This window comes from Numenius arquata, chromosome W (genome assembly GCF_964106895.1).
Source record: "Numenius arquata chromosome W, bNumArq3.hap1.1, whole genome shotgun sequence".
In the NCBI taxonomy this organism is placed as follows: Eukaryota; Metazoa; Chordata; class Aves; order Charadriiformes; family Scolopacidae; genus Numenius; species Numenius arquata.
The window spans coordinates 19,223,564-19,367,742 of record NC_133615.1 but is presented as its reverse complement, the minus strand read 5'-3'; the positions used below and the strand labels follow the sequence as shown (position 1 = coordinate 19,367,742).

The 144,179-nt window shown below is 44.2% G+C and overlaps 1 protein-coding gene across 3 annotated transcripts; it reads right to left on the bottom strand.

Annotated features, from left to right (window-relative positions):
• Window positions 1-76,724: 76,724 nt before the first annotated feature.
• LOC141476555 (sorting nexin-2-like) lies at window positions 76,725-140,295 on the bottom strand. 3 transcript variants are annotated; one of them, XM_074165244.1, is made up of 15 exons: window positions 140,145-140,295; window positions 137,395-137,618; window positions 126,144-126,307; window positions 124,865-124,931; window positions 124,611-124,654; window positions 124,369-124,510; window positions 118,075-118,153; window positions 111,031-111,106; window positions 109,621-109,734; window positions 109,291-109,384; window positions 88,395-88,600; window positions 85,208-85,351; window positions 78,209-78,289; window positions 78,026-78,097; window positions 76,725-77,206 (listed from the first exon to the last, which is right to left on the bottom strand). In XM_074165244.1, exons 3-15 carry the CDS (start codon window positions 126,195-126,197, stop codon window positions 77,156-77,158), a joined length of 1,224 nt encoding a protein of 407 aa, XP_074021345.1. In that variant the 5' UTR covers window positions 126,198-126,307; window positions 137,395-137,618; window positions 140,145-140,295; the 3' UTR covers window positions 76,725-77,155. The 3 variants fall into 3 exon arrangements, with proteins under 3 accessions (XP_074021345.1, XP_074021343.1, XP_074021344.1); XM_074165242.1 differs by having other exon boundaries at window positions 137,501-137,618; XM_074165243.1 differs by having other exon boundaries at window positions 137,501-137,599; window positions 140,145-140,282.
• Between the last annotated feature and the right edge of the window lie 3,884 nt (window positions 140,296-144,179).

Sequence of the window (144,179 nt, the reverse complement as noted above, 5' to 3'; positions counted from 1 at the left end):
TGTATGGGAGCACCCAGCCAAACCGGTTTCAGAGCACAATAGGTGAGATGCAGGGGGTTGTCATCCGACTCAGCTTCATCTCCGCCTTGCCTTGTCTATGCAGAGATAACTTGGGGGGAGCTGCAAAAACGGCTCAGCCCGGGGTTGTCTCAAGATTGCATCACAATAAGAACCGAAACCGAATGGAGCCTTAACTCCCTTAACAAATAAAATGCCCTGAGTCCCATCCCACCACTAGTCCCATGACTTTGAGTGCTAGACATCACAAAATTGGCAACAGAGACTCGGCCATCGCACCACCAGAGGTAAACATCCCAGATAGTGTAATCCACTCAGGCATAATCCTGCACCCCCACAGAATTAGGAAATATAAACCGCAAGGTTTGAGGAGGAAAATGGGGGGTAATCTTCCAACGATACAGCTGGCCTGTAGGAGATTCGTCCCCCCCTTGTCCAGGACGCTGTACAGGGTAACTTCCCAGGGATTGAGCAACCTTACCTGAGAGAAGGGGTAAGTGATAAAGAAACATACGTATGGTATATGCCATGCTATTAAGATCGTGATTTGTGCACTCTTTTAAGGTATTAATATCTAGCGCGCTTGTGGTTTGTGTTGTTACTTTTCGGGATCACTCGTAGGTTGCAATAGTGTATTCCGTGAATTGATTTTAAATTGCAATAGTGTAATCGCCATTGTACACATAGAACTCGCAATAGTGACGTATTGGACCTGTGAGTGAAGTCCAAATAAATTGTTAATTTGAACCTCTCAGTGAAGTCCTTTTTCCCGTTTCGTCACAAAAATGGCGCAGCGAGCAGGGTGTATAATTGACGAGCTATTGCAGAAACATGGTTGTAAACCCTCTCCCGCGGATAGGGAGAAGGCTAAGAGGTTGTGGAAAAGTGAGGGGAAAGTGGTGGAATGGGTAGAGCAGTGTCAGAAGGAACAAAAGAAAAAAGACGGAAAAGGTAAAGGTGCTCTGTTTTTGGAGCATGTTTAGTCTGTGCACAGGAGGAGGCACGGAAATCTGAGGCTGTTCAGAAAATGGGTGTAGCTAACTCGGAAGCAGACGCGCTGACTAATTGTAGTAAAAAGGTGTGTGAATTGCAAGCTGAAGTTGAGGCTACCAAAGCTGCTTTAGAGGAAGAACGAAAGACAAAAGAGGCCTTAAGGGCCCATGAAGGACAATTGGAAGTTGAAAACATGTTTTTGAAAGACGAATTAGCTGCTGAAAGGGAGAGGAATCGGAGGTTACAGGAAAAATTAGATCTTTTGTTGTCAAGTGCTCCGACCCCCTCTCCCACCCAAGTCAGGAACTTAATTATGTGTGCCGACCCTGATACTTGGGACGGGGACATCTGGGGTGACCCAGATGTGGAGCCCGAGGGGACAAGTAATATTGAAATTCGACCCCTCATTAAAACGGAGGTGCAGTCAAATGATAGAAATGCTCGGAGATGTACTACAACACGTATCACCCCATGGTCCGGACCCGAGCTTGCCCGAATGCAAGAACAATTTTCACGCAAGCCAGGGGAAAGTGCAACTGAATATTTATGGAATGTTTCGCTAAAAGGAGGCGATCGTATCTTGCTGAGTGAGGAGGAAGCAAGAGGTTACTGGGGTCCTGGCGTATTTCTGGATAGGGGTCCGGTAGGGGATCAACCCTTAACACTTAGAGTCGCCCACTGGGCAGGGGGGATAGATTCTAGAGAACGGGGCGAGCCACTGGCTATTAAAACTGCTGGGCTGTCTGGGCTAGCTGAGTCTGTACAAAAGGCTGCCTGTATACAAGCCATGTATGAGCGTGGTGAGCAGGGCATTCTCCTTGCCGCTCCGGTAAATCCGGTCCACCTTAAACCATTGATTAGAGGTCTCCCTGATTCTGTGAAAATGTATGTGCAAAACCTAAAGGAAAAGATTGCACAGGCAATTAACCATAATACTGGCAACCCGCACCAACGGCAGCAGCCTGTTTTGACTTGGGGGGAACTATTACAAGAAATAGTGATTTTTGGTAGAGACATGGGTTGGTTAGAGGAAGGCTCACATTTACAGCGCCGGGTCCGGCAGGCACAGTTTGTTGGGCATAATAATCCTCGTCCTCCCCGACAAACTAATTCTCGCTTTGACCCCCAGCGTAATGAATTGTGGAGAAAGGCTTTAGCATTAGGAATACCCCGATCAATGTTACATGGGCAGTCCACAGAGAATATTCGTATTATGGTAAACCTGGTGGAGCAGCCTATTAGCAAGACTACAGAACATACTGATACTGCTAAAACACAGAGAGATAAACCCTCTGCTCCTGCGAATCCTTTCTCAGATTTAAGGAAGGATTTAATAGATCTAAAAAACTAGAAAGCGTGGGGGGTATTTTAGGCCGACCCACCCGCGTAATATCTAACTTAGAATGGCCTAACCATTTAAGTGACCCACATATTACTTTAGCTACGGGCCCCAGACGAATACCTGTAAATTTTCTAATTGATACTGGAGCTCAAATAAGTGTCATCACTGAAAAAACAGCAAAAAAGTTAGGTTTAGTCCCCACACGGAAGAAAATAAATGTAATAGGAGTAACTGGAGTCCCTGAAATCAGACCAATTGGTACGGTGTGTGTCTGGCTTCCAGGAGAAAACCGAATGACTAAGATAAAAGTAGTCATCGGTCCTTATCGTAATAACATTTTGGGATTTGATGTATTAGCAAACAAAGTCTGGAGGTTGCCAGACGGGACAGTGTGGAGCTTTGGAGCCCCACCATGTGAAGTTCGGTTACTGGAGACAGCCATTAGACTGCCTCCTTCCCAGGTAACGAATGTTAATCAATATCCACTACCAGCCACAGCCAAAATGGGGATCAGGGAAGTTATTAATGACCTGGAAGCCCGTGGCATTATAATCAGGACACACTCACCCTATAACTCCCCTGTACGGCCGGTACGTAAAGCGGACGGTAGATGGCGACTCACAGTTGACTACAGGAGGCTTAATAGCAATGCAATGCCCCTTACGGCCGCTGTTCCTAGCATTGCTGACTTGGTTACCCAGATTCAAGCTAACCACCACACATGGATGTGCACATTAGATGTTAAGGACATGTTTTTTATGATTCCTCTTCAGGAGGAAGATAAACCTCAATTTGCATTCACGTGGGAGGGAGTGCAATATACCTTTAATCGGCTCCCACAGGGATACAAACACTCTCCCACTATTGCCCATAATGCATTAGCAAAAATATTGAAGGAGATAAAAGTACCAGATAGGGTAAGCATGTACCAATACATTGATGACATCTTAATAGGTGGGGACAATGAAGAGGCAGTCAGAGAAGTGTCCAGTAAGGTCTGGGACACACTGACTTCATTGGGATTAGAAATCCCTCCATCCTGGTCAACCAGTAATGGTCAAAATACCTCAAACTGGAGTTATGCCCCTGACATTGACCAATCCAAGGGGATCACATGCTTGGGAAGCAAAAGATAACTCTGACCGCATACGTCGAATAAGTAGTAGGTGGATCATACCAGATTTTTAACTGACTCATTGTCGATCATATATACGGTCGAGCAGCACTTTTCCATTTGCTTGCAGGTGCGCCTCAACAAAAGGAGGGACGAGGAGTACGACGGGGTGGAGACCTAAGATGCGTCGACCCGAAGTATGAACTGTGCTTGCATGGAATGGACAAACTGTGCAGAACTTGAAAGTGGACCAGAAGTTCTTGGTTGTTTTCTGAGTTGTTGGGTTTTTTTTTTTCTGATCTTTGTATATTTGTTTTGATAAGAATAATTTTGGTTGTTTGTTAACCTAAGTTTTAATATTAGATGCTGTATCATGGCAGTGATTGTAAGGCCTTTTGTGATAATAGTCATTAGCTCCATAATAATCATAGGTATAAATAGGCAATCTAGAATATGGAATAGACAGCCTCGGGCTTTTGAACAACATGTTGATGGATCTCCAATTATAAATCATGCTGAACCAGACAATGTGATCTATAAGATGATACAAGGCTTTGCCCGCATGCTTAATTTTTCTCATGTAACTACCTGTCTGCCTCTACCACATACCCCCACTCAGGGGCTCCCCATAACAGCTCTCCCCGTGGATATGGGTAAAAATTTAGACTGGCTCTGGAATCAAAATAAGTCTATTATTTGGGGTGAATTTGAATGGAGGTGGCCGTTTAACAATACACTAAATCGAACTTCTGTTTGGAGTTTAAACTGTTCCTATGCCCTGCTTTGTCTGGACAATAAGACTGTGGGATGTAGAGGTAAACAACCACAATTCTTCCAACAGCCGTGCTCCAAACACCCTTGGGCAGATACGCGTTATGGGGAGAAACCGTACTGGGGGAAACGTTTAGTCCTGAGGTATGTGGAACCAGTCAACACCCAGTAATTCATGTACATGGTTCAATGTAATGCAGGGGCCACCTGCTGATTGTTTATGGTCTCACGTCCATGAGGAGAAAAGAGATGACAGGAAGGATTGCTATCCATGGAGGTCTCAACAAAAGACCTCAACACAACCCAGTGTAAAAAGCCCACTGTGGAATTGCACAAATATTATCAATTGTACCACTGGTGGGAATCTACAAAACAGTTGGGTGTGGTTAATCCCTTCATTACGGCATTTAATTAGTGTTGCCTGCTTGTGTCAAAATTACACGAAGCCATATCCTCCAGCAATGGGGTGTAACACCAGCATAAGCTATAAGGACTTAAAATATTCAGAAAAATCCTCCTGTCGGATCCCTCGAACCATGGGCAATTGCGATGACTCCAGTTAACTTGGATATGCTCAGATGGGACTATTACAGATATGTTAAACCCTATTCATCCTGGTCTGCAATGTACTTTGGGAGTACCATCATTATGTCCTTCTTACTACTCTGAAAAATTTATTTCTCAAGGACTGTGGCATCCCCGTACCAAATGAAGTACAGATGGTACTGGTTGGACTGTATCCCAGAAATTAGCAGTATGGGCGGAAGGATTCTTCGGATTAGGAATAGGTCACCTTAGAACTAGAATTATGTTGTCCAATTTAACTGCATAAGTAGAAACTTTAGCAAACCTTACTAATGACAACTTTGAATTGCTCAATGCCCAAGTGCAAGCCGTTTCGAAAGTTGCACTTCAAAACCGACTCGTGCTAGACATGATACTACTCAAAGAACAAGGAGTGTGTGGATACCTAAAGGCAAACCACGAACAAGAAGAATGCTGTGTCACAATTCCTAATGTGTCACTACCTCTCCGGGAAAACCTCCAGAAGATGAAGAAGATAGCTGAAGTGACACATGAGCTGCAGGACCAAATGAAGGACACTTGGTTGGGAAATATTTTCGCTAAAATAGGATGGGTATTTACTGGATGGATTACTAACTTGTTGCAAACATTGTTTGTTATCATAATTTTCATTATTATAGTATGCATTGCCGTTAGTTGTGTCAAAAGAATTATTGTAAAATCTATCTCTCAGGTAAGGGTCCACCCGGAAACTGGGGAATACCTGGATCTACTTAAACACTCAGATGAAAATTATACAGACACATTGGGTGATGATGACATATCAGTGGTGGATCTGTGACTCAGGTCACCGGGTGGAATGTATGGGAGCACCCAGCCAAACCGGTTTCAGAGCACAATAGGTGAGATGCAGGGGGTTGTCATCCGACTCAGCTTCATCTCCGCCTTGCCTTGTCTATGCAGAGATAACTTGGGGGGAGCTGCAAAAACGGCTCAGCCCGGGGTTGTCTCAAGATTGCATCACAATAAGAACCGAAACCGAATGGAGCCTTAACTCCCTTAACAAATAAAATGCCCTGAGTCCCATCCCACCACTAGTCCCATGACTTTGAGTGCTAGACATCACAAAATTGGCAACAGAGACTCGGCCATCGCACCACCAGAGGTAAACATCCCAGATAGTGTAATCCACTCAGGCATAATCCTGCACCCCCACAGAATTAGGAAATATAAACCGCAAGGTTTGAGGAGGAAAATGGGGGTGTGAGAAACACCGGCTCACACTTAAAATTTTAAAGAGGACGAAGTCACTGGAGCAAAGGTTTATTGTACGAAGCAGCGCTGAATCGGGTGCATCTCAAAGTAGAGGCACACCCATCTTTAGTTTTTTAGATATTTTATACCTTTCTTTCCCGGCCGCCTGAATACCTGTCTCTCTTCTCATTGGCTGAGAAGTTGGAGCTCACATTCTTCCCGACCGTCTAAAGACACAAACCTTTAATTAACAATACATTGTTTCACAGTCTCTGCTAATATCTACTGTCTAATGTTAGTAGTTACAAACATCCTGGTGGTCATCTTCTTGATCTAGTGTCCATATCCTTCTTTTCTTCAGTCACCCCCCAGGTGGCCTTTATCCACTTATCACCTTCCACCGTCCTTTGTTCGCTTATCAGTCTACCATCAATTCGGTTCTCCTTACCTAAATGGCTTCTTGTAAACCAGAGTCTCTGGGCCATTCCAGGGTACTTGTAAGGATCAGTTAGATGCTATAACTGAGCACACAAATAGAAATATACCAAGTAGCTGAAGCAAAATTCAGCTCATTTCTCACAATCCACCCCCTTTTTATTTATTACATTTTTGCTGAAGCTTATTATCTTCTTCCCATTTATTCAACAATAACTGTAATCTTTCATTTTGTTCTTCTTTTCGGTGATCTCTTTTTCTTAAGACCATTATCCTCTGCGATGTAGCACCTTGATTCACAGCATCCACATTCGATAGACTGGTCACTTGCATTCCTTCTACCACTCTAGAAATTAATCCCACTGCACAAGGAATAAAACAAGGTATGAACAGCAGTCCAGCAAGAGCACATAATAGAATGAAGCCTACCTTCTTCCACCAAGATATTCCAAAAAAATCATTCCACCAGTTGACATCCATCATAGATTTCCACCTTTGCACTGGGACGTGTGCTAGTTTTCTGATGTTTGCTGCTATATCTCTTACAGCTTGTCCGTTGTCATCAATATGAAGACAACACTCTGATGTGTTAAATTTGCCACATACCCCCCCCTCTTCTGCTAATAGGTAGTCTAGTGCCAGTCTATTTTGGTATATGGCAGTTCGCATCTGTGTTTGTTGGACTGCTATTAAGTCTAAGGCTGAGGCTGTCTCATTGGTAATTATTTCAAGCACTGCTTACAACCTAATTATTCTATTGAGCATATAAACAGGTGTTCGATATCCCCAGCTACCATCTTGTGCCCATGTTGCTGGTCCATATGTTTCTATTATGCGTTGTGGGGGCCATTCATCCTGCCCCCAATTCTGAGTTCCTCCCATTTCGATCGTTGTTCGTTTCTTTCTCCTCAATTCATCATATAGCCGGACCCCCAGCCCAGCTGCCTGTGTATTAGACAGCAAGAAAAAGAAAGGCATTACATATCCAACATAACAGACTCCTGACCAGTTTGGAGGTAATCTTCGGTAAGCATGTTTCCCACAAATCCAATAATGGCCCTCTAAGGCCCAAGCCCCGTTGGCAAAGGGACCGTCCCATGTTTCATCATCTTGTGGTGTTTCATAGTATAGCGGATCTTCTGTGCCCCATGGTCCTCCTGAGGCGTTTAAATCCCCATTGGAGTCACAATAGTCACATTCAAAGGCCTCTGCATCCGGATGCCATTTACAGTTACATCCTCCCTCTCTTATCGTTCGGTTTGTAGCTGACCAGAACTTTGTGAAATATGTTCTGGTCCCATTTGAATTTTGCCAAGCCCATTGATAGACTCTTATTACATGGTTTTTGCTGGTAGTATTGTCCCGCTGACAAGCCAGGAACAGAGAATCTTTAAAACCCCCCTTTTTGCCAATCTCTCTTGCCGCTGCCCTGCAACCAGCATGCCAAGGTTCATGGAAGGAACATCTTACCCAGGTGCCATCTCTAAGCTTAATGTGTGTTTGGTTCCATCTTCCTTGGTACCTCCGGCAATTATAAGGAGTACGCAGTGAGTCATAACAATCCATTCCTGGTGATAATGTCCACTCACATTCACTTTTCCCTAAATATTTCCCTCCCAATCTGGTTCTGTTCAGGCAATAATTCCCTTTTCCTGGGTACAATATTTTCCATGCAGCTCCCTCTTCTGCCCAGACCTTTGTTCCATGGCGTACTGTACTTAAGCTACTCACCAGCCACTTAGGCTGCACAGGCCGGGCTACCCATGGCCATTCTTCAGATCCCCTCGGGCTTCCACATACCCAACAATTACTCAAATTAAAGCTTTTTGCTATTTCATTCCTTAATGTTACAAATTGGTTATCTTCCATTTGACTGTAACACAGAGGGATGGTCACAAGGTTCATTAGTATGGTAGCATAAAACCTGCCAAGGTCTGGCACAGCCTTCCCTCCCATCTCTCAACGCCTACTGGATTGCAGCCAGCAGCGGAGACCGCTCACAGAAGAGGAGTGAAGAGACTGACCCAGTCTTGCCCTTGGCTTTAGTTTTTAGAACCTTTGCTGGTAACCTCCCCAGGTATTACACTTTTATTTCATTACTCTCGATTTTACCAATTCTGTCTTTTAAGAGTCAATTTCAGTGGATCACTTCCCTGGGTTACTGTCCACTCTCCAGGAGGTGGGGCTATTGGTCCTTTTACCCATGTAGCATGTGTTCACCCCTTCTCCTTAGTTCGCACAGCTGCTTCTGTTGTCTACTAGGAATACATATTCCTCCTTCTGGGGTCCTAATTTTACATTTATCAAGGGCTCAATGTGATGGTTCGACCCCAGAAGGTAGAGCCCCTGACACCCCTATTCTAAAGAATAATCATCCCGCTCCATTACTCGAAACACTCCGTTTTCCTTCTGCCTCATCGGACAATCCCTCTTAAAGTGCCCCTCTCTCCCACAATGAAAACACCTTCTAGGACCTACTTGCCACCCATGAGGGTTCCCCCTCCCAGCCGGTTGAACCTTATATTCTCTGCGCTCACGCTGTGGCCCGCGGCTGGGACCTCTGCCACGTTCACACCACCTCTCTCTCTCTCTCTCTCCCTCTCTCAGGCTGCCGCCCCGTTACTTGTTCCACTGCTGCCACCATCAACTTAGCTTTAGCTTTCTGCTTCTCATCATCTCTCCTGACATACACTTTCTGAGCCTCTCGCAACAATTCATTCAAGCTCCGATCATGCCAGTCTTCCAGTTTCTCTAACTTCTTCTTTATATCAGGCCACGCCTTAGTGACAAAATTAACCTTCAACAACTCTTGCCCCACATCATTCTCGGGATCTATTCCTGAGTATTGTTGTATATTTCTCCTTAACCTTTCCAGCCAATCTGTAGGAGATTCATCTTTTTGTTGCGTGCTTTCAAAGGCTTTGTCAAAATTCTGTCCTTTTGGGACTGCCTCTTTTATTCCCCTGATTACTAATCTTCTGTAATCAGACATATTATTCCTCCCCTCCGCATTATTCTGATCCCAGGCAGGCCTGGTCACAGGGAATTTCTGTTCCCCTAGGACTCCCCCAGGGATATCGGGAGGATTTTCTCGCTCCCAAATTCTAATACCCGCAGCCCGGATCGTTTGTCTTTCTTCCGGTGTGAACAGGGCTCCTAAAATGAACTGCATTTCATCCCAAGTGTAAAGATTAGGGCCCAGAAACTGGTCGAGCTGCTCTGACAACCCTAAAGGGTCCTCTAATAACTTTTTCATCTCTTTCTTAAATTCCCGCACCTCGGTGCTAGTCAGAGGTACATTCACAAAGCCTACCCCCCCCCGGGGCTCCCGGCATGGGTACCTCTCTCAAAGGGAACATACCCTCCTTATGTTCCCCTTTACAAGACGGCAAAGGAAAATTCCGAACATCCCTTACTATCTGATCTAATTCAGTGACCCGGGTTCTCCGAGTCTCCCCGAGCAGAGGGGCACCCGGTCTCACAGAGTCCCCCCCTTCCCGTTCATTATCCTCCTCCTCCCCCCCCCAATCTTCTTCTGTTTCGTCGAATTCAGGGTTGTATGGGGGTGGCAAATGATCCAGAGGTTCCCAACTTTCTTCTCTCTTCTTAATCTTCTTTCCCCCGAGGTCTTTTGTCATGAATAAGGAGTGAGACCTCCTCCAACATGAAGCATATTCAATTTCTTCTTGGTTTACTGGAGTCTTACTACATACGTAGAGATTCAAAGCCTGGCACAACCAATTCTCCATTGACCCGAACTGCGGCCAGTACAGTGGGTCAGATCTAATAGGTTCTTTCACCCACTCAAACATACAGTACTGTATCATTGGTTTTTTATCTTTTCCCCGGGTGCAACCCTGCCCCCACTTCCCGAGCATCACCCCTAAAGGACTGTCGGGTGGAATGCTCGCACCAGGACTTTCAAGTCCTTGATTCTTTATAGCCTTCTCTCTGCTAGGCCTATTTCCCATTTTACTTTCCCGTGGGACTTTTTCACCTGGAACCGTTTCGCTTCGCCCCTTCACTGGCCGGTCTCCTCGCGGAGAAACGGAACCGCAGTTAGAAGGGCTCCACACTCACTCCGCAGACAATTCTGCGTCTCACACACACAGTCCCAATCCCGCTATCCCAGCCGCCCGAGTAGTACTTAACAGTCAATTTTCTTACCCGGGTCCCGTGCACAGAAATTATCGGCTGCCGCGCGTAACTCAATCCCGTTAACTCAATTCTTCCCTTCCCCTCCTTTGCTCCGGGAGTCCTCTGTCCAGATAGGACCCGCTGCCCCTCACGGGATGAGACAGTGGGTTGGAGACCACTGAAATCAGCGGGGCGTGCCGTCCCCTCTTCGCTGTCTCGCCTCGCAGGAACAAGAGTGCTGGATCCCGGACGAGCCCCCAAATTGTGAGAAACACCGGCTCACACTTAAAATTTTAAAGAGGACGAAGTCACTGGAGCAAAGGTTTATTGTACGAAGCAGCGCTGAATCGGGTGCATCTCAAAGTAGAGGCACACACATCTTTAGTTTTTTAGATATTTTATACCTTTCTTTCCCGGCTGCCTGAATACCTGTCTCTCTTCTCATTGGCTGAGAAGTTGGAGCTCACATTCTTCCCGACCGCCTAAAGACACAAACCTTTAATTAACAATACATTGTTTCACAGTCTCTGCTAATATCTACTGTCTAATGTTAGTAGTTACAAACATCCTGGTGGTCATCTTCTTGATCTAGTGTCCATATCCTTCTTTTCTTCAGTCACCCCCCCAGGTGGCCTTTATCCACTTATCACCTTCCACCGTCCTTTGTTCGCTTATCAGTCTACCATCAATTCGGTTCTCTTTACCTAAATGGCTTCTTGTAAACCAGAGTCTCTGGGCCATTCCAGGGTACTTGTAAGGATCAGTTAGATGCTATAACTGAGCCCACAAATAGAAATATACCAAGTAGCTGAAGCAAAATTCAGCTCATTTCTCACAGGGGTAATCTTCCAACGATACAGCTGGCCTGTAGGAGATTCGTCCCCCCCCTTGTCCAGGACGCTGTACAGGGTAACTTCCCAGGGATTGAGCGACCTTACCTGAGAGAAGGGGTAAGTGATAAAGAAACATACGTATGGTATATGGCATGCTATTAAGATCGTGATTTGTGCACTCTTTTAAGGTATTAATATCTAGCGCGCTTGTGGTTTGTGTTGTTACTTTTCGGGATCACTCGTAGGTTGCAATAGTGTATTCCGTGAATTGATTTTAAATTGCAATAGTGTAATCGCCATTGTACACATAGAACTCGCAATAGTGACGTATTGGACCTGTGAGTGAAGTCCAAATAAATTGTTAATTTGAACCTCTCAGTGAAGTCCTTTTTCCCGTTTCGTCACATACCCCCTCTTCATCTCTCTGCCTGTCCTTCCTAAAGAGCCTGTATCCTTCCATTCCAACATTCCAGTCATAGGAGCCATCCCACCATGTCTCCATGATGCCAATAAGATCATAGCTCTGCAGGTGTGCACACATCTCTATCTCCTCCTGTTTATTCCCCATGCTATGTACATTTGCATAGAGAGGCATTTAAGTTGGGCCCCCGATGAATTTGACTTACTGGCTGGAGTGGCTAGTTTTCCTTTATGCTGCACTCCAGGTGCTCTCCTGCTGACCTGCAACCCTACTGCAGGCTCTGGGCATTTATTACTGGTATTGACATCATATTGATAGGAGTGGGATGAATTGAGGTTCCCCTGCCCCGGCAACTCTAGTTTAAAGCCCTCTTCACCAGCCTGGAAAGTCTCTGACCAAAGATGCTCTTCCCCTTCTCTGACAGGTGGACCCTATCAGGAACCACTAGACCTTGTTTCTCAAAGCAATTCCCATGGTCTAAGTAGCTGAACCCCTGGCTGTGGCACCAGTCCTGTAATCATTTGTTGACTCAACAGATTCGACTGGCCCTTTCAAACCGCTTCCCTTTGACCAGGAGGACTGATAAAAAAACTACCTGCACTCCAGAGTCCTTTACCACCACTCCCAGGTCTCTGTAGTCCTTGATACTCTTCAGACTGCTCTTGGCAGTATCACTGGTGCTCCACCTGGAGTACTGTGTCCAGCTTCGGAGTCCTCAGCACATGAAGGACATGGACCTGTTGGAGAGGGTTCAGAGGAGGGCTACGAAGATGATCAGAGGGCTAGAGCACCTCTCCTATGAAGACAGGCTGAGAGAGTTGGGGTTGTTCATCCTGGAGAAGAGAAGGCTCCAGGGAGACCTTATAGCAGCCCTCCGGTACTTAAAGGGGGCCTACAGGAGAGGGAGGGACTCTTTATGAGGGAATGTAGCGATAGGACGAGGGGTACTGGCTATAAACAGAAAGAGGGGAGATTTAAATTAGATATAAGGAAGAAATTTTTCACTATGAGGGTGGTGAGGCACTGGAACAGGTTGCCCAGGGAAGTTGTAGATGCCTCATCCCTGGAGGTGTTCAAGACCAGGCTTGGATGGGGCTTTGAGCAACCTGGTCTAGTGGGAGGTGTCCCTGCCCATGGAAGGGGAAGTTGGAACTAGATGATCTTTAAGGTCCCTTCCAACCTAAACCATTCTATGATTCTATGGTTCTATGAAACAACAGCAACGGATAATAGTCAGTGTACTCTACAAGGCTTGGTAGTCTCTTGGTGACGTCCCTGATATGAGCCCCTGGTAAGCAGCACACCTCTCCAGAGAGCAGATCAGGTTGGCAAATGGGTGCCTCCGTACCTTTCAGAAGAGAATCGCCTACTACTATCACCCATCGCTTTTTCTTATTTGGACTGGTTGCTATACAGGGAGCAGATTGAGCTCCCTTACTCATCTCCAGCGTCTCTCCTGATTTGACTCGTCTTTCCTTTTCAGTCTGCAGAGCAGCGAAGCAGTTCAGCAATGGCACCTCAGGCTTCTGGGGAAGTCTCTTCCTCCTGCTGGTCCTTGTCATTTCAAGCTTCCATTCTTCTGCACTACTCGCCCCCCTCCCTTCTGTGTGTGCAGGTAGGTGAGTTTTTGTTTGTGGGCTGTGGGCTGTGTGTCCACTGCAGACTGCGCTTGGAACCAGCTAACTCCTCAGCCTCCCTGGTGCTATGCAGCCTCCTCACTGCCTCCTGCAGCTCAGCCACCTGCTGCAGGAGGTCCTCCACCTGGGCATACCTTTTGCAGGCAAGTCTGCCACCTATCCCTGCCCCAGGAGAAAGGTCTAGGCACTTCCTGCAGTCCGAGGTCTGCACTGCAGCCTCTTCCTTTAGCAGCTCCATTTGGGTGGAGGCATCGGCCACCGATGGGGTAGATGGTGCAGACCCCCCCCAGCCGGAGCTGCAGCCTTTGCTCTCCGACGAGTGCCCACCATTCTGCCTTTGAGGGCCAGGTATGATGAATACCCTTGACCTGTACAGATGGTCACAGAACGGTGCCCGGTTGCTGGGTTCTGTCCTTCAAGTCTCCCACTCGGCCAGTGGAATGCCCCTCCTTCGAAGAGGCGCCCTCCCTGCGCGCCGTTCCGCGCGAACTGAACTGAACTGAACTGCACTGCACTGCAGTGTTCGCAACGCCCCTGGTCGTTCACGCTTCCCAAGGCTGCTTTTTATAGGCGAGGAGGGGGGTCGCGGTTGCTCTGGCAACGCCTGGAAACGTCCTGGCGACTGACAGCTAGTTGCCTCCCGCCGTTGCTCTGGCAACGTCCACGCCTCGTCAGCGTCTCCAGAGAGCTGCCGGCTCCTGTCGGGTCTCTCCGCTATCCTGGCGTTTCCCTACCTCAGGAAAAAACTATGTGCGCCGAGTTCTGCCGCTCCGCTGCGGGTCGGGCCGGATCCGGAGCAGCTCTCCTCGGCGATTGACTTAGAAATATCACTTTCAAAATCTGCATCCCTAAAATTTATTTAGTATTTTCTGCTGGGTAAAAAGTCTGGAACAGATTAAAAGATCTTTGAAAGCCCTAATTTCTTTTAATTGAAGATTCCCCTAATGTCACTTTGAGACCAACAGCAGAAATAATGCCCTTGGGGGACCTTTACACTCCAGGAGGGCAAGACTGAGATTAGCCTAACACTAATTTCTAGCTAACCTTAACATTTATTTCTAGCTTTAAAAGTACATGGGGCACTAGAAAAAAAATATTTGAGTTCTATATATTATTTGGGGTAATTCTGAAGGCTTTCTGTACAATTACAGCTCTCAGGGTAACTTATGGAAACTCTAAAATCTTTCCTAGAAGTCTGTTAGGATGACCTGTGTTTCAGTCATCTAGCTTTGCCATTTTGAGCAAGGAATGCTCTATAAACTCCCCTTCAGTAACATCTTCAATCCATAAAAGTTATTGAATATTTTATATTTCTCACATAACTACACATGACAAGAACATGAAGATTATCCTGAGGAGAAAAAGAAATATTTTCAATAGGCCAAGTTCTGCAGTTGATCAAATCAAGGTAGTGAAATCTCACATGAAGCCCAATCATGTTTTCAGGCTTGCACCTGCACCTCTTACCACAACAATCAGAAAGCAGGAAAGAACAAAAAGCCTGTAGTAAAGACTACCTGCTCTGAAAACGCTCCTCTAGTGAGCCAATGCAACCACTCATCCGACACAGCAGTGACCTGGGTTGAGCGACTAATTTCTCTTCTAGTGCTGGGGAGAACTCCACTTTTGGAAGACTCTAGTGTCTGAATTCATGAAAATATTTACTTTATAGCCAGCTACGGTATGTGGGATTCAAGGTCTCAGTGTTTTCAAGCCTTACCAGGTGCAGGGATGAGGAGAAGCGAGGCCTGGGCATTTGACCCAGGCTGGCCAACAGGACTAGTTCATAACATGACCGTCACATTCAATATAAATTAGAAAAATTTGCTGCGTAGTTCTCTCTCCCTTGATGGCGGTGGTCTAGAGAACTCCTTGCCCTGGTGCCGGACCCCTGAGGCCTTCTCTTCCTCCTGAAGCTGTAGTGCTCGCAGTGTCCGACATTTGCTGTCCACTGTTGGGAGTACACAGCTTCCTACTGATATAATTGGCTGAGTATAATCCTTGTATATTTTATATTAGTATTTGGATTAATACTGGTTCTTTATTATTATTGTTAACTATTTAGTCTTATCCTATTAAATCTATTTATATTTCAACCCTCGTGTTTCCTTGTTTTCCCCGATTCCCCTTTCTGGGTGGAGAGGGGTCTTCGGGTGATAGAATAATTGTCTAAACAGCAATAAATTTTTATGGGTTTTCTCAAACCATAACAAATTTGGTGCCCAACGTCATATTTTAACAAAGTTGGCACCCAGTGTGGTATTTTAATGAACTTGGCACGCAACGTGATAGTTTGCACTTAATTCAAATAGTGCTGGGAGAACCATAGGCCTTAATTTGAGAGTTCTGAAGGGTTGGAGTTTTAAACAGATTTGATCAGATTTGTAGAACAGTCATTATGGATCTGTTGGAGTGGTTTCAAAGGACTGTAGACGGAGTTCTCTGGTATCTCTGTGTAGGCTTATATGGGCAGCTATGGGAGTGATGCAAGAGTTCATTGCCATTTCCCATTGATTTAGGGCAGCTTATCATTTTAAAATGTGGAGTTAAAAACATTGCTTTGCTATCTTGCGTGGTGATATTTTGCTATGTTATCGGATCTTTTGTAATTGTTCCATTTTTTGTCACTTAGGTAATTGCATCTCGTGGATCGCTGCGGTTGGACTCACCTCAGGATGGCAGGAGCCCTTGTTACCGTAAGTTGGCAAAATAGGAACTCTCTAAGACTCAATTTGGAGTTTTAGAAAGGAGGCATTCTTTATTGCAGTGCCACACGCACAGAGGATAGCTCCTCCTAGTGTGCATGCTGAACTTACTTATCCACAGAGGTTATAAGCAATCAAAGTATACATATTCATTAAATTTCTGAGAAATAATTAACATATTCATACTATTTCCTGGAACTCATTAATATATGTAAATGTCCTTAACACATGCACATCTAAGTCCACTGGTGGTCTTCCAGGGTCCCCTGGTTGGTTGTCAGGAGTCTTCCTCACTGTGTCCTCTATTTGAACCCAGTTCATATGCATGCTCAGTTCATCTTCCACCTTATTTATGTAACCCACACCACCACAGAACAAGTTAATACCAACACCACTCCTTATCTACTCTATTCAAGGATACAATATGTCTCAACAATTAAAACATTAATGAAAGAATTAAAAGATCATGGTATAGTGAGCATAGTTTCTGCAGAAGTAGCAATAAAATAACAACTTAAAAGCAATTATATTTCTAAAAGCATTGGAGTGACTGATTCACGCTGCTGTGGACCCAGTACTGACCCCTGGGGAACACCACTAGTTACAGGCCTCCAACTAGACTCTGTGCCACTGATCACGACCCTCTGAGCTCTGCCATTCAGTCAGTTCTCAATCCACCTCACCGTCCTCTCATCTAACCCACACTTCCTAAGCTTACCTATGAGGATGCTGTGGGAGACTGTGTCAAAAGCCTTGCTGAAATCAAGGTAGACAACGTCCACTGCTCTCCCCTCATCCACCCAGCCAGTCATGCCATCATAGAAGGCTATCAGATTGGTCAAGCATGATTTCCCCTTGGTGAATCCATGCTGACCACTCCTGATAACCTTTTTTTCTTCTACATGCTTTGAGATAACATCCAGGATGAGCTGTTCCATCATCTTTCCAGGGATGGAGGTGAGGCTGACTGGCCTGTATTTTCCCGGGTCCTCCTTCTTGCCATTTTTGAAGACTGGAGTGACATTAGCTTTCCTCCAGTCCTCAGGCACCTATCCTGTTCTCCATGACCTTTCAGAGATGATGGAGAGTGGCTTCACAATAACATCTGCCAGCTCCCTCAGCACTTGCGGGTGCATCCCATCAGGGCCCATAGATTTGTGGGTGTCGAGTTTGCCTAAATGGTCTCTAACCCAATTCTTCTCGATCGAGGGAGAGTCTTCCTTACTCCAGACTCTCTCTCCTACCTCCAGGGTCTGGGGTTCCTGAGGGCCGGCCTTAGCAGTAAAGACTGAAGCAAAGAAGGCATTCAGTAACTCTGCCTTCTCTGCATCCTCCGTCACCAGGGCATCTACCTCATTTAGCAGTGGGCCCACATTTTCCCTAGTCTTCCTTTTACTACTGATGTACTTGAAGAAGCCCTTCTTATTGTCCTTGCCAGGCTGAATTCTGAGTGGGCCTTAGCCTTCCTCGTTGCATCCCTGCATATTCTGACAATGTTCCAATACTTCTCCCAAGCGGTCAGTCCCTTCTTTTAGTCAGTGTAAACTTCCTTCTTCCATCTGAGTTTTTCCAGAAGCTCCTTGCTCATCCATGCAGCTCTCCTGCCTCCTTTGCCTGATTTCTTGCTCCTAGGGATGCACTGATCTTGAGCTTGGTGGAAGTGGTGCTTAAATATTAGCCATCTCTCTTGCACCCCCCCTTCCTTCTAGAGCCTTAGCCCATGGGATTCCTCCAAATAGGTCTTTGAAGAGGCCAAAGTCAGCTCTCCTGAAGTCCAGGGTTGTAATTCTACCTTTTGCCCTGCTTCTTCCATGCAGTATCCTGAACTCCACCATCTCATAGTCAGTGCAGCCAAGGCTACCCCTGACCTTCACATCCCCGAGCATTTCTTTTTTGTTTGCCAGCACAAGGTCCAGCAGTGCACCTCTCTTCGTTGGTTCCTCCACCACCTGCATCAAGAAGTTATCATCAATGCTCTGCAGAAATCTCTGAGACTGTGCATGCCTGGCTGTGTTGTCTTTACAGCAAGTATCAGGGTGGCTGAAGTCCCCCATGAGAACCAGGGCCTGTGACTGTGAGGCTATTTCCAGCTGTCTGTAGAAGGCCTCATCGACTTCCTCTTCCTGATCCCATGGCCTGTAGTAAACAGCCACAACAGTCTCCCATATTAGCCTGCCCCTTAATTCTTACCCAGAAGAAGTTTTTGAGAAAAGTAAGAAAATAATAAAAAATCTTTTGAAAGCTGGTTACATCCATTGGAATCTGGTGATGCCCATCTTGCCAATTAATTCCCAAGGTCTTGTGCAGGTCCCTTGACCTTGCCTCTTTTTACAGCAAAATCTGCTTTCACAAGAATCTTGATTATTTTCTTGCCTTTCTTGAAAACTTCTTCTGCTCTATTACACCACACAATGATGTCATCAAGGTATTGCAGGTGTTCTGAAGCTTCAGCCTTCTCCAGTGCAGTCTGGATCAGTCCATGGCAAATAGTAGGGCTGTGTTTCCATCACTGGGGTAGTCGATTCCAGGTGTACTAGGCACCTCTCCTGGTGAAAGCAAACTGTGGCCTGCATTCTGCTGCCAAAGGAATAGAGAAAAAGGCATTAGAAATGTCAGTTGTAGCATACCACTTGGCTGCTTTTGACTCCAGTTCATGTTGCAGTTCTAGCATGTCTGGCACAGCAGCACTCAGTGGTGGTGTGACTTCATTCAGGCCACAGTAGTCTACTGTTAGACGCCAGTCTCCATCAGAGATTCGCGTATGGAACTATTAAAGGGTGAGCAAGTCTTGATGATCACTCCTTGGGTCTCCAGCCGACGAATCAAGTTCTGGATGGGAATCAGAGAGTCTCGGTTAGTGCGATATTGTCATCGATGCACCATGATAGTAGCAATTGGCACCTGCTGTTCTTTAACCCTCAGCAGTCCCGCCACAGAAGGGTCATCTGAAAGGCCAGGTAAGGTAGACAGCACTGTGATGTCCTCAGTCTCTACAGCTGCTATACCAAAAGCCCACCGATACCCTTTCAGGTCTTTGAAATACCCTTTCTTGAGGTAGTCTATGCCAAGGATGCACGGAGCATCTGGGCCAGTCACAGTGGGGTGCTTCTCCCATTTATTCCCATTCAGGCTCACTTTGGCCTCCAGTAAAGTCAGTTCTGGAGACCCACCTGTCACACCAGAAATAGTGTCAGATTCTGCCCCTTTATGATTCAATGTCAATAGGGTACACTCTGCACCAGTGTCCACCAGGGCTTTATACTTCTGTGGCTCTAATGTGCCAGGCCATTGACTCCACACAGTCCAATAAACTCTGTTGTCCCTTTCCTCCTCCTGGCTGGAGGCAGGGCACCTCTAATGTTAAGGACAGCATCTACAATTACCAGATGAATTCTACCTGGACCAGAGAACCGCTTACTGTGGACTGGAGTGACCACCCTCCTGCAAAAATTCTTCTTTACCTTGCAACTCAAGCACTCCTGCCTGTAGGGCTGGAGTAGGTTTTTTATCCCACTTCCTCATGTCCTCTACATAGTTGCACAGGGAAAGCCAAAGGAAATCTTGGAGTGGGTCCTGTTTCTCTTTAGTTGATCTCGTAGGAGGGTGTGTTTTCTTAATGACTGTGACGTGGGTCCATTCAGGGGAAGAGTGGGATTCTTTCCCCATCTTGGACAGTTTTTCAAGGAAAAAAATGTATCATTTTTCTTAGCCATTTCCTCATTTTGCTCGGCTATTTTCTTGGTCATTTTCTCCATTGTCTCAGCCATTTTCTTGGTTTTCTCAGCCATTTTTTCCACGGCTGCCACAGTGAGGGGATGAGAGAGACTGTCTTCATATTGCCGTGCCTTGTTAGCCACTTCATTTATAGTTGATGCATCAGCATCAGCATCAGATCCTCCCCAGACAATTGTTGACAAAGTGTGGGAATACTTTGATGGTGTACTCTGCGCAAACTTCCTCAACAAAGATCGTTTGCATGGCATTTCATGAGGGTCTACATTCACTCACCAGTCACCATAAATCACCTCTCACACAGCCAGTTCCCTCAGGTACTTAATACCTTTTTCCATGTTGGTCCATTTGCTTAGACAGCATTCAGTATCATCCTTAAAGGTATACCTGACCTTTAGAGCTGATAGCAGTGCCTCCAGAGACTGAGAGTGTTTATACTTCTCCCAATTGCTTTATCAGTACATCCATTTGGCCTCTCTACCTTCTAAATCCATGGTATCAGCCCCATTGTCCCAGCATCTAAGCAACCAGGAGATAAGTATCTCACCTTCATGAAGACTAAAGCTCATAGAGATGGATTTAACTATTATCTCTGCATCTGAGTCCTCCTCCTGCATTAACGCTGCCCAAGAAGGACCCTCTCCTGGGTCTATATTAGAAGGGCCCTTTCCTTTATCTACTTTAGAAGGACCCTCTCCTGGATTTGCTTTAGAAGAACCCTTTCTTTTATCTTCATCAGAAGAACTCTCTCCCATGCTATCTGGCTTGAGCTGGTCTTTGTTGTAAGAAGAAGGGGAACAAACTGATCTCCCTTTCTGCTTCTTAGTCACCAGGGCAACTTGTGCTGGTTCTGTTGGAGTTTGAGTAGCAGTATTGTCGGAGCAGCCGGAGTAGTGGCAGTGCTCATTGTCGAGGCTGGAGCAGCTGGTGGCGATATGGGTGGGGGAGAGGCTTGTGATATAGGTGTGGGGGGTACAGGCGGCAGAACGACTTTTACCGCATGTTGCTGAGTGACTGGTGCCATGATGGGCCAGAGTGTGGCTTCCGCTGATGCCAGTGCCGTTTCTTGTGCCGGTACAGGCAGGGGTGTGGTCCTGGCCTGTGCCGGTGCCTGTGCCCTGGCTTCCGCTGGTACAGGAGGAGGTTTGTGCCTACCCAGTGCCAGTGGGGGGGCAGCCGATGCTGCTGGGGCGGGTGTGGCTTGGGCAGTGGTTTGTGTCTGTGCTGTCTTTGATTTGGCCTGTGGGGTTTAAGTAGCAGCATCACGTGTCACATGGTGGCCAGTGACAAGTGGTGTTCCACAGAGGTCGGTACTGGAACCAGTGCTGTTCACCATCTTTGTCAGAGACATGAACAGTGGGATAGAGTGCACCCTCAGCAAGTTTGCCGATGACACCAAGCTGTGTGACGCTGTCGACACACTGGAGGGAAGGGATGCCATTCAGAGGGACCTGGACAGGCTTGAGAGGTGGGCCTGTGCAAACCTCATGAAGTTCAACCAGGCCAAGTGCAAGGTCCTGCACCTGGGACATGGCAATCCCAAGCACAAATACGGGTTGGGCGGAAAATGGCTGGAGAGCAGCCCTGAGGAGAAGGACTTGGGAGTGCTTGTGGATGAGAAGTTCAACATGAGCCGGCAGTGTGCATTGGCAGCCCAGAAAGCCAACCGCATCCTGGGTTGCATCAAAAGAAGCGTGGCCAGCAGGTCAAGAGAGGTGATTCTCCTCCTCTGTTCCACTCTCATGAGACCCCACCTGGAGTACTGTGTCCAGCTCTGAAGACCTCAGCACAGGAAGGACATGGACCTGTTGGAACAGGTCCAGAGGAGGGCCACGAAGATGATCAGAGGGCTGGAGCACCTCTCCTATGAGGACAGGCTGAGAGAGCTGGGGTTGTTCAGCCTGGAGAAGAAAAGGCTCCGGGGAGACTTCATAGCAGCCTTCCAGTATCTGAAGGGAGCCTACAGCAGAGCCGGAGAGGGACTCTTTGTCAGGAAGTGTAGCGATAGGACGAGGGGTAATGGTTTTAAATTGAAAGAAGGGAGATTTAGATTAGATACCAGAAAGAAATTCTTTACTGTGAGGGTGGTGAGACACTGGAACAGGTTGCCCAGGGAAGTTGTGGATGCCCCATCCCTGGAAGTGTTTAAGGCCAGGCTGGATGGGGCTTTGAGCAACCTGGTGTAATGGGAGGTGTCCCTGCCCATGGCAGGGGGGTTGGAACTAGATGATCTTTAAGGTCCCTTCCAACTCTAACCATTCTATGATTCTACGATAATACTAACTCCTGCACTGATATTTAACAAAAAAACGCTCCTGCAACACATTCAGAAACCAACAACAAAATCATTATTTTATGAAAGTAACATTCATTTTCTAAACTGCCCAAAGGTTTTCCATCTCCTAGCCCCAATGGTGTCACTTTGGCATAATCATTAAAGGGCAAAGTAAACTTTCCCCAGGTAAAACCTAAAGTAAAATTAGTAAAGGAATCCATCACGTGATGCCCGAGATATGCAGGTAGGATTGTTATCCAAGTAATCATTTTATACATCTGAAGGCCAATCCACACCAAAATAGCACACTTAGACCACTGCATCCAAAAACAAAGAACAAGTAAACCATGCAGTATATGCAGCAAGTTAAGCAGCACTGCATCAACTAACTTCAAACAAAACTCTCTAAAGGCATGACATAACATTTCACATAAGAACAACATGATGTGAGCTATCTGTTCTCCCTGAGCAAGCTGGAATTCAAGCTAATCAGGCAATCTATCAGAGCTCTGGTCGAGCTCCATTCGTGCCCCACGTTGGGCGCCAATAAATCTGTCGTGGTTTTAGGCCGAACTGGCCAATGAATGAGACGACAGATGCTCTCCCCCACCTCCCGTTCCAAGAAGACTAAACTCCTTTAATGAAATATTAATAATAATATAAAAAGGAAATAATGAAGTAGATACAATATACAAAACCGTTTCAAGCTCCCAGGATGATGTCGCTGGCAGGCACTGGGGAAGTCCCAGACTGGACTCAGCGATGGATGGGAACTGGATTCCAGCTCTGGAGTCAGGAACGCACGGATTGGGATCAAAGGCAGAGGAATAGACAGGGTCCTCCTCAGGCACTGGCCATTGAAGAAAGAGAGTTGACCGTTTGATCCCTCAGCTTTTATACTGAGCATGATGCAGATGGGATGGAATACCCCTGTTGGTCAGTTTTGGGTCACCTGTCCTGTCCGCTCCTCCCTGCAGGTGGGACCCCTCTGCAGCGATGTTTGTTCAGGATGCAATTGTATGCAATAAGCAGAAGCAGCAGCAAAAGCAGAAGCACCACTTTATTCACATACACAAAGCTATATATATAGAGAGAGCTAGTTTCTGAGCTGTTTTGCCAAAGAGGGTGACGACGCAGAGAGCGACAGCAGTGAGTGCTGCGGCTTTAAATTTGATTTAGATCGAGACGGAGAGGGGGCTTCCCGGAGACGGAGAAGCCGAAGGAGAGCGGAGAGACCCGAAACGAGTCGGGAATCTCGAGAGGGAGCCGAGAGGCTGACGTGGCAGGGGGCGGGCCGGGCGAGCCGCGGCAAATTTAAAAGCGGCTAGCCGCAGCAGGTTCAGAGCGCGTGCCGGGCGCACGTGAGCGCAAGGGCGGGTACATTAGCGCGCAGGCGCACGTGCGCAGAGCGTGTGGGGCTTGTGCACAGGACAAAGAGGGAGAGTCTGAGGGCGAATGGTCCGTTCAGGCTCAGGAGAGGAAATGGCAATGAAACGCCCTAAAGCCCCTGTGAAGAAGAATGTGGGAACTCAGACTGAACTCCCACGCCAAGATGCGGCCGTACAGGGCCCTGGCTGCACCGAATGCCTGAGCCTGGCTGTGGCACCACAGGGACCCAGAGACACCCATTGTGTGCGATGTGAGCAGATAAACGACCTGCTCAGGCAGGTGGTGGAACTGAGAGAAGAGGTGGAAAGGTTAAGAAGCATTAGAGAATGCGAAAGTGAAATAGACTGGTGGAGCCGTACCCTGAGGCAAAGGCAGCAAGAAGAGGCTCTAATAAAAGTAGATGATCCCCTCCCGCCCTGTCACCAGGCAGAGAGAGGGGACTTAATAGAAAGGGGGGAATGGAGGCTGGTCCTTCCTCGGAGAGGCAAGCGGAACCCCCAACAGCCTCCCTCACCTTCCCAGTTACATCTGCATAATAGGTTTGGAGTTCTGGATTTTGGGGATGAGGTAAATGAGAACGAAGAGGACGATCTACCCAGTGAGTCACCCAGGACTAGTCACCCACCCCCATGCCTCAGGACCTCATCAACTAAGAAAAAAAGAAAGGTGATTGTAATAGGTGACTCCCTTCTGAGTGGAACAGAGGGCCCAATCTGTAGACCAGACCCATCCCACAGGGAAGTCACCTGCCTCCCTGGGGCCAGGATTAAGGATATACAGAGGGAAATTCACTCCCTGGTTCAGCCCTCAGATTATTACCCACTACTGATATTTCAAGTGGGCAATGATGAGGTAGCCACCAGAAGCCTAAAGGCAATGAAAAGGGACTTCAGAGTGCTGGGACGACTGGTCAAGGGATCAGGAGCACAAGTGGTGTTCTCTTCTATCCCACCAGTCACAGGGATGGATGGGGGGATAAATAGGAAGAATCAAAAGATCAACTCATGGCTGAAAGACTGGTGTAAATGGCAGGACGTTGGATTCTTTGATCATGGGCAGATCTACAGGTCACCAGGCATGCTGGCAGCAGGTGGGGGAAGCCTAACCCAAAGGGAAAAAAGGATATTGGGACAAGAATTAGCAGGGCTCATTGAGAGAGCTTTAAACTAGATTTGAAGGGGGACGGGGTTGGAACCAGGGTTACTGAAGTGGTGCCCGGGAGTAGCGTGCCAGTGCTAGTAGGTAAAGGTGCCAGCAAGGCCTTGCAGCCTGTTGCAGCAGTTGATGTGGGAGAGAAGGACACATGTGGCAGTGAAGACATGAGTAGTGATAAGATGGTAACTGCAGAAATGTCTGCACATGAACAGGTGGGAGTTAGTGCTTGCCCTCCCAGCAAAATAGTGGGACGATTAGCCCAGCTGAAGTGCATCTACATGAATGCATGCAGCATGGGCAACAAACAGGAGGAGCTGGAGGCCATTGTACAGCAAGAAAACTATGATCTGGTTGCCATCACAGAAACGTGGTGGGAGGACTTGCATAACTGGAGTGCTGTGATTGATGGTTACCAACTTTTCAGAAGGGACAGGCAAGGAAAGAGAGGTGGTGGGGTGGCCCTTTACGTTAAGAGCAGTATTGTATGCCTAGAACTTAGCAATACGCACAATGACAGTGTTGAGTGTCTATGGATAAGAATCAAGGGGAAGACCAATAAGGCAGACATCGTGGTGGGAGTTTGTTATAGACCCCCAAACCAGGATATAAAGGCAGATGAAATATTCTATAAGCAGCTGGCAGAGGCCTCACGATCACTCCCCCTTGTACTCATGGGGGACTTCAACTTCCCAGATATCTGCTGGAAATATAACACAGCAGAGAGGCAACAGTCCTGGAGATTCTTAGAGTGCATGGAAGACAACTTCCTAACGCAGCTGGTGAGAGAACCGACTAGGGAAAGTGCCCTACTGGACCTGCTGATAGTTAACTCAGAAGGTCTTGTGGGGGATGTAAACGTTGGAGGTTGTCTTGGACAGAGTGATCACGAAATGATACAATTTTCAATTCTTGCTGAAGCAAGGCGGGGGGCCAGCAAAACTGCCACCTTGGACTTCCGAAGGGCAGACTTTGGCCTCTTCAGGAGCATGGTTGAAAGTGTCCCTTGGGAGACAGTCCTGAAGGGCAAAGGTGCCCAGGAAGGCTGGTCGTACTTCAAGGAGGCACTCTTAAAAGCGCAGGAAAGAGCCATACCCAAATCCCAAAAAACAAGCAGGAAGGGAAGAAGACCAGCCTGGCTAAATAGAGAGCTTTGGCTGGAGCTCAGGAACAAAAAGAAGGTTTATGATCTTCGGAAAAGGGGCCTGGCAGGCAAGGAGAAATACCAGGAAGCGGTGAAGATATGCAGGGGGAAAATTAGAAGGGCCAAGGCTCAAGCCGAGCTCATCTTGGCCACTGCAGTTAAGAATAACAAAAAGGGTTTTTTCCAGTATGTAAACAGAAAAAGGAAGATTAGGGATAATGTGGGCCCGCTGATGAATGAGATGGGCACCCTAGTGGTGGAAGACACGGAGAAAGCAGAGTTGCTGAATGCCTTCTTTTCTTCAGTCTTCACTGCTAAGGCTGTCCCTCATGAATCTCTGGCCTTGGAGGCAAGGGGGAGGGTATGGAGAGAGGAAGTTTTTCCTCCAGTAGAGGAGGACCAGGTTTGGGACCACTTGGCCAAACTGGACATTCATAAGTCCATGGGCCCTGATGGGATGCACCCACGAGTGCTGAGAGAGCTGGCAGATGTTATCGCTGGGCCACTCTATCATCTTTGAAAGGTCATGGAGAACAGGAGAGGTGCCTGAAGACTGGAGGAAGGCCAACATCACTCCAGTCTTCAAAAAGGGCAAGAAGGAGGACCCTGGGAACTACAGACCAGTTAATCTCACCTCCATCCCTGGGAAGGTAATGGAGAGACTCATTCTAGATGTCATCTCCAAACATGTTGAAGAACAGGAAGTTAGTGGAAGTGGGCAACATGGGTTTACCAAGGGTAAATCATGTTTGACCAATCTGATAGCTTTCTACGATGCTATAACTGGTTGGTTGGATGAGGGGAGGGCAGCAGATGTCATCTACCTTGACTTCAGCAAGGCTTTTGACACTGTCTCCCATAACATCCTCGTTGGGAAACTAAGGAAGTGTGGGCTGGATGAGGGGACAGTGAGGTGGATTGAGAACTGGCTGTGTGACAGGACCCAAAGGGTAATGGTTAATGGAGCAGGTTCAAGCTGGAGGCCTGTAACCAGTGGTGTCCCCCAGGGGTCAATACTTGGTCCTGTCCTGTTCAACATATTCATCAGCGACTTGGACGAGGGGACCAAGTGTATCCTCAGCAAGTTTGCTGATGATACCAAACTGGGAGGGGTGGCTGACACCCCGGAGGGCCATGCTGCCATCCAGTGAGACCTGGACAGGCTGGAGAGCTGGGCAAGGAAGAACCTCATGAGGTTCAACAGGGAAAAGTGTAGGGTCCTGCACCTGGGGAAGAAGAATGTCAGGCACCAATACAGGTTAGGTGTGGACCTGCTGGAGTCAAGTTCTGAAGAGAAAGATCTGGGGGTCCTGGTAGACAGCAAAATGACAATGAGCAAGCAGTGTGCTCTTGTGGCCAGGAAGGCCAATGGAATCCTGGGCTGCATAGGGAAGAGTGTGGCTAGTAGGTCGAGGGAAGTCATTCTCCCCCTCTCCTCTGCACTGGTGAGGCCACAACTGGAATACTGCATCCAGTTCTGGGCTCCCCAATTCAAGAGGGACAGGGAACTACTGGAGAGAGTCCAGCGAAGGGCAACGAGGATGATTCAAGGATTGGAGCATCTCCCTTATGAGGAAAGGCTGAGAGAGCTGTGACTCTTTAGCCTGGAGAAGAGAAGGCTGAGGGGAGACCTTATCAATGCTTATAAGTATCTAAAGGGTGGGTTGAAGGAGGAGGGAGCCAGACTCTTTTCAGTGGTTGCCAGTGAGAGGACGAGGGGCAACGGGGACAAGCTGGAACATAGGAGGTTCCACTCAAATATGAGAAGAAACTTCTTTATGGTGAGGGTGACAGAGCACTGGAACAGGCTGCCCAGGGAGGTTGTGGAGTCCCCTTCTTTGGAGATTTTCAAGACCCGCCTGGATGCAGTCCTGAGTAACATGCTCTGACATGCTCTGGGCAATCCTGCTTCGGCAGGGGAGTTGGACTAGATGATCTTTATGGTCCCTTCCAACTCTAAAAATTCAGTGAAATTCAGTGAAATTTGGTGAGACTTTATCAGAGAGCTTGAAAGTAACTATTTTGGTCCAGTGTACACAGAGAAATTATCTTTAATTTTGTCAGGTTGGCAGTTTAGAACTATATCCTGAAATAACTGCTCCTACTGCTGTGCCAGTGAATTTATAAAGGCCTTATTTTTTACCTAATACGTTAAAAGTGGTGTTAGATACTTTATTTTAAACAAGTTACGTTAAGCAGAAAATTACCATTATGAAAATTACCATTATTACCCCACCTAAAGGGTGGGTTGAAGGAGGATGGAGCTGGACTCTTTTCAGTGGTTTCCAGTGAGAGGACGAGCGGCAACGGGCACAAGCTGGAACATAGGAAGTTCCATTTAAATATGAGGAGAAGCTTCTTTATGGTTAGGGTGCCAGAGCACTAGAACAGGCTGCCCAGGGAGGTTGTGGAGTCCCTTACTCTGGAGATTTTCAAGACCCGCCTTGATGCAGTCCTGAGTAATGTGCTCTAGGCAATCCTGCTTTAGCAGGGGAGTTGGACTAGATGATCTCTAGAGGTTCCTTCGAACTCTGAGAAATCCGTGATTCTCACAGAATGCGACTGTTTTCAGCCACATCTCTCTACACACATTCCTCCAGGCGGTTTTCCAGCCTGACCTTCACGGACACACACAATGTTTTTCTCTCCTGTCTGGCCAGCTTGAAACAATCTTATTCTTAAAGCGATAGAGTCTTATTTCTGATCAAGTTTTGCTTGATCTGCCACATGCTCAGAAGGGCTCCAAAATCAGTCCCAATCGATATTCCAGATGTTCTGCACGGCCCAAACATTTCCCCCTTTTTTGTTTATGAAGATAGGGTTCACAGCGAGGGCGGCGAGTACTTTGACTTCGGTTCTTTGGAGGCCGTGCACCGTTCCCCAAATGACTCTGATAACTGCAAGAATAAAAACCAGCACAAGTGCAACACAACCCCACAAAAATCCATATTCTCAGATTAAGGCCTGTAAACCAATTTTTTGGATTTTTTTACACTGTCCGATAATTCATCTAAAACATTTTTCTGTGCCAATTTTTGTAATTTCATCAATTGTCCTTGTAAGGCTATGTTTAGATCTTGAACCATCCCATTAATATTAGTCAAGAAGGCTCCTAGTATATGTTGCTTAATTTGATGATGCCACTCATAAATACTTTGATTCCACTGCAGGGGAGTAACACATAAATTCTTCTCTGTATATTCCCAATCACAATGCAATCGTGTGCATGTGGTTAGAGCACTCTGCCTATCCCCTAATTAAATTACCGCTGCTTCTAGAGCAATCTAAACAGGCCAAAATTTGCTGATCAATACTTGTCTGCATAGCAAGATCTTGTGTTACATTGCTTAATGCAGAGGCTACTTCATGAGCAGTCTGTACAGATTTAGTCAATGCTGTGGTTGCTACGGCTGCAGTGGCTAAAATAATGACTGCATATACAATAAAAGCTATAAGCCAAGCTATAAATCTCTTGCTTGTAGTCTACTGTTGCTTTAAGACGCATGCTAATTGGCCCAATTTTGATTCTCCTTCCCAGTCCCATGTTAAATTTACTGGTAGCCATACTTCAGCTCAGTGTCTCATTGGGAATATCACAGATAGGTTATGTACAGAAATATTCTCATGAGAAAGACAACTAAAACAGTAAGGCTTAGTCAAGTTTACCTGAAAAGTGTGATTGATTTGTGAAATAGTAACATGTGCTGATGCTACAAATACATAAGGGTGAGAGGTACAAATCATAACAGAGTTATTGTGAATATGAGTTAAATCTACACTATTAAGAGAACCTTTTTTACGATATACACCATGAGCCACATGCCTTGTGAAAAAAGGTGCAGCCATACGCTAGATTTTGGTAAAGAAAGGACTGACAGTGTTATTAAATTCGACCTGTAAAACAGGTCCTGACAACCCTCCTTCGGACCATATCAGGGTTTCATTGGTTTTTTTTGCAAAAAATCTACTGTATGAGAGGACTTGGTTATTAGATTGCCACGAGGTCCCCAATCTCAGAATTTGATAGCTTCCACTTGTTGTGTCGCCGGTTCAGGCAGGCTACAAGGCATCCAACTAAGGTTCACCACATCCCATGTCATTTCCCCTGGTATTTTACATGTCTGTCATTATTAGATATCGGAACTTCAGGATCCCACCACTTTATGGGTTTAAACAAAGGGAGATCTACAACGTGCCCAATAAAGATGTTGAGCATTCGCAATGCAGCTTATCAAGTGTAACAACAAAACAAGTCTTACTGTACTGTTGCTGCTAATGATTGTGGGTTCAGTTAAAGTTCACTCACACAGCTAAGATTTACGTGCATCTGGAGCAACAGTGTGTGCCAGTAGCGACCTTGAGAGCAGGGGAGGATGAGCAACATAAGTTACACATCCTGAAGCTCATCGTGACAAAAACAGAACACAGTCTGGGAACCGAAACTTGTCCTGGTAGCAGAGTACCTGTTATTGTGATAAACTCAGTAGAAGGTAGAAAATATTTTTTAAGTCCATGATTGGGCATTACGAGGAGAGTGGGTTTGTGTCTTAGTGTATATAAGTTTCTCTGTGTAGCAATAAAGGTGGGATTTGGATTCGCTTCCTGCATGACCTATGAGTCCGTGATTTCTTCATACGCCACAAATGATAGCTAGGTAGGCCAAAAAGGTGTTAACTGGGGTTGGGGGTGCACCCACAGTTGCCATCATGGTACTTGCATGTTGTTGTAGTTGTTTTAATTTTCCCCATGTGATTGGGCCATCTCTACACGGTCTCTTCCTTTTCCGAGTTCTCTTGTCCTTGTTCAGATCCATCGTCTCCATCTGTGGTATAGGGTTCTCTGTGACGGTTGTCCAGCTCATGATAGGGCTTGACATGCCAAGCAGGAAGCCAACGTGGCCCTGTTGGAAGAAGAACACATGCATATCCTCTCCCCCATGTTATCAATTCCACTAGCCCATTCGAGGAGATAGCAGACAAAGGGTCTCTATATAGAACTTTTGGGTGTTTTATGAAACCTTCTGGTATTGCAAAACGCCTTTCCATGGCACTTGTCAGTCGCCCCAGAGATGACAAAATGTTCAGGAAATTAAGTGTGAAAACAGCATTATCCAGTTGTTCCTGGGGTGACATATTCCCCCTTTTTTGTTTTTGAAGCATGCATTTTAACAGAGCATGACTACGTTCAACAATGGCCTGTCCTGTGGGATTATGTGGAATGCCAAAATTGTGATCTATACCCCATTGTTGTAAAAAGGAACAGGTAGTTTAAGAAGTGTACCTGGGGCTGTTATCAGTCTTAATGACCTTGGGCAGTCCCAAAGTAGCGAAACAACGAGTCCAATGTCTGTGAATACCACGCCCTTTCTCCCCAGTATGCGCGGAGGCGCATAGTGCACCTGAGAAGGTATCAACAGAAACATGAACATACTGCAAGCGCCCAGAACGGAGAATAATGAGTTACATCCCACTGCCATATATCATTAGATCGCAAGCCACGAGGATTAACCCTTGTTTGAGCAGGCAAGGGTGTGAGGCGCCGGCACTCGGGACAGGCATGGATTATGTCTTTTGCCTGTGTTAAAGGAATTTGAAATTGTTTACTCAGGCCTTGTGCATTCTGATGAAAAAAGGAATGGGATGCACGGGCAAAGTCCAATTTAAGTACTGCAGCAGTGAGAGAATCGGCAACTGCGTTACCCTCTGTTAGAGGACCCGGCAGGGTGGTATGCGAACGAATATGTGTAATAAACAAAGGATCTTGTCTACCTTCCAATACTTGCTTTAGTGCCAAAAACATCTGAAAAATAACTTTATTATCCACTTCCTTAATAAAGGAAAAAGGAATTCTCATCACTAAGTTTACCACATATTCAGAATCACAAACAATGTTCAGAGGTTCCTTCGGAAAAATCTGTAAAGCGTGCAGTATCGCCCCAAGCTCCACTAGCTGTGTTGAGCCAGAGAAAGTCATTACAGAATGTTCCCACTGCATGTCTGTCTTCCAGGCAATGGCAGCTTTTCCAGCTTTCCCTGACCCGTCCACAAATATAGTGCGGGCCCCAGAAATAGGCATAGGAGATATCATTTCCTTGGAACAAAGGGGCAATGTCTGCAGTTGCTGTAGTAACTTACAAGAAGGTAGAGAAAAATGAATATTGCCCACAAAATCAGCCAATGCTATTTGAAATGGCAGAGAATTATGAGATAGGAAGGTATATTCTTGTGCTGTAACAGGTAGGTAAAGATCAACAGGATCATATCCTGTTAGTTCCTGGGTATGAGTTCTACCCTTCATTATCAGCCAGATAAGGAGATCCAAAAAGGTAGAAACAGTCTTTCTCAAGGGATTAGGTAAGAAAAGCCATTCAAGATAAAAAACCTTAGCATTATCGCCAATCTGTCCAATTAATCCAACTGGTTGATGAAGTGTATTAAGTATTAGAAGAGACACTGGTAATTCTGTATGTTCCAATCCCATGGTAACATAAGCGTTTCCTACTACTTCTAAAATGCCTACTGTAAATGTACTCTGCAGCCCATTTTCATGTATAGATATTTTAAGTTCCTTTAAAACTTGATAAGGTAATCCTTCATGAGCGGGAGGGCGATTAGCTTTATATATCACTGGAAATGCAAAACAAAAATCCCCATTTTTTAAAGCTTCTTCCTTGCACTTTTGCATTGCTGGAAGCTTTTCAGGTTCTGTTTCCAAAAAGGGGTTTGTAGGTGCTGTGGGGGTGATTGGCAAAGGCCGCTTTTCTGACAACGGTATATTCAATTGTTGGGTAATGGTGGATATAAGTTAGGTTCGGTTTCTGGGTCAACTGGACCAGAGTCGAAGGGATTATTGGGAATTTGATCATTTGAGGAAGTCTCAATGTCCTTATAAACATTGTTGCCTTCAGTATCTTTAGTTGCAACAGCCTCACTAGGTTTTAACTGAGCTAGTGCCGAATATAAAAAACGCCAGGTTACTAGTGCTGATTCCGGGATATCAAAACCCAGTTCTTTCCTATTTTGTAAATGCTTTCCTACTTTTTCCCATTGTGAGCTATCAAAGGTACCCTCAGATGGGAACCAATTGCAATGTTCCTTTACTAGTAATAACAATTGAGATAATTGCTTCTCACTAGTATTATAGCCGGCAGTGCGCAAAATTTGTTGCAAAACCTTTAAGTATAATTTATGTTCATGCGATGCAGTCTGTCCCATTTCTAGCACAACCCCATAACTTTCCTGTTCAATGGGCGTTACTGTTCTTTTTTACAAGGAATTGTGGCCACGAAATAAATAAACTCTGTACTCACCCGTCGGGTTGTGTGTCACCGAAGAAGATGAGCCTCACACGGGGCACCAATTTGCAGCAATGATTGATCAGGATGCAATTGTATGCAATAAGCAGAAGCAGCAGCAAAAGCAGAAGCACAAGCACCAGACTATTCACATACACAAAGCTATATATATTGAGCTGGTTTTGTGAAACCATATTGTGAAATATCAAGGTCTTGCACCCTCCTTGCATAAAGTGTATGCTCCTCAATTCTACCTCCTACCGGTGTGCCCTACTCTGTTCTCAATAGCACTCTCATGACAATCCTTATTTTGCAAGTCTGTAAACAATTCTATGTAACCTCAAGTCATTCTGTTCTCTCACCACTGGGAGTTGAATCATTCTGTATGCTAATATGCTTAACTATACTGTGAAGATAATTGAAGATGAGAGTCAGGCCTCACTACGCTGCCAAACATTAACCATTCCGTTTTTAGTCATGACACTGTTTGAAAGATACTCGAAGCTATGGCTATTATAAATAACCGCAAAGGCTTTCATGTGTTCCGTGTTTTCCTTTCGGTTCTCTAATTTCCTATGAAATAGGTAAGACTCTAGACTGAATAAGTCCCCAAAACTGAATTCTTCACAAAGTTCTTGTACTGAAAAACAGAAAGGGAAATCACAGGAAAATGAGAGCAAGCTTTCAAACTTGACTAATCAGCTTTCCTATCTTTTGTGCTGATTTGCCTATTGTTAAAAAATTGAAAGTTAACCAAAGAGATAACACAAAGGATTAAGATTAAATAAAATGTTGCATATTCACTAGACACCAAAAGATGCATACAGTGTGCAAATAATGTATCTTCAGCAATTAAAAATTTGCTTTATGAATATTGCAATAACTTAAACTTTAAAATTATTTATCTAGAAGTGGCAGAAAATATCACTATTTAAAAATAACTTGCAACATGCAAGTCATGAAAAATTGATGTGCAACAGCCAGTCTTTAAGATTTGAACTCACTTTATGCAAATCTATTAATGCTAAAAAAATCCATCCAAAATTCCAGTACTTGGAAAAGAAATCTGATGCCCTGTTCCATCAATTCCTAATCCTCAGTTTTATTCCCTCTGAACTATACTTGCAATCTGTATAAACTCAAAAGGATATGTTGTTGGTTAAATCAAATCACACAAGAGAAAATTAAATTCTCTCTGAAATGATTAACTTTTTCTTTCCACTTGCCCCTCTAGTCTCTCATCCCCTGCCACACTCCCCCTCTCAAATTCTCCAATGAAAATAAATGCTGGGTAGCTTTATGTTGTCAGGAAAATCATCACTAGAATTGCATTTTACTGTATTTGCTGTTTAACATATACCAACAGTGAATCTAACATTTAGAATCTGTCATAATCCAGGCTGCAAATAATAGAAAGTGTCAGTCTCAATTTTGTTTTCTCACACTTCACTTAATCTGATTTTAATAATCCCTTTCAGATCACAAACAGTCCAAATTACCTTCTTGACACAGAAACTTTCAAGGAACAGACATAATCTCAAATTTCATTTAGCAACTACAAAAGCAAGCTGTCCAGCTGGACAAATATTATTTCCACTCTTGACAATCATAGAATCATAGAATTGTCTAGGTTGGAAGGGACATTTAAGATCATCTAGTCCAACCATCAACCTAACTGATAAAAAAAACATCACTAAACCATGTCACTAAGACTATGTCAACCCATCTTTTAAGTACCTCCAGGGATGGTGCCTCAATCACTTCCCTGGGCAGCCCATTCCAATGCTTAATAACCCTTTCAGTGTAAAAATTTTTCCTAATCTGAACCTCTCCTGGTGCAACTTGAGGCCGTTTCCTCTTGTCCTATTGCCTGTGACTTGGGAGAAGAGACCAACCCCCGCCTCTCTACAACCTCCTTTCAGGGAGTTGTAGAGAGCGAGAAGGTCTCCCCTCAGCCTCCTTTTCTCCAGGCTGAATAACCCCAGCTCCCTCAGCCTTTCCTCATAAGACTTATTCTCCAGACCCCTCACCAGCTTTGTTGCCCATCTCTGGACCTGCTCCAGCACCTCAATGTCTTTTTTGTGGTAAGGGGACCAAAACTGGACACAGTACTCGAGGTGAGGCCTCACCAGTGCCGAGTACAGGGGGACGATCACCTCCCGAGTCCTACTCACCACGCTGTTCCTGATACAGGCCAGGATACTATTGGGCACACTGCTAGCTCATGTTCAGCCAACAGTCGACCAACACCCCCAGGTCCTTTTCTGCCAGGCAGCTCTCCAGCCATTCTTCCCCAAGCTTGTAGCGCTGCATGGGGTTGTTGTGACCCAATCTCTACAGGAAAATATGTCTTTTAATTATAAATGAAGCTACCAAGGGTTTGATATAAATTTCTTGTTTAGTGCAGATTGACTTTGTTAGGGAATTTTTATCATACCCCTTGAGGTGAATTAAACACGTGCTTAAGTATAAACAGATTTAATGAGCAATGCACTGGACAGAGTCCTACCGCCATAGGTGGTTCTGTTTACCAGAACTGGTCCCTGATCACTCATATTCCATGTCTGTTACAAGACAATAATACAGAATTTATCTCATCAGCAAACTTCACTCCCTTAAGAGAATTGTTCTTCTTCTAGTCAGTTTGACCCCTTCTGCAGTTGGGCCTTCTTGCCCTCCAGGCCAGCTCTTTTCTTGGTCACAAATTGCCATTACTGAGCGGTCACAATTTGAATTTCCCCTTCAATTTACAGGATTAACAGACTAAAAACTGTAAAGGTGTTTAAAGAACCCAGCACTTTCAACTAAAAGAAAAAAAAGCTGCATGCAAAAGATGAGAAGTGCATGTTATAAGCTAACAATAAGTTAAATTCAGAAAAAGATTACACAAATACTTTAAATTAAGTACATCTCATAAAATTCATTTCAAGATCATTTTACATTCCTGAGACTGACCAAATTGTTGCTGATAAAATGTAGTATAAATCAAACTTTTAAGGAACACAATCTGATTTACAACTCTATTGGAAACAGTCTAAGAAAGGTTACCATTTGACAATAGGAAATATGTTCAAGGCAAATAAACTTCTGCAAAAGTATGTGATCTATAATAATTTTTCTCTCTGTTGGCTTGTCTTCAAAATAAGCTTGATAACATAACTCACTGCTTCATATTGAAAAAATAATTGATTTCATTGATGAAGCACAGTATTTTATAATTATCATTCTATTTGAAATTTATGTGGATTAATAAAAGCATAATATATTTTTATATAAAATATTTTCTTCACATAAACACACCAGTCTCTTTAATAATCTGGAAGTCTATTGCTTCTTCCTATTTTGATTTGCTTAAAGTTGCAATCAGGTTTTGGAGTGTTACTACCTATAAAAAAGGAAAACAGAATAACCAAGATGATTCCCATCAGAAGCCTCGCATTGTAAAATATTTGTTTAAATACCTCAAATTACCTGTCCCATATGTAGGCCAAATCTAAGACTAATCAAAGCTATTTTAAAAAGATTCTATTGTAACTAGTCAGAATACACCAAAACAATAAAAGGCATAAAATTACTTTAAGAAATAGTTGTATATGCCTAGATGGTGTTTGGAGATCCACAGCAAGAGAATTATGCTTTCTACTAATACAGGACTAAGTTTTAGTGTTCTTTTAACAGTTTGGGTTGACAACTGGATATCCGTGATCACTCCCCTTAATGGTAAGGCATCTTCCTCCTTCCCGCTTTATTTTGTTTTCCTTCCTAGTGAAGAGTAGCAGTCTTATCAGCTGATTGTATTTTTCTTCTTGAGCACTGCCCAGACAAAGCACAATTGCGATATTTGGCAGTACATTGATTCTACCATATTAAGTCTGCATCTGATTTGACCTATGTTATCTTTTATCCCAAATGCACTACACTTCCCCTGAAGAGAGAAAAGGGACTACGAACTGACACGCTGCCTCCTAACCGAGATCATCACTGTGGACAGACTGCTGGGGATGTGGGAGGTGGAAGGCTGAGTGGAGTGGCTCAAGAGGCTCTGGCGCACTGAGGCATCTCTAATTTACCTCAGTTAGAGGGACTGTGGGTGCGGGACACTGGAGCTCTGCACGCCCTGGCTGCAGAGGTGGGTGCTGTGGCAATAGCTTCTGTGCCCAGCGGTCAGATGTGAAGGAATTCTTCCCCGGGCAAAGGAGGCCGTCAGATGTGAAGGAATTCTTCCCCGGGCAAAGGACGAGGCACCTCTGCCGGCGAAACAGAGAAGGGCCGCCTCTGGCGGCTCCTGCTGGAAAGGGGGTTTACTCCCCACAACAAACTGATACATTGCCGAACCACGTTTTGTTACTGCTTTTGAGTGACCATCGGTATTAACCCCTTCAGTCCCTTCTTTCCTCTCTCTCTAAGGCACTGCCAGAGAACTGGTGGGTGTGTATCTATCTGCCGCCAGATGGAGATCTGCCTCCTAGCTCTGTTTTCTGTCATACCCTTTTTCTTACCCCATGTCCTAGACCCGATTGGAAGTTGTCGTGAATGACCAGCACCCAGTCACCTTTGTTGTGGACACCAGGGCCCAAATTTCAATCTTGGATCCACGGACTGCCCCTTCAGGTGATCCTAGAAGCGATTTTGTATTTCAGTAAGTGATAATGTCCACGACGAGCCCAGAGCCACTGACTCGGCTCAATTACTGGACCGCCCTGCTTCTCAGGCTGCCCTATCAGTGAGTAGGCTGGGGGTGCACAAGAAGCTGGGAGGGGACACAGCTGGGACAGCTGACCCCAACTGACTAAAGGGATATTCTATGCCATATGACATCATGCTCAGAAAAAAAAGCTGCAGAAGGAAGTGGAGGACATTTGGAGTTAAGGTGTCCGTCTTCCCAAGTAAGCATTATGTGGAATGAAGTCCTGCTTTCCTGGCGATGGCTAAACATCTGCCTACCGATGGGAAGCAGTGAATGATTTTTTTTTTTATTTTGCTTTGCTTGTGCACACAGCTTTTGCTTTACCTATTAAATTGTCTTTATCTCAAACCATGAGTTTTTGCACTTTTACCCTTCTGATTCTCTCCCCCTTCCTGCCTGTGGGGGAATGAATGAGCAGATGTGTGGTGCTTAGTTGCTGGCCAAGGTTAAACCACAATAATCTGGAAAAAAACCTCCTGCTATATTGCTGTTTATTGTAGTCATTTTACTTATATTACTGTTGGCTATTCTGTGCAAGCCCCAAGTTTGAATATGCTGTGGATACTATTCTTAGGGACAGTCTACCAGGGCCTTGCTGGTTGGGATTCTAACTTGTTAATTTGCACATCTCAGCTTCTGGCAAATGTTAGAAAGGGAGATGATTGGGGGACTTGTATATAACATCCTGTACCTGGGCACCAAGGGGTTCCTGTGGTGAAATTGTGGGGCCATGCACCTAAAAGTTTTGTCAGCTATTACTCTATTTGGGCTAATCTCTCAACCACTGACTATCCACTACCACCTTGGTAAAGAACAGATCAGAATTCTACATCCTCCAGGACTTTACGGGCTATGACCCGTCCTCTGATCAACTACAGACCATGTGGTGGAGTCCACCCTACACCATGCAAACATACTGTGCCAGTATTGACAATTGCCTGAAAGACACCACTTGCTGCAGTGACCTTAGCACAATAGGAGCACCCAGCCTATACTGGCTGTGTGGCAACTGTGCCATGAAAATCTTCCCATGGAGGTGAAGGGGACACCCGCACAATTGGATGAATAGTGCCTCGGATGCATGTTGAAGAAAACCTCTACACAACCCATGTCTGCAATTGCCCTGATACCCTGCAACTTTGATGTGGCATTAACCCTTTGGTAAAACAAAGATCCAGATTTCAACAATTTCCCTGGGCCCTACTTCCTTAGCTAGGGGTCTCCAAGCTGGAGAAAGTGATCATCAATCTCTCTGCTACCCTGGAAAATGTTTTTTTAAGATTCCACATAGGGGATATTCCATGCATCAAATTTCATCACACTTGTATTTCAATACCTTTTGCATGTCAGAGACTTCAGCCAGCAAGTGCTCTGAAAATGCAGCAATTTCTAACCATTGGACCAAAGATCTGTTCCAAAGGGCATATCACCAATGCAAAGGCCAGGCACAACTTGCATGTGGCATATGGAATGGAGAGTATTTGAAGGGAATAAAAACAATAGGGTGTTCTATAATTCCTGCCATGAATCTTCTCATGGCAGGAAACCCTATGAAAATAGATTAAGTCAGAAATAGAAAGAAACCTGCGGGCTGTGACTAAAGTTAAGTGGTTTAAGCATGGAAATAATAAAGTTGGATATGAAAGTTTTGTGGAAGAAGAAACTGTAAGATTTGGACAAAGTCTGGATGTAAGGTATCAAGAAAAGGGCAGTTTAGATGAAAGACGTTAAAGCAGAGAGAAGCAGCAGCACTAATAAAAGAAAGGAAGGATTTTGATTTACTTAGTGATGAGAAACAACAAATGTAGAACTTCAGAGACAGAAAACATGTAAAGTATATCTGAAGTACTGTTATAAAATCAGTAACTGAAGCTTTGTGAATATATTGCCTTAGGTCTGTAAGAAGAAGAGTAAGCCAAAGAGAATTTCTGGATGGGAAAAGGAAGGAGAAGCCCAACAAAAAAACCAACAAGGAAACATGGAGAAGGAGGAGAGCATAGCATTGTGAACAGAAAGACTTACAAGTAAGGTTTAATTGCTAACATCAGAACTGACAAGGAAATCAAGGAGAACAGGTAAGGTACAGTATAGCCTTGAATTTGGTCTTCCAGAAAATGCAGACCAAGGTGAGAAAATGAAAGAACTAAGCCAATGATCCTTCACAACTGCAAGTGTAGGACCAACTCCACAGGGTGTAATCAGTAAAGTTAAGAAGAGACTGAAAATGGGAATGGAAGGTGTGGATGTGAATATAGTTTCAAGCTATGGATCCTGTGAGAAACAATTGGTGGTAGTTCAGTAAAATCAGCTTATATATTCATTACACCTTTTTCCTTCTATCACTCTTGAAGAACCATCTACAAACAAATGAAGACCCCCGAATATGGGTTCTTCCCTTAAGTCAGGTCGGATCTTGGTTTGATACTCAATTATATCTAAGCATTCATGTATAAGTTCTTTGTCCTTTGCCTCTACTTATCCTTTCGACAAAAAGCTCACTGGGTTGAGGAAAGAGCTGGTAGTTAAAATCAAATCATCCTTTTCAGTTAAAATTGCTTCATACTTTAGTATTCTTGAATCGGTTAGCCATTTTCCTGTGGTTTGGGCTAAAATGGTTTTTACTTGGTGAGGGGTGCTAACTTCTATCATTTCCCCGAAGGTAAGCTTTCTGCTTTCTTCCACTAACAAAGTGGTTGCTGTGACGTGCGGAAAGCAGACTCCACAACCTGTGGGGTTGTAAAGTAGGTATGTTTATTCGGCGCCGGGCAGCACGGGGGGTCGCCCCACCACAATCGTGCGCACCCACCGCGGCAGTTAGCTTAGGATTTATACAATCACACTTTACATATTCAAGGGGCACCTATACATATCCATGACTTTTCCCCGAAAAGGTGGTCTTTATTACAATGAGTTACGAGAAATCATTTTCATAGTCTCCGCCTTTAACTCCTCCCCGTTGCACATGCGCAGTGTCTCCTGGTGGTCGTGGGCCGGGGTCTCGGGGATGAAGGCCATGTCTTCCTCGCTGTGTACCTCTCGCTTTTAATGTTAATGTGTTGCTCCAGGCCACGGGATTGGGAAACCAGACGATCGCTCTGTCAGGACAACTGGGTTCCTTCTTTGAATACCAATTGTTCCCTTATCTCCCCGCGAGGCCGATGTGACCACTTTACGGTTTCAACACATCCTTTCTTTTGCCTAAACACCTTATCAATGGCTTAAGGCGATAGATACACAGCTTAAGCCAAGCAATGGCCCTGCCATTAACCCTTGAGTGTTATTTCCCCTTATCAGCTGCTACTGCTTATACACATTCCGGCCACCCTCGGGAGACCGGATCCAAAAGTTTAGATAAATAGGCCACTGGCTGCTGCTTATCCCTCCCTCTTGAGATAATATCCCTAACACAGCCCCTTTGTCTACAGTTACAAATTGTTAAAAAAGAAGGTTTCTCTAAAAAAAGATAAGGCTAAAACTGGAGCTCTAATTAGGCTCTGTTTTAAATCTTCCACTTAATCTTTCTCTTCTTCTGTCCAAACCAATGCATTCAGTTCTTCAGCTAACAGTTTGGAATATAGTCCTTTAGTCTTTTAAGCATGCCCCTCTATCCACAGTCTACAATACCCAGTCAGCCCCAAAAATTTTCTCAGTTCCCTCTTGGTCTCTGGCAGAGGTAAGTCTACTATTCCTTTGATCCTCTCAGGATTTATTTTTTGACTCCCTTCACTAACTAGATGTCCCAAGTACTTCCATTTCCACATACTGCAATTTTGTTTTTGAGACCCTCAAACCTTGCTGGCCCAAAAAGGTCAAGTCATTCGTAGCTTCTTTTACCCTGCCTTCTTCCTCCCCAGATACTAATAAGTCATTCACATACTGAAGCAGGACTACTCCCGATGGAGGTTTGAATTGTTCAAGCACTTGTTCTAACACTTGCCCAAACAAATTCGGGGATTCTGTAAATCCTTGTGGTAGTACAGTCCATAGATACTGCTGTTTCTTTCCTGTGTCTGGATCCTCCCATTCAAATGCAAACAAGTCCCTACTTCCCTCCTCTAGGGGACAAGCCCAAAATGCATCTTTCAAATCAACCACACTGAACCATTTGTGTTGGTGAGGAGTGTTAAAAGGGGACATGCAGGGTTCTATTAACCCATCTTTGGCTAGTGCTTGTATTACTGGTTGCAGCCCTTGCCTTCCCTCAAGGGGAACTGGGTACTGCTTTTGTCGAATCACATTCGAATGCAGATTGAGTTTTGCCTTGAGGGGTTCTATTTTTAATCCTCCTCGGTTCCCTTCACTCACCCATACCTCGGGACTTATCTTTTGCTCATCCTGTTCTGTTAGAAACTTCATAGATACCGCTATCTGTCCTCTTAAAGTTTCTATCTTTAACTCCAAACCAGCAATAAGATCCCTAATTAGGAGGTTGCTCCCAGTTTTATTGTCCTTTTGTCCTTTTCTTGGAGGGAAGGGTGGGGGTGGGGTGGGCTTGGCACAGGCAGTTTCTTCTCAGGAAGGCGCTATTTCTTCCCTTCTGGGATTTAAGGTAGAAGGGGTCCCACTTAGGGGATGCAACTTCTTTGTCTGTTGAGACATCACTAACCATCTGGACTGGGAACATATAAAAACAATTTGGACAGCCCCAAGTTCTAAATCTACTCATCTTAACCTAACAAAAAAAATATTCATTTTCTTCTAATAAAGGTTGGTTCCTTATTATTTACATACATGTTTAAAGTCTGACAAACCCAATCCTCATCAAATCCAAATTTAGGCCAAAATACACTAGGAGATTTTATAGGTTCTTTGGTCCAAACAAAAGAACAATAATACATCATTTTCTTTTTATCTTTATCCCTTGTACAAGAAAAATTCTTTCAAAATCTCAACATTCTCCCTAAAGGACTGTCTGGGGGAATGTTCCCGGGGTCTTTCTTATTATCCCCTTTTTCATCCCTAGGCCTAGAATTATTATTAGTCCCCATTCTGAACAGAGACTTTTCTTACAGTCCTTCCTTTCGCTTTGTCCTTCTCTGACTGCGCCCCTCACGGGACTACAGAACCACGGATCCAGACTCCACACTTGCTTCGTACCACTGTACATCTCAGTCACTCACACACACAAAGACTCTCAGAATGCTTCTGTGCAGAAAAACCCGTAGCCAGAGGTCGATGTTCACAAAGGAGACAGAAGAGTCCTGCAAAGACTTTATTTGAATAAAGGGAGAGTCCACTGGGGCATTCCCCTGTGGGGTCTCTCGATTTTCCAGAGGACGCAGCCTCCATTTTATCCTAATTCCCTGGCCGCATGTAACCCTATACCTCCTAAACATAAGTGATAATATGAATGAAAACTATTTTCTTTTCCCCTGAGATTGCTAGCTTCAGGGACATGTAATAAGCTTGACCAACAGTCCTACTTGTAATTTGAGGAGTCATTGTTCATAGGCATGAGATAATGGCTTGATCAGAAGAAGTAGGCCTAGAGACAAAAAGCAAATATTTCTCTAAGCTACGTTTCTATTTTTCAAACTCAGGGGAAACTTGAGGTCCCCTAAATAAATGTATTAGTGTGCAGAAAATCCTGTAGCCAGAGGTTGATGTTCACAAAGGAGACAGAGGAGTCCTGCAAAGACTTTATTCGAAGTCGAGAGTATTTAGTCGAGAGTCCACTGGGGCATTCCCCTGTGAGGTCTCTCAATTTTTCGGAGGACGCAGCCTCCATTTTATCCTAATTCCCCAGCCGCATGTAACCCTCTTCCTTTCCCCATTGGCTGAGGTACTTGGAAGGTACAGACTTCTCGATCGGCCTATTACATAAAAGTGTAACTTTTGCGGTTTTTATAATTGTCTAACTTCTGCATTTTCAGTTAATTCCCCTATATTTCGGTTATCTCAGTCCTGCAGCTTCAATTAACTCTCCTATTCTTTTGGCTATCTCATTCCTGAAATTTCAGTTAACTTCCCTGTTTGTGGAGACACTCTTATCCCTATCTTATCAATCCCTCCTCTTTTTATTTCAATATTTGTCTTCACAAAGTTTAGTCATCATCAATTGGATCTTTTCTTCTTGACTTATTTTTGGTTTTGGAACTATTTGCAGAGACATCATCATTTGTCCCCTTGTAGCTAATTCTGGGTCCCTAGGCACAGCTACTACTTGCATCCTTCTGACTATGTGCTGAATGAGCTGCATAAAACAAGGCATCATAAATGGTACAAAAATCAGAGCTGCTACTGCACAAAGAGAGAAAAACAACCACGAGAACGTCTAATTCCCATCCTTTCCAGGTTTGAACTGGCACATGAGCTAGTTTTCTCATTCCTTTTGTTATCTGTTTTACTACGTCGTGGTTTCGGCCGAATTTACCAAAACCAGACTGACAGATGGCCCTTCCCCCCCTTCTCCCCCCTGCAAAAGAGGAGAGAGGAGGAGAAAGAGATAAGGAGATTTAGAAGTTTAGAATGAACTAAACTACTTTAATGAAGAATTAATATTAAAATAAAAATAAAGAAGAAAATAATGAAATAGATACAATATATACAAAACCGTATCAAGCTCCCAGGATGACAGTCACGTCACCGGCAGGCACTGGGGAAGTCCCAGACTGGACTCAGTGACGAATGGGAACTGGATTCCAGCTCTGGAGTCAGGAACACACGGATCGGGATCAAAGGCAGATGAACAGAGTCCTCTCTGGACGTCGGCCATCGCAGGAAGGGGGTTGACCCTTTGATCCCTCAGCTTTTATACTGAGCATGGGGCAGATGGGATGGAATACCCCAGTTGGTCAGGTTTGGGTCACCTGTCCTGTCCACTCCTCCCCACCGATGTGACCCCTCTATGTTTTTTCCATTTCCGACCCCCTAAGGGGGCAAATAACGAAATGGGCTGACCTTGGTTGTTATAGCAATAAGTATAAGCAAGGGCCTCTCTGCATACCGTTCCTTGGCATGGAGCACAAACATTGGTCTTATCATTCTGGGAATGAGCAGTTTTCTCAACAATATGCCGTTAATTTCAGAGAGTTAGAGGAGGCCTAGCTAGGATGTAAAGTTACAGAACAGAAAATTGGTTCGGTTTTACTTCAAACCGGGACAACTACCTTCCTGTTATCATCGATTTGTAAGCAACAGTTGGATTCATTTAGTTTTCCACAAACTCCCCCTTCTTCTGCTAGTAAATAATCTAGGACCATTTGGTGTTGGAAAATTGCATTCCTCATTTGAGAAGATTGGTCTGCAAGAAGGTCAAGAGCCTCAGATGTCTGGTTAGTTATAATTTCAAAAAGAGCTTGTAATCTAATTATCCTATTTAAATTATAAATGGGGTCTCTTGCTCCAGAAATCACCTTGTGGGGATTCCATGTTGCTGGTCCATAATATTGTATAATTTGTTCAGGTGGCCATTGGTCTTTTCCCCATGATTGGGAACCACCTTTAGTTAGGGATTTATCAATTGATCATCATTCTCTTATCAAATCATCATATACATTAACCCCTAACTTGTTTCCTTGAACTTGTGGTAATAGGAAAAATAATGCTCTAATATATCCTATATAACATATCCCATATAACATATCCCTGACCAATTTGGAGGTAACCATCGGTAGGCATGTCGCCCACAAATCCAATAATGGCCCTTCAAAGCCCAAGTCCCGTTAGCGAATGGGCCTTCCCATGTTTCATTATCCTGTGGTATTTCATAGTATAGAGTATCTTTTGATCCCAACGGTCCTCCTGCTATACTTAAATCACCATAGGAATCGCAATAATCACATTCAAAGGCTCCCGCATCTGGGTGCCATTTACAGTTACATCCCCTCTCATTCTTAGTTCGATTTGTAGCTGACCAAAATTTTCTAAACTATGTCCTAGATTCATTTGAGTTTTTCCAGGCCCATTGATAAACCCTTGTTACATTATTTTTGCTAATGGTATTGTCCCACTGACAAGCCAGGAATAAAGAATCTCTAAACCCCCCTTTTCGCGTAATTTCTCTCGCAACTGCTTTACATCTGCTGTGCCAAGGTTCTTTGAAAGAGCACTTTACCCAGGTGCCATCTATAAGCTTTACATGTGTTTGGTTCCATCTTCCTTGGTATCTAAAGCAATTATAAGGTCTACAATAAGGATCATAACAATCCATTCCTGGTGACAAAGTTCACTCACATTCGCTTTTCCCTACATATTTCCCTCCCGGCTTGGTTCTATTCAGACAGTAATTTCCTTTTCCTGGGTACTGTATTTTCCATATACCTCCTTCTTCCTTCTAGAAACCAGTTCCATACTTAAGTCACTCACCCACCATTTAGGCTGGGCTACCCACGGCCAATCTTCAGCTCCTCCTGGACTTCCACAGACCCAGCAATTACTGAGGTTGAAAACTTTGGCTACCTCTTCCCCTAGAATCAAAAATCGGTTTTCCCATCCCAGACTTTGATTTTGCCAACAGTATAGAAACATGATCATTACTAAAAATTTCATCTTGAGCTTATTATCTTTCTACACTTAATGTGGCAAGTGAATATACAGAAACAATTCAGTTAGTGTCTGCTCACCACTTGCTGGAAGTTCAAATAAGGGAACTCCTTTCCTTATGGATCTATACCGTAGATCCCTTGGGTAAAAACATGGAACTCCTCCCGACGTCTACCCGATGGATACTGGTCTGATCCACGCCTTGTAAGAGTTAGTTTTAGTCTCTCACCCTAAACTTCAATTTTTCACTTTTTCAAATCAAGGTCTGGTGTGGCATGTGCTTCCACTGCTCAATGCCTACTGGGTTGCAGCCAGTAGCGGAGTTTAGAATTTCTAAGTGTGGCAAACACAGAGGTCAATCCAGTCTTGCCCTCGATTTTAACTTATCAAATACTACTAATCGGGTCTCTTTCTACGGAAGGTTAGCCGCAGTTTCCCCTCCTCTTCCTCTAGCTCCGAAGTCCAGTTTTCCGGGGCCTTGGATGTCTTGACTCGAGTATGATGAGTCCACCCATGTTCCGCCATCTTAACTGCTGTTTCTGTGGTTAATAACACTTGGTATGGTCCCCGCCACTTTGCCACCAATGGTGCTTCTTTCCACTCTTTAAATAGGACCCAATCTCCTGGTTGGATGCTATGGACAGCAGAGTCCAAAGGCAGGGTCTGTGCCAGCTGAGCTTCCTGTCGAAAAGATTTCACAACAGACAGCATCCTGGCCACATATTGTTTCAAGTATACATCACTTATTTCTACCTCCCCACTAGGTGGAGTTAGCAGGGTAAGGGATTCCAAACATTAATTCAAAGGGGGATAATTGAATGTCTCCTCTGGGTTTGGCCCGTATTCTAGCTAAAGCTAATGGTAGAAGACATATCCATGGCATTTTGGTTTCCAAAACTAATTTTAGAAGATGCTTCTTAATTTCCCCATTCATCTTCTCTACTTTCCCCGAACTCTGAGGATGCCACGGAGTATGTAAATCCCATTGTATTCCTAAGGCCACCATAACCCCTTGAAGAATTTTTCCAGTAAAATGAGTTCCTCTGTCTGAGTCTATTGTCTCTACTATTCCATATCTAGGACTTATTTGTTCTAAAAGCACTTTAATAACTGATCCTCTCTGTAGTTGCTGAAGCAACTGGAAATGCTTCTGGCCACCCGGTTAGCTGGCATACTATTACCAAAAGCTACTTAAGTCTTCCTGCTCGGGGCATTTCAGTAAAATCCATTTGGCATGGTTGGAACGGGCGTCCAGCCCAAGGTCGCCCTCCTCTAGCGGCTTCCCTTGTAACCCGATTATTGACCTTAGCACAAATTAAACAACCCTTAATTGCTCTTTTTGCTAAAACAAAAAGACCCAAGGCAGCATACATTTTGAGGAAGGCTTCCTCAAATCCTCGAGACCCGCAATGACTCCCCTCATGGAGTTGTTTTAATATTTGCAGGGCCAAGGCCTTCAGTACCCATTGTTTACCGTTCTTTGTAAACCAATTGTTCTCTCTTTTTTCTGCTCCACTATTTTTAATTCTCTCCAACTCCTCTGGTGGAAAACACATCCTCTCTGGCAGTGGTGGAGTCGCTGGGAGCAAAGGGAGGATCCTAGATACCTCTGGCAGAAGTGCTGCTTTCTGAGCTTCTTCATCTGCCAGTCGATTGCCTATTGCCTCCTCTGAGTATCCTGTCTGATGTCCCCTGGGATGTATTATAGCCACTTTCTTTGGTAAATTCACCACCTCCAATAGGCGAGTAATTAAACCTTCATGAGGTAATGATTTTCCTCTACAGGTTAATAACCCTCTTTCCTCCCATGATTTTCCAAATGCATGAGCCACCCCGTATGCATATTTTGAATCTGTAAATATGTTTACTGTTTTTCCTTGATACAATTCACAGACTTGTATTAATGCATATAATTCTGCGGTCTGTGCTGACCATGTGGAGGGTAGCTTTCCCCTTTCTTGCAGTTCTCTTCCTTTTACCACAGCATATCCTGTAACTCGTTTTCCTTCTATTACCCTTGAGGACCTGTCAATAAACACATTTTCCCCATTTGGCCAAGGGGCATCCCGTAGTTCTTCCCTAGCTCGGGTTTGAAGATCTATTACTTGAACACAGTCGTGAATTTCCTCCGGATCTCCTCCCTCAGGACCAGCTAAACAGGAGGCCGGATTAAACCCTTCCCTGCTTCTTAATTCTAAATCCTCTTGTTCCAGTAAACAAGTTTCATACTGTAATAACCTAGCACTGGTCACCCATTTAGAAGCTCTTTCAGTTAACAGAGCTTTAACAATGTGAGCTCCTCCTGCTGTCAGTTTTTGAGCCTCGGTTACCATTAAAGCCATGGCTGCACAATTTTGTAAACAATGAGGCCACCCCCTTGCCACCGGATCTAACATTTTAGAAAAATAGCCACTGGTCTTGGACTACCCCCATGTTCTTGCACTAGAATCCCTTTAGCGTGGCTTTGTTTAACATCCACATATAATTCAACTTCTTTTTCCCGGTCTGGAAGGGCTAGAGCCGGAGCTTTGGTTAACTTGTTCTTTAACATTTCAAAGCTCTGCTTCCCTTCTGGTGTCCATACGACAACATTAGGGCTGTCTTGCGTTAAGAGATCATACAGGGGTCTGGCTAAAGCAGAAAAGTCCTCAATCCAGATGCTGCAATATCCTATTAGTCCCCAAAACTGTCACAGCTCTTTTTTAGTCTTAGGTAATGGTACCTCTACAGCTCCTCGAATTCTTTCTGGATCAATACACCGCAAACCTTCAGTCAAAATATGTCCCAAATATTTAACTTTCTGTTCCGCTAGTTGTGCCTTCTTTTCAGATACTCTAAGCCCTTTCTTAGCTAGAAAATTAAGCAATTCCACAGTGGTCTCTTCCACTGCCTCCTCTTGTTCTCCCATCAGGAGTAAATCATCTACATATTGTAACAACCTAATCCCTGGGGGCGGAGTAAATTCTCTCAATATTTCTTGTAAAGCTTGCCTGAACAGAACCCGTGCTTCTGTGTATCCCTGTGGAAGGACTGTCCACGTCAATTGTTGCTTCACTGTTTTCCCTGCTTCTTCTTGTTTCCATTCAAAGGCAAAATATTGTTTACTATCCTCTGTAAGTGGGTATCCCCAAAAAGCATCTTTTAAGTCGAGCACTGAATAATAGTGGTGTGAGGAGGGAATTTGGTTCAGGATAGTATAAGGATCTGAAACCGCGGGATGCCTTGGTTTAATAATCTTATTTGTTATTCTTAAGTCTTGTACCATTCTATAGGTTCTGTCTGGTTTCTTGACTGGCAGGATGGGAGTGTTATAGGGAGACATACACGGCTCCAAAAGACCTGCCTTTAGTAAGGACTCAATAATGGGTTGCAGTCCCTTTCTCCCATCTCTTTAAATAGGGTATTGCTTTTTGGAGACCACTTGACCAGGCTGTTTCAAAGTAACCTGAAGAGGTTCCATATCTAATTTTTCATATTTCCCTGGGACTGCCCACACCTCTGGGTTTACTTTAGCATAAGCTCTATCAGACAGTTTGCACAAAGTTACAACAGTACTTGCTTTTCTGTCACCCTTTATGATATTAATCTGCATTCCCAATTTAGCCATCAGGTCCCTCCCCAATAGATTACAATCACAATTAGGGACAAACAAAACTTCATGCATCTCAAACTTATCTCCTATATCTATTAATAGCAGCTGGATGAAATGTACCCGTTCATCCTTTCCACTTACTCCTTGGATAATTAGAGATTCTCTTGACAACTGTCCCCCCTTAGGCACAAAGTTTAAAGTAGATCGAGAGGCTCTGGTATCTACTAAAAAGTATACCTCCTCTCGATTTGGACCCACCCGACAGGTTATCAAGGGCTCCAAGGTGGTGGGTCCCTGGAATAGTGGGAGCCCCTGACACCCCTAACAATCCATTTCCATCAACCAGTGGACTTCCTCCTCATTAGGATCCACCTGCCTTTGCGGACACTCTCTCTTCCAATGTCCTTCTTTCTTGCAAATAGCACACTGATTTCTTCCCAACAGAGGCCTGGGCTGACCCCTCCCCACCGAGGAAGACATGTTTCTGTTAAATCCTGGTGGTTGCCCCCTCCCCTTCGATCCTGGGGGTCCCTGCATTTTTCCCTTTGGAGGCTGTAAAAGCTGTGCCATCCCTCTTGCCTTTGTCTTTGCCCTTTCTTCATCCCTTCTTACATACACCTGCTGCGCCTTTCTAACCAACTCGTCCTAAGTCCTGTTCTGCCAGTCCTCATCTTTCTGTATTCTTTTCCGTATGTCAGGCCAGGATTTGGTGACAAATTGTACCCTCAACAGTGTGTCAAAGGCCAGTCCCTCGGGGTCCAACCCTCCCTGTTTTCTTAAGGCATTCCTGGTCCTTTCCAACCAGTGAGAAGGACTCTCATCTCTCTCCTGTTCCAGGGATGTAGCCTTTGTCATATTGTTAGTTCTGGGAACCGCTGTCTTAATTGCTCTAATCAAATAGACTCTGTAATCCCGAAGGCAGATTAGTTTAGCCTGATTGTTTGGATCCCAGTTGGGGTCCACCTGGGGATTATGTCATCAACCATGGGCGTGTTCTGCCCTGTGTTCCCTGCTGCCTGTGGGTGTTCATCTTCCCACAACTGATGGGCTTTTTGCAAAATCATTCGGTTTTCCTGTGACCGAAATAAAATTCCCAGAAGAAAATCTCAGTCCTTCCAAGTATAATCTGCATTCCCTAGATGTTCGTCTACCTTTTCCCCCACCCCTATGGGGTCATCCAGATATGGGGGTAATTCCTTTTTCAACCCTCTTATGTCCTGAGTTCTAAGGGGTACAACGAATTTCCCATAGTACTCACCAGTGAGATTTTCAGTGGTCTCTCCCTGCAGACCTCTTCATGGGCCCCTGCAGTCCGTCACTTGTCTGTCTCCTGAACAGTCTTGGGTAACCAATCAGTCGTCCAGCACCGGCAGCCGTCGAAGGGAGCTGATCACCAAAGTTTTGGTGAGGCGTGCCGTCATCTCCATTTGTTGCCCGCCATCCCTGGAAGGTGGAAGGATCCTGGACGAGCCCCCATTTGTGCAGAAAATCCCATAGCCAGAGGTCGATGTTCACAAAGGAGACAGAGGAGTCCTGCAAAGACTTTATTTGAATAAAGGGAGAGTCCACTGGGGCATTCCCCTGTGGGGTCTCTCGATTTTCTGGAGGACGCAGCCTCCATTTTATCCTAATTTCCCCGGCTGCATGTAACCCTCTTCCTTTCCCCATTGGCTGAGGTACTAGGAAAGTACAGACTTCTTGATCTGTCCCTAACATAAAAGTTTAACTTTTGCTTTTTTTCAGTTGTCTAACTTCTGCATTTTCAGTTAATTCCCCTATTTTTTGGTTATCTCACTCCTGCAATTTCAGTTAACTTGTGGAGACTCTCTTATCCCTATCCTGTCACAGTGATCCTTCACTGATGATATAAACTGAATGGCAGAGAGAGGAACAGTGAGTGCCAGCTTCCACCTGATTGGAATTTGCCTTCAAATTAGAAACAGTGCATCAGACTAGTGGCTGTGATTTTTCTTGATTTCTTTTAAGGAACTTCATTGGAATGGTTACTGAACAGATGACATTTTAATATGTCAAACATACAAACACACAGAGTGAATAAATTATACAACACCTTCAGCAGGTTAAACAGCATTGCATCAACTAACTTTAAACAAATCCCTATAAAGACACAATATAACATTTCACTTAAGAACACATGATGTGAGCTGTCTGTTTTTATTTCCAGCCCCTCAAGACTCTTGTAGAAAAAATCTGATACTGTCTCAGCTGAGCAGGCTGGAATTCTAACTATTCAGGCAACCTGTCAGAACCCTGGTCGTGCCCCACATTGGGCGCCAATTAAATCTGTTGTTGTTTGGTCTGGGCTGGCCACTAAAACAAATGACAGATGCTCTCTTTAACTTCGCTCCCAAGGGAGAGAAGGAGAGAGAGAGAGACTTATGGACTGAAAAAAACTAAACTACTTTAATGATAAATAATGATACTTTAATAATAAAATAATAAGAAAAGATAATATTAATAAGAAATTAATGAAATATATACAATATATACAAAACCATATCTAGCTCCCAGGGTGAGGATCATGTCACCAGCAGGCACTGGGAAAGTCCCAGACTGGAGTCAGTGACAGACAGGAACTGGATTCCAGATCTGGATTCCGGAACACACGGAACGGGATCAAAGGCAGATGAACAGAATCCTCCTCAGTGCAACCCCTCTATGCGCTTCCACTTCCAACCTTCCAATGTAGCTTTTATATTGAGCGTGATGAAGATGTGATAGAATACCTTGTTGGTCAGTTTTGGGTTACCTGTCCTGTCCACTCCTCCCTGCAGGTGCGACCCCTCTATGCTTTTCCGCTTCTGACTCTCCAACAGGGTATGAGTTATCTGACCTTGGTTGTTATAGCAATAATATAAGCAAGAGCTTCTCTGCATACCATTCTTTGCTATAAATTATAAACAATTGTGTCTTATCACTATGAGAATGAACAGTTTTTGCACAATATGCTGTTAATTTCAGAGATTTTAGTTAGTTAGAAGAGGCTTAGCTAAAAAGTAAGATTACTGAACAGAAAATTGGTTCTGTTTTACCTCAAACCAGGACAATGGTATAGAATAAGGGGGGGATACTGTTCTGGTTTCAGTTGGGATAGAGTTAATTTTCTTCCTAGTAACTGCTGTGGTTTGGATTTAGTTTGAGAATACTGTTGATGATAACACATATTGGTTTTGTTGTTGCTAAGTAATGCTTATATTAAATCAAGGACTTCTTTAGTCCATAGAAGCTGAGAGGGAGCATAAACAGGACAAGGTGGCTAAAGGAATATTCTATACCCTAGACATCACGCTCAGTCTATAATTGGAGGTTGGCTGGGGGGGCAGGAATCCGCAATCACTGCTCGGGACAGGCTGGGCAACTAATTCATCGGGTGGTGAGAGCAACTTGTGTTTTATCACTTTGATTTGTATATTCTATTATTATTTTTATTGTTATTATTATTGTTATCCTCTTTTGTTATTGTTCTATTAAACTGTCTTTATCTCAGCCCATGAGGGTTTTTTTTCCTCCCTTTTCTCCCTCTTCTCCCTACCCTACTGGGGGAGGTGGGGATTGAGCGAGCAGCTGTGGCCCTAGTTAGTGGCTGGGATTAAATCATGATATCTGCATTTAAGGTAAATTGAAATAAGTGTATAATTTGAAGATAACTTGACTGTAATGTTTTTAGCTGATTTAAGGCTTAGCATCTGTGCAAATGACTGTTTAGCACAACAGATTAAAAACTAAATGGAAGAATACAAATTCCATCTAAAAATAAGTGGAAGCTCAGATCTGTGCTGAATAGCTCAGGAATTTTAAAAATACTGAACCTTCATTTTATTTCTAATGCATGACAGTAATAAACATTGTATGGTAACAAAGCTTATATGTAAACAGTTAAATAGTTTGAAAATGCAAAAAAGCTATAAAGTATCAATACTTTGATTCTAATTTTTGATTAAAAAAAATGCAAAGTTTTGCATCATTTGCAACATGTCTTTAGTGTTGAGAGAAACACAGGGTCACTGTATTCTATGATGGCAAGTTGTTGGGGGGGGTGATGCATTTAAATTCCACTACTTATTTTCCTTCTCTCATAGGGTCTTATTTCTCCTCGACCTTCAGTTCAGTTTCAAGGACTACAAGGGGTGAGTATTTTGTAGTCTTGTCGTATCGGAAAATAAACGCAGCATACATTATCTATTTTCAGTTACTTTTTTAAAAAAGAAGCCTACAAACACTTTAAAGATATACTTAATGCCATATATGTTTCATCATATGTTTAGATAAGTTTGGATTTTTATACAATGGTTGATGGTTCTTGAACCTTATGTGAAACTAGAGTGAGGGGAGGAAAAGCAGCTGCCTTGATGCTGTGCAGGCACTGTTCAGAAATAGTCAAAACACTGGTGTGTTATCAACGCTGTATTAGCCACCAATGCAAAACACAGCTCCATACAGGCTGATATGAAAAAAGATAACACTAACTCAGCCAGACTGAATGCAAACAGCTATTGGAACTTTAAGATATCACCACATTAAAATTGCGTGTGTGCACCCACAGGAGTACTCTATAATCTGAGCAATTGGGATTGTTAGATCAATATATTAGATAATTCTGGATGCTCAGACTAGTATAGAACATGGGGTTCATGAATTTAGGTAGTCAATATCTGTACAGTTGCCTTAACTAATTCTGATGCTCTGAACTGGGAAGAAATTTGAGTAGATGGGTTCCAGGTGGGATGATGTGGGGGTATCCTGCTTTACCAGCCCAGCTTCCCTTCTTTGTAGGGAAATGGGGGCTGCAGTAGATCATAGAATCATTTATGTTGGAAAAGATCTTTAAGATCATCAAGTCCAACCATTAACCTAACACTATCAAGTCCACCACTAAGCCCTGTCCCTAAGCGCCACATCTATGTGTCTTTTAAATACCTCCAGGGAAGGTGATTCTACTTCCCTGGGCAGCCTGTTCCAATGCTTGACAACCCTTTCAGTGAAGAAATTTTTCCTAATATCCAATCTAAACCTCCCCTGGCACAACTTGAGGCCATTTCCTCTTGTCCTATAGCCTGTTACTTGGGAGAAGAGACCGACCCTCACCTCTCTACAACCTCCTTTCAGGTAGCTGTAGAGAGTGATAAGGTCTCCCCTCATCCTCCATTTCTCCAGGCTAAACAACCCCAGTTCCCTCAGCCATTCCTCATAAGACTTGTTCTCTAGACCCTTCACTAGTTTCGTTGCTCTTCTTTGGATGCATTCCAGCACATCAATGTCTTTCTTGTAGTGAAGGGTCCAAAAATGAACACAGTATTCGAAGTGTACCTCAAATCCCTTCTGTTTCCATCTGTCCATCCATCCATCCTTTTGTCTGCAATTCTGCCTCTGCAATAGGCTCAGGGTATTAAATTTATAGGTTAAAAAGGGGAAAAAGCGTGTTAACATAAAATCAGTTTTTCAACAGATCGACTAAATCATACAAGCTTTGTAAAAATCTACAGTAAGAGCAGAATCTTAATCATACATTCTGAAAATATTTGAATTATCAGTTTATAATAATCTGTTTTATGCTAATAGACAGCGGTTGGTTCAAACTGTGATTCACACATAATGAGTAAAAAAAGTTGAAGATACATATGTAATATCTATTTTTCACATACACATCTTTATATATACATTAATTACTTATTTTGAGAAATAAATAGATTTGGAGACTTTCTTGGCAGATTTAAATCAATATACCTGCTTTCTATTTTCATATTGAAAATAATATTTTTCAGCTATGACAGCCATTAAAGCCAAGTATCAAAACAGACTGAACTTAGACACAGACCTTCAAATCGCTGTGAAGTGTTAAACCAAGATTTTTCAAAAATAATGAAGCATACTCAGTCACATTGCTCTCACTAAAAAATATATCCGGTGAAGTTTCCAGTGACTGGAAAAGGGGAAACATAACCCCCATTTTCAAAAAGGGAAAAAAGGAAAACCCAAGGAACTACAGGCTCGTCAGTCTCACCTCTGTACCCAGCAAGATCATGGAACAGATCATCCTGGACTCTCTGCTAAGGCACATGGAAAATAATGAGGTGATTGGTGACAGCCAACATGGCTTCACCAAGGGCAAGTCACGCCAGACAAATTTGGTGACCTTTTATGACGGGGTTACAGCATTGGTGGATAAGAGGAGAGCAACTGATGTCATCTACCTGAAATAGTGCAAAGCATTTGACGCAGTCCCGCGCGACATCCTGGTCTCTAAATTGGAGAGACATGGATTTGATGGACGGACCACTCAGAGGAGGAGGAACTGACTGGAAGGCTGCACTCAAAGAATTGCGGTCAATGGCTCGATGTCCACCAGTGATGAGTGTCACTCCTCAGGAGTCCAAATTGGGACTGGTGCTGTTTAACATCTTTTTCAGTAACACGGACAGTGGGATTGGATGTACCCTCAGCAGGTTTGCAGATCTGGGTAGGCGAGGTGGACAAGGAGGGGGTTTGCTTGCTGCCCATAGCAGTTGCTCACCCTTTAACAGCCCTGTATGGTCAGTACGGAAGTCTGACAGACTGGAGATTAAAAGCAGACTATTGTGACCTGAATGAAGTCACACCACCAGTGAGTGCTGCCGTGCCAGACATGATAAAACTTCAGTATGAACTGGAGTCAAAGGCAGCCAAGTGGTATGCTACAAGTGACATTGCTAATGCCTTTTTCCCTATTCCTTTAGCAGCAGAGTGCAGGACAGTTTGCTTTCACCTGGAGAGGCATCCAGTACACCTGGAATTGACTGCCCTGTACTGGTGCATGGGGTTATTCCTCCCCAGGTGCAGCACCCTACACTTGCCCTTGTTGTATTTCATCAGGTTCCTCTCTGCCCAACTCTCCATCCTGTCCAGGTCTCCCTGTATGGCAGCACAGCCTTCCGGTGTGTCAGCCACCCCTCCCAGTTTTGTATCATCAGCAAACTTGCTGGGGGTACATTCCATCCCTTCATCCAGGTCACTGATGAATATATTGAAGAGGACTGGACCCAGTACACTGACCCCTGGGGGACTCCACTTGTTACAGACCTCCAACTAGATTCTGTGCCCCTAATAACAACCCCCTGAGCTCTATCTTTCAGCCAGTTTTCAGTCCACCTCACTGTCCATTCTTCTAATCCACACTTCCTAAGCTTATGTATGAGGATGCTGTGGGAGACTGTGTCAAAAGCCTTGCTGAAGTCAAGGTAGACAACATCCACCACCCTCCCCTCATCTATCCAGCCAGTCATGCCATCATAGAAGGCTATCAGATTGGTCAGACATGACTTCCCCTTGGTGAATCCATGTTGACTACTTCTAATAGCTTTCTTTTCCTCCACATGCTTTGAGGTGATGCCCAGAATGAGTCATTCCATCATCTTTCCAGGGATGGAGGTGAGGCTGACCGGCCTGTAGTTTCCCGGGTCCTCCTTCTTGCCCTTTTTGAAGACTGGGATGGCATTGGCTTTCCTCCAGTCCTTGGGCACCTCGCCTGTTCTCCAGGACCTTTCGAAGATGATGGAGAGCGGCCCAGCAATGACTTCTGCCAGCTCCCTCAGGACTCGCAGGTGCATCCCATCAGGACCCATGGACTTGCGGATATCCAGTTTACTTAACTGTTCTCTAGAGGAGAGGCAAGCGACTCAGATTCGCAAATCCCCAGCGGTGCAGACTAAGGTGAGACAACTCTTAAGATTCGTATACAAATATTTATGAGATTCCCACAGTGATTAGTATAGGTCTTAACTAAGTCCATGATAATTGGTTAGATATATAATAAATTATGACAAGCTGTAATTAACAACTTTAAAAGAAAAGGGAAAAGAGAAAAGAAAAATGAAAAGCAACAGAGGGATAGAAAAGGAGAGACAGAGCGAGAGAGAGATAAAGAGATCACCGATCCTGGTTTTCCCCTTTTATGTTTGCCATATTAGTACAACCTGCCCCACTACTACAGGGCAGTTTCGTCTCAGGTTTCTCCCCCCCACCAGGTGATGCGTAGCATGATTTGAGTGAGGAGACAAGAACTATAGTTATCTATGTTTAGCATGATCTCAATAAACTTCATTAGGATATACAGGGGTGACAACTTTATTATGCATTTCGTGGATAATGAGGAAAAGGTCATTCATTGGGCACAGAAGAGTTTCAAAGAAAAAGAACTATGCAGATTCCTGTTATCTTGTCCTTGCTGAAGAAAAGCAGGGCTATCCTGTTTCTGTAAGACTCATCGTCCAGTCATCGATAGATGCTCTCCCCCACCTCTTGCTCCGAGGAGAAGAAGGAGAGAGATAAAGAGATTTATGAGTTTAGAAGGAACTAAACTACTTTAATGAAATACTACTAATAAAAAGGCAATAATTAAAATTAAAATAGATACGATATATACAAAACCGTATCAAGCTCCCAGGATGATGTCACCAGCAGGCACTGGGGAAGTCCCAGACTGGACTCAGCAACAAATGGGAACTGGATTCTAGCTCTGGAGTCAGGAACACATGGATTGGGATCAAAGGTAGACAAACAGGCAGGGTCCTCCTCAGACACTGGCCATTGAAGAAAGAGGGCTGACCCTTAGATCCCTCAGCTTTTATACTGAACATGAGGCAGATGGTATAGAATACCCTGTTGGTCAGTTTTGGGTTTCCTGTCCATGCCTCCCTGCAGGTGTGACCCCTCTATGCTTTTCTGTTTCTGACCCTCTAGCAGGGCAAATAACAAAGTTATCTGACCTTCATTGTTATAGCAGTATGTATAAGCAAGAGCCTCTCTGCATACAATTCCTTGGCATTAACTATTAACATAGGTCTTATCACTCTGAGAATGAACAGTTTTCCACACAATATGCTGTTAATTTCAGAGAGTTAGAAGAGGCTTAGCTAAAAGTAAAATTACTGAACAGAAAGTTGCTTCTGTTTTACCTCAAATCAGGACATGCATTAGGTAAGACAGAAGGTCTGCCATAGTAGTGAACATGTAAGAAACATCAGGAAAAAAAAAGACAAAACTGATCAAGGGACTGACTGCTTGGGAAGATTATAAAAATGCTGTTAGAGTATGCAGGGATGAAATGAGGAAAGCCAAGGCCTCCTTGGAATTAAAATTGGCAAGGGATGTCAAACTAAACAAGAAGGGTTTTTTCAAGTATATCAGAGGCAAAAGGAAAATGAGAGAAAATGTGGGCCCACTGCTGAATGAGGTAGGTGCCCTGGTGATGGAGGATGCAGAGAAGGCGGAGTTGCTGAATGCTTTCTTTGCTTCAGTCTTTACTGCTCAGGCCAGCCCTCAGGAGCCACAGAATTTGGAAGAATCAGAGAAAGTCTGGACGAAGGAAGCCTTTCCCTTGGTGCAGGAAGACCAAGTTAAGGAGCAGTTAAGTAAACTCGATACCCACAAGTCTATGGGTCCTGATGGGATGCACCCGTGAGTGCTGAGGGAGCTGGCAGAAGTCATTGCTGGGCCGCTCTCCATCATCTTCGAAAGGTCCTGGAGAACAGGCGAGGTGCCCAAGGACTGGAGGAAAGCCAATGCCATCCCAGTCTTCAAAAAGGGCAAGAAGGAGGACCCGGGAAACTACAGGCCGGTCAGCCTCAACTCCATCCCTGGAAAGATGATGGAATGACTCATTCTGGGCATCACCTCAAAGCATGTGGAGGAAAAGAAGGCTATCAGAAGTAGTCAACACAGATTCACCAAGGGGAAGTCATGTCTGACTAACCTGATAGCCTTCTATGATGGCATGACTGGCTGGATAGATGAGGGGAGGGTGGTGGATGTTGTCTACCTTGACTTCAGCAAGGCTTTTGACACAGTCTCCCACAGCATCCTCATACATAAGCTTAGGAAGTGTGGATTAGAAGAATGGACAGTGAGGTGGATTGAAAACTGGCTGAAAGATAGAGTTCAGAGGGTTGTTATTAGGGGCACAGAATCTAGTTGGAGGTCTGTAACAAGTGGAGTCCCCCAGGGGTCAGTACTGGGTCCAGTCCTCTTCAATATATTCATCAGTGACCTGGATGAAGGGATGGAATGTACCCCCAGCAAGTTTGCTGATGACACAAAACTGGGAGGGGTCGTTGACACGATGGAGGGCTGTGCTGCCATACAGGGAGACCTGGACAGGCTGGAGAGTTGGGCAGAGAGGAACCTGATGTACTTCAATAAAGGCAAGTGTAGGGTGCTGCACCTGGGGAGAAATAACCCCATGCACCAGTACAGGTTGGGGGCTGACTTGCTGGAGAGCAGCTCTGAGGAGAAAGACCTGGGAGTCCTGGTGGACAATAGGATGACCATGAGCCAGCAATGTGCCCTTGTGGCCAAGAAGGCCAATGGCATCCTCGGGCGCATCAGGAAGAGTGTGACCAGCAGGTCGAGAGAGGTTATCCTCCCCCTCTACTCTGTCCTGGTGAGGTCCCATCTGGAGTACTGTGTCTGATTCTGGGCTCCCCAGTTCAAAAAGGACAGGGAACTGCTGGAGAGGGTACAGCAGAGGGCTACAAGGATGATCAGAGGCCTGGAGCATCTCTCATGAGGAGAGGCTGAGGAACTTAGGTCCTTTTAGTCTGGAGAAGAGAAGGCTGAGGGGGGATCTTATTAACACCTATGAATATTTCAAGGGTGGGTGTCAAGAGGACAGGGCCGGTCTTTTTTCACTGGTGCCCAGGGATAGGACAAGAGGAAATGGGCACAAACTTGAACGTAAGAAGTTCCATCTAAACATGAGGAGGAACTTCTTTACTTTGAGGGTGGCAGAGCCCTGGAACAGGCCGCCCAGGGGGGTGGTGGAGTCTCCTTCTCTGGAGACATTCAAAACCCACCTGGACAAGTTCCTGTGAAGCCTGCTCTAGGTGGACCTGCTTTGGCAGGGGGGTTGGACTAGATGATCTCTGGAGGTCCCTTCCAACCCCATATCATTCTGTGATTCTGTGATCTTTAAACATTTGTACTGAGTCTGTCTGGGATAGAGTTGATTTTCTGCATAGTATCTCATATGGTGCTTTGTTTTACACACTGATGTTCCAGCTGATGCTGAACAGTGCTCACGCAGTGTCAAGGATGCTTCTCTCATACTGCCCTGCCAGCAAGTAAGTTGGGAGTGCACAAGAAGTTGGGAGGGGACACAGCTGGGACAGCTGACCCCAACTGACCAAAAGGATATTCCATACCATATGATGTCGTGCCCAGCAATAAAAGCTCAGGGAAAGGAGGAGGAAGAGGGGCCATTTGGAGTTATGGCATTTGTCTTCCCAAGTAACTGTTATGCGTGACAGAGCCCTGCTTTCCTGGAGATGGCTGAACACCTGCCTGCCAATGGGAAGTAGTGAATGGATTCCTTGTTCTGCTTTGCTTGCGAGTTTTGCTTTGTCCATGAGTTATTTTGTAGATAAAGGTATGTAACATGGCACCAATGGCTGCCCTACAAATCTCCCTGAAACATTAATTTCTTCTTTAAAAAAACAATTCTTTGATTAGCTTCTGAAAACAGTTGGCAATAACTGACACAAACTATTTGGTCTTTGATCTGTGATTTCTGTCATTAGTAAACCTGAAGAGCCTTTCAACTTTCCAAGCTCATATAGTCTACCTTTATGGCTCTTCAGATGAAACAGGATTCAAGTGGAATATATCTGTGCTTTTAAGGTGTTAACTCTGGAAAGGGCTGCTGCATGGCTTTTCTCTCCCATAAAAAACACACCTGTCTCCTTTTGTAACAGACAGATGAAAACACAGGGCTGGACCAGAACTATGATCAGGATTCCTGTCATTCCTGTCCCTGTGTTGCTTTCTGCTTCATAGGTAAGCTGCCAATCTAGCTACCTCTTAGTAAGACATCCATCTAGCAATTTAAGCATTTAAAGAGCTTGTTTTTTATGGTAGAAATTAGACATAGCTAAAAGTATACTGAGGTAACAGTGGCAATGAATTTTTGTAGTTTCTAGTATGGCTTTTAGAGTGGGAGTTTTCCCCAGTGTTCTGAACTTCCTTACAGACTTTATTGCTATGTATATGTAGTTATAGAAACAGATACAAACAATCCAGTTCTGCATTGTTGCTGTTTAGAAAATGTAAAGCAATAGACAAGATACATACTGAATACAGATGCTTTGCTAAATAATATTAGCAGCATTTAAACAAGGAAAAAAAAAATCTGATGCAACACAAATCTGCTCCAAGCACTGCTCTCAACTCAAAATTTAAAATTCCTTGGAAACAGAAAAGAATGATTACCTCCCAGGAAGAGGAAGACCTTGAAAAACACTCCCCTGATCCAAATAAACAAACTGGCCAGACTTATATAGAGAGCTTTAAACTAGATTTAGTGGGGGAAGGAGGTGGAGTTTTGAGGAACAGAGAAGAGCCAGGGGCTGCTGATGTATTAAGAACCAACAGGGAAACACCTGTGAAATGTCTCAAAGGAATTAGGTTGTGTTCCTCTAAAAAGGTGACATGGTCAATACTCCAGATGAAGTGCCTCCATGCCAATGGTACATGGGTAATAAGCAGATTGAGCTGGAAGCCACTGTGCAGCTAGAAAGCTATGGTCTAATTGATACCACTGAAACTTGGTGGGATGAACTACACGACTGGAGCATTGCAATTGATAGCTATAAACTGTTCAGAAGATATAGGCAAGGAAGCAGGGGCGGGGTTTGCCCTCTATGTAAAAGAATGGATTGACTGCACAGAGCTGTCTTTGAAAAACAGCGATAAACAAGTCAAGAGCTTATGGGTGAAAATTAGAGGCCAAGCCAACAAAGGAAACCTTGTGGTTGGTGTTTACTACAGGCCGCCCACCAAGGGGATCCTGTTGATGAAGCGTTCTTACTTCAACTACAGGAAGCATCATGCTTGCAGGCTCTGATCCTGCTGGGGGACTTCAATCACCCTGACATCTGCTGGAAAAGCAGCACAGAAGCTGTAAGCAGTCCAGGAGATTTGGAGAGCATTGAGAATACTTTTTTAATCCAGGTGATAGCCCAACCAGAGGAGATGCGTTACTAGGCCTGTTGCTCACCAACACAGATGAACTAATTAGAGATGTCAAGATGCCCAGGCTGCCATGATCGTGTCCTGGTGGAATTCACAACCTTGAGGGAAATGGGCCAGGTGAAGAGTAGAGTCAGGACCCTGAATTTTAGGAGAACAAACTTCAGTTGTTTAAGGAATTAGTGAATGAGACCCCCTGGGAAACTGCCCTCAAGGATGAAGGAGCAGAAGAGAGCTGGAAGCTCTTTAAGGACATTTTTCTCACAGCACAAGAGCTCTTGATTCCCACGTGTAAGAAATTGGGCAAGGAAGGCAGGAGACCAGCATGGCTGAGTAAGGACCTCCTGGTCAAACTGAAGTGCAAGAAGGAAATGCATAAGCAATAGAAGCATGGACATGTATCCTGGGAAGTATACGGATGCTGCCTAGATGTGTAGGGATGGGATCAGGAAAGCTAAGGCACAGCTGGAGCTGAATTTGGCAAGGGATGCATAGAAGAATAAGGGCTTCAACAGGTACAATGATCAGAAAAGAAAACTCGAAGAAAAGGTACCATTCCTGATAAATACGATAGACCTAATGACAACCAACATGGAAAAGGCTAAGGTACTCAACGATATTTTTTTTACCTTGTATTTAACTCTTCCTACATCTCTCAAGTCCCTGAACCTCAAGGCAGGGACTGGGGGAATGAAGGCCCTCCCATCGTAGGAAAAGATCAGGATCATGACCACCTGAGGACCCTGAAAGTACACAAGTCCATGGGACCTGATGACATGCATCCCAGGGTCCTGAGAGAATTGGCTGATGTAGTTGTCAAGCCAGTCTCCACCATATTTGAAAAGTCACGGCAGCCAGGTGAAGTCCCGAGTGACTGGAAAAAGGGTAACCACCCCCATTTTTAAAAAGGATAAAAAGGAGGACCCTGGGAATTACCAACCAGTCAGCTCCACCTCCATGTCCAGTAAGATCATGGAGCAGGTCCTCCTGGAAGACATGTCAAAACATATGGAAGACAGGGAGGTGATTAGAGACAGCCAATTCATGCCTGACTAATCTAGTGGCCTTCTATAATGGAGTGACTGCATCAGTAGATAAGAGAAGTGCTACGGATGTCATCTACCTGGAATTCTGTAAGGCCTTTGACACGGTCCCCCACAACATTCTTGTCGCTACATTGGAGAGGGATGGGTTTGACTGTTAGATGGATAAAGAACTGGCTAGATGGGCGTGAACAAGGAGTTACAGTCAACGGCTCAATGTCCACGTGGAAACCAGTGATGAGTGGTGTCCCTCAAGGGTCCATACTGGGACCTATACTGTTTAATAACTTCATCAATGACATAGACAGTGGTATCGAGTGCACCCTCAGCAAGTTTCCGGATGACACCAAGCTGAGTGGTGCAGTTGATTCACTAGAAGGAAGGGATGCCATCCAGAGGGCCCTTGACAAGCTTGAGGAGTGGGCCCATGCGAACCTCATGAAGTCCAACAAGGCCAAGTACAAGGTCCTGCACCTGGGTCAGGGCAATCCCCAGTATCGACAGAGACTGGAGGATGAATGGATTGAGAACAACCCTGCAGAGAAGGACTTGAGGATACTGGTGAATGAAAAATTGGATGTGAGCTAGCAATGTGTGCTTGCAGCCCGGAAGGCCAACTGTATCCTGGGCCGCATCAAAAGAAGCGTGGCCAGCAGGTCGAGGGAGGTGATTCTGCGCCTCGACTCTGCTCTCGTGAGGCCCCACCTGGAGTACTGCATCCAGCTCTGGAGCCCTCAGTACAGGAAAGACACGGACCTGTTGGAGCAGGTCCAGAGGAGAGCCACAAAAACAATCAGGGGGCTGGAACACCTCTCCTCTGAAGAAAGGCTGAGAGTTGGGGTTGTTCAGGCTGGTAAAGAGAAGGCTCCGGGGAGAGCAGCCTTTCTAAACTTAAAGGGAGCTTATAAGAAAGACGGAGAGAGATTTTTTTTACCCGGGCCTGTAGTGATAGGACAAGGGGCAATGGTTTTAAACTGAAAGAGGGTAGGTTTAGATTGGACATAAGGAAGAAATTTGTTTACGATGAGGGTACTGAGACACTAGAACAGGTTGCCGAGAGAAACTGTGGGTGCCTCATCCCTGGAAACATTCAAGGTCAGGTTGGATGGGGCTTTGAGCAACCTGATCTAGTGGAAGATGTCCCTGCTCATGGCAGGGTGGGAGTTGGACTAGATGATCTTCAAAAGTCCCTTCCAACCCAAACCATTCTATGATTCTATGATTTTTTTCTACAAGAACGTAGAGATAGAGAAGCTCATGATTGTTTCAGCAACCTTTTCAGTAAGAGATTCTCCAAGGGGGGAAAAACCCTCTATTGCACTGGATTGAGTATATGCCATACATTATGATTTCTACAGTGTAAGAGAGTGGCCAGACATGAAAGAATGCAATGCCTGGCATTGCATTGCCTACCTTGCAGTTTCAGGTTCTTTGTCCTTAACTGTTGCCTTGTCTTGTAGTAATGAGACACCAACAGAAAACACAAAGACTCAACTCGGAAGGAACTACGATCCCAGTTTAATTTTTTTACAAAGCAAGAGTGGGGAATAGCAGCAAGAAACAGTACTGGAACAGGAGAAGAGAACAGAGCTACTTTGGGTGATCTCCCAAAGTTTTAGAAAGCTGCAGAATTGATAAGTGAGAAAAGATTAGTGAATGGGCAGAAGTAAAATTGTTCAAATAACACAAAGAACAAATTACTGAGTTAAAAGAGTAGGCTTACAAAAAAAAGGTAAGAGGTTTACAAAAAAGGTTTAAGAAGACTTTGCTAGGAGATGGTCAGTTGTATTTCAGAACTTCCACAAAATTTGCTTACATAAGTTTTCTGCATATTTTACAGTCTATTTGCTCTCCCAGTACTGAGAGTTCTCAGGTCTATTCTAGTCCTATATTTCTGTGAGTTAACTCACTCTGCTGTCTCAAGGCAGGATCAACTATATTTCTTACCCTTGACAAACATTTAAGAGTTTCTGAAGACAGAGTTTCCATACCTTACCCCTGAAAGTTATCCCCATGTTGCAATATCTTTATTACTCAAAACCTTTTCCTAATGAATCTTTCTTACTTCTGGTGGATAGGACAAGAAATTGCAGGGCATAAAATCACAGCACCTCCAATCCATACATTACTTGCTTCCTCTGTCTTTGCAACAACCTTTTATGTTAGTGAGGATTGTTACAAAGTTCCTGCTCAGCATTCCCTCGGATTTTTTAGAACTAAACAACTCCCAGTGTGTTCTGTTCTCACTGATATGAGATCTAGAAAGCAGTGTAATAAGTCATATTTTCTCCTACATTGCTTTCTCCTGTGGTCTCTCTCTCCCATTGACTTGCATCTTTCTTGGAATGCAGTACCTAAAACTGGACATGGTACTCCAGCTCAGTATATATTCCACTTGTCATTAGTAAGGATGACTCCCTCTTTCTTACACTTTATATTCATCTTTCAAAACTCCAACATGTATTTGCCTTTTTTTGCAACAGCATGACATTAGTGACATGGTCAGCTTGTGATCCACAGTCAGTTTGTGATGCATGATAAACACCAAATCCTTTCAGGAAAAATTGTTATCTAATCTGTTGGATCTGGGCCACTGATTATTTTTGCTAAATGCAGCACTCACCATCAGTTTGTATTGAATTGCACCCCATTTTTCCTTTCTTAAATAATCTTTCCAATTTACCAAGTTTATTATTAATTCTACTCTTGATTTTCAGAGCATTCACAGTCACTTTCACCTTGGTGTCAATTGCAAATTTAAATAAGCACACTCTCTATTACATCATTGAGGTCATTAAAACATAAACATCAACACATATGGGACCTTGAACAGACCCCTCTGCAATACTACCCAATAAATCCTTCCATTGTTGATATATGCATGTGCTTCTGCATACCTGTGCCCACATATGCACAAATATATGTGTGTGCATGCACATCTACATTCTGCCTGTATCTGAATATATGGAGATTACACTGACCAGAGTACTTGGCTGGTTTTGGTGCTTGCCGAGTGCTAACTCATTTGGCTTTCCTCCAATACAAACAAAACTTGTAAATGTATCATAGAATGGTTAGAGTTGGAAGGGACCTTAAAGATCATCTAGTTCCAACCACCCTGCCATGGGCAGGGACACCTCCCATTAGACCAGGTTGCTCAAAGCCCCATCCAGCCTGGCCTTGAACACTTCCAGGGATGAGGCATCCACAACTTCTCTGGGCAATCTGTGTAAATAGCATTTGCACTAGAATCAACTAACTTGTACCTTCCTCAACTAACTGACAGCATTTTTTAAATAGAAAATATGTCAGAGCCATTTTATTGATGCACATATAACACACATCAGTTATCACATTGCAAAAATTTATATTAACTTTTACAAAATTATCCTACAAGAAACCCCACCAAGAGGGAAAACCAAAACATATTTCCAACAGTTGATCTACCTCAAGCTTAAAAAAACAAAACAAAACAAAATAAACCCCACAACTTTCCTTTTATCTTTTCATTTACAATAATGACAGTGAGCTCTGATCCTAACACAGAATTCCTCTGAGGAACTGTATAACGTGATAGTATTTCAAAAATATATTTAGAACAGAAAGAGAAAAATACAGGCTCATTTTAAAATTTTGCTTAGTTAAGGAAAACTGTAAAGCAAGTATGGAAGGTGAAGCGTGCAAGAAAACAACAGACTTGCACAGACTTGCTAGTGGGGTGCTCAGTTACACTGCTGTTAGAAATTCCCTACGTAAAACTAAGAAGAAATGGTTTGTGCTCAAGAAGTTTTATATATTCCTCAGAGATACCATGGATAGTAATAAGAACATTTTTTAAAATAGTAAAATATTTAAAGCATGGGCATGTATGCCATACTAATGTACAACAACTGAATAAAAATCTGATCTTCCCACAGGATTCACTAAAAGATTTTTTGCTTTCCAGAGAAATCCTTGTTAACTCAAACTAACATGTTCAAAATAACATGGTTCAATGATCTGGCAGTTTTTAAGAACAGATTGCTGACATGGTTTTGAATGTTTCTTAGATGAAATCACTACCATTAACAACTTCATGTTAATCAATTGGTGCCAGCAGAATTCTCAAGAGCTATTCTGTAGGCTCCAACACCAAACAGTAATCAATTAAGGAAGTCAGATGAAAAGAAATGATGCAAAGATCAGAGACATCAATGGCAAAATCTCAGAGGTATCAAAGGAAGAGTAAAAAAATATGCCATATACTTATTTTATAATGCAAGTAAATTATTCTAAACAGTCAAAAGCTTTATTTATCTAACAATTCCCAAATAACTATTGTAATCAAAATTTATGAACTAACTTCACAAATCTATATTCTAGAACATATAAATTAATTTATGTATGAATTATACTTAATCTCCAAATAATCAACACTGATTGTGGTGGGTTCGCCTTGGCTAACAGTCAAGCCCAGCAGCTCGCTCCCCCCCTCCTTCAGCAGTGCTGGGCAGGGGGGAAGAGAAAATAGGAAGAATAGGAACAAGAAAGCTCTTGGGCTGAGATAAAGACAGGGAGATTGCTGAACAATTACCATCACAGGCAAAACAGACCCAACTTGGGGAAAATTAACTTAATTTATTGCCAATTAAAATAGATATTAAATTACTGATTCGGGTAGCTGGAAACAAAAAGACAAACATTAAAACAACACCTTTCCTCCCCCCTTTTTCCCCGGCTCAACTTCACTCCAGACTCCTCTACCCGAGTAGTGCAGGGGGAATAGGGAAGTTCTGCTCAGTATATAACGGTTTCTCTCTGCTGCTCCTTTCTCCTCACACTTTTGCTCTGCTCTGACACGGGTTCTCCATGGGCTGCAGTTCCTTCTAGAACATACAACAGATCTGTCATGAGTCCTCCACATGCCGCAGGGAATATCTGCTGTGCCATAGAACACCATGTTCTCCTCCTCTCCCTGTCTGGCCTTTTCTACAGTTTCTTTTCAGAGGCACAAGCTTTGCTGATGGGCTCAGCTTTGGCCTGATTCGGAGAATGAATGGTTAAAGGTCGTTAGTGTAGATTTAGCACAGCTTGGCAAAGAACAGAGCTCAGAGCCCAGGAGCCCAGCATTCCAAGATAAGGAGCTGGCCTTGTGTATAAGATAGCAGGAACAGCCTGCATGCTAAGGAGGAACCCAATTGTCTGGGTAAAGTGCCCATCTGGTCGGGACCAGTTCCGCGGTTTGGGGTCCAGCCAGCCCAGCATTCTAAGCCAAAGGTAAAAGTACACGGTGAAGAAGACTATGAGCCTTCCTCCAGAAGACCCCGGCCCACGACCACCAGGCGACAGTAGGCATGCGGCAAGGGGAGGAGACTTATGATAATGAGTTCCTAGAAATAATTAGAATAGTAACACCTTTTCTTAGAATTAATTATAATAACCCAGCCCACATTAATGAATATGTATGCTTTTCATCATAAATAGATGCTTGTTTTACAAGCCAATGTGCAAGTTTGGAGGAGCGATCCCCCTTGTACCCGGCGGCGCAATAAACATACCTGCTTTATAACTCTCTGCGAGTTGTAGGGTTTGTTTCCGCGCGTCAATTTGGTACCCCAGATGGGACCCCCTCTGTCCGGCTGCGGGACCTGCTGAGGATGGGACTCCTCTGGGCGCCCCCGAGATTTCTCGGGAGGACTCCCCCACTCATCCAGATCACCGTGGGGACAGACAAGGACCATCCACTGCAGACCAGGTATGTTTAGGTTTTTCTTAAGGGGGACCTGTAAGTCGTGAGGAGACGTCCTACGCGTGGTAAAGAGTCGGCGTACTCGCCCCAGGGTATGCTCAAGCTTGGGCTAATGGTTGGGTTATGCTTGTGTGGGATCCCTCGGTTTTGGTTTTTGTGTTAGTGTGTGGAATTGTAATACTGTTGGTTACTTGTTGTATTTGTCATAAGGTACCACTACTGTGTTATTGTCTAATATAAGGTGGAAATTATTGTATGAGTGAAATGAGTAATTGAGACGCGGCACTGCTGCAGAGCGAGTGCGGAGTTCCGATCCGCGGTTCCGTGTTCTCCGCGAGGAGAGCGGCCGGAGACGAACAAAGCGTATGACAGACTGTAAAGAAACATTGTGTGAACCAAATATTGAGAATATTAAGTGGCAGTGTCTTGGACATTCGGATAACGTTTGTGATCCTATTTTTATCTTAAAGTGCTTTGCTTGTAATACGGAGGTTTGGGTAGATCGGGAGGACGATTTTTGGTGTCCACAGTGTGGTAGCTGGACTGAGTGGGAAAAGATCGAGCGGGTGGGAGAGTTGAAACAAGTAATCTGTGGAGACATAGCCTACCCCTGGAGATAAAGGTAGCGACAGGGATATAGCTGTACCATTTCCCGGGAGGGAAACAAGAATAACACCCAGGTGACACACGGAGATCAGGGTCACCTCTTAACCAAGGGGGTAAGGAGGACATAAAATGGGCAATAATCAAGGAGGTGAGATACTGAAAAAGAGTCCCCTAGGGTGTATTTTAGCACACTGGAAGGAGATCGGAGGCTCACCAGGTGGCAGTGTGGACAAGAAAACCCTAATTAAATATTGTAATCAATGGTGGCCCCTTTACAAGTTAGATGATCAGGAGAAATGGCCCTTTAACGGGACCCTTAATTACAATACTATATTACAATTAATGCTATTCCTTAGAAGGGAAGGAAAGTGGGATGAAGTCACATATGCGGACATGTTTTTCACCCTTTGGAACCACCCCAAATATCAGCAGGACTGTGGACTAGTGGCTCCACAAGACCCGCTAGTGTAATAAGAAAGAAGGAAAAGGAAATTTGAAGAGATGTTGCAGCAAGTGATATCTGGAGAGAGTTGAGGCTGGCAGAAAGCAGAGAAGCGTGGAGAGTGTGAAGACGGAAGGAAAGATAAGTGAGAGTTAGTAGCGGCGCTACAAGAGAGTAAAGGATTTGGAGATATGGGACCTAAAAGGCCTCTGAGAAGGGAAGGATACAGGTCCAGGCAAAGGGGGACTGACGGGGACCTGGGGAACTACCCTAGCGGATCCACTGGTTACTCTAAGGCTAGGGAAAAAGCAACAAGAAATAGAATTTTTGGTAGATACAGGAGCAACATTCTCGGTCTTGAATCAAGCCCTGACCCCTATTGATACTGATTTTGTAACAGTAAGGGGAGCCACTGGCCAGAGTGAAAAGGCATATTTTCTCAAACCTCTTAGGTTCAAATTGGGAAAACAGTTGGGGATACACAAATTCTTATATATGCCAAGCTCCCCGAAACCCCTGCTAGGACGAGATTTATTAGAACAATTGGGAGCAGAAATTAAATTCAAAAAAGGGAAAATGGAACTTCGGATAAGAGAAGATCAACTAATTGAAGTACTAAGTTTGGCCCTGATAGGAACTCCCATTACTCCAGGAGTGCCTGAGGAGATTAGAGACCAAATTTATCCGGGGGTATGGGCCTCGGGAGTGCCGGGGAGAGCAAAAGGTGCTTCCCCAATAGTGATAAAACCCAAACAAGGAGCACGACCGGTGAGAGTCAAACAGTATCCCCTCAGGATAGAGGATAGGGAGGGGATCCGACAAATTATAGACCAGTTTATCCAGTATGGGCTGCTGAAAGAATGTGAATCAGAGTATAACACTCCAATATTACCTGTCAAAAAGCCGGATGGTAGCTATCGCATAGTACAGGATCTCAGGGCTATCAACAAAATTGTTGAGGATTTACATCCGGCAGTAGCAAATCCATACACTCTCCTAACTAAATTGGTACCTGAATTGGCATGGTTTACCGTTTTGGACCTAAAGGATGCCTTTTTCTGCTTGCCTCTGAGCCCAGAGAGCCAACTTTTATTTGCATTCGAATGGGAAAACCCAGAATCTGGAAGGAAAACACAGCTTACATGGACTGTGCTACCACAGGGCTTTAAAAATAGTCCAACACTTTTTGGAAATCAGCTAGCTAAAGACTTAGAACAGTGGAAACACCCGCCTGGGACAGGAGTGGTATTGCAGTATGTGGATGATATGTTACTTGCCACTGACACCAGAGAAACGTGCCTAGAATGGACTGTGAGCCTGCTAAATTTTCTTGGACTTAATGGCTATAAAGTTTCTCCACAGAAGGCATAGATAGGTCACTTGCTGCTGGGCTATCTGGGATATGAAATAACCGCAGGCCAACGGACACTAGGGAAGGAGAGGAAAGAGGCCATTTGCCAGACACCTCGACCACAGACGCCTAAGGAACTTCGGACCTTTCTAGGGATGACAGGATGGTGTCGTCTCTGGATATATAACTACGGACTCTTGGTAAAGCCGCTATACGAGTTATTAAAATCTAACTCAAAGAATATTGTGTGGAATAAGGAAGCAGACAGAGCCTTCCATCAGTTAAAAAAGAAGTTAATGGAAGCACCTGCCCTGGGATTACCTGATACTACTAAACCTTTCTGGTTGTTTTCCTATGAAAAGCAAGGAATGGCCTTAGGAGTCCTAGCTCAGAATTTGGGACCCTATCGAAGGGCGGTGGCATACTTCTCCAAACAGCTCAACGAAGTAAGTAAAGGGTGGCCTAGCTGTCTCCGAGCAGTGGCAGCAGTGGTAATAAACATCCAAGAGGCCCGTAAGTTCACCCTAGGCCAGAAAATCACAGTTATGGTATCACATATCGTCTCAGCAGTACTGGAAGTAAAAGGGGGGCATTGGCTTTCACCTCAGGGGTTTCTTAAGTACCAGGCTATCCTGATAGAGCAAGATGATGTAGAAATAACAGTAACTAATATTGTCAATCCAGCCTCTTTCCTCAGCGGAACCGAAGGAGAATCAGTGACCCATGACTGCTTGGAAACAATCGAGGCTGTGTACTCCAGTCGACCAGACCCGAAAGAAGAACCATTGGAAGATGCAGAGGATTCCTGGTTCACCGACGGGAGCAGTTTCATTCAACAGGGGATACGCAAAGCTGGCTATGCGGTAACTGCCACAGAGGAGGTAATAGAATCCAAAGCCCTGGCCCCAAATACATCAGCCCAAAAGGCTGAGATAATAGCACTAACCCGAGCGCTGGAATTAGCCAAAGGAAAACGGATAAATATCTGGACAGACTCCAAATATGCTTTTGGGGTGGTGCATGCTCACGGGGCAGTCTGGAGAGAAAGAGGACTCTTATCTACACAAGGGAAACACATAAAACATGCTGAAGAAATTCTCAAGCTCTTAGATGCAGTATTACTGCCTACCAAAGTGGCTATCATGCACTGCAAAGCCCACCAAAAAGGGAACACCGCTATGGAACTGGGCAACGCACTGGTGGATCGAGAAGCCAAAAGAGCAGCAGAGATGGGTAATGCAGAGGTACAATCCTTGGTCCCAGATGGTAAGATACAAATTGACGACGAACCTAGATATTCTAGGGACGATCACAAATTGATCAAAGACTTAAATGGGAAAATTGAAGGGAAATGGGCCAGAACCCCACAGGGAAAAATAATAGTGCCTTTTTCGTTATTATGGGCTGTAGTCATGGCAGAACATAGGAAATCCCACTGGGGAACAGAGGCACTTTACAGATACCTGAGTAGGATAATATGTGCTCGGAATCTATATGCCACTGTCAAACAAGTCACTCAGCAGTGTGAGGTATGTTTACAGAACAACCCTAGGACAGGTCCCAGAGTCCAATTTGGCCAAATAGGAAAGGGAAACTATACGGGACAACAATGGCAAATTGATTTTTCAGAACTTCCAAGAAAAGGGGGGTTTCGATACCTATTGGTGTTAACTGATACCTTTTCAGGATGGCCAGAGGCGTTTCCCTGCCGAACCAATAAAACAAGAGAAGTGGTTAAAGCGTTGTTGCAAGAAATCATACCAAGATTTGGGGTTCCTGCAGTGATTTCCTCGGACCGAGGATCTCATTTCACTGCAAAGGTTGTTTCAAAAGTAAGCAGATTATTGGGTATGGATTGGCAACTTCACACCCCATACAACCCACGATCGAGTGGTCAGGTAGAAAAGATGAATCACTTGATCAAAATGCAGATTGTGAAGCTAGGCCAGGAAGCTAACTTGGCCTGGCCTCAGTCATTACCATTAGCCCTTCTCAGGATAAGAACAAAACCCAGAACCAAAGAAGGTTTGAGCCCCTTTGAAATACTGTATGGGAGACCATATAGTGTACAAGACGGGACATCCACAGAGTTGGGGAATGAAATATTGACAGATTACATGATAAATTTACAAAAACAGCTCCGAGGGGTAGAAAAACTGGTTCTGGGAACAAGAGCTCGTGGGCTGGATGGACCAGTACACGAGATCGAACCTGGGGATTATGTATATGTCAAGTCTTTTACAGATTCACCACTGAAGCCAAAGTGGGAAGGTCCTGGTACTTCCAGGTACTGCTGACCACTCACACGGCCATAAAGATCAAGGAACAAGCCGCTTGGATCCATTGGACTCGAGTCAAGAGAGCTTCAGAACCCCAATGGACATCAATGCAGGCCGGACCCCTGAAACTTTGCCTCCAACGAAAAGATGGACATTAATGACATTAATAGTCGTCAACATGCCAGGACTTTGTATTTCAGGGGGAGGGACATGGGATATGAATACATATTCACGAAGTCTGGAAACATTGGTAAGGGCTACTAATCTGTCAGATTGTTGGGTATGTACTACCCTACCCAAAGGAGAAATGAAATTGCCTCTATATGGGGTGGCAGCAAGCGATTGAAACAGTGCCAATGGAACCTGGCCCAAATTTTGGGCAAGAGAGGGAAATGAGTTGAACAGGTATTGTGAGTACGATGATAATATCTACCCCTTAGGACCCAGATTTGATTTACAAGTGTTGAAAGAAGAGCTTGTTGTGTTAATTAGCAGTAACAATTGTACCTGGGAACACGGAGAATATAGACACAGGGGGCCGGTGAATAGGACAATAGCCTGGGGATGGAGCAAGTTCATAGCTAAAACTCAGATTTTGCATCAGACTGCGCAAGATGACACCACATTCAGGTTTTCAGACCTTTGGGAAAAGTTAACCTCGTGGTTACCTAACCTGGCTTGGCTTAAACAACTGTTTATCCTTCTAGTAGCAATACTTTTGTTAGGAATCTTAGTGTGTGCATTAACTAGATGTCTTATGTGTTGTACCAGGGGGGGCAAAGATGAATACATTCAATGGAAGAAGCATCAGCTCCGTGAACGAGTGGAGTCAGGGAAGTATTTTAGAAATCAGATGGAGAAGGAAAGTGTGTTATAGGCAATTGTAAAAGAATTTACAAAGGTGAAAGAAAAGGGGGGACTTGATTCAGAGAATGAATGGTTAAAGGTCGTTAGTGTAGATTTAGTACAGCTTGGCAAAGAACAGAGCTCAGAGCCCAGCATTCCAAGATAAGGAGCTGGCCTTGTGTATAAGATAGCAGGAACAGCCTGCATGCTAAGGAGGAACCCAATTGTCTGGGTAAAGTGCCCATCTGGTCGGGACCAGTTCCGCGGTTTGGGGTCCAGCCAGCCCAGCATTCTAAGCCAAAGGTAAAAGTACACGGTGAAGAAGACTATGAGCCTTCCTCCAGAAGACCCCGGCCCACGACCACCAGGCGACAGTATGCATGCGGCAAGGGGAGGAGACTTATGATAATGAGTTCCTAGAAATAATTAGAATAGTAACGCCTTTTCTTAGAATTAATTATAATAACCCAGCCCACATTAATGAATATGTATGCTTTTTATCATAAATAGATGCTTGTTTTACGAGCCGGTGTGCAAGTTAGGAGGAGAAATCCCCCTTGCACCCGGTGCCGCAATAAACATACCTGCTTTATAACTCTCTTCGAGTTGTAGGGTTTGTTTCCGCGCGTCAGGCCTGTGGTGGGTCTGTTGCAGAGCCATCTAGAACCAGCTGTGTCCAGCACAGGGGCAGCCCCTGGTCTCTTCCCACAGAGGCTTGCAGGCCTCTTCCCTGCAAGCCTCCTGCCTGCTACCAAAACCGTGTCACTTATACCAAATATACCAACTTAAAAACTGAGTGAAAAAAAAAAATCAAATACATACAGTTTAGTCCCTGGAGATTACTCGATATTTTTACATCTCTTGAGCATTTTTCTTTTTGAATAGGGAGAAACAATGCCTTTTTTTTTTCCCTCTATATATTCCACCTGTGAACAACTATTAAGCACAAATAACATTGCTTTGTTAAACAGCTACGTTTTTGAACCTGCTGAGTTAGCAAAGACATCCACAGCAGGGTATTAAGATGGGGGGCAATTAAATACCACTCAAAATAGGGTTCTTATTTTTCCATCCTGAGGGCCTCTATCATGTTACATGCCATAGAAAGCTACCTGACAATCTGTAGTGCATTCTTTACCTTCCACAAGCAAACTATCAGAATCTATTAAGATTACTTTATGCTGATAGCACTAGAGACAAACAAATCACAGACCAAGAATCAGATACCAAATAATGTGTCTCAGGGTGCTGAGGCCAGGCCCATTTGCAAGAAAATGATATCATGTGAAGCTGACATGCTCAATGCATGACAACTGATGCACTGCAAGAGGGCTGGACTAGACGGTCTCTAAAAGATCCCTTCCAACCCAAACCATTCTATGATTCTATGTGTTGCTGCCTTTGATATAATATCAATCTGTTATAAATGCTACTTTTAAGAACACCAGTAAATAACTAGAGAAAGAAAATAAGAGTTTAATGTTTCACAAGATACATTTCTTTATTATCATAATCACAGAAACATGAATAGACAGGAATATGTAAGTGAACATTAATCAATGCAATTAAATTTGTTTCAAAGATCAGGTAAACATACTACAGAACACTGTATTGTAAAGAAACAAAAATATCTGCTTTCTGGCCTTACAGTGCACATTTTGGTGCAATTACTAAGACACAATAGTGTTCAATTCAGCAATGTATTGCAGAACATCATGACAGTCCACTTCAAAAAGGGTCATGACATGCAGCTTGCTAATAAAATGGTATGGTATATAAAACCACCACATGTTAATTCATAAAATATATAGCGGTTTATTTGGATGATTTTGAAGTGATTTCAGTGTGGAATTTAGTTTTTATCCAGGACAAACATCCAGAGGCTCTTATTATTTGCAATAGTCTTCTTTTAGGCGATGGATTTGGCTTCAGGTAGGAACGCCTCCCAGTATTTTATTAGCTTGCAGAGAAGGAAAAAAAAAAATAAACCTTACTTTAAGTACTGAATGTTCGAAAAGAACATACATACACCTTCCTCCTCTTGTACTGAATTTGTCTCCACTAGACAAAGTAAGAACACAGATGCTTCCATTCACATTATCCATTGTCCATTCATTAATTATCCATTCACATTATTACATGATGCAAGAAAAACACAAGTAATAAATACACAAATCTGCTCATGCAAACAGTTATTCTTACACACTGAGCACATTGCCACAGAATATAGTTATACAAAATTTGTTTGCACAGTGAGTTTGCCATTCTTACCTCTAAAGGTGCTTTGTTTTTTAATTATTTTATTTTATTTTTATTAAACAAAGCTGGAGGGTTATATTCCCAGATTGAAAAATGGAAAGATTCCAGACACTCATTTGGGAACCAGGCCTACTTCTGAGTCACTGAAAGCTGTTTTACTGCTGTACTTTTGGGGTTTTTTTAAAAGCAGATAAGCATTAGAGTATTCAAGTCTCTTCAGTAAGCCTAAGCACATATTTCATGCATTTTACTCCAATCTACAAGTAAAAGTATTACTTGAATAGAAAAGATTCTCCCCCCACATCCTTGACAAAGCTTCTCTCTTGCCCCCCTGAATTAGGGCTATGCAAGTGAGAACAGTAATAAGCTGGGAAACAGCAATCACTATGTTCTCCTATTACAGACTAGAGTTAGTTATCTATGTTTTAGAAACTGCTATACTTAAAGCCTGCCTTTTTTAACTACCCTAATATGGAATATATTAAGTATTAACTCGTACAAAAATTTTAAAATTTCATACCTGCTGTTGTGTTTGCACTAACGATTCTAAGTACTTGATAATAACAGTTTTAAAGTCTTTCACTCGTTCCCTCTGTTAATAGAGTAAATAATTATGGCAGATTAACCTCTTAACCAAGTTTGCTTGGAACATCAATATTATCTAAAGCAAAACTATCATTTACTTGGACAAAATTATACATGCCTCAAATCTTTGCACTTCCTCACGAATGGTTTCGGAGATCTGTTCAAAATCTTTTTCTCCTTGCTGAACTTTTGTCTCCCACTGGCAAAGGAAAAACATGCAGAGATAAGACTGCGTTTTCTGTTCAGTCTATCGGTATCTGAACTTTTATTTAGTATGTTAGTGATAGTCATTCAAGAGTTGAAAAGCACCTATTTGGTTTTTGACATACTTAAGGGAAAGTCTCAGTACAGTAATTTCAAAACAACAATTTATAGAGAAGGATGTCATCAGATCAGTTCAAACAGTGGTATCTCTAAGGCAATGTTATTTGTATACCAAATATAAAAATATCTTAATATTGTTATTAACAAATATTTAGTAACAAAAAATTTAAAGATTCTTTAGCAAAGAAAAAGGATCTCTACAGCTTTATTAGCTATTCCCTTCACAAACACTGCTATGAAAGGAACCTAAACCTTTAAGTTTTCTTACCTGTTCAATCAAATACGAAAAGGTCTCAAAAAATAGTTACCTGTACTTTCCTATTCACAGAAGAGATTATTAAATCTTCATCTCTGCCTATGCTCAAGTAAATGCTTATCTTTGTCATATTTCTGCTGCAGATGACAAGCTAAGAAGGATGTGTTTTTTGATCAGAACATATTTAGGCAAGCCAAAGCACAAGCTCTCTTGCTCAGTGGGGACTGTTTTAAGAGACAGAAGGAATTAAAAAACAAACAAACAAAAAAAAAATGGCAGGTAAGAGCACAGAAGGAAAATTCAGAGGAAGTGAAGCTGCTTGTAGGGTTTTGCCATACTGGGAAGAAGGCATTAATAATACTATAAAACACTTGGTCATGTTTATCCTTATTTTATGTCAAAAGACATCCAGCTACACAATTAAGAAAGTATGATCATTACTAGACTTTCTTTTGCACCTCCTTTTATGCAACTATTATATTGCTAAATTTAAACCATCTGTGTAAGTATATTATGAAAAAAGCTATCATCCTGACACTGCAGACATATGCATGCTAACAGACATTCTAAAAATGCAACTGTATCTGTTAATCTTAACATACTAACTGAATTATGGAAGCTAAAAGAACTGGTAACAGTTATCTTCCTCAGAAAAAAAGCAGCCAGGAAGCAACATACACCAATATAGTATATTCCTGCTAGCAATCTAGTGGTGCTATTTAATGACAAGAGCATTTTGTGGTACAGTGTCATCTTACTGTTGCAATATGTAATGAACATCTATTCAAATAAATAACTTGAGATATTTATGGTTTTAGTCTGTATTTATTCAAAGTTCCCTTATTATCTTTTCAGATGTACGCTTCTGGAGCTATGCAATAAGTCATAACAGGATCATAGAATTGTCTAGGTTGAAAGGGACCTTTAAGATCATCAGTTCCAACCATTAACCTAACACTGCCAAAACCACCACTAAACTGCGTCCCTAAGCACCACGCCTACCCGTCATTTATATACCTCCAGGGATGGTGATTCAATCACTCCCCTGGGAAGCATGCTCCAATGCTTGAAAACCCTTTCTGTGAAGAATGTTTTCCTAATATCCATCCTAAACCTCCCCTGGTGCAACTTGAGGCCATTTCCTCTTGTCCTATCGCTTGTTACTTGGGAGACCAACACCCACCTTGCTACAACCTCCTTTCAGGTAGCTGTAAAGAGCAATAAGGTCTCCCTTCAGCCTCCTTTTTCTCTAGGCTGAATAACCCCAGCTCCCTCAGCCACTCCTCATAAAACTTGTGCTCTAGACCCCTCGCCAGCTTTGTTGCCCTTCTCTGGACATTCTCCAGCACCTCAACGTCTTTCTTGTAGTGAGGGGCCCAAAAATGAACACAGGTTTCGAGGTGGGGCCTCACCAGTGCCCAGTACAGGGGAACAATCACTTCCCTAGTTCTGCTGGCCACACTGTTCCTGATACAAGCCAGGATGCTGTTGGCCTTCTTGGCCACTTGGGCACACTGCTGGCTCACATTCAGCCAGCAGTTGACCAACACTCCCAGGTCCTTTTCTGCCAGGCATCTCTCCAGCCACTCTGCCCCAAGCCTGTTGTGACCTAAGTGCAGGACCCGGCACATGGCCTTGTTGAACCTCATACCATTGGCCTTGGCCCATCAATTCAGCCTGTCCAGATCCCTCTGTAGAGCCATCTGACAGATCAACACTCACGTCCAACTTGGTGTCCTCTGCAAACTTACTGAGGGTGCACTCAATCCCCTCATCCAGGTCGTTGATAAAGATCTTAAAGAGAACTGGCCCTAGTACATCCCTGGGGAACATCCCTTGTGACCAGCCACCAACTGGATTTAACTCCATTCACTACAATTTTTTGGGCCTGGCCATCTGGCCAGTTTTTTACCCAGCAAAGAGTACTCCCATCCAAGCCATGAGCAGCCAGTTTCTCCAGGAGAATGCTGTGGGAAAGGGTGTCAAAGGCTTTACTAAAGTCCAGGTAGGTGACATCCACAGCCTTTCCCTCATGCACTAAGCAGGTCACCTTATTACAGGAGGTGGTCAGATTTGTCAAGCAGGACCTGCCTTTCATTAACCCATGCTGGCTGGGCCTAATCACCTGGTAGTCCTGCACATGTCACATATTGGCACTCAGGATAATCTGTTCCATAACCTTCCCAGGCACCGAGGTCAAACTGACAGGCCTGTAGTTCCCCGGATCCTCCTTCTGGCCCTATCTTGTAGGTGGGCATCACATTTGCTATCTTCCAGTCAACTGGGACCTCCCCAGTTTACCAGGACTGCTGGTAAATGATGGAAAGTGGCTTGGTGAGCACATCCGCCAGCTCCTTCTGTACCCTTGGGTGGATCCCATTCGGCCCCATAGACCTGCGTGTGTCTAAGTGTCACTCACCATTTCCCCTTGGATTATGGGGACTTAATTCTGCTCCCTGTCCCTGTCTTCTAGCTCAGGGGGCTGGGTACTCAGGGAACAGCAGTAGCCAGATGAAGTTCCAGTTGGGCTTTGCCCCTTCTAATTTTTTCCCTACATAGCCTCTCAATATCTTTGCAATCCTCACGAGTCACCTGCCCCTTCTTCCAAAGACCATAAACTCTCCTTTTTTCCCTGAGTTGCGACCATAGCTCTCTGTTCAGCTAGGCCAGTCTTTTTCCCCAACGGCTCATTTTTTGGCACATGGAGATGGCCTACTCCTGCACCTTTAAGACCTCCTTCTTGAAGAACATCTAGCCTTCCTGGACACCTTTGCCCTTCAGGACTGCCTCCCAAGGGACTCTGTCAAGCAGGCCCCTAAACAGGCCAAAGTCTGCCCTCCAGAAGTCCAAGGTAGCAGTTCTGCTGACCCCCCTCCTTGCTTCTCCAAGAATTGAAAACTCTGTCATTTCATGTTCACTGTGCCCAAGACAGCCTCCAACTGTCACATCACCCACAAGTCCTTCTCTGTTTGCAAACAACAGGTCCAGCAGGGCACCTTCCCTAGTTGTCAGGAAGTTATCCTCAACACACTTCAGGAACCTCCTAGACTGTTCCCTCTCAGCTGTATTTTATTTCCAGCAGACATCTGGTAAGTTGAAGTCCCTCATGAAGACAAGGGCTAGTGATTGTGAGACTTCTCCCAGCTACTTACAGAATATGTTATTGTTCTCTTCATCTTAGTTGGGTGGTCTATAACAGACTCCCACCACGATATATGCCTTACTGGCCTTCCCCCTGATTCTTACCCATAAACACTCAACCCTATTGTCACCATCATTAAGTTCTAGACATTCATAACACTCCCTGACATACAGGGCCACTCCACCGCCTCTCCTTCCTTGCCTATGCCTTCTGAAGAGTTTATAGACATCCATTGCAGCACTGCAGTTGTGTGACTCATCCCACCACATTTCCATGATGGCAACTACATCATAGTTTTCCTGCTGCACAATGGCTTCCAGCTCCTCTTGTTTGTTGCCCATGCTGCATACGTTAGTGTAGAAGCACTTCAGTTGGGCTAATGGTCCCACCACCTTTTTGCTGGGAGAAGCCCTAATTCCTACTTGACCATTCCCAGGTGCTGCTGTAGTTTCTAACACTTGCATCTTTGCTGCCACATGGATCTCCGTCCTCTACCTCCATTGAGACGGCAGACAGAAGGACCTCACTAGCATACCGTCCCAGAAACATTGGCACGCCACTCCCACGCTTATCTCTAGCGAGCCTGGTTTCATCCCCTTCCCCCTTCAAATCTATTTTAAAGCCCTTTCGATAAGCCCTGCCAACTCTTGGTGCCAAGAACCTTTTCCCCCTTTGAGACAGGTATACCCAGTCTGTCGCCTGCAGGCCTGGTGTTGCGTAAACTGACCCATGATCAAAACACTCAAAGTCCTACTGCTGACACCAGGCTCGGAGCCAGGTATTGATCTGTTAGCTCTTCCTGTTTCTTCCCTCGTCCTTCCCTGTAGCTGGAGGGATAGAGGAGAACACTACTTGTGCTCCTGATCCCTTAACCAGTCGTCCCAAGACCCAGAATTCTCTCTTGATTGCCCTTGGGCTTCTTGTTGCCAGTTCATTGCTGCCTACCTGAAAAATCAGTAACAGATAATAATCTGAGGGCTGTACCGGGGAAGGAAGCTTTTTCTTTATATCTTTAACCCAGGCCCCTGGGAGGCAGCAGACTTCCCTAAGTGGATCTGGTCTGCATATTGGGCCTTCTGCTCCCTTCAGGAGAAAGTCACCTATGACAATGACTCATCTTTTTTTCTTTACTATAGAGGTTTTGATGTGAGATGTCATTTGACTTAATCTCAGAGACACCTCCACGCTAATTGATTCATTGTCCTTGTCATTGTTTGGTTCTGCATGCAGAACCTCATACCTATTTTACAAGGGTACCTGGGAAGTTGGGGGAGTTACTGGGGAGACACGCCTGCTACATGGGGCAGGAACTTGTTGCCATTGCCCCCCATCCTCTAAGTTACCACATTCGGCCAGGCAGAGAGAGTACAGGGAATTCTCTGTATCATGTGCCCTGTCTGCCTGTTGGGCCTGTCCCAGGGAAGGTAGGGTGTGACTCCAGCAATCTATCTCTCTCTCAAACTCCCTGGTCGTTCTCAACTTACTTACCTCCTCCTGGAGCTGCATCACTAAGTGGAGGAGCTCACTGCAGTCACCTGATATTGGCATAAGAGTAGGGCACACCCTGCAGCCTGATAACTGTGTGGCAGTGTGCTCCCATGAGAGCTCCACCTGGGAAGCTGAATCAGTCCTGCTGGGTGCAGAGCTTAGGGAGGCCAAGGCTTTCCGCTGGGTAGATACCATGGCTCCCTGGTGGAGCTGGTACAGCTTCCGTGCAAACTGTCACACCACACTCTGTTTGCCTGCTCTGGTCGCAGAGCTCCCTAGGGCTGCCTTTTATGAGAGTGGGGGTGGCCACTGTTACTGCTGGCCCTGCCTCATCAGCAACCCTTGTGCGAGCTGCTGGCTCCCGCGGGTTGCCTGTACTCTCCTAGTGTTTCCCTGGCTCCAGAAAGCTCAGGAGAAGCCCCTTTTTGCCCTGATCCCATGCTCCCTTGCAGATGTACCTGCACTGGAGCTGTTCCTCAGCGAGTGCTTCAGGGAAACACTAATATGTGCACAGCCTCGAGAGTTAGCTAATAACTAAATCAATATAAAATTCAGTCCAGGAGAGAGAGATTAAGACTGCTTTGAAAAACTTGTGCCTTCCTATTACAGCATCTTAGAGGTGCCCAAGACTTCAGAGAAAGCCTCTATAGGCCTATGGACCCACATCCCAGTTTCATCATACCCAAACACTAGGGTTTGTAGGAATTGTCACTGGACAAGTATGTCATCTTACAGTTTCTGACAAGGAAAAAATGTTCCCCTTCTTTAATATGGTGTTTTGAGGACTACTCTTTTACCTTTTATCTGTGCAAAGGAACTGAGTCACAGATGAAGCTCAAGCTGCATAGGTTTCAACTTTTCGATATCTCTATCAAAAGGACTACTATTAAAGAATTCAGCAGCTCTGAATATATTTCAGAGGAAGCAATAATTTTCTGCGAGAATATTCAAATTCTGGGTTTACTAACAACCTTCTCTAAACACACAATAAAGTAGGAAAAAGAAATCCTTCAGGAACAACATCATTAATTCTTTTTATATTAAGAATGAGAAAGGGTCATTGAGTATTTCCTACTACTCCAAACACTCAGGAATTAGTTTTGCCAATGAGTTCCAGCTCACTTGTTGCATGGTGGATGGATGACATCAAGAGAGCCAACCAGCAAGAATGCGGTCACAAGAGTGACACTTTTTTCCCCCCAGTCAACAAGGGCCTTTTTAAAAAAAAAAAAAGTCATGTTAATGAGCGGCTTCAACACTGTACATAAAATATACTGAAATGCAGAAAGAACAAATCAGCTTTGGTTAGTGACCAATGAGGCAGCCAAACAAAATAAAGTGCTTAAGAGACTGAAATCTGCAATGATGTTCTCCATTATTTCATGAGAAAATGAATGTCCTACCTCTTCAATTTCCTTAGTGAAGCATGTTAGAAAAAGTGTATAATTTATGAAACTTCAACACATTATATTTTGACTGAAATTATAATATATGTATATATTAAAAAAAAAAAAAGTAAATATGCTGGATCATTAAGCAAAACATGAGAACAGTTCTCCATTAATCTTTTTAGCTAGATTTTAGCTTTAGAAGCCAAGAGATGTTCTTCTGACTACCAAAGTCATCTGCAACAGTTAAAAGCATTTTTAAACTTGTTCATGTTCCCCTCCTCCCATCTCCCAGACTCTGTAGAGACAGTATTCAATTGCCTTAAACATCTCAGAATGGGTAACAATTGTACGCATGTCATATTTTAAATAAATTCCATTTAAAATTTCAGTAAATATGGAAAATAGCAAATACATGACATAAACAAAAATTGTATAAAATAGTACATTAATGGGGACTGAATGAATCAGTACAAAAAGTCTGGCCTCCAGAATAATATAAATACTTGACAACATTACCTCTTTTATATCATCTTTAGCTTGCTGCAGTTTATCAGGTCTATTGGCAAGTTGGAGCTTTGCTTCAGCTTCACGTTTTTTTTGTAAAGTGACCTGAGCATCTTGCCATTTCTGCCAGCATTTCATTCGATGATCAAACACATCCTGTAAGCATGGGCATTTAATAAGCAATTGCAATTGTTAAAGCTATCTAAATTCCTATTAGGAAAAGAAATTTCTGGATAAAACTGGAACAAGTGTATTCAAAAGAAACTTCACTGTGTCTTGGATTTTATTTGACAGCATGCTTGCACAGCTAAATACCATCTAAAAATAACAGAGGACATTCAAGAAGCCTCTTTAGAGCAGACACCTTGGTGCTCCAAATCATTGTGTTCCTTGTCCCAACACAATACCACCAAAGCGACCACTGCAAAGTGCTATAATACACAAATGCTTCTTTAAATACAGATTCTAGCAAACTTTTTCATTGACTATACACATCTGGCAGTACATTTTTGTTAGCAATGGATGGAGGTAGTAGAATTAAAGTATACATTTTTAACATATTATGTATTCTATATAATATATAGAATAACAATATATAATAACATATAGACTATAACTATATATATATTTTATGTGTGTGTATAGATATATAAAATATAAAAATTCCCAACAGCCTGACAAGTTCAAAGATATTTCTGGATAAAATTCTTAGACACCCCTGTGATGGGTTGATCCTTGGCTGGCTGCCAGACCCCCACCCACAGCTGCTCTCTCATTCCTCCTCCTCAACAGGACGGGGAGAAAATAAGATGAAAAAAAAGCTCACGGGTCAGGATAAAGACAGGGAGATCACTTACCAATTACCATCACAGGCAAAACTGACTCAACTTGGGGAAGATTATTTCACTGACAATTTAAAAACAGAGTAGGAAGGTGAGAAACAAAGACAAAAACTAAACCACCTTCCCCCCACCTTCTTCCCAGGCTCAACTTCATTCCTTCATTCCCAACTCTTCTACCTCACCCCTGTCTGAGCAGCATAGGAGGGATGGGGGGTGCAGTCAGTTCATAATAGCTCCTCTCTGCCGCTCCTTCCTCCTCACACTTTTCCCCTGCTCCAACATGAGTCCTTCCCCTGGGCTACAGTCCTTCAAAAACTGCTCCTGCATGGGCTCCTTTCCGCAGGCCACAGTTCCTGTCAGGAGCCTGCTCCCATGTGGGCTCTCCAGGACTGAAGCTTCCTTCAGGGTATATCCACTTGCTCGGGTGTGGTCCTCTCTAAAGGCTGCAGGGAAATACCTGTTCCAGCACCTGGAGCGCCTCCTCACCCTCCTTCTTCTCTGTCACGTTCTTCTGTGACCTTGGTGCCTGCAGGATCGTTTCTTACACTTCCCCCTCACATACACACTCTGCTGAGCACCAATATGTCCTTTCTTAAATCACGGAATCACAGAATCACGGAATTGTCAGAGTTGGAAGGGACCTCTAGAGATCATCTAGTCCAACTCCCCTGCTAGAGCAGGATTGCCTAGAGCACATTACTCAGGACTGCATCCCGGTGGGTCTTGAAAATCTCCAGAGAAGGGGACTCCACAACCTCCCTGGGCAGCCTGTTCCAGGGCTCTGGCACCCTCACCATAAAGAAGTTTCTCCTCATATTTGAATGGAACCTCCTATGTTCCAGCTTGTGCCCGTTGCCCCTCGTCCTCTCACTGGCAACCACTGAAAAGAGTCCGGCTCCCTCCTCCTTCAACCCACCCTTTAGATACTTATAAGCATTAATAAGGTCTCCCCTCAGCCTTCTCTTCTCCAGGCTAAAGAGTCCCAGCTCTCTCAGCCTTTCCTCATAAGGGAGATGCTCCAATCCCTCAATCATCTTTGTTGCCCTTCGCTGGACTCTCTCCAGTAGTTCCCTGTCTCCCTTGAACTGGGGAGCCCAGAACTGGATGCAGTATTCCAGTTGTGGCCTCACCAGTGCAGAGTAGAGGGGGAGAATGACCTCCCTCGACCTAGTGGCCACACTCTTCCCTATGCAGCCCAGGATTCTATTGGCCTTCTTGGTGACAAGGGCACATTGCTGGCTCATGGAGAGTTTACTATCCACCAGGACCCCCAGATCCTTCTCCTCAGAAGTGCTTTCCAGCAGGTCCACCCCTAACCTATACTGGTGTCTGGCATTCTTCCTCCCCAAGTGCAGGACCCTACACTTGCCCTTGTTGAACCTCATTAGGTTCCTTTCTGCCCAGCTCTCCAGCCTGTCCAGGTCATGCTGGATGGCGGCACAGCCCTCTGGAGTGTCAGCCAGCCCTCCCAGTTTGGTATCATCAGCAAACTTGCTGAGGATACACTCTGTCCCCTCGTCCAGGTCATTGATGAATATGTTGAATGTTGAAATGTTTTCACAGAGGTACCACCAGCTTTGCTAATTGGCTCAGCTTTGACCAGTGGCGAATCCATTGGGGAGCTGTCTGGAACCAGCTGTGTCTGGCACTGGGCAGCTCCTGGCCTCTTCTCACAGAGGCCACCCCTGCAGCCTCCCCACTACCAAAGCCTTGCCACATAAACCCAATACAACCCCTCCCCACGTCAAAACCTAATCATGCTGTACACCAAAACTGAATACCTTCTTTAATGAGATGTAGGTCCACAAATGATATTTTTTGCTTATTTACTGAAACTACAGGTTATCTAATATGGCCAAATTATGTTCTTGAAAAGATTTTATGAGCATACTGTAAAAATCAGTTACCTGAAAGAAACATGTACAGCATGCTAACTAGTATGGTGTCCCTAAATACTCTGCACAATTAATATTGCTCTAATCAGAAGACAGTCACCATTTAGATTTTGTCTGGATCCTATTAATCCATGCCTGTTTTTTGTCACAACAATTTTTTTTATCATGGGAATAACTGATCATGGATTCATTCATTTTACTTGATTGGAATTTCAGGCAAAAACTCAGCAAGTCTTAACTGCGTAATGAAGCATGCAAATGCATAAACATTCATAGAATGGTTTCAGTTGGAAGAGGCCTTAAAGATCATCTAGTTCCAACCCACCTGCCATGGGCAGGGATACCTTCCACTAGACCAGGTTGCTCAAAGCCTCATTCAACCTGGCCATTTACCTTAAATATACAAACTGCAAAGTGTGACCCTAAACACAAAAATTAAGCATTTTTCCTAGCAGTACTTACTTTTAATGCAGCAATAAGACGAATGTAGTCACCAAGCAGTTCTGAGAACACATAAAAATCAGCAAAAGCTTGTTCTTGATGCAACCGATCTATCTTCTCCTCAACCTCTGCAAGCTGAGACAAAGCTCTAGAAAGAGCAGTGTGGTCCTCAGAATTACCTAACATAGCAGCACTTTTAGCAAAGGCAGCTGTGTTGGCTGAAAGCTCTGAAATACAGGAGTGACATTCAGTACAACAACGTAAATTTGTTATGTTACTCTTCAAGACAGATCAACCAAGCAGACCTCTGCCCTACAACAACCCTAACTTTACCAACTGAAAAATATAAACTATATTTCCCAAAGCTCATGATAAAATACACAAGGAGATCACAGTGAAACCAAATTTAGGAGAACATATCACACTAATTGTTGCTTAGTCTTATGTGCTAAACAAGTGGAACATCTGCACTTAGATAACGTAGGCCTGGGATGGACTCAGGGGCACCTTATCAAACATGCCTGAGATTCCTGCCCTGCTGTTGAAGAAGATCAAAACACAGCGAAGAACTATGCCTGCCTGAATACTTGAAATACAGGCCAGAACAGCAAGTCTGAGCTCTCGCTGCCTCACTCCCTTGCTAACAAGGACTCTCTTGATAATAAGAACTCTCTCTCGTTCTGCGGTGCCCGCGTCCCCTGCTTGCATGCCTCTGCCCGGGTGCTGCTTCAGAGATTCCCCCGATCCATGAGGTATCGAGATTAAATTTGTTCTTTGCCTTTCATCCATGGTTTTGTGGTTGTTCTCGCGTCCTGCCTGCATCAGCTCACACAACCAGGTTACTCAAAGCCCCATTCAGCCTGGCCTTAAACACTTCCAGGGATGGGGCAGCCACAACTTCTCTGAGCAACCTGTTCCAGTGCCACACCACCCACATAGTAAAGAATTTCTTCCTAATATCTAATCTAAATCTACCCTCTTTCAGTTTAAAATCATTACCCCTCATACTATTGCTACACTCCCTCATAAAGAGTCCCTCTCCAACTTTCTTGTAGGCGCATTTCAGGTACTGGAAGGCTGCTATAAGGTCTCCCCAGAGCCTTCTCTTCTCCAGACTGAACAACCCCAACTCTCTCAGCCTGTCTTCACAGGAGAGGTGCTCCAGCCCTCTGATCATCTTCATGGCCCTATTTTTGTTATTTTCTTATTAATATTATCTTTTCTTATTAATATTTTATTACTAATATTTCATTAAAGTACTTTAGTTTCTTTTCAACTCATGTGTCTCTCTCATTTTCTCTCCTCTGAAGGGAGAAGTAAAGGAGAGCATCTGTCGTTCATTTTAGTGGCCAGCCCAGCCCAAACCACGACAAACCAAGATGCTAATAATGACTAAAAGGAAAGGACACAGTCATACACACTGTTTTCTTTCAGCCTCTTTCTAGTCACACCATGAGAAAATCATAAATATATAAAAAGAAATCTGTGTCATCTTGAAGCCACCGAAATGTCAGGCATTATTTTATCTGTAATGCTAAAGCTTGAGATGTAAGAACTTGTGAATAGTTCTCTCCTTGGAGATTCTGACTGCTGAGTTTAGAAAGAATGTCCTTCATTCCTGCTGACATCTGAGGAAGTTTCAGGACTCATTTCTTGGCAGGAGGTCATAGAATCATAGAATAGTGTGGGTTGGAAGGGACCTTTAAATTAAGGTCATCTAGTCCAACCTCCCCTACAATGAGTAGGGACATCTTCAAGTAGGTCAGGTTGCTCAGAGCCCCGTCGAACCTGACCTTAAATGTTTCCAGGGATGGGGCATCTACCACCTCTCTGGGCAACATGTGACAGTGTTTCACCACCCTTATTGTAAAAATTTTTTTCCTTATATCTAGTCTAAATCTTCCCTCTTTTAGTTTAAAGCCATTACTCCTTGTCCTATTGCAATAGGCCCTGCTAAAAAGTTTGTCCCCATCTTTCTTACATGCCCCCTTTAAGTACTGAGAAGCTGCAATAAGGTCTCCCTGGAGCCTTCTCTTCTCCAGGCTGAACAACCCCAACTCTCAGCTTTCCTTCAGAAGAGAGATGTTCCAGCCCTCTGAGCCAAAGCCAATGGTAAGAGGATCAATAAGGCCAAGTTCCGGGTCCTGCATTTCGGTCACAACAACCCCAGGCAATGCTACAGGTTTGGGGAAAAGTGGCTGGAAAGCTGCCCAGAAGAAAAGGACCTGGGGGTGTTGGTGGACAGACAGCTTAACATGAGACAGCAGTGTGCCCAGGTGGCCAAGAAGGCCAACAGCATCCTGGCTTGTATCAGGAATAGTGTGGCCAGAAGGAGTAGGGAAGTCAGGCAAAATAGCCAGAAGGCCTGCATGGATGAACAAGGAACTGCTGGACAAGCTCAGGACCAAAAAGGAAGCCTATAGAGGGTGGAAGAAAGGACGGGTAGACTGGGCAGAATATAGAGAAGCTGTCCGAGTGGCCAGGAACCAGATCAGGCAAGCGAAAGCCCAGGCAGAACTAAATCTAGCCAAGGACGTCAAAGACAATAAGAAAAACTTGTATAGATATGTCAGGGATAAAGGCAAGACTAGGGAAATTGTGGGCCCTCTCCGGAAGGAAATGGGAGACCTGGCCTCCCAGGATATGGATAAGGCTGAGCTACTGAATGAGTTTTTTGCCTCAGTCTTCACCGGCAAGGGCTCTAACCACACTGCCCAAGTCATGGAAGGCAAAAACAAGGGCTCTGAGAATGAAGAACTGCCCACAGTAGGAGAAGAGCAGGTTCGAGACCACCTAAGGAACCTGAAGGTGCATAAGTCCATGGGACCTGATGAAATCCACCCAAGTGTCCTGAGGGAGCTGGCAGATGAAGTTGCTAAGCTGCTTTCCATCATATTTGAGAAATCGTGGCAATGTGGCGAAGTTCCCGCTGACTGGAAAAAGGGGAAACATAACCCCGATATTCAAAAAAGGAAAAAAAGAAGACCCAGGGAACTATAGGCCAGTCAGCCTCACCTCTGTGCCTGGAAAGATCATGGAGCAGATCCTCCTGGAATCTCTGCTAAGGCACATGGAAAATAAGGAGGTGATTGGAGACAGCCAACATGGCTTCACCAAGGGCAAATTGTGCTTGACAAATTTGGTAGCCTTTTGCGATACTGCCACACACTTGGTGGACAAGGGCAGAGCAACAGATGTCATCTACCTGGACTTATGCAAAGCATTTGACACTGTCCTGCACCACATCCTGGTCTCAAAATTGGAAAGTCATGGATTCGATGGATGGACCACTCGGTGGATAAGGATCTGGCTGGACGGCCGCACTCAAAGGGTTGCGGTCAACGGCTCAATGTCCAAGTGGCGGCCAGTGATGAGTGGTGTTCCTCAGTACTGGGACCAGTGCTATTTAACATCTTTGTCGGAGACATGGACAGGGGGATAGAGTGCACCCTCAGCAAGTTTGCAGACGACACCAAGCTCGGTGGCGCAGTCGACACGCTGGAGGGAACGGATGCCATTCAGAGGGACCTGGATAGGCTTGAGAAGTGGGCTCGTGCAAATTGCATGAAGTTCAACCAAGCCAAGTGCAGGGTCCTGCACCTGGGATGTGGCAATCCCAGGCACAAATACAGGTTGGGCGGAAAATGGCTGGAGAACAGCCCTGAGGAAAAGGACTTGGGAGTGCTCGTGGATGAGACATGAGCCGGCAGCGCGCACTGGCAGCCTGGGCTGCATCAAGAGAAGTCTGGCCAGCAGGTCGCAGGAGGTGATTCTCCCCCTCTACTCTGCGCTCGTGAGACCCCACCTGGAGTACTGTGTCCAGCTCTGGAGTCCTCAACACAGGAAGGACATGGACCTGTTGGAACGGGTCCAGCAGAGGGCCACGAAGATGATCAGAGGGCTGGAGCACCTCTCCTATGAAGACAGGCTGAGAGAGCTGGGGTTGTTCAGCCTGGAGAAGAGAAGGCTCCTTATTGCAGCCTTCCAATATCTGAAGGGAGCCTACAGGAGAGCTGGAGAGGGACTCTTTGTCAGGAGATGTAGTGACAGGACAAGGGGTAATGGTTTTAAATTTGAAGAGGGGAGATTTAGATTAGATACCAGAAAGAAATTCTTTACTGTGAGGGTGGTGAGGCACTGGAACAGGTTGCCCAGGGAAGTTGTGGATGCCCCATCCCTGGAAGTGTTTAAGGCCAGGCTGGATGGGGTTTTGAGCAACCTGCTCTAGTGGGAGGTGTCCCTGCCCATGGCAGGGGGGGGTTGGAACTAGATGATCTTTAAGGTCCCTTCCAACTCTAACCATTCTATGATTCTAAGTGATCGTGCCTCTGTACTTGGCACTGGTGAGGCCTCACCTCGAGTACTGTGTTCAGTTCTGGGCCCCTCACTACAAGAAGGACATTGAGCTGCTGGAGCGTGTCCAGAGGAGAGCTACCAGGCTGGTGAGGGGTCTAGAGAACAAGTCATATGAGGAGAGGCTGAGGGAACTGGGCATGTTTAGTTTGGAGAAGAGGAGGCTGCGGGGGGACCTCATTGCCCTCTACAACTACCTGAAAGGAGGTTGTAGAGAAGTGGGTGTTGGCCTCTTCTCCCAAGGGAATAATGACAGGACCAGGGGAAATGATCTGAAGTTGCGGCAGGGGAGGTTTAGATTAGATATTAGGAAGAATTAATTTACTGAGAGGGTGGTCAGGCACTGGAAGAGCCTGCCCAGGGAGGTGGTTGAGTCACCATCCCTGGAGGTATTTAAGAAATGTGTAGATGTGCACTTCTGGGCATGCTCTAGTAGCATGCTCTAGTGGCCGAGATTGTAGGTTTTTTTTGTGTGTGTGTGTATGGTTGGACTCGGTGATCTCAGAGGTCCTTTCCAACCATGACGATTCTGCGATTGTTTTTGTGGCCCTCCTCTGGACCCGCTCCAACAGGTCCATGTCTTTCCTGTACTGAGGGCTCCAGGCTGGACACAGCACTCCAGGTGGGGTCTCACCAGAGGGGAGGGGCAGAATCACCTCCCCTGACTTGCCCGCCACGCTTCTTTTGATGCAGCCCAGGATACCGTTGGCTTTCTGGGCTGCGAGCACACATTGTTGGCTCATGTCCAGCCTTTCATCCACCAGTACCCCCAAGTCCTTCTCTGCAGGGCTGCTCTCAATTCCTTCATCCCCCAGCCCGTACTGATACCGGGGTTGGCTTGTCCCAGGTGCAGGACCTAGCACTTGGTCTTGTTGAACCTCATGAGGTTCACACAGGCCCACTTTCTGAGCTTGTCCAGGTCTCTCTGGAGGGCATCTGGTCCCTCAGGTGTGTCAACCACACCACTCAGCTTGGTTTCATCTGAAAATTTGCTGAGAGTGAACTCGATCCCACTGTGTATGTCATCGATGAAGATATTAAACAGTACTGGTCCCAATATGGACCCCTAAGGGACACCACTTGTCACCAATCTCCATCCGGACATTGAGCTGTTGACCACTATCCTCTGGATGCGACCATCCAACCAATTTCAGGTGGCTCAAAGTCCCATCCAGTCTGGCCTTGAACACTTCCAGGGATGGGGCATCCACAACTTCTCTGGGGAACCTGTTCCAGTGCCTCACCACCGACATAGTAAAGAATTTCTCCCTAATGTCTAATGTAAATCTACGCTCTTTCAGTCTAAAACCATTACTCCTCATCCTATCACCACACTCCCTGATAAAGAGTCCCTCTCCAGCTTTCTTGTAGGCCCCCTTCAGGTACTGGAAGGCTGCTATAAGGTCTCCCCAGAGCCTTCTCTACTCCAGGCTGAACAACCCCAACTCTCTCAGCCTGTCTTCATAGGAGAGGTGCTCCAGCCCTCTGATCATCTTCATGGCCCTCCTCTGGACTCACTCTAAGAGGTCCAGGTTCTTCTTATGTTGGGGGCCCCAGAGCTGGACACAGTATTCCAGGTGGGGTCTCACGAGAGCAGAGAAGAGGGGCAGAATCACCTCCCTCGAACTGCTGGCCACACTTCTTGCGATGCAGCCCAGGATGCGGTTGGCCTTCTGGGCTGCAAACACACATTGTTGGCTCATGTTGAGCTTCTTATCCACCACCACCCAAAAGTCCTTTTCAGGGCTGCTCTCAATCCATTCTCCGCCCAGCCTGTATTTGTGCTTGGGATTGCCCCGACCCACATGCAGGACCTTGCACTTGGCCTTGTTGAACTTCATGAGGTTTCCACAGGCCCACCTCTCAAGCCTGCCAAGGTCCCTCTAGATAGGATTTCTTCTTCCCCTCCCTGTCAGCCTCAAGATTCCTGGGTGCCAGGCTGACTATTCCCTTCCTGACTGGCCTTGAAAGTCCCAGGCACCCAACCAGATAAACGACCTGCTCAGGCAGGTGGTGGAACTGAGAGAAGAGGTGGAAAGGTTAAGAAGCATTAGAGAATGCGAAAGTGAAATAGACTGGTGGAGCCGTACCCTGAGGCAAAGGCAGCAAGAAGAGGCTCTAATAAAAGTAGATGATCCCCTCCCGCCCTGTCACCAGGCAGAGAGAGGGGACTTAATAGAAAGGGGGGAATGGAGGCTGGTCCTTCCTCGGAGAGGCAAGCGGAACCCCCAACAGCCTCCCTCACCTTCCCAGTTACATCTGCATAATAGGTTTGGAGTTCTGGATTTTGGGGATGAGGTAAATGAGAACGAAGAGGACGATCTACCCAGTGAGTCACCCAGGACTAGTCACCCACCCCCATGCCTCAGGACCTCATCAACTAAGAAAAAAAGAAAGGTGACTGTAATAGGTGACTCCCTTCTGAGTGGAACAGAGGGCCCAATCTGTAGACCAGACCCGTCCCACAGGGAAGTCACCTGCCTCCCTGGGGCCAGGATTAAGGATATACAGAGGGAAATTCACTCCCTGGTTCAGCCCTCAGATTATTACCCACTACTGATATTTCAAGTGGGCAATGATGAGGTAGCCACCAGAAGCCTAAAGGCAATGAAAAGGGACTTCAGAGTGCTGGGACGATTGGTCAAGGGATCAGGAGCACAAGTGGTGTTCTCTTCTATCCCACCAGTCACAGGGATGGATGGGGGGATAAATAGGAAGAATCAAAAGATCAACTCATGGCTGAAAGACTGGTGTAAACGGCAGGACATTGGATTCTTTGATCACGGGCAGATCTACAGCTCACCAGGCATGCTGGCAGCAGGTGGGGGAAGCCTAACCCAAAGGGAAAAAAGGATATTGGGACAAGAATTAGCAGGGCTCATTGAGAGAGCTTTAAACTAGTTTTGAAGGGGGACGGGGTTGGAACCAGGGCTACTGAAGTGGTGCCCGGGAGTAGCGTGCCAGTGCTAGTAGGTAAAGGTGCCAGCAAGGCCTTGCAGCCTGTTGCAGCAGTTGATGTGGGAGAGAAGGACACATGTGGCAGTGAAGACATGAGTAGTGATAAGATGGTAACTGCAGAAATGTCTGCACATGAACAGGTGGGAATTAGTGCTTGCCCTCCCAGCAAAATAGTGGGACGATTAGCCCAGCTGAAGTGCATCTACATGAATGCACGCAGCATGGGTAACAAACAGGAGGAGCTGGAGGCCATTGTACAGCAAGAAAACTATGATCTAGTTGCCATCACAGAAACGTGGTGGGAGGACTCGCATAACTGGAGTGCTGTGATTGATGGTTACCAACTTTTCAGAAGGGACAGGCAAGGAAAGAGAGGTGGTGGGGTGGCCCTTTATGTTAAGAGCAGTATTGTATGCCTCGAACTTAGCAATATGCACGATGACAGCGTTGAGTGTCTATGGATAAGAATCAAGGGGAAGACCAATAAGGCAGACATCGTGGTGGGAGTTTGTTATAGACCCCCAAACCAGGATATAAAGGCAGATGAAATATTCTATAAGCAGCTGGCAGAGGCCTCACGATCACTCCCCCTTGTACTCATGGGGGACTTCAACTTCCCAGATATCTGCTGGAAATATAACACAGCAGAGAGGCAACAGTCCTGGAGATTCTTAGAGTGCATGGAAGACAACTTCCTAACGCAGCTGGTGAGAGAACCGACTAGGGAAAGTGCCCTACTGGACCTGCTGATAGTTAACTCAGAAGGTCTTGTGGGGGATGTAAACGTTGGAGGTTGTCTTGGACAGAGTGATCACGAAATGATACAATTTTCAATTCTTGCTGAAGCAAGGCGGGGGGCCAGCAAAACTGCCACCTTGGACTTCCGAAGGGCAGACTTTGGCCTCTTCAGGAGCATGGTTGAAAGTGTCCCTTGGGAGACAGTCCTGAAGGGCAAAGGTGCCCAGGAAGGCTGGTCGTACTTCAAGGAGGCACTCTTAAAAGCGCAGGAAAGAGCCATACCCAAATCCCAAAAAACAAGCAGGAAGGGAAGAAGACCAGCCTGGCTAAATAGAGAGCTTTGGCTGGAGCTCAGGAACAAAAAGAAGGTTTATGATCTTCGGAAAAGGGGCCTGGCAGGCAAGGAGAAATACCAGGAAGCGGTGAAGATATGCAGGGGGAAAATTAGAAGGGCCAAGGCTCAAGCCGAGCTCATCTTGGCCACTGCAGTTAAGAATAACAAAAAGGGTTTTTTTCGGTATGTAAACAGTAAAAGGAAGATTAGGGATAATGTGGGCCCACTGATGAATGAGATGGGCACCCTAGTGGTGGAAGACACAGAGAAAGCAGAGTTGCTGAATGCCTTCTTTTCTTCAGTCTTCACTGCTAAGGCTGTCCCTCATGAATCTCTGGCCTTGGAGGCAAGGGGGAGGGTATGGAGAGAGGAAGTTTTTCCTCCAGTAGAGGAGGACCAGGTTCGGGACCACTTGGCCAAACTGGACATTCATAAGTCCATGGGCCCTGATGGGATGCACCCACGAGTGCTGAGAGAGCTGGCAGATGTTATCGCTGGGCCACTCTCTATCATCTTTGAAAGGTCATGGAGAACAGGAGAGGTGCCAGAAGACTGGAGGAAGGCCAACATCACTCCAGTCTTCAAAAAGGGCAAGAAGGAGGACCCTGGGAACTACAGACCAGTTAGTCTCACCTCCATCCCTGGGAAGGTAATGGAGAGACTCATTCTAGATGTCATCTCCAAACATGTTGAAGAACAGGAAGTTAGTGGAAGTGGGCAACATGGGTTTACCAAGGGTAAATCATGTTTGACCAATCTGATAGCTTTCTACGATGCTATAACTGGTTGGTTGGATGAGGGGAGGGCAGCAGATATCATCTACCTTGACTTCAGCAAGGCTTTTGACACTGTCTCCCATAACATCCTCGTTGGGAAACTAAGGAAGTGTGGGCTGGATGAGGGGACAGTGAGGTGGATTGAGAACTGGCTGTGTGACAGGACCCAATGTGGGAGACTGGCTAGCTGAGAAGGGTCGCGTAGACATGATCCAGCTGGCCGAGCAAGAGCTTGAGAAACATCGGATTCAGCCCCCGTAACTGCTGAGCTGGCAAGGACACCCTGTCCTTGACTGTAATTGTTGTATGATAACAGGGAGATTGCAGCTGCTCAGGCATGGGAAAAGAGGATGAAAGTAACTGTAAAGAAGGAACTAAGGGCGGGGTTGAAGTTTGGAGGACAGGCCAATCAGAAAGATGTATTGCAGAATATGTATTAGCTAATTATAACGAAGCATAAAAGACGGCTGTACTATTCAATAAACGAAGCTTGCTGATCACTCATATTGAGTGGCCCTGTCTTCCCTCCGTCGCGACAAATGGCGCCCGAACAGGGACCCTAGAGAGGGCTGAACCTGCGAGCCACGAGTCGATGGAGCCTGGGTACCGGTCCTGAAAGCAGCGCAGGAGGCGAAAGGGATTAAGGGATTGATCCCCGCGCCCGGGAGCACCTATAGAGGGTCCCGCCGGCCACGCGCTGCCGAGGTCTTGCAAAGGCTGCAACAGCACTGACGAAGGTATGAATAGACAAGCGGTGTGCCTGGGTACCGGTCCTGAAAGCAGCGCAGGAGGCAAAAGGGATTAAGGGATTGATCCCCGCGCCCGGGAGCACCTATAGAGGGTCCCGCTGGCCACGCACCGCCGAGGTCTTGCAAAGGCTGCAACAGCGCTGACGAAGGTATGAATAGACAAGCGGCGTATGATTTGCTCAAATGCTTTTTAGAAAAGCGGAGCATTCAGGGTATAGATAACGAAGGTATGAATAGACAAGCGGCGTACGATTTGCTCAAATGCTTTTTAGAAAAGCGGAGCGTTCAGGGTATAGATTGTAAAAGGGAGTTGCCTGGGTTATTAGCGTATGGAGTAGCGAGAGGTTGCTTTGATAATCCAGATACGGTTTTTGAACACGAGGAATGGCGTAAATATGGGGATAAATTGCTTGACGAAGTTATATGCGATAATAAATCAGCCAAAAAGTTGATAAAGCCGTGGCGGGCAGTTGCTAACGCCCTGTTGCAACACCGAGCTGAGGAAAAAAAAAAAAAAAAAAAGAAAAAAAAAAGAAAAAAAAAAAAGAAAGAGCCGTTCACTCAAAAAAAAAAAAGAGAAAGAAAAAAAAAAAAGAAAAAAGAAAAAAAAAGCCGTTCACTCAAAAAAAAAAAAAGAAAAAAAAAAGAAAAAAAAAGAGAAAAAAGAGAAAAAAAAAAAAAAAGGGAATCCCTTCATATATGGTGTATGGGAGCACCCAGCCAAACCGGTTTCAGAGCACAATAGGTGAGATGCAGGGGGTTGTCATCCGACTCAGCTTCATCTCCGCCTTGCCTTGTCTATGCAGAGATAACTTGGGGGGAGCTGCAAAAACGGCTCAGCCCGGGATTGTCTCAAGATTGCATCACAATAAGAACCGAAACCGAATGGAGCCTTAACTCCCTTAACAAATAAAATGCCCTGAGTCCCATCCCACCACTAGTCCCATGACTTTGAGTGCTAGACATCACAAAATTGGCAACAGAGACTTGGCCATCGCACCACTAGGGGTAAACATCCCAGATAGTGTAATCCACTCAGGCATAATCCTGCACCCCCACAGAATTAGGAAATATAAACCGCAAGGTTTGAGGAGGAAAATGGGGGTAATCTTCCAACGATACAGCTGGCCTGTAGGAGATTCGTCACCCCCCTTGTCCAGGACGCTGTACAGGGTAACTTCCCAGGGATTGAGCGACCTTACCTGAGAGAAAGGGTAAGTGATAAAGAAACATACATATGGTATATGGCATGCTATTAAGATCGTGATTTGTGCACTCTTTTAAGGTATTAATATCTAGCGCGCTTGTGGTTTGTGTTGTTGCTTTTCGGGATCACTTGTAGGTTGCAATAGTGTATTCCGTGAATTGTTTTTAAATTGCAATAGTGTAATCGCCATTGTACACATAGAACTCGCAATAGTGACGTATTGGACCTGTGAGTGAAGTCCAAATAAATTGTTAATTTGAACCTCTCAGTGAAGTCCTTTTTCCCGTTTCGTCACAAAAAATGGCGCAGCGAGCAGGGTGTATAATGGACGAGCTATTGCAGAAACATGGTTGTAAACCCTCTCCCGCGGATAGGGAGAAGGCTAAGAGGTTGTGGAAAAGTGAGGGGAAAGTGGTGGAATGGGTAGAGCAGTGTCAGAAGGAACAAAAGAAAAAAGACGGAAAAGGTAAAGGTGCTCTGTTTTTGGAGCATGTTTAGTCTGTGCACAGGAGGAGGCACGGAAATCTGAGGCTGTTCAGAAAATGGGTGTAGCTAACTCGGAAGCAGACGCGCTGACTAATTGTAGTAAAAAGGTGTGTGAATTGCAAGCTGAAGTTGAGGCTACCAAAGCTGCTTTAGAGGAAGAACGAAAGACAAAAGAGGCCTTAAGGGCCCATGAAGGACAATTGGAAGTTGAAAACATGTTTTTGAAAGACGAATTAGCTGCTGAAAGGGAGAGGAATCGGAGGTTACAGGAAAAATTAGATCTTTTGTTGTCAAGTGCTCCGACCCCCTCTCCCACCCAAGTCAGGAACTTAATTATGTGTGCCGACCCTGATACTTGGGACGGGGACATCTGGGGTGACCCAGATGTGGAGCCCGAGGGGACAAGTAATATTGAAATTCGACCCCTCATTAAAACGGAGGTGCAGTCAAATGATAGAAATGCTCGGAGATGTACTACAACACGTATCACCCCATGGTCCGGACCCGAGCTTGCCCGAATGCAAGAACAATTTTCACGCAAGCCAGGGGAAAGTGCAACTGAATATTTATGGAATGTTTCGCTAAAAGGAGGCGATCGTATCTTGCTGAGTGAGGAGGAAGCAAGAGGTTACTGGGGTCCTGGCGTATTTCTGGATAGGGGTCCGGTAGGGGATCAACCCTTAACACTTAGAGTCGCCCACTGGGCAGGGGGGATAGATTCTAGAGAACGGGGCGAGCCACTGGCTATTAAAACTGCTGGGCTGTCTGGGCTAGCTGAGTCTGTACAAAAGGCTGCCTGTATACAAGCCATGTATGAGCGTGGTGAGCAGGGCATTCTCCTTGCCGCTCCGGTAAATCCGGTCCACCTTAAACCATTGATTAGAGGTCTCCCTGATTCTGTGAAAATGTATGTGCAAAACCTAAAGGAAAAGATTGCACAGGCAATTAACCATAATACTGGCAACCCGCACCAACGGCAGCAGCCTGTTTTGACTTGGGGGGAACTATTACAAGAAATAGTGATTTTTGGTAGAGACATGGGTTGGTTAGAGGAAGGCTCACATTTACAGCGCCGGGTCCGGCAGGCACAGTTTGTTGGGCATAATAATCCTCGTCCTCCCCGACAAACTAATTCTCGCTTTGACCCCCAGCGTAATGAATTGTGGAGAAAGGCTTTAGCATTAGGAATACCCCGATCAATGTTACATGGGCAGTCCACAGAGAATATTCGTATTATGGTAAACCTGGTGGAGCAGCCTATTAGCAAGACTACAGAACATACTGATACTGCTAAAACACAGAGAGATAAACCCTCTGCTCCTGCGAATCCTTTCTCAGATTTAAGGAAGGATTTAATAGATCTAAAAAACTAGAAAGCGCGGGGGGTATTTTAGGCCGACCCACCCGCGTAATATCTAACTTAGAATGGCCTAACCATTTAAGTGACCCACATATTACTTTAGCTACTGGCCCCAGACGAATACCTGTAAATTTTCTAATTGATACTGGAGCTCAAATAAGTGTCATCACTGAAAAAACAGCAAAAAAGTTAGGTTTAGTCCCCACACGGAAGAAAATAAATGTAATAGGAGTAACTGGAGTCCCTGAAATCAGACCAATTGGTACGGTGTGTGTCTGGCTTCCAGGAGAAAACCGAATGACTAAGATAAAAGTAGTCATCGGTCCTTATCGTAATGACATTTTGGGATTTGATGTATTAGCAAACAAGGTCTGGAGGTTGCCAGATGGGACAGTGTGGAGCTTTGGAGCCCCACCATGTGAAGTTCGGTTACTGGAGACAGCCATTAGACTGCCTCCTTCCCAGGTAACGAATGTTAATCAATATCCACTACCAGCCGCAGCCAAAACGGGGATCAGGGAAGTTATTAAAGACCTGGAAGCCCGTGGCATTATAATCAGGACACACTCACCCTATAACTCCCCAGTACGGCCGGTACGTAAAGCGGACGGTAGATGGCGACTCACAGTTGACTACAGGAGGCTTAATAGCAATGCAATGCCCCTTACGGCCGCTGTTCCTAGCATTGCTGACTTGGTTACCCAGATTCAAGCTAACCACCACACATGGATGTGCACATTAGATGTTAAGGACATGTTTTTTATGATTCCTCTTCAGGAGGAAGATAAACCTCAATTTGCATTCACGTGGGAGGGAGTGCAATATACCTTTAATCGGCTCCCACAGGGATACAAACACTCTCCCACTATTGCCCATAATGCATTAGCAAAAATATTGAAGGAGATAAAAGTACCAGATAGGGTAAGCATGTACCAATACATTGATGACGTCTTAATAGGTGGGGACAATGAAGAGGCAGTCAGAGAAGTGTCCAGTAAGGTCTGGGACACACTGACTTCATTGGGATTAGAAATCCCTCCATCCTGGTCAACCAGTAATGGTCAAAATACCTCAAACTGGAGTTATGCCCCTGACATTGACCAATCCAAGGGGATCACATGCTTGGGAAGCAAAAGATAACTCTGACCGCATACGTCGAATAAGTAGTAGGTGGATCATACCAGATTTTTAACTGACTCATTGTCGATCATATATACGGTCGAGCAGCACTTTTCCATTTGCTTGCAGGTGCGCCTCAACAAAAGGAGGGACGAGGAGTACGACGGGGTGGAGACCTAAGATGCGTCGACCCGAAGTATGAACTGTGCTTGCATGGAATGGACAAACTGTGCAGAACTTGAAAGTGGACCAGAAGTTCTTGGTTGTTTTCTGAGTTGTTGGTTTGGGTTTTTTTTTCTGATCTTTGTATATTTGTTTTGATAAGAATAGTTTTGGTTGTTTGTTAACCTAAGTTTTAATATTAGATGCTGTATCATGGCAGTGATTGTAAGGCCTTCTGTAATAATAGTCATTAGCTCCATAATAATCATAGGTATAAGTAGGCAATCTAGAATATGGAATAGACAGCCTCGGGCTTTTGAACAACATGTTGATGGATCCCCAATTATAAATCATGCTGAACCAGACAATGTGATCTATAAGATGATACAAGGCTTTGCCCGCATGCTTAATTTTTCTCATGTAACTACCTGTCTGCCTCTACCACATACCCCCACTCAGGGGCTCCCCATAACAGCTCTCCCCGTGGATATGGGTAAAAATTTAGACTGGCTCTGGAATCAAAATAAGTCTATTATTTGGGGTGAATTTGAATGGAGGTGGCCGTTTAACAATACACTAAATCGAACTTCTGTTTGGAGTTTAAACTGTTCCTATGCCCCGCTTTGTCTGGACAATAAGACTGTGGGATGTAGAGGTAAACAACCACAATTCTTCCAACAGCCGTGCTCCAAACACCCTTGGGCAGATACGCGTTATGGGGAGAAACCGTACTGGGGGAGACGTTTAGTCCTGAGGTATGTGGAACCGGTAAACACCCAGTGGTGCTTTGAGTTTCCTTCAACACCCAGTAATTCATGTACATGGTTCAATGTAATGCAGGGGCCACCTGCTGATTGTTTATGGTCTCACGTCCATGAGGAGAAAAGAGATGACAGGAAGGATTGCTATCCATGGAGGTCTCAACAAAAGACCTCAACACAACCCAGTGTAAAAAGCCCACTGTGGAATTGCACAAATATTATCAATTGTACCACTGGTGGAAATCTACAAAACAGTTGGGTTTGGTTAATCCCTTCATTACGGCATTTAATTAGTGTTGCCTGCTTGTGTCAAAATTACACAAAGCCATATCCTCCAGCAATGGGGTGTAACACCAGCATAAGCTATAAGGACTTAAAATATTCAGAAAAATCCTCCTGTCGGATCCCTCGAACCATGGGCAATTGTGATGACTCACCTATATATGCTCCTCGCCAGTTAACTTGGATATGCTCAGATGGGACTATTACAGATATGTTAAACCCTATTCATCCTGGTCTGCAATGTACTTTGGGAGTACCATCATTATGTCCTTCTTACTACTCTGAAAAATTTATTTCTCAAGGACTGTGGCATCCCCGTACTAAACGAAGTACAGATGGTACTGGTTGGACTGTATCCCAGAAATTAGCAGTATGGGCGGAAGGATTCTTCGGATTAGGAATAGGTCACCTTAGAACTAGAATTATGTTGTCCAATTTAACTGCACAAGTAGAAACTTTAGCAAACCTTACTAATGACAACTTTGAATTGCTCAATGCCCAAGTGCAAGCTGTTTTGAAAGTTGCACTTCAAAACCGACTCGTGCTAGACATGATACTACTCAAAGAACAAGGAGTGTGTGGATACCTAAAGGCAAACCACGAACAAGAAGAATGCTGTGTCACAATTCCTAATGTGTCACTACCTCTCCGGGAAAACCTCCAGAAGATGAAGAAGATAGCTGAAGTGACACATGAGCTGCAGGACCAAATGAAGGACACTTGATTGGGAAATATTTTCGCTAAAATAGGATGGGTATTTACTGGATGGATTACTAACTTGTTGCAAACATTGTTTGTTATCATAATTTGCATTATTGTAGTATGCATTGCCGTTAGCTGTGTCAAAAGAATTATTGTAAAATCTATCTCTCAGGTAAGGGTCCACCTGGAAACTGGGGAATACCTGGATCTACTTAAACACTCAGATGAAAATTATACAGACACATTGGGTGATGATGACATATCAGTGGTGGATCTGTGACTCAGGTCACGGGGTGGAATGTATGGGAACACCCAGCCAAACCGGTTTCGGAGCACAATAGGTGAGATGCAGGGGGTTGTCATCCGACTCAGCTTCATCTCCGCCTTGCCTTGTCTATGCAGAGATAACTTGGGGGGAGCTGCAAAAACGGCTCAGCCCGGGGTTGTCTCAAGATTGCATCACAATAAGAACCGAAACCGAATGGAGCCTTAACTCCCTTAACAAATAAAATGCCCTGAGTCCCATCCCACCACTAGTCCCATGACTTTGAGTGCTAGACATCACAAAATTGGCAACAGAGACTTGGCCATCGCACCACTAGGGGTAAACATCCCAGATAGTGTAATCCACTCAGGCATAATCCTGCACCCCCACAGAATCAGGAAATATAAACCGCAAGGTTTGAGGAGGAAAATGGGGGTAATCTTCCAACGATACAGCTGGCCTGTAGGAGATTCGTCCCCCCCCTTGTCCAGGACGCTGTACAGGGTAACTTCCCAGGGATTGAGCGACCTTACCTGAGAGAAAGGGTAAGTGATAAAGAAACATACGTATGGTATATGGCATGCTATTAAGATCGTGATTTGTGCACTCTTTTAAGGTATTAATATCTAGCGCGCTTGTGGTTTGTGTTGTTGCTTTTCGGGATCACTTGTAGGTTGCAATAGTGTATTCCGTGAATTGTTTTTAAATTGCAATAGTGTAATCGCCATTGTACACATAGAACTCGCAATAGTGACGTATTGGACCTGTGAGTGAAGTCCAAATAAATTGTTAATTTGAACCTCTCAGTGAAGTCCTTTTTCCCGTTTCGTCACATATGGGTATTAAGCAAGGAAGAGAGGAGCCATTTGGTTTGTTTATCGATCGAGTAGCAAACGCCATACAGGCGGCCGGGGTGCCCGATTATCTCAAAGGCACTATACTAAAGCTGCGTTATACAAAATAGTAATCCGGCCACGTGTAACATCTTGGCTACATTGCCAGGGACATGGACCATCGAGGAAGGACTAGAAAGAATGGCACAGGTACCGGTGGGGCCACAGGCAATGTTAGTTGAGGCAGTAAAGGAGCTAGGGAATAGTTTAAAGGAACACGCGCAGGCTACACAGAGTCAGGTTTTAGCAGCCCTTGCTCCTTTGCAAACCTCCGCTGGGCGGTCAAATGCCCGCGGCCCACCTCGTTTGCGGTGCTTCCGTTGCGGCGTCGCTGGACACATGAGGCGGGACTGCAATGCCAACTCCGTGTGGTGCAAGAACTGTCGATCAGACACTCACAACGAAGCTGCCTGTCGTCGAGCTGGATCGGGAAACGGACGACCCAGCGGGAAAAGCCGCCCCGTGCCGACACAAAAAGCGGCTGCCTACCCAGCAGCGCACAACCCCTTCCTCTCTGGCCAGCCACAAGCGGAAGCCTCGAAACGGATCCTGCAACGCCAGTGCAGCTTACTGAGCAACAAAGACAAACGCTGCAACAAATAGCTTCTATGGTAACTATGTGTTCCACGCATCGGCGTGTTGAAGGTCTGCCCATTGACTTGACTGTTTTATGTGGTGAGCAGTATCTTATGGCAGCCTTAACTCAGCAAAAAAAATAAAAACGGGGGAGAAGCAGGGGTCCACCACTATCGTATTGGAATGGATAGCCCCTCCGCTACAACCACGGCGGACAATACAGGAAAAAATTGCCACGCTAGCAGATCTGATCAGGAAGGGTCGCTGCCGTCAGCCTCCACGAAGTTCAACCAACTAAAAACATGTGGGTCACGTGGGCCAACCAAACAGGGCAGACCTCCTTTTGTCTGTCCCTCGCCTCGGCTACTGATCCCTTTCGAACCTGTTTGTTTGGCGCGCCTATAGGAGACCCTGAGCATCTAGCCACTGTAATGAAAGGGTTCTTTACAGGCAACTGTACTAACCAAGACAAGGTGTCTGAAACTGCATCATGCATAATTAATAGCCTTAATGTTACGCTAGGCCCCTGCTATCTGGGCCAACTAACACTGTTTGCTCCAAATATACATACCCTCAGATATCATACTAGAAATAGACGATCTCTTTCTACCCTAGGTTCTGATTGTAATGACAATGTGGAGTTGTGGGGGACAGCAACTAACGTAGTCGCCTCTATCATCCCCGCTGTTGGGACCGCACATGCTTTAGCTAACATAAAGAAGCTTGCTTGTTGGGCAGTTAAGCAATCTAATGTAACCACGCAAATAATTATGGAATTAAGGAAGGTCTTCGTTGGGTTGGTATCATTATACTGATTTTGATAGCAGTACGTGCAATACTGGGATGTGTAGTTAAGAAAGTTGAACAAGTCACCAAAAAGGTATTACTTGCCCAAAATAAAAACGGGGGAATTGTGGGAGACTGGCTAGCTGAGAAGGGTCGCGTAGACATGATCCAGCTGGCCGAGCAAGAACTTGAGAAACATCGGATTCAGCCCCCGTAACTGCTGAGCTGGCAAGGACACCCTGTCCTTGACTGTAACTGTTGTATGATAACAGGGAGATTGCAGCTGCTCAGGCATGGGAAAAGAGGATGAAAGTAACTGTAAAGAAGGAACTAAGGGCGGGGTTGAAGTTTGGAGGACAGGCCAATCAGAAAGATATATTGCAGAATATGTATTAGCTAATTATAACGAAGCATAAAAGACGGCTGTACTATTCAATAAACGAAGCTTGCTGATCACTCATATTGAGTGACTCTGTCTTCCCTCCGTCGCGACAACCCAAAGGGTAATGATTAATGGAGCAGGTTCAAGCTGGAGGCCTGTAACCAGTGGTGTCCCCCAGGGGTCAATACTTGGTCCAGTCCTGGTCAACATATTCATCAGTGACCTGGACGAGGGGACCGAGTATATCCTCAGCAAGTTTGCTGATGATACCAAGTTGGGTGGGGTGGCTGACACCCCGGAGGGCCGTGCTGCCATCCAGCGAGACCTGGACAGGCTGGAGAGCTGGGCAAGGAAGAACCTCATGAGGTTCAACAGGGAAAAGTGTAGGGTCCTGCACCTGGGGAAGAAGAATGTTAGGCACCAATACAGGTTAGGTGTGGACCTGCTGGAGTCAAGTTCTGAAGAGAAAGATCTGGGGGTCCTGGTAGACAGCAAAATGACAATGAGCAAGCAGTGTGCTCTTGTGGCCAGGAAGGCCAATGGAATCCTGGGCTGCATAGGGAAGAGTGTGGCTAGTAGGTCGAGGGAAGTCATTCTCCCCCTCTACTCTGCACTGGTGAGGCCACAACTGGAATACTGCATCCAGTTCTGGGCTCCCCAATTCAAGAGGGACAGGGAACTACTGGAGAGAGTCCAGCGAAGGGCAACGAGGATGATTCAAGGATTGGAGCATCTCCCTTATGAGGAAAGGCTGAGAGAGCTGTGACTCTTTAGCCTGGAGAAGAAAAGGCTGAGGGGAGACCTTATCAATGCTTATAAGTATCTAAAGGGTGGGTTGAAGGAGGAGGGAGCCAGATTCTTTTCAGTGGTTGCCAGTGAGAGGATGAGGGGCAACGGGCACAAGCTGGAACATAGGAGGTTCCACTCAAATATGAGAAGAAACTTCTTTACGGTGAGGGTGCCAGAGCCCTGGAACAGGCTGCCCAGGGAGGTTGTGGAGTCCCCTTCTCTGGAGATTTTCAAGACCCGCCTGGATGCAGTCCTGAGTAACATGCTCTGACATGCTCTGGGCAATCCTGCTTCGGCAGGGGAGTTGGACTAGATGATCTTTATGGTCCCTTCCAACTCTAAAAAATTCAGTGAAACCAACCAGGTGGTGGTGATGACCCCATCACAGAACAGGGAAGCGTAACAGCACACAGAGCACTGTCTATAAAATCAAGCAGTTACAAGTCCTAAGTGGGAACTTGGACCAGAACTGCTGCTGGACAGTGAGACCTGTGACCTCCCGGTGGCCAAGGACACCTTCACCGTTGTCTACTTCCTCCGAGGACTGAGTGACTCGTATTCTTTTATATGTTTATCGAGTCTAGATTATGATTGTTATGTTGATACAGCAAACCAAGTATTAAGATTTGACCCAATCTGCAGAGGGTCCAGGTGATTAGAAACCATAAGCTAAGTGGTGCTATAAAATTCTGTACTACGCTATTAACAAATTGTACTACACTGATTCTGCTTATAGAAATCTTGTCTATTCTGATTATAAATTCTATGCTATAATAATCATAAAAACCCGTTAAGAAAAATATAGCTTTAATTGTAAATACGTGTTAGCACTGTCATCATTCTGCCAAGGATCCCTAAAAGAATCCGTCTGTCCCCTTGGTGTTGGATGACACCATGAGATCTAGATACATTTATAGATGTCTACTGTAGCGTATCACTTGCTAGTTATGGTATTAAATCTCTGCAAGAAAAAAAAATTCATGCTAATCAATATAGTAAGTTCAAGTTTCAAGTTCAAGAGAAGGAATTATATATATTCTGGATAAAATTAAGATTAAAAACAGATATACCAGAAATGCTAGAGCAGTTTAAATTAAAAGGTAGAGTTAGAAAACTTTTGCATTGAAATTTACTGTAAAACTATTTGTTAGTTAAGAGCTATGACATACTAAGTTCCTGTTAACATTTTCTAAAGCTCTAAGCACTTAAGCTCATGCCATCACATAAAAGTAAAGTTACCTCTTCTGTGGCAGACTAATGCTTCAACACTGGCATGAAGTTTCCTAAGTTGCTGATCCAGATTCTCAAACTGCTGGTGTTTTTCTTCAAACCACTGACAAAAGAGGAAAGAATCTAGCATTATAATTTAGATTACCAACAGCATTTCTTGTTTTAAAGCAGCAAATTATCCATTTATTGCTAGGATGGTTAACTGATACAGCTAAGAATCCAAGCCAATAAGCAAATTACTATCTTATTTTCTACTTCTACAGCTTTAAAATGCAATTGTAGAGAGTCATTAATTCGACTCATTATTCAAGTAAAAAAAAAAATAAAATCAGCTCTTACTGCATCTGATTCATTCATCTTGATTGTCATTTTGTTGACAGCATCAGCAGCCTTGTTTACCATCCTCAATATTCCTGCTCCACTCAGAGCCTGGGTGTTAACCGCTCTCGGCAGCTGGAAATGAATGACAAATAAGGGCAAACAGACTGGTTAAAAGGATGGAGGTTTAACTGGGTACAAGGGGGAAAGAAAAGGATAGACTATTTTCTTTACTCCTACATGTTACAATATAGTGGAATCTAATTTCTCAGTTTTACTATTTTTACATTCTCAGAGGAAAACTTAACAATATAGACTATTTACTTTTCTTCTACCCCTTTAACATTTAAATGGAACAACCAACCTACTTGTCAGAAGTTATGAACTAGTCAAAGGTCCTAACTAGCCACCTATATACTACAGAGAACAAACTGCCACTACAGAAACAGAAAAGCTTAGATTTATAAGATACAGAAATTCTGTAAAAAACTTCATTATAATGCAAGATTCACACTGTGTACAGATCATAAAAGGTTGATGTCTTTTTGCTTTTAAATATAGGCCAGGTTTCAAAACCTACCTTATGAGTATGCAAGAACTGTGCATTTGTGAGGTACTTAGAAATCCTCAGGAGTAAGTTAACAAACTTTAAACTGATGATATTCTTTGTTAATGTTAGTCTAAATATGCTGTACAAAGTGGTCCCAATGTCAGGTCATTTACCCTTCGTATCTGATACTTTGTGTCAGCAGCATTGACACTGAGTTATCTATTGATGATGCTTTTGTCAGTATCGAGGCCTCTGTGACTTCTTAGCATAGCTAAGATATTGACATTGGCCAAAAGACAATCCACTACTACAGCAAATCCACTGTGCACATTTATAGAATTATGTTTTTGGAGACATAACAGACAATCTGTTCCATAATATATTTCATTTTGTGAAAGGTGTCAGATTGATAGTACTGGTGACTGAAGTCCTCTATCACAAAACATCTAGCATGGCCAGCAGCACTGCATGTCTGTTCGCATTATCATGCCAATAGACCTCAAGCTTGACTCCTAGAGGCAAGAACTGTTTTCAAGCCAGTTTAATTCCTGATCTTAATTAACCCTCAGTAGCACTGATCATGGATTTTCTATCTGTGTATGATGAGCTTCACTCGGAATTGGACAGACCAACTCGCTTGGCAGAAGTCATTGAACAGCAGATAGCTTTTGGTCACTACCAACCTAAGATTTATCAGAGGTAGAGGCAACAGACTTTGTACACGATTATCTAAGTAGCCTTTTGTCACTCTGTCCCATGAAGGGTACAATCCAATTTTATTTCATATGAATTTAGGAGATTATGTCTCAATACAAATAGTACATTGCTTTGTACATTACCACATCTGGAAACAAATAAGGAACTTAAAAGAATGTAAATACCTCAGAACTTTCCAAGAACTGCCTTAAATATGAATCCTGCAACAAGGTAGGGTGTTTTACTGTTCTTTGTAGGTACCTATGATTTAAAAAAGTTAAAATATTAGATAAGAAAACAGATTTCATGTGCCTGACAGCATTGGAAAGTGTCCTTTAGCTAAAGAATGGGTACAATGCAGGTAGCATGTAACCTTTCTTCATTACCTAATGGGGTTTGAACACTTGTAAAGTCACCTCTAAAGACAAGTTGCTGGCAGTGGATTCTAACCTATTTTGTTTACATCAAACTTCTTAAGGTGTCATAATTTGCCATAAATGTATGTTGCACAGTATTGAAATAATATACTTGATATTTTTAACACCTCACTGAAGGCTTCCTGCTCTAACAACAACCAATTTAAGCCAGAAAACAGATGGGCATGTTTAAACACATTCTCATACTGTGCAGCAAACAGGCTTGTTGTTACAGCTAATTCTGGCTGGCTCGTTTTAGAATTAAAGGAAGTCTTGGAGAAGCAAACTGATCTTGTTCTGGGTATGAACTATTTATTCACTGCCTAAACAGCCTTCAACCTATATTAGTCCTACGGGACTCATCCACCCAGAAGTAAAATTAGTGCAATTCCTTCCTTTTGCAATTTTTTGCATTTATGCTTGGATCTAAAAAAACTATTGATTCTACAAATATGAGTTGAAGAGGTAAATTCCTACAGTGGCTCATTAACTAAAAACTGCTGCAAGTTTGTCATAACTGATTTTAATATTATGTATTAACGGAAAGTGTCTAATACTTACAAGAATGCTTTACAGAAACTTAATACCTCAAAAGATCATGGGAGCATGAGAAAGTATGCAATACTGCCAATGAAGATTTACTACTAGAACACCATTAACAGTATTTCTACTTTTTGCAAAGCTTTAGTTTTGCTCAAGCCTCAGCTGTAAAGTACCAGAACTGCCCCATTACAGTCACAAATTGCTTGGAAAGTGTCCTAGAGAGTTATATAGACTGGGACTTAACGGAAAGTTTGAGTACATTGATAATGTAAATACAATGTATTTTATCCATCCTCCATTAGATATGGCCACCAGATCCTTATTTTTCTTCCTAAATAAGCTAAGAGTTACACTGAAACTATTTCATACATTAGATTTGTTGTTGACACAGCAAAGAGCTTTTCCCTTAGAAAACTGCTGCTAGAGAATAGCACTTACTCCAAGGGAAATAACTAACCTGTTCACTGGAAACAACTAGAGATATGCTCGAAGACACCTGTCAGACTTGTAGTACTTAAGTTCACTATTCTAAGGCATAAACTTCAGTGAAATCAATAAAAAAGACACGTTGCTTTCCTGCCCACTTTACCCATAGGTCTGGGCAATCTAGAACAGATTTTTTTGGTCTTTCTGGGGCATACTGATATGTTTTCATAGAATCATAGAATGGTTTGGGTTGGAAGGGACCTTAAAGATCATCGAGTTCCAACCCGCCCTGCCATGGGCAGGGACACCTCCCACTAGACCAGGTTGCTCAAAGCCCCATCCAACACGGCCTTGAACACTTCCAGAGATAGGGCATCCACAACTTCTCTTGGCAACCTGTTCCAGTGTCTCACCACCCTCACAGTAAAGAATTTCCTCCTAATATCTAACATAAATTTACCCTCTTTCAGTCTCAGTTCCGTGCCCGGCAAGATCATGGAAGAGATCCTCCTAGAAACTCTGCTAAGGCACATGGAAAATAAGGTGATTGGTGACAGCCAACATAGCTGCCCTTGAGCTTCACATTCCCCACCAGCCCCTCCTTGTTGGCAAGAACAAGATCTAGCATGGCACCTCTCCTCATTGGCTCTTCTATCACTTGGAGATGGCAGTTATCATTGAAGCATTCCAGGAACTTCCTGGATTGCTTATGCCCTGCTGCGATGTCCCTCAAACAGATACTGGGGTGGTTGAATCACAGAATGGTTTGGGTTGGAAGGGACCTCAAAGATCACCTTGTTCCAAACCCCCTGACATGGGTAGGGACACCTCCCATTACACCAGGTTGCACAAAGCCCCATCCAGTCTGGCCTTGAACACTTTCAGGGACGGAGCATCCACAACTTCTCTGGGCAACCTGTTCCAGTGCCTCACCACCCACACAGTAAAGAATTTATTCCTGATATCTAACCTAAATCTCCCCTCTTTCAGTTTATAACCAGTACCCCTCATCCTATCGCTACACTCTCTCATAAAGAGTCCCTCCCCATCTCTCCTGTAGGCCCCCTTCAGGTAACTGGAAGGCTGCTATAAGGTCTCCCCGGAGTCTTCTCTTCTGCAGGCTGAAAAACCCCCAACTTTTTCAGCCTTTCTTCATAGTAGAGGTGCTCCAGCCCTCTGATCATCTTCGTGGCCCTCTGCTGGACCCATTCCAACAGGTCCATGTCCTTCCTGTGCTGAGGACTCCAAAGCTGGATGCAGTACTCCAGGTGGGGTCTCATGAGAGTGGAGTAGAGGGGTAGAATCACCTCCCTCAACCTGCTGGCCACACTTCTTTTGATGCAGCCCAGGATGTGACTGGCTTTGTGGGCTGCGAGCGCACATTGCTAGCTCATTGGATTCTGACACTGCCAGAAGTTCCCCACAAGGACCAGGGCTTGTGAATGTGAGACTGCTCCTATCTGTCTATAGAGGGCCTTATCCACTCAGTCTTCCTGGTCAGGTGGCCTGTAGCAGACCCCCACTGTAACATCACCTGTCCCTGCCCTCCCTTTAATCCTGACCCATAAAGTCTCAGTCAGCTCCTCATCCATCCCCAGGCAGAGCTCCATGCACTCCAGCTGGTCACTGACATAGAAGGCAACACCCCCTCCTCCTCGTCTCCCCTGCCTTTCCTTCCTGAGGAGCCTGTATCCTTCCATTCCAACACTAGTTATAGGAGCCATCCCACCACGTCTCCATGATGCCAATAGGTCATAGCCCTGGAGGCGTGCGCACGTCTCTAACTCCTCTTGTTTATTCCCCAATGCTGCGTGCATTTGCACAGAGGCATTTAAGTTGGGCCCCTGATTAAGCTGATTTACTGGCTGGAGTGGCTGGTATTCCTTTGTGCTGCACTCCAGGTGCTCTCCTGTTGACTTGTGACCCTTCTTCATGCTCTGGGCATCTATTACTGGCATTAGCATCATATTGGTAGGAGTGGGATGGATTGAGGTTCCCCTCCCCCAGCAACTTTAGTTTAAAGCCCTCTTCACCAGCCTGGCAAGCTTCTGACCAAAGATGCTCTTCCCCTTCTCTGACTGATGGACCCCATCAAGCCCCAGTAGACCAGGTTTCTCAAAGCGAGTCCCATCGTCTAAGAAGCCAAACCCCTGGCTGTGACGCCAGTCCTGTAACCATTTGTTGATTTGCCAGATTCAATTAGCCCTTTCAAATCCCTTCCCTCTGATGGGGAAGATTGATGAAAAGATTGCTTGGCTATGGGTCCATTGCAGAGTGTGCTTGCAACCAGCTATCTAACTCCTTCTCAGCCTCCCTGATGTTATTCAGCCTCCTCACTGCCTTCTGCAGCTCTGCCACCTGCTGCAGGAGATCCTCCACCTGGGCACACCTTTTGCAGGCAGGTCTGCCACCTATCCCTGCCCCAGGAGAAAGGTCTAGGCACTTCCTGCCATCTGAGGTCTGCACTGCAGCCTCTCCCTTCAGCACCTCCATCTGGATCTGCACCATCTACCACTGGGGTAGATGGTGCAGACACCCAGCTGGAGCTTCAACCTTTGCTCTCAGACAAGCGCCCACCATTCTCCCTTTTCTCCCTTGAGAATCAGGTAGGATGAGTGCCCTTGACCTGTACAGATGGTCACAGAACGGTGCCTGGTTGCTGGGTTATGTGTCCTTCACAAGTCTCCCACTCAGCCAGTGGAATGCCCCTCCTTCAAAGAGGCGCCCTCCCATGCGAACTGCTGCACAAGCTGCCATGCAAAGTGCCACACTACACCCTGTTTGCCCATCCTGGTCACTCACGCTGCCATTTGTGGGAGTGGGGAGTGGCCACTGTTACTCCTGGCCCCACCCACACCTCATCACCTGCTCTCACGAGAGCTGCAGGCTTGTGGTGGGTCTTTGTGCTCCCCTGGGGTTTCCCTGGCTCAGGAAACCCCCCTGTACACCATGATCCCCTACCCTGCTGCAGAAAGCACCTTCACCAGAGCTGATCGGATCGCCTTGGCGAGTGACCTCAGCTTTAGGAAACAGCAACATAACCACTGCCTCTTAAATACCTTTTGAACACCTTAATAGGTAGGTGACTTTTTGGTTCTAAATGGAAAAGCTACCTAAAATTGGCTTAGGAACATGATGAAAAAGTTGCTCATTGCCAGATAAGACATTCATGGTCTTTCTGAAAAAAAGAAACAGAATATACCATGAAGCCTTCTCAACTGTCAGAAGTACTGAGGAGTCCCTTCCCCAGTATGGGAAGAGTGCTTAACAACCACTGAAAGTATTATACTAATTTAAAGAATGAACACAAATTTGTGAATTAAACTTTTTCTAATCTGAGTTCTTTTGTTCAAATGACCAACCAAGGAGGAAACCAGTCATCTCTATCACAGACAGAGACCTAAAGTTGTCTGGAAGTGGTTGTTCAGTTGCCTTAAGTCTAATTACTTCAATTCCAGCTGTTATTCCATGTTTTCATATCTTTATAACACCACTCTTTCAGCAACAGGCTTGTTGTATAGCCAGGATGTGTTTCAGAGTTCTGCTCCAAGTGACAGAACTACTTCAGTAACTTCAGGGTGAAATTTTAAGTAGCAAATGTTAAGCTGTATACCAACATTTAGTGATGGACAGCTGTAAGACAGGACAATCTATCAATATTTTGAGGGTCAACATCACTTCAGATGCTATTAGTTAATAAATGGAAGGATGGAAGCAACAAGATTCTGGAGATATTTTTCCAATTAAGATTGTTTCTGGAACTCTAAAAGCTCAAGAGCTTCATATATGCTCTTTGACATACAATCAAAAACCTTTGATTTCTATTAGTTTCTAATTTAACTGAAACTGTTAAACAGTGTATTGTTTTCATATGATGTAATAATCACATAGAATCACATCACAGCAATGGGCGTATGTAAGAGAGGACCTGTAATTTCCTCTTGAGTGTTTGAGCCATGGGATGGTGTAAGGGATGACTACTAAACAAAGCAGCCTGAAGGAATGTCTCAAAACCTCCTAAGTACCAGGCCTTCTGCTCAAGGAACCGATAAGACTAACACTTACTTATCTCTTGTGTGATTCATGGTAAAGAGAGAAATGGTGCCTGGAGGATGAGTTTCACAGAAACAGAATAGCCCTGGTTTTTCTCTTGTGAAGGACGAGCTGTTTCTCTGGAAAGACGCTATGCCCAGTGCTCACCTTTGCCTCATTATCTGAAAAATGCATATTAAAGTTCACACCACCACATATGCTAATGAAGATTATCGAGATCATGCTAAACATATATGACCATAGCTCTCATATCCCCACCCAAATCATGCTACATATCACCTGGGGGTGGGGGGGAGAAACCTGAGACGAAACTGCCCCTAGGCGTGGGCAAACATAAAAGGGGGAAGACTTTCCCTGAAGGGGAAGATTTTTGACCTGGGAAGATTTTTTTCCCTGAAGAGATTTTACACAGAGGAGCACTTCTATGACCTGCGATGACCAGACTAACGCTGGAACTGGGACCAGTGATTTCTATCTCATTCTCTCCTTCTCTATCCCTTTGTTTCTTTTCTTTTCTCTTTTCTTTCAAAGAAGTAACGCAATGCATACCTTACCGCTTGCCATGATTTGTTATATACCTAGCCAATTATCGTGGACCTAGTTAAGACCTGGTTACTAATCTAATAAACATTTGTATACAGACCTTGAGAGTTGTCTCACCTTAGTCCGCGCCACTGGGGATTTACGAATCTGAGTCACTCCCCCTCTCTTCTGAGTGGGGTGTGACAGCACATTATAAAATCATACCAGAATTAAGTCTGTATACTTGACTCAGCTGTATGTGAACATAAGTTATAGAAATTTTACTAGTTGCTTTCAAAAGGCTTTACCAGCCATGTCAACAAGAAGGGATGATGCAGCACATCAATGACAGTACCCTTTGTGATGGGTGCACTCCTCTTGTTTGAACTAACTGAACTTTGGTCCAGGCAGATGCTCAACAAGTAGGCCTAACCGAAGTTAATCCTATTGTGCAAGGCTATCAGCAAGAACCCAGCACCAAAACCACAAAAACAATTTTGCTGGAGACTGGGCTGATAAGCTGCAGAAACTGCATGAACACAGCAGAAAACCTGACAATGAGTCAACCACTTTACACTATAATTATCTGCAGCCATCAGGGTCTGTTGAGCTCTCCCTCCATAGCAGCTGGCTGTGTGGTGGTGATCTCCCCTTGAGTAGGGATGCCTCTCAAGGTTACCCTTTGAGGCTGAGAGATCCCTTACCTGGCACCAGGCATCAGTGGGCTGGTAAGTGACATTTTTTGCATGCATGTAACATTTAGATATGTATAATAAGCTTACATGATGATCTTTGTATCTCATACTAACTTTAAGTGTAGTAAATAGTAGAATATTGACTGCCAATCCACCTGTACTTATTAAATATTTTACATACCTAAATTTACTGATTAGAACTCAATAAACTGAAGTAGTAGATCAGACCTGTCTGAGCGATCTCTGAGTCTTCTTCTATGACACCCTTCCATAGCAAAGGTATCTGAACAATACTAGCTGTATGCCAGTGCTGAATGACAGAGATCTGCTATTTCTTACATCAAAATGGTCAGGGAAACACCCAGTATCAATACAGGCTGGGGGATGAAGGGATTGAGAGTAGCCCTGCCATGATGGACTTGGGGGTACTGGTGGATGAAAAGCTGAACATGAGTTAGCAATGCGCGCTCTCTGTACCTAAGTACAGATGGTCCAGATCCCAGTTAGAGAGCCCATGTAGTATATTAAAATTCATTTTGATGCTAAACAAGTTTTAGTTAGATATATATATTACCTTTCTAATGCTGCTCTTCTTTTTTCTACGAATTCAGCAGATGAAGAATCTTCCTTGCCTACTTTAACCTTGGTCATGCCTTTGAAGAAAATGGCATCATATTGATTTTACGTTACCATAAAGAAATCATTAACATAACTGATATGATTAGAAGATTAAGCTCAACTACGTTTAAGCCAAATTACAATGAAAAGCGCCACAGAAAAATATGAAGAACACAAACATCACATGCTGCACACTTCTGTGGGAAACAGATCTATGAAATATGCAATTTCCTGTAATACATCTATTGTGATTAAAGTTATTAAAAAACTAGTTGAATTTGCATTTATGAAGACAATCTAAATAAAAGTCACAGTCTTACTGGTCACTTGTGTTCAGAAGAAAACAGTTACTCTAATAAAGCAGAACAAGAAATTAAATCTTAGTTTATAATTCTATTGATTAGTATGCTAATACTAATTTCTAAAAATAAGTGTGCGGGATTTTTGGGGGGAGGGGTTGTTTTTTAGGGTTTCTTTTTAATTAATGTATTGCATATAAATGACAAGGTTGGGGGGGGAGGCAAGCCCCGCAGGGGTGATCTCTGTAGGAGGAGATCAGTGGCTACGCTAATGCCAGTCACAGCTGGTTCCAGCTGGCTTAGCAATGGACCCACCATAGGCCAAAGCTGAGCCAGAGAAGTTTGTGGTGCGCCTCTATGAAAACATATTTAAGAAAGGGTGGTAAATATCAAGGGAAAAGAGAAACAAGGCCAGAGCAGTAGGGGGAACTCCACACCAGAGCAGATACTCCCCTGAAGGGACTGCAGCCTGTGGAGGAACCCATGCCAAAGCAGAGGAAACGAGTAGAAGGAAAGAGCAGCAGAAGATAAGAGTAAGGAACAAGGAGTGGCAGAAAGAAACCGCTATGCCCTGACCTCAGTCTCCTGCGGCCTCCCAGTGAAGAGACTGAGTGTAAGATGCGCCAATAACAAGGGGAGTGGAGACTATGAAGGGGGGACAAGAGGTGTCTGGACTGAAGTTAAGCCTGGGGAAGGGGGAGGAAAAGCGTTTTCCTTAAGTGTTTCTCTTCTTTCCGCTCCCCCCCTGGCAAAACCCCAATTCAGTAATTAAGTGTTTTAAATTAAGTTAAATTCCTCAAGTCAAGTCTGTTTTGCCCACAACAGCCAAAAGACGTCCATACAGGAAAATTACTGCTCCAGTTTCTATTGGGCAGAGTAGAAGGGCTGATCTTACTTCTGGCCCTGATGAAGGGACTTCTGGTTTGCAGTTACAAAAATCAAGTACTAAATACTCCAACCAGGAATAAATAGACCCTGCCTCTGCCCAGACAGAGGAAAGCAACAACCAGGTTTACTAGACTGTGTGGGTTCAATGTGTGCCCCAAAGGAGTATAAGACTGCAGCTGACACCAGTGCACAGCGTACCGTAATGCCATCAGGTTACAAAGGAGCACAACCCATCTGTATTTCTGGATTAACAGCAATCTGTGTTGGAGGCTAATGTCAAGATGCTAGGAGGAGCTGTGCTTCTGTACCAACCACTTTGGAAGCAGACTGAACCCCTTTCTATGCTGTCAATAACTCTTTTTCCTTTGGAGTATAGCAGGCTTCGGATTCTCTGTATCCCCGACTCCAAAACCCTAGGGGTCGACCTCAAGTCTCCCCTGGTGCTTTCTGCCAGAGGCTCCAGGTAGGGCCCTTCTCCTCGGCTGCGGTGTAGAGCACGTTTTTAACATCTTGTCCCACCCGGACTGGTCCGAGAGCTACTGTGTGGACTATTTCCTGCTTAATTTGTTCAAAGGCTTGTTGTTGCTCAGGACCCCATTTAAAATTGTTCTTCTTCCAGGTCACTTGATAGAGAGGGCTCACAATCAGACTGTAGTCTGGGATATGCATCCTCCAAAAACCCACAACACCTAAGAAAGCTTGTGTTTCCTTTGTACTTGTTGGTGGAGACATAGCTGCGATTTTATTGATCACATCCATCGGGATCTGACGGCGTCCATCTTGCAATTTTATTCCTAAAAACTGGATCTCCTGCACAGGTCCCTTGACCTTACTTTGTTTTATGGCAAAGCCAGCTCTCAGAAGGATTTGAACTATATTCCCTTTCTCAAAATCTTCTTCTGCTGTGTTGCCCCATGCAATGATGCCATCAGTGTATTGCAGATGTTCTGGAGCTTCAGCCTGTTCCAGTGCAGTCTGGATCAGTCCATGGCAAATGGTAGGGCTGTGTTTCCACCCCTGGGGCAGTCGATTCCAGGTGTACTGGACACCCCTCCAAGTGAAAGCAAACTGGGGCCTGCACTCTGCTGCCAAAGGGATTGAGAAGAATGCATTAGCGATATCAATTGTGGCATACCACTTGGCTGCCTTGGACTCCAGTTCGTATTGAAGTTCTAACATGACCAGCACAGCAGTACTCAGTGGCGGTGTGACTTCATTCAGGCCACGATAGTCCACAGTTAGCCTCCACTCTCCATTAGATTTCCGCACTGGCCATATGGGACTGTTAAAGGGTGAGCGAGTCTTGCTGATCACTCCTTGGCTCTCCAGTTGACGAATCAGCTTATGGATGGGAATCAGAGAGTCTCGACTGGTGCGATATTGCCACCGATGAACTGTTGTGGTAGCCATCAGCACCTGTTGTTCTTCGACCCTCAACAACCCCACAACAGAAGGGTCCTCTGAGAGACCAGGCAAGGTAGACAACTGCTTAACTTCCTCCGTCTCCAAGGCAGCTATGCAAAAAACCCACTGGTACCCTTTGGGGTCCTTAAAACATCCTCTCCTGAGGTAGTCTATGCCAAGGATGCATGGGGCCTCTGGGCCAGTCACAATGGGGTGCTTTTGCCACTCATTCCCAGTTAGGCCCACTTCAGCTTCCGGTACAGTCAATTCTTGGGATCCCCCTGTCACTCCAGAAATGCAAATGGCTTCTGTCCCTCTATAGCTTGATAGTATTAGGGTACACTGTGCGCCTGTGTCCACTAGAGCCTTATACTCCTGTGGGCCTGATGTGCCAGGCCATCGAATCCACACTGTCCAATAAACCCGGTTGTCCCTTTCCTCTGCCTGGCTGGAGGCAGGGCCCCTCTAATCCTGGTCATAGTATCCATTACTCGCTTCTTGCAGAAATGACTTGGAATTCCCTTCAAGAGGATCAGAAGTAAGCTCAGGCCTTCTACTCTGTCTGAGGAACTGCCAATTGGAAACTGGGGCAGCATTTTTCCTGGAGGGATCCCCTTTTGCAATTGTTCTCCCTTGCAACTCATGTACCCGTGCCTGTAGGACTGAGGTAGGTGGTCCATCCCACTTCCTCATGTCCTCTCCATGGTCACGCAAGCAGAACCACAGGGTGCCTCATGGTGTGTACCCTCTATACTCTCTCTCTTGAGTAGAGAAACGCCTACTCCTAATAGCTGAGATACTGGCCCATACCGGTGGGGAGAAGGACATATTCTCTTCAAGTTGCTGGACCTTCCGGGACAGTTTCTCCACAGCTGAGATGAGGGGAGAAGAGAGACTTTCTTCGTATTGCCGAAGTCAGGCAGCCACCTCATCCACCTCTGGTCCCTCTTCGCCTTTCCATTCCATCACCACCAATAAGTTGGCATATGACGATGGTGCGCTCTGTACAAACTTCCACCACCTGGGCCTTGTACATTGGATCTCATCAGGATCTGTGGGTAACTGCGTGTTGTCTGGGTCATAATAAACCATCTCCTGCACAGCTAATTCCCTCAGGTACTGGATACCTCTTTCCATGGTGGTCCACTTGCTCGGATGACATACAACATCTTCACTGAAGGGGTACCTTTCCCTCATGCCTGACAGGAGTTGTCTCCAGAGGCTTGTGTCTTTGTCCCAATCACCTTGCCAATGCCCCCTTCCCTGGACAGGGATCCCAGCTGCCTGGCTTCCCTACCCTCCAATTCCAAGCTACTGGCCCTGTTATCTCTGCATTGGAGCAGCCAGGTGACAATGTTCTCACCTGGAAGTTAACTGAAATCTTTTCACATATCCCGTGGCTCACTCAGGGATAAGGATCGAGTTATTATCTCTGGTTCTGCCTCTTCCTCCTGTTCTCATGATGACCCTGGTTCATCGTCATCCCTCACTAAGCGAACTGATTTCTTGGTGTATTTCTTCTTCTGGATAGGGGCAACTGATACCGGCACAGGTTGGATTTCTGGTTCAGCTGCAGTGCCTGCCACCAGGGTTGCAGTAACTGCAGTGCCTGTTGGTCTGGTTTTCATCTGTTTCCCCTGAGGGTGCTGCATAATATGGAGCAGAGTTTGGTAGATACTGGCCAGGACCCAGCACAGTGCGGTAAGTTGTGCCTCTCTGGAATAGCCACTGCATTTTCCTTTCAAATATTCTATCACTTTATCAGGGTCCTGTAGTTGTTTGGGGGTGAAGTCCCAAACCACTGGAGGTGAGAAGTTCTCTAGATAACTGCCCATATTCTCCCACATGCCATGCCACCCATGATTATCCAGCCTCAGGGCAGATCTTGGTGTGGTAGTCTTAAATAGTTGTTTAACCCTAAACAACACCTGAAACACATTCAGTAGACATTGCAATAGGAACATGCTGGTTTGAACATCCCAAGGATATTCAAAATTCTCAAAAGCTGTCATACCCGGCCCGAAGGAGAAAAGGGAGATGAAAGCTGGGGAAAATATTCCCCCGTTTCCCCCAAGCAGGACAGCAATGCCACATAAACACTCCAGCATAACTGCCTGAACAGTGATGTTATCATATCATAAGTTGATATTACACAGGACAGCAAAATGATAATGCTGATCCCTCTCCCAGAGCTGATAAACAGCATCGCAGGAACTACATGGAACATGTATGGTTCTATGAACCATATGGTTCATAGAACATGTTGGTGGATGAGAAGCTCAACATGAGCCGGCAGTGCGCACTGGCAGCCCAGAAAGCCAACCGCATCCTGGGCTGCATCAAGAGAAGTGTGGCCAGCAGGTCGCAGGAGGTGATTCTACCCCTCTACTCTGCGCTCGTGAGACCCCACCTGGAGTACTGTGTCCAGCTCTGGAGTCCTCAACACAGGAAGGACATGGACCTGTTGGAACGGGTCCAGCAGAGGGCCACGAAGATGATCAGAGGGCTGGAGCACCTCTCCTATGAAGACAGGCTGAGAGAGCTGGGGTTGTTCAGCCTGGAGAAGAGAAGGCTCCTTATTGCAGCCTTCCAATATCTGAAGGGAGCCTACAGGAGAGCTGGAGAGGGACTCTTTGTCAGGAGATGTAGTGACAGGACAAGGGGTAATGGTTTTAAATTTGAAGAGGGGAGATTTAGATTAGATACCAGAAAGAAATTCTTTACTGTGAGGGCGGTGAGGCACTGGAACAGGTTGTCCAGGGAAGTTGTGGATGCCCCATCCCTGGAAGTGTTTAAGGCCAGGCTGGATGGGGTTTTGAGCAACCTGCTCTAGTGGGAGGTGTCCCTGCCCATGGCAGGGGGGTTGGAACTAGATGATCTTTAAGGTCCCTTCCAACTCTAACCATTCTATGATTCTATGACTGGCTGGGCATTGGTCAGCTGGTAGTAAGCAATTTGAGGTTTTTTGCACCACTTGTTTATCTTGGTTTTGTTTTCATTTGTGTTGGGTTTTGTGTTTTGTTTTTTTTCCCCTTTTTTTCTTGTTAAAATGTCTCTATCGTCTCAACCCAAAAGTTTTCTCACTCTTACCCTTCCAATTCTCTCGGCAGGGGGAGCAAAGAAGCAGCTGTGTGGTGCTTAGCCACCTACCAGGGTTAAACCACGACAGTAGGACATTTCATATTACAAAGTAAAATAAAATAAACGTGTGTGTAGTGTAAATGCATGTCATCTACTTTCAGCTGTTTTGCCAGCTCTCTGCTTTAAGATGTCTCATTTTAAATCAGCCTAGAAAACTCTGTTTTTCCTTCATCTCTCCAAAATTATAAGCATGTGGACTATACACTTCTAGATGGGACTAAATACCACTCAAGCACTGAAGGGTAGGCAGTTCAGGTTTAAAGTGGGAGCTCTGTGCTCTTTGGAGAAAGGTCCTACAGAGTCTGCAAGTTTTCCCAACTTATCTGTAGCCAAAGAAAGTCTCTACACTAAGCACTTCAGTCACACCCAGAACTTGCTTACGTAACAGTAAGTCCCACCATTTTACCAAGTTCCATGTATATTTATTTTACAAGCAGAATTGGTATTAAAGTATTTAGTTTATATTATAGTACTGAAATCACATGCATACATTCAACCTTACAGAAAAGTAGACTTACCTACAATACTTTTTTCTGGAGCAGGAGGCACAATGTAACCAATATGCATGTACTTCATTGCTAATTTGCTGTGCAAGCCAAGGAAATCACTGAATCTTCTTTTAACAGAGAATTCATTTTTGTGAAACATGGAAAGGGATGTCTTAAAAAAAAAAAAGAAGTCATTTTAGTTATGACTTACCAATGCATCTACTCAGCTGCAATCTAAAGTTATTTGCAAATAAATTTGTTGCACTAGTTACCTTTGTTGTTACTCTGTATGCCATATAAGCATTCATGCCTTCCCCTGTAAGAAAATTAAAATACTTATCCTAAGGCAAATTACTTTAATCCCTCCAGACACTTTTTTTTTCCAAAATACACATTAAATATTTTTTTATTTACATACTAAAACCCATCAAAAGATAATTGAATAAGGAATTATGCTAAAATCTCAGAACAGTCTCTAAGAGGTAAGACAGCCTAACTTATGACTTGCTAGGCTCAAGTAACTTACCAACTTTCTCTGGGTCTGATACACTGATTTCTATATCAAGCAAATCTCCATTTGCTTCCTCTTCAATCTAGAAAAAATGTATGCCGTATTTAACAAGTTAATGTGCATTCACACTACGCATGGGTACAGAGATAAGGATATAGGGGAAGGAAGAGTCAGTACATCCCAATGACTAAAAAGCTCTTCTAGACCCACCATCCAATTTTAAGTGAACATAATTTCACATCTTGGTTTTTAATTTTGAGCCTTCCTGAAATTTTTTTTTTAGTATGGCAACCTCTTCTTCAGACTTGTTGGCCTCATAGTTTTAGTAAACATTTATCTTAGGGAAATGCTCACTTTATCTCCTCCAATTCCAGCAGGCACAGAGGTTCAAAAATGCTCTCACTTGCAATGTTTCTATAAGCTTCTAATCAAAAGACAAATGTATTCCTCATTATTAATGGTATCTGTAGTTGAAGAGTTGGGGATGAGGAAAGCAACAACTATAGAATTTTCAGATACTTGCCTGAGCTGTGTGATCACAGAATTTCCTAATCTTTCATGCAATATATGCAAGTTTGACAGAACAGAAGTAGTTAAGAAACACCATGGCAGAACAGACAGTGTGCCAAGGTTGAAGAGGAAGAAAATCAGAATGAGATGTCAGCTTAGGGCATCTGGGGAAGCAGCCGTCATCGAGTTCCAGGCAAGTCTTGTTTGCCAAATCTCATTCATCAGTGACATTTTCTAGGAACATATTCTAGAACGAACAGCATTTGCCAATGCAGACTTTGAATGGAATGCCAAATGTAAATAGCAAATTAAGTGGTAAAACTATGACCAGCCTCAGATGTTTGTTAGTATGCAGAATAATGTTAACAACTGTTTCCTCCACTTCCTCGTTAACAACAGCTTCAGAAATCCAAGTTAAAACCTGTAACATGCTAGTATGAATTAATACACATCTTTAACATTTCTCCTCTATCTAGCTCAACGCTTGCTCCCTTCACACACTTTTACAATACCTATCCTGTAGGAATGGAGCATGTTACTCACACTACAGATCTCTCATCACCTAAGCAATGAATACTCACGATATTGAGTCAAATACATATTAAACACAAAATAAACAGAATAGCTCTTTTCTTGCATACTTTCCTTTACCAAAGAATGATCCTGTGAGTAATTTAGGAACTGGATTAAAAAAAAAAAAAGTAAAACCAACAAATAGATAACACACCCCCCACCCCCAAGACATTTCCATAGTTGTCAAAATATAACTTAATTTTCTCAGTACCTCTTCTCTGGATATATCAAAAATCACAGGGGCTGTTACACTTTTCGATTCCATTCTAGGAGCTACTAATATAGTAGGTGTTATAGGAGTGACTGCAGGAATAGGTTCTGGTGAAAGTACTGGATCCCTCTCTGGACTGTCCAACGAAACTTCTTCTGTGGCTTCTAGATAAAGATTTTGAGTTCACAAAAAAGTTTTTGTACAATAGAGATAGATGTGCACCACAAAAGATACCAAGTATACACATTATAAAGTGATAATACATAAGTGTAATAAGATCATTTACAAATAACATCCATTTGTCTGTCAGATAATTTCTCTAAATATGTCGGTAAAACTAGAGGCGACATCTGAGTTTCTACTGAATAACAGGTTAAAGTAAAATTAAGTATACAATTTTTTTAATATGCTGCTGGGTACAGTCTTTTAAAGTAGTCACAAAACTGCTAAATCTTTAATTTCGATATGATATATCATGAAAACTAATGACATTTTTCCACCACAGACTGCTCTTTCTCAGCACCTATGCCAAATATAGCTTTTGCACTGTGAACAACAGCTGATTAAGTCATATAGGCTGATAACTGAGCATACCAAGAAAAATTATATATATACACCCCCTACCAAAGGCCCACAATTCATAAAATAAAAATATTAGTAGATGAGGCATTCTGACCAGTAAGACTAACTACTTAATTTTATTTTCTTCAGACTATAGATAGCTCATCTATATATAAAGAGGATATATCATCTCTGCTCTGCAAACCCTTCATGCTTTCTTTATTCCACTAATTGATTTTGACCATCACCAAACCATACAAGAGACTATTTCAGTTGGAAGGAACCTACAGCAATCATCTAGTCCAACTGTCTGACCAATGCAGGGCTGACTAAAAGTTAAAGCGTGTTATTAAGGGCATTGTCCAAATGCCTCTTAAACACTGACAGGCTTGGGGCATCGACCACCTCTCCAGAAAGCCTGTTCCAGTGTTTGACTGTTTGACCAACCTTTCGGTATAGAAATGCTTCTTAATGTCCATTCTGAACCTCCCTTGGCGAAGCTTTGAACCATTCCCACGCATCCTATCACTGGATACCAGGGAGAAGAGATCAGCACTTCCCTCTCCACTTCCCCTCCTCAGGAAGCTGTAGAGAGCAATAAGGTCACCCCTCAGCCTCCTTTTCTAAAAACTACACAAGCTCGGAGTCCTTAGCCATTCCTCATAGGACATGCCTTCCAGCCCTTTCACCAGATTTGTCGCCCTACTCTGGATGCATTCAAGGACCTTAATATCCTTCTTAAATTGTGGGGCCTAGAACTGCACACAGTATTCAAGGTGAGGCCGCACCAACGCTAAATACAGCGGGATAATCACCCCTTTTGACCAGCTGATTATACTGTGTTTGATGCATCCCAGAATGTGGTTTACCCTCTTAGATGCCAGGGCACACTGCTGACTCATGTTGAGCCTACTGTTGACCAGCGCCCCCAGATCCCTTTCTGCAGGGCTGCTCTACAGCCACTCTTCTCCCAATCTATACTTGTGCCCAGCATTACTCCATCCTAGGAGCAGTGCCTTCTAGGCACTAAGGCAGATCTACTCCAACTTACACAAAGTTACCAAAATAGCTTACCATGCAGTTTGGAGAAGAGCTGTTTCTGTCTAGATGAACAGTTTAATTTTCAAAGGAAAATAAGGCATCTTTCAAACTTTTATGATCATCATACGCAACGAACTTTTAAAAAACCCTTGTTCAACTTTAAAGACCAGATCTATTTTAAAATTTGTGAGAACAGTTACAATGTTTTTTTTTGGTTTTTTTTAAAGTCTCATTTTTGTCCCCCACAACACTGTGGACCTCTCCAGAACAAATTGCAACCTATTAGCAATCTAAAAATCAGAACAGGAAAAAGCCTCTTGAGCAAGTGAATCCAATCTATTATTACCAAAAAAAAAAGTGATATTATGATCTTTCATAATCAATCAAAACCACTCAACTTCACCCCTGATGTTCAAATCAATTCCATTTCCCATTCTTCCATAACACTTTTTGCCAATCCTTATTTTTTTTTCATAAATGAACAAAACCACCCTTCTCTATTTCAGGGATGAGAAAGATTGCAAGCCTTTGCAAGCTTGCTGTGACCTTGTAGGTTCACCCCAGTAGGTAGCTAAACACCACACAACTGCTCACTCACTCCCCCTTCAGTGGGATGGGGAAGAAAATCGGAAGGGCAAAAGTGAGAAAACTCATGGGTTGAGATGAAGACAGTTTAATAGATAAAGCAAAGCTACATGCGCAAGCAAAGCAAAGCAAGGAATTCATTCACTACTTCCCATTGGCAGGCAGACGTTTAGCCATTTACAGCAAAGCAGGGCTTCCAGGAAAGCAGGACTTCAGAAGTGTTCAAGGTCAGGTTGAACGGGGCTTTGAGCAACCTGATCCAGTGAAAGATGTCCCTGTCCATTGCAGGGGGGTTGGACTACATTTTTAAAGGCCCCTTCCAACCCAAACCATTTGATGATTCATCATGCTTAAACGGTTACTTGGAAAGATAAATGCCGTAACTCCAAACATCCCCCCCCTTCCTCCCCGCAGCTTTTATTGCCGAGTGTGATGTCATATGGTATGGAATATTCCTTCGGTCAACTGGGGGCCAGCTGTCCCAGCTGTGTCCCCTCCCAACTTCTTGTGCATCCCCAGCCTACTTGCTGCTACATCTTTTTGAAGGATCGTACTGATGGCTTCCTACCCTCAAATGCCACAGGAAGGATATTGCATCTTAGACCAATAAAGGAGTTTAATTCAAAATTTCAGATCAGGTGGGAAGCCATGACAAAATAGTTGTAAGGCAGGTTTTAGGCTGAGATCTTGGAAGAACAACATTTAGGTATGGAAAAGAGGTAATCCTTATTGCTGTTAACCACCAAATGAGAGAAGTTATACAACTATTTCACAAAAAGAAAAAAATAGATATAAAGCCACTCAAATTAGTTCTTTTTCTGTCACAGCTATTTTCCTGCATGCATGTTTGGGAAACAAACCATTAAGCACTTTGCTATATCTTCAAATTTTAGACAGGCTTAATACAAGTCATGAAACGGTTTAGACCACACAGTTTTCCCACCTTCAGTTGAGAAAACATTCCCATTACTGTAAAAGTATGGCCTCATAAAAACAGCATGAATTCAAAATAACAAACCAGCACTATAAGATGAAACAGTAGCACACACTCTCCCACCACTCCTCCTTTTTAGACCTGTATCCACACATGGATTAATATCATGAACTGATCTAGATTATTTTTGACATGAACTCCAAGAAGGATCACCTACCTGCCACTGTTCAGCAGATAGCTGCAACTATGCTGATGCATTACTTCTGCAAGAGACAAAGGGGCAGGAACAACCAGATGGAAATGGAAGAAGGCTTCCTTTCAGCAGGAATGCCAACTTGCAACTTCAGGATTACAACTGACATAACATTAGACTTCATCTGAACCAGTATCTCTCAAACTGTGTGACCCCAGGTCATCTGGGCATTACCAAATTTTTAAAGCTGCTGCCTACTAATCTTCCTTTTCCAGTTTCCTAACTAGAGGAGATAAATGCCTAGACAGTTTATACTAGCCAGGGAAACATTAACTGTTTCTGATTGATAGCAGCAGGTCAGTTCTTTTAAGAGAAAAGAAAGGGGAATTTATGCCATCCTCCCTCCTCTTACCTCTCACCCACAAGTTTGCATGCATCCAACACATTAAATAATTCCAGATGAGCAAATAGAAGAGCCAGTGGAAAGGGGTAAGGGGAAAGAGAAAAGGATGTTATACTTTTTGTTTAGAATCAAAACATTAAAAGTTAATTTCAGAAGTAGGCCATTATCATTGAAGACTGGGATTCTAAAGGGGAAAAGAAGTCTGTACTAGCTCTCTAATAAAAACTGAAGGCTACTACACTGTTGTGGTGGGTTGACCCTGGCTGAATGCCAGGTGCCCACCAAGCCGCTCTATCACTCCTGCTCCTCAGCTGGACAGGGGGAGAAAAATATAATGAAAGGCTCGTGGGTCGAGATAAGGACAGGGAGAGATCACTCACCAATTACCGTCATAGGCAAAACTGACTCAACTTAGGGAAATTAATTTAATTTATTGCCAATTAATAACAAAGTAGGATAATGAGAAACAAGAACAAATCTTAAAACACCTTCCCCCATTCCTCCCTTCTTCTCAGGCTCAACTTCACTCCCAATTTTTCTCTACCTCCTCCTCTCAAGTGGCACAGGGGGATGGGTGTCCTGGTTTCAGCTGGGGTAGAGTTAATTTTCTTCCTACTAGCTGCTGTGTTTTGGATTTAGTATGAGAATAACGTTGATAACACATATTGGTTTAGTTGTTGCTAAGTAATGCTTATATTAAGTCAAGGACTTTTTTCAGCTTCCCATAGAAGCTGAGAGGGACCATAGACAGGACAAGGTGGCCAAAGGAATATTCCATACCATAGACGTCATGCTCAGTATATAAATGGGAGTTGCCCGGGGGGCAGGAATTTGTGATTGCTGCTCAGGACGGGCTGGGCAATTGATCATCAGGTTGTGAGCAATTGTACTGTATCACTCATTTTGTATGTTCTTTTATCATTATTGTTATTATTATTTTCTCTTTCGTTACAGTTCTATTAAATTGTCTTTATCTCAACCCATGAGGTTTCCTTTTTTCCCTGATTCTCCTCTCCTATCCCACTGGGAGGAGGGAAGAAGGAGTGAATGGCTTTGTGGTCCTGGTTGCCGGTTTGGGTTAAACCATGACAACAGGGAATGGGAGTTGCGGTCAGTTCATCACATGCTGTCTCTTCTGCTCCTTCCTCCTCACACCCTTCCCCTGGCTCCAGTGTAGGGTTCCTCCCACAGGAGACAGTCCTCCACAAATTTCTCCAACGTGTGTCCTTCCCACAGGCTGCAGTTCACAAACTGCTCCAGCGTGGCTCCTTTCCACAGGGTTCAGTCCTTCAGGAAAAGACTGCTCCAGCGTGGGTCCCCCATGGGGCCACAAGTCTTGCCAGCACACCTGTTCCAGCATGGGTTCCTTTCTCCATGAGGTCCCAGATCCTGCCAAGAGCCTGCTCCAGCACAGGCTCTCCACAGGGTCACAGCCTCCTTCAGGCGCATCCACCTGTTCCGGCATAGGGTCCTCCACAGGCTGCAGGTGGATATTTGCTCCACTGTTAACCTCCATGGGCTGCAGGGAGACAACCTGCTTCACCATGGTCTTCACCATAGGCTGCAGGGGAATCTCTGCTCCAGCACCTGGAGCACCTCCTCCCCCTCCTTCTTCACTGACCTTGGTGTCTGCAGAGTTGTCTCTCACATATTCTCACTCCTCTCTTCCAGCTGCTGTTGTGCAGCAGGTTTGGGGTTTTTTTCCCCTTCTTAAATATGTTATCACAGAGGCACTACCACTACCGCTGATTGACTCAGCTTTGGTCAGCAGCGGGTCCATCTTGGAGCCGGCTGGCATTGGCTCTATCAGACATAGGGGAAGCATCTAGCAGCTTCTCACAGAGGCAACCCCCATAGCCCCCCCACTACCAAAACCTTGTCATGCAAACCCAACACAACTGTCTAGATAATTTTTTTTCCCTCAGAAAATAAGTCTTAAAGCAGTAAATAAGCTGAGAATCTATTTCCTAAGAAAGTCTTTTTTCCAAAGAACATTGAATTTATGCTTCTTACATACTCTCTCACTTTAAGAAATCAGACAGCATGTTACAGATTAAGAAATTCTGTTTCATGGAAAGATGAATTTGGTAGGTTTCAGAGTAAAAACTATGGTGTGTTCAGAAACATTTGCTCAAGTTATTCAGTTTAGATTTTCCAATGAAAATTTAAGGATTTGGTTGGTTGGTTGGGGGTTTTTTGGTGTTTTTTAAGGCTTTTTTTGTAAACTCTGTATTAATATTTCCACGAAAAATGAAATCTAGGTCTCCTGCTTTCCTGGAAAGTGCTCAAAAGCACAAGCTCTTCTTGCATAAAGAGATGCAACTGCTTTGTCCAACTTTTAAGAGAAAAAAAAAACACATCGAGACCAACAGTCACATCAGTTATGGCAGTTATCAGCACATATTAAGCACTCCCAACAATCTAATGCCATAAGACTTGTATGCAATAATATCTACTTTACAATTCATAAACAGTCTTTGATACAAGATCACTGTCACAATGCTCAACTCCAACAGAACATGAAAACCTCTCAGCCTGATGCAGAAGATGACTATTTATGCTTAATTAACATTCCAGCGGAAACTATACCAAGTTTTTATCAGCACTCTTCAGCGCTTAAGCTTGGAACTCAATTTCAGCATTAGATACCTATTGTTTCATTACACAGAATCATAGAATGGTTTGGGTTGGAAGGGACCTCAAAGATCACCTTGTTCCAAACCCCCTGACATGGGTAGGGACACCTCCCATTACACCAGGTTGCTTAAAGTCCCATCCAGCCTGGCCTTGAACACTTCCAGGGATGGGGCATCCATAACTTCTCTGGGCAACCTGTTCCAGTGCCTCACCACCCACACAGTAAAGAATTTATTCCTGATATTTAACGTAAATCTACCCTCTTTCAGTTTATAACCAGTACCCCTCATCCTATCGCTACACTTCCTGATAGAGTCCCTCCCCATCTCTCCTGTAGGCCCCCTTTAGATACTGGAAGGCTGCTATAAGGTCTCCCCGGAGTCTTCTCTTCTCCAGCCTGAACAACCCCAACTTTTTCAGCCTGTCCTCATAGCATAGGTGCTCCAGCCCTCTGATCATCTTCGTGGCCCTCCTCTGGACCTGTTCCAACAGGTCCATGTCCTTCCTGTCCTGAGGACTCCAAAGCTGGATGCAGTACTCCAGGTGGGGTCTCACCAGAGTGGAGTAGAGAGGCAGAATCACCTCCCTCGACCTGCTGGCCACACTTCATCTCACCACTAGTATTTGTCAAACATCATCATCTTAGAAAGTACAAGTCTGCAATTCCTCACAAGCAGCATCATTTCAGCCAAATAAGTTATTTTTACTTATCACACTTCTAAATCTCTTCAGATGATTGCCATCTTAACCTGGTCATCCATAAACTTTATATATAGAGTTAAGAAGGGTGGTGAGACACTGGAACAGGTTGCCCAGAGAAGTTGTGGATGCCCCATCCCTGGATGTGTTCAAGGCCAGGCTGGATGGGGCTTTGAGCAACCTGGTCTAGTGGGAGGTGTCCCTGCCCATGGCAGGGGGCTGGAACTCGATGATCTTTAAGGTCCCTTCCAACCTGAACCATTATATAAATGTCATAGACCTCAAAATACTCAAGTGATGTCAGAATGTTGAAGTGGCTTATCGTTCAAAGTTTACTAAGATTATCACACAAATTTGGAAGTAAACTGAAGTATAAACTGTTGTCCAGAATAGTGGGCAAGTTACTAAAAAAGGCTTCCCAGTCTTTAGTGGTATTTGAGAGAAAAATATCCTAACAGAACTGAGAGAAACTACTATGCCCAAGTCAGAACCCATGACTCTTACCATTATAATAGGAGGGCTAAGAATAATCTTAATGAAAACATAAATAGTATTAACAGGATATTTAGCCACCAATAAGGCTTTCTTCTGACGTCAAAACCGTAGGTTCAAAAGCCTTTGCGTGTTTATTTCTTCCAGAACAGACCTGGAACTGAATAACCAGCTTCTGAAAATACATTTCTTCAGGTTCAGCTATACACTGAACTTTAGGCCAACATTTTAGAACAGTCATTCAAGATTTAGTTCTTAACTCTATATATAAAGTTTATGGATGACCAGGTTAAGATGGCAATCATCTAAACAGATGTTCCTACAGTATTCTCTTGACAAAAAAAACCACAAACAGAAAACCAACATTATCATCCACCACCCCCCCTGCATTGGGAGCTTTGCAGAAGACGTATTCAAGGATTTAGAGATCTAGAACAGGCCATATCTGCTCTATTGGGCCTCATACTTAGGTCTTAAGAAGCCGGTATGTTATTAATATAATCTGTAACTTAAAATATATCTCTGGGAAAGATGAACTCTATGTGGATCAAGGGGTAGAATCCTGACCGGGAGACTACTGCACATTGAGGAATCAGTGATTCACATAACAGTTAACCTGAGGAAGCCCAGGCCTGTGCTGGGCTGCACATCCAGCTTGGCCTTCGGGTTATGTTGCACAAATCCCTTGGCCGCAGGATAAACTCAGCAGCTCATTGTAACAGAGGAACTTGCCTTTAGCTGTTAGTGCAGCAAGGGGTTCTCATGAGAACAGCAGCAAAGTTTTTAAGTATAGTCAAAAAAGCCTACAAAAATTCCAGATTCTGAACTGCATTAAGACAGTATAGAACATTTTCTAATTTGTTGTCTCTCACCTCCTTTTCTATTAGGTTGCATTATTAGATGAAAAATGAAAAAGATTTATCAAGGCTACAGTAGCTAGAGAGGAATATCATCACATTTTTACAAATAAGTTCGCAAAACTACATTTTTTAATGCCCCCCAAAAGTCAGAGTCCCTCCTTTTTGGAGCCATTCATAGGACTTCCTTTTACCTGGGTTTTATAGCGTCTAATAATTCAACATGAAGGACAAACACAAGCTAGGAAGTTGTGGAACTTCATTCTCTTCCCATCCAGTTAACTGTCCCTATAATCTTTGTAAAAATACGATTTCTTTGGAATTTCAGCATATTGGGGAAAAAGAAGTTGCATTCAATTATTATTTTTTTTAAACTTGAGTCTTGCTTTTATAAAACAAGGCTTACACAATCAAGCTGAAAGCAAGGAAATAGAAATCTCATGTAGCCTCACGCTGTTTCTGTTTATCGCAAAACAGTGTCAGAAAGGCTGGATGACCATCACTGTCTAGCAAAACAGTGCTGGGGGAAAAAGTTATCCTCATGAATACATAGCACTGTAGCACTGAAACACAAGTTAGACATTGCTTTTGAGAACACATGCTGACAGTGATACAAAGTTAGATGTTCATCACTAGGACAGAACTGTATTATGCAAAATTCCTGTTTAGAACAGGCTACTGTTAAAGATATCATGTTTCTGCAAGTTGTTAGGCTCTATAAATCAGTCTTTTTTTCCCCCGTTTGAGAGTTTGTACTAGCCTTAATCTGTATATGAACTGACCTTTTAAAAACATCACTTGTAGTTGCATTAGAGCTGCAGCACATCAGATGCTTTCACAGCTGAATGCTGCTTGCATTTTAAAAAACGTCCTCCACAGTAAAACTCAAACTCATTAAATCATTTCTCTGTCTTTTCTCAATGTTCCATTCACTTGCAACAATCTGGCTGCTAACACGTTACTTCTGTCTGGATCCCATCAATATTTAGTCCAGCCACCTTTTTTCTTAATTTAATATTTTCCAGCCAAAGGAGAATCTGCTTTCCTAAAATATCTATTTGAGACAGATACAGCTACAAAAAGCTGGCTTTATATACTGAAGTTATATAACCAAATTAAAAATAAAGCTTTCTTGTACTAGTGAAGTGTTCAAAGTCTTTGTAGGCAATAAGATCAGGTAATATAAATACAAAAACAAAAGTACTAGGATTATCACTGAATTCTTAATTATTCTCCATTTCTCTTAAGACTATTTTATAGTTTGCAAAATAATCAATAGATTTGCTTATGACACTGTTAGAATGTAAGTTCAATTATATGCAAATATAAGTTTGATAAGTTGAGAACAAAGGTAATAGGCACATGTATACACTTATCTATATAAAGCAGCTCAGAACTAAATGCTATAAACTTGATTTAAAAATAATTACATCAGGGTACAAAAATAAGGAGTGTATTCAAAGAAGGCTGCCAACTGATTCACTAATAGGAAAAGCGTTAGCATTGAGAAGAAGCATTCAGAACTATCTTTCAACACACAATACTTTCTAAACATTACATCTCCTTTCTTGAATAGTAAATGCTCCTACACCTGTAATTGTCACAGCAACCATAATCCATGTTAGGAAAAACAGACTAGAAAACTAACAACAAAGTAGTGACTGACCAAGGATTAAAAATTAGTGTAATTGACTGATTACTTATCAAAACTTTCATACAACTCTCTCTAAAACATCCAGTACTGTCAAATATTAGAGACCAAATTTTACACTAGTGAAATGCCAGGACTGATCCCATATGTCAGTTTCTCACCTTTTTATTATAATAAAAAAGTCTTTTAATAAGAAGAAATACCCTCCAGCTTGCAATATGATCTGAATTATCAGTCTTCATAATTGGAAAAAAGGACTGGGACAACTATAAATGGTAGAAGGCATACAGTAGAAAACAAGGTTTTAACTCACCACATGTTTTTACACACATGAAGTTGAATATTATTACATAACAAGACATGCTATATTACCATCAGCAGAACAAGTTATTAACTAGCTAACACTGCCACACTATCCAGTGACAGTACATATAAGAGAAACCTGTATTTAGTAATCAAACTTAACTAAAGCTAGAATCCCACTAGAAAAAAATCCTATACATCACTGTCAAGATCTTAGGACATTAAATTTAACTTTTCTATCAAATAAGCTTCTCAAAATGCCATTACTTCAGTATGTAATTCTTAATAGTTCTGTTACAAAAATATGTATTGTTAAGAGTGTAATAAAGTTTTTACTGCTGAAATAACAATACACAAATTTGGTGAAAAAAAATCCCAATTTTAATTTCCTATTAAAATTTAAACAAGACTCATCTACCCCTAAAGAGAAGTCACATATCATTTTATTTTTGCCAATAACCGAGATTGTCTTCTACTTGCAGTTCAAAAAGAAAAGGCTACACTTCAAAACAGTTTTACAATAATATTCAACCAGTAGCTAGATGTGTTAACAACAGTAGAACAAACTTTGTGCAAAGAACCTCAGCTGTTTTTCCTTCTATAGTATGTCACTTCTCTTGCAAATTATTTCAAGTTCATAAATTTGACAGTACATTGCAGAAGATCACACGACTTCAAATAAATAGGTGATCATTGAATCCAATAAAGAATGATTGACAAAGACTAGTGATACTCCTAATATCCAAAGGAAAACATTACTTAAATTTTCCAGAAAGTATATCTTCAACAGGTTGAACAATGGTTAAGATTTACAACATTAAATTGCTTAAGCTTAAAATCAGAGTTTCCATTGCAAGGGTACTGCTTCATATTTCCTTACAGACATGCAAATTACCTTTTACAGCATTAAAAGGTTTTCTTCCTCCTCACAAAAGCACACCCCTTGAAGTCCAAGAGGAAAAGAGTCTATGCAGCCACATTAGAAGAAAAAAAGCAGTTACCAGCAAAGAGGTCTTCTCTTTCATCATCCGGCATGACTACTGCTGGCTTTGGACCATTAGAGTTTGTGCTGAGATCTTCTGCAGGAAGACTTGCTGGCTCTGGAAATAAAGGACTTGACTGTTAAAAAAAAAAAAAAAAAGTGAAATAGCAGAGAACCAGTTGTCACATATCAGTATATAAGTATTGCAATAAACATTCTTTCATAGCAAAGAAACAAAGCAAGATGTACAGAAAGGAAACCCAGTCAGCTATTTCCATTTCCTACTCCAAATGGGATAACAATAAACAAAGGATACAACCTAGTCAGCAGCTCTTTTCATTTCTGTCAGAAAAAAAAAACCAACCAATTTCCGCAAGTTTAATTTACATGAAAAATTGCTACAGAAATATCTAGAATAAGTTTGTTAGCATTCTGAATGTAGTTAGATTATGAAGGTCCTTTTGGAAAGGCTTATATTTAGATTTTGTTTAGTAATTTTTTCTATGTAGAAAAAAAAAGTGTCCAAGTGCTCCATACCAGTTTTTCAGAGATTAAGTGTACAAGTTAACTCCATTCAAACAATACACAGCTGCTTGCAGCCATAAGAAATTTCAAAGTTTCACTTATTTTTACTGTTCATAATATACATGAAATTTATATTTTGTTGGAACAAAATTAGGTAAGATAACAAAATCTCCTCTTATAAACCAAATGCTAACATTGAAGCTATTTGGAAGAATTATTAGCAATCGTACAGCTTTTCCACTGCTTAGCTTAGCCAAATTATAGGTAAAAAACAGAACAGCATGTCTCCTGTGAAATGCAAAAAGAATGAAAGCAGGGAGGAGAAAAAAAAAAGGAGGGGGGCAAGAACAGAAATTAATCACACAAAAAGCAAGCGAACAGCTTCAAGATTAAAACAGGAACCCTCTCAAAGCACCATAACCTTCACATAAATTGGTTTTGCAGTCCTGATTAATGTGCTATAGGCAATCCTGCTTTGGCAGGGGAGTTGGACTAGATGATCTTTAGAAGGTCCCTTCCAACTCCAACAATTCCGTGATTCCTCTCTAGTTAATCAGCAATCAGCCACTGTCATTTAGAAATAGCTACTTCATTAATATTATAGGACTACAACATCACTACAACAACACTCAAATACATAAATTTAATTAGACCCACACCATGATATAATCATTCTTCTCTGGACTAAGGTGCCCGGTACGCTTAAGTTAAACAATCTAGCTTTAAGCTAGGGAGAAGTTCAAACTCAACCGTCCATGATCTCTTCCTTCCAAATTTGCTAGAAATTCACAAGAGTAGGATTCTTTTAATCAACTAGAATGCTTCGGAAAGTCAAAAAGCTCTTTGTGTTCAAAGTTTCTCTTTAAACAATGAGGCTTCCCTTTGTTACTTAACTACTTTCTATCAAATAAACTGACTACAAAAACAAAGCAGTGCAACAGAACTATCAACCAAACCACTCAATACAGTGAAAGTGCATTTCTTCACCAGTTTTTCCAGCTATAGAAGTTTTCAGTAACTATTTTCAACGATTTAAGATGAGGACTTTTCATTGTTAGACTGTGGTTTAGGCATTAATTCTATCACATCTCTTGGGGATTTAATTTAAGAGCACATCAATAAAGAAATTATTGCAGTTTTTCTGAAAGTACAAGACTCCAATAATACACACTGTACCACATACAGAGGTACAGAAGTCTATTAAAATAGTTCTTGACAACTACAGGTTCACAAATCACATCATTTGTTATTCCTTCACAGTATTTTTCCACAGATTTTTTTTTTTGCAGCATTGCACAGATTATCTATAAAAAGAAAATAAATAAACAAAACTTTTAAAGCTACTTCAGAGAAAGCAAGTGTCTTTAAAAAACACATTTAAGAGCCTCTTTACTTACTGACCTTTTTAAGGGCAGGCAACAGTCAGAGCAAAACAAAAAAATACACACTGATCCTATGACTGTAAAGGTTAGGGACAGGAAACTTAAGGAAGAGAGGAACACAAAAAATTTTATTTTTAAATGGATAACTGTGTACAGGGAGAACAAAGTTTTTCTATAAGAGACTAGCACAGGTGAAACACGGCCACAACTTCAAAAAAAGTTCCTGCTTTAATGAACACACGAGCATTTTTCAGAACTAAGAAGTATTTACACATTCAGTTGTAGTGGGCTTTTTTTATTAGACTCCTGACATGGAAAGCGAGAGTGGTTTATAGATATATTCACCATATGTTTTTAGACTCTTGATTTCTCTGAACAATTGCAGGTGTGATACTTGGAGAAAGGCTTTTCCGTGGTGTTTTTTTGTTGGTTTTTTTTTGACAGGAGAAAGACTTCAATTCAGGGGAACGACCGAGTCCATGTGGGGCTGAGGGCCCCAGAAGGCCCCTGGCGAGGTGACTCTCCCCACCAAAACACAAAGACCAAGGAGCCGATGCTCCCAGAAAAGAGAGCGGCGAGGGCCGCAGCTCGAGGCCGAGATGGGGGTGGAAAGGGACCCCCAATAGTCAAGGAGGGCACGATGGGGACCAGCACGATCACAATCCACCACAGGGGTCTGGGAAACAGCTGGGCCTCACGGTAATAGACTGCACCAGGGAAGGAACGAGGGCGGCTGCAAGACGAACGGGCTCTCACCTCCAAAGTGGACACAGGGCTAGCAAAGACGTTGTTGTCATCCTCCAGCACCTCGAAGTCGGCGGATCGTACACCCACCAATAACGAAATCTCTCTCTTCGCCGCCATCTTCCCCTCCAGCCTGGGTCACCAGCCCCAGCCTCTTGCTCTCACGTGACACCCCGACCCCCGCCTCCTCGCGCCACGTGATTGGAAGAGCTAGGAAGGGAGGTGGGGGAAAAAAAAGGTAGTATGTAAGACTGCATTGCTGCAGCTCGCTTTTTTCCTGCTGCTGTGGGCGAGTATCTCCGCGGTTGGACTGGGGAGGTGTCAGCCTCTCGCATTGTTGGGGTTGTGTGTGTCCGCCTTCCTCCGCCCAACCCCTCCGGGGTTTCTCTTTATAGGGCAAGACGGGAACGGAGAAATAGGGGGAGAGGGTTGTGAATGTGAGTGCCCGTGCTTGCCGACGTCTGCCTTCCCTTGGGCCCGCGGGCTCCGTCGCGGGGCGGGGGGGGGTGTGGTGTGTGTGGTTGCGCGCCCGCGGAGCAACCTTTTGTCCTTGCCCGGGGTGGATTCTGTGGAGGCACTGGGGTGGCTGTGTACCTGCCTAGGCCTGGCTGGGATTGACTTGTCTGGTATGAGCAAACCTGTAGATGTAAATTCCCCCATCAGTTGGGTTACATCGTTAACAGTACATCACTGTAGGTAACTTGCCTGGCTTTTAGTTTCCCTCCCCTTCTTGTGAAAGGAGACAGCTGTAGGTGCGCCACGTTAGGGCATCTAGATAAATTGAGAAGCCCTAAGAGCAAGAAATCAGGCAGGGGAAGTAGGAGACCTGCGTGGCTGAGCAGGGAGCTTCTGAAAAAACTCAGTGGAACTGCAAGAAGGAAGTTTACACTGAGTGGAAGATGGGACTGACTGCTTGGGAAGATTATAAGAATGCCGTTAGAGTATGCAGGGATGAAACAAGGAAAGCCAAGGCCTCCTTGGAATTAAAATTGGCAAGGGATGTCAAACTAAACAAGAAGGGTTTTTTCAAGTATATCAGAGGCAAAAGGAAAACGAGAGAAAATGTGGGCCCACTGTGGAATGAGACGGGTGCCATGGTGACAGAGGATGCAGAGAAGGCGGAGTTGCTGAATGCCTTCTTTGCTTCAGTCTTTACTGCTCAGGCCAGCCCTCAGGAGCCACAGAATTTGGAAGAATCAGAGAAAGTCTGGACAAAGGAAGCCCTTCCCTTGGTGCAGGTAGACCAAGTTAAGGAGCAGTTAAGTACACTGGATACCCGCAAGTCCATGGGTCCTGATGGGATGCACCCGCGAGTGCTGAGGGAGCTGGCAGAAGTCATTGCTGGGCCGCTCTCCATCATCTTCGAAAGGTCCTGGAGAACAGGCGAGGTGCCCAAGGACTGGAGGAAAGCCAATGCCATCCCAGTCTTCAAAAAGGGCAAGAAGGAGGACCTGGGAAACTACAGGCCGGTCAGCCTCACCTCCATCCTTGGAAGGATGATGGAATGACTCATTCTGGGCGTCACCTCAAAGCATGTGGAGGAAAAGCAAGCTATTAGAAGTAGTCAACATGGATTCACCAAGGGAAAGTCATGTCTGACTAACCTGATAGCCTTCTATGATGGCATGAGTGGTTGGATAGATGAGGGGAGGGCGGTGGATGTTGTCTACCTTGACTTCAGCAAGGCTTTTGACACAGTCTCCCACAGCATCCTCATAGGTAAGCTTAGGAAGTGTGGGTTAGATGAATGGACAGTGAGGTGGATTGAAAACTGGCTGAAAGACAGAGTTCAGAGGGTTGTTATTAGGGGCACAGAATCTAGTTGGAGGTCTGTAACAAGTGGAGTTCCTCAGGGTTCGGTACTGGGTCCAGTCCTCTTCAATATATTCATCAGTGACCTGGATGAAGGGATGGAATGTACCCCCAGCAAGTTTGCTGACGATACAAAACTGGGAGGGGTGGCTGACACACTAGAAGGCTAGGCTGCCATACAGGGAGACCTGTACAGGCTGGAGAGTTGGGCAGAGAGGAACCTGATGTACTTCAATAAAGGCAAGTGTAGGGTGGGGCAAGGTAGTCTAGAGAAGAGAAGACTGAGGGGGGATCTGATCAACACCTATAAATACTTAAAGGGAGGGTGTCAAGAGGATGGGGCCAGTCTTTTTTCACTGGTGCCCAGTGAACAGGACAAGAGGAAATCTGATCTCCTTCTATGACAAAGTGACTCACTTGGTGGATGAGGGAAAGGCTGTGGATGTTATCTACCTAGACTTTAGCAAGGCCTTTGATACAGTGTCCCACAGTATTCTGCTGGAGAAACTGGATGCTCATGGCTTAGATGGGTATACTCTCCACTGGGTTAAAAACTGGCTGGAGGGCCGGGCCCAGACAGTGGTGGTGAATGGAATGAAGTCCAGTTGGCGACCGGTCACGAGTGGTGTCCCACAGGGCTCGGTACTGGGGCCGGTTCTCTTCAACATCTTTATCAATGATCTGGACGAGGGGATCGAATGCACCCTCAGCAAATTTGCAGACAACACCAAGTTGGGTGGGAGTGTTGATCTGCTGGAGGGCAGAGAGGCTTTGCAGAAGGATCTAGACAGGCTGGCTGGATGGGCTGAGACCAACGGGATGAGGTTCAATAAGGCCAAGTGCCGGGTCCTGCACTTGGGTCACAACAACCCCAGGCAGCGCTACAGGCTTGGGGAAGAATGGCTGGAGAGCTGCCTGGCAGAAAAGGACCTGGGGGTGTTGGTCGACAGCAGGCTGAACATGAGCCAGCAGTGTGCCCAGGTGGCCAAAAAGGCCAACAGCATCCTGGCCTGTATCAAGAACAGTGTGGTGAGTAGGACCCGAGAGGTGATCGTCCCCCTGTACTCGGCACTGGTGAGACCCCACCTCGAGTACTGCGTCCAGCTTTGGGCCCCCTACCACAGGAAAGACATTGAGGTGCTGGAGCAGGTCCAGAGAAGGGCAACGAAGCTGGTGAGGGGTCTGGAGCACAAGTCTTACGAAGAGAGGCTGAGGGAGCTGGGGTTGTTCAGTCTGGGGAAGAGGAGACTGAGGGGAGACCTTATCGCTCTCTACAACTCCCTGAAAGGAGGCTGTAGAGAGGCGGGGGTCGGTCTCTTCTCCCAAGTTACAGATGATAGGACAAGGGGTAATGGCCTCAAGTTATGCCAGGGGAAGTTCAGGTTAGATATTAGGAAATATTTCTTTACTGAAAGGGTTATCAGGCATTGGAATGGGCTGCCCAGGGAGGTGGTTGAGGCACCATCCCTGGAGGTATTCAAGAGAGGAGTTGACATGGTCCTTGGGAATATGGATTAGTGTTGGGTGGTGTGGTGGGGTGTGTGTGTGGGGTTTTTTTTGTGGTTTTTTTTTTTTTTTTTATTGGTTGGACTAGATGATCTTAAAAGGTCCCTTCCAACCTAGGTGATTCTGTGAAATGGGCACAAACTTGAACGTAAGAAGTTCCATTTAAACATGAGGAGGAACTTCTTTACTTTGAGGGTGGCAGAGCAATGGAATAGGCTGCCCAGGGAGGTGGTGGAGTCTCCTTCTCTGGAGACATTCAAAACTCGCCTGGATATGTTCCTGTGCAACCTGCTCTAGGTGGACCTGCTTTGGCAGGGGGGTTGGACTAGATGATCTCCAGAGGTCCCTTCCAACCCCATGTGATTCTGTGAGAAGTTGGATGTTTGCCGGTAGCTGTGATTTGAAATTGTTACTGTGATAAAATAGTTTAATAAATGATAAGATAGGGATAAGAGTGTCTCCACAAACAGAGAAGTTAACTGAAATTACTGGAGTGAGATATCCAAAAGAATAGGAGAGTTAATTGAAGCTGCAGGACTGAGATAACCGAAATATAGGGGAATTAACTGAAAATGCAGAAGTTAGACAATTATAAAACCGTAAAAGTTACACTTTTATGTAATAGGCAGATCGAGAAGTCTGTACCTTCCAAGTACCTCAGCCAATGGGGAAAGGAAGAGGGTTACATGTGGCTGGGGAATTAGGATAAAATGGAGGCTGCGTCCTCCG

What these genes read in the sequence shown, in the direction of transcription:
- LOC141476555 (XM_074165242.1), bottom strand. Translation starts at nt 140,252, where the DNA reads ATGGCGGCGAAGAGAGAGATTTCGTTATTGGTGGGTGTACGATCCGCC. An exon ending in TTGATATATCCAGAGAAGAG is followed by an intron (nt 124,932 to 126,143) that starts GTACTGAGAAAA and finishes CATTTTTTCTAG; the next exon opens with ATTGAAGAGGAAGCAAATGG. An exon ending in TAGTGCAAACACAACAGCAG is followed by an intron (nt 77,207 to 78,025) that starts GTATGAAATTTT and finishes CTTCTCTGCAAG; the next exon opens with CTAATAAAATACTGGGAGGC.